Source organism: Sipha flava, unplaced genomic scaffold (genome assembly GCF_003268045.1).
Source record: "Sipha flava isolate LNK unplaced genomic scaffold, YSA_version1 176_pilon_pilon, whole genome shotgun sequence".
Taxonomy (NCBI): Eukaryota; Metazoa; Arthropoda; class Insecta; order Hemiptera; family Aphididae; genus Sipha; species Sipha flava.
In genome coordinates, this window is record NW_020272062.1 from 1,129,267 (window position 1) to 1,273,445 (window position 144,179).

General features: G+C 31.2%; 10 protein-coding genes and 1 long non-coding RNA gene across 19 annotated transcripts in view; 5 read left to right on the forward strand and 6 right to left on the reverse strand.

Annotated features, from left to right (window-relative positions):
• LOC112680358 (polypyrimidine tract-binding protein 2) overlaps nt 1–39,658 on the forward strand; it is a 122,852-nt gene extending 83,194 nt beyond the window's left edge. For 4 of the 5 annotated variants that reach the window (XM_025550432.1, XM_025550434.1, XM_025550435.1 and 1 more), the window contains 13 exons: nt 2,796–2,942; nt 8,787–8,924; nt 30,251–30,302; nt 31,323–31,381; nt 31,575–31,637; nt 32,815–33,118; nt 37,147–37,352; nt 38,064–38,097; nt 38,524–38,616; nt 38,696–38,912; nt 39,000–39,077; nt 39,240–39,303; nt 39,408–39,658. In XM_025550432.1, the coding sequence (XP_025406217.1) occupies nt 2,796–2,942; nt 8,787–8,924; nt 30,251–30,302; nt 31,323–31,381; nt 31,575–31,637; nt 32,815–33,118; nt 37,147–37,352; nt 38,064–38,097; nt 38,524–38,616; nt 38,696–38,912; nt 39,000–39,077; nt 39,240–39,303; nt 39,408–39,500 (1,548 nt within the window). In that variant the 3' untranslated portion in view covers nt 39,501–39,658. The remainder of the gene's footprint in view (nt 1–2,795; nt 2,943–8,786; nt 8,925–30,250; nt 30,303–31,322; nt 31,382–31,574; nt 31,638–32,814; nt 33,119–37,146; nt 37,353–38,063; nt 38,098–38,523; nt 38,617–38,695; nt 38,913–38,999; nt 39,078–39,239; nt 39,304–39,407) is intronic. The other variant, XM_025550433.1, reaches the window with a different exon arrangement.
• A 14,227-nt stretch (nt 39,659–53,885) lies between these two features.
• LOC112680364 (probable cytochrome P450 6a13) lies at nt 53,886–59,945 on the forward strand. Of its 2 annotated transcripts, XM_025550442.1 has the most exons (5): nt 53,886–54,016; nt 54,107–55,292; nt 55,782–56,006; nt 58,758–59,009; nt 59,725–59,945. In XM_025550442.1, exons 2-5 carry the CDS (start codon nt 54,374–54,376, stop codon nt 59,901–59,903), a joined length of 1,575 nt encoding a protein of 524 aa, XP_025406227.1. In that variant the 5' UTR covers nt 53,886–54,016; nt 54,107–54,373; the 3' UTR covers nt 59,904–59,945. The 2 variants fall into 2 exon arrangements, with proteins under 2 accessions (XP_025406227.1, XP_025406226.1); XM_025550441.1 differs by lacking the exon at nt 53,886–54,016 and having other exon boundaries at nt 54,054–55,292.
• Nucleotides 59,946–68,748: 8,803 nt separating this feature from the next.
• On the reverse strand, nt 68,749–71,084 carry LOC112680355. Its single transcript, XM_025550425.1, has one exon. It carries the CDS (start codon nt 70,187–70,189, stop codon nt 68,762–68,764), a length of 1,428 nt encoding a protein of 475 aa, XP_025406210.1. The 5' UTR covers nt 70,190–71,084; the 3' UTR covers nt 68,749–68,761.
• Nucleotides 70,722–72,711, forward strand: LOC112680404. The gene is made up of 5 exons (XM_025550490.1): nt 70,722–70,761; nt 71,650–71,900; nt 71,978–72,181; nt 72,530–72,601; nt 72,688–72,711. The coding sequence occupies exons 1-4, from the start codon at nt 70,722–70,724 to the stop codon at nt 72,536–72,538; spliced, it is 504 nt and encodes a 167-aa protein (XP_025406275.1). The 3' UTR covers nt 72,539–72,601; nt 72,688–72,711.
• A 6,703-nt stretch (nt 72,712–79,414) lies between these two features.
• LOC112680362 (BLOC-1-related complex subunit 5) lies at nt 79,415–81,351 on the forward strand. Its single transcript, XM_025550440.1, has 4 exons — nt 79,415–79,871; nt 79,944–80,110; nt 80,763–80,951; nt 81,048–81,351. The coding sequence occupies exons 1-4, from the start codon at nt 79,652–79,654 to the stop codon at nt 81,261–81,263; spliced, it is 792 nt and encodes a 263-aa protein (XP_025406225.1). The 5' UTR covers nt 79,415–79,651; the 3' UTR covers nt 81,264–81,351.
• On the reverse strand, nt 81,270–87,940 carry LOC112680361 (chymotrypsin-like elastase family member 3B). The gene is made up of 6 exons (XM_025550439.1): nt 87,825–87,940; nt 83,978–84,111; nt 82,162–82,268; nt 81,949–82,094; nt 81,602–81,882; nt 81,270–81,543 (listed from the first exon to the last, which is right to left on the reverse strand). The coding sequence occupies exons 1-6, from the start codon at nt 87,892–87,894 to the stop codon at nt 81,361–81,363; spliced, it is 921 nt and encodes a 306-aa protein (XP_025406224.1). The 5' UTR covers nt 87,895–87,940; the 3' UTR covers nt 81,270–81,360.
• Nucleotides 87,941–90,115: 2,175 nt separating this feature from the next.
• On the reverse strand, nt 90,116–94,624 carry LOC112680385. Its single transcript, XR_003148304.1, has 3 exons — nt 94,344–94,624; nt 90,457–90,549; nt 90,116–90,397 (listed from the first exon to the last, which is right to left on the reverse strand). It is a non-coding gene; the product is annotated as an uncharacterized LOC112680385 (long non-coding RNA).
• Nucleotides 94,625–94,881: 257 nt separating this feature from the next.
• On the forward strand, nt 94,882–100,938 carry LOC112680371 (sodium-coupled monocarboxylate transporter 2-like). 2 transcript variants are annotated; one of them, XM_025550454.1, is made up of 11 exons: nt 94,882–95,540; nt 96,763–96,922; nt 96,987–97,104; nt 98,767–98,834; nt 98,903–99,057; nt 99,296–99,452; nt 99,530–99,639; nt 99,703–99,886; nt 99,960–100,046; nt 100,161–100,324; nt 100,625–100,938. In XM_025550454.1, the coding sequence occupies exons 1-11, from the start codon at nt 95,365–95,367 to the stop codon at nt 100,896–100,898; spliced, it is 1,653 nt and encodes a 550-aa protein (XP_025406239.1). In that variant the 5' UTR covers nt 94,882–95,364; the 3' UTR covers nt 100,899–100,938. The 2 variants fall into 2 exon arrangements, with proteins under 2 accessions (XP_025406239.1, XP_025406238.1); XM_025550453.1 differs by having other exon boundaries at nt 95,365–95,540; nt 99,203–99,452.
• Nucleotides 100,939–104,177: 3,239 nt separating this feature from the next.
• Nucleotides 104,178–111,443, reverse strand: LOC112680310 (sodium-coupled monocarboxylate transporter 1-like). The gene is made up of 12 exons (XM_025550361.1): nt 111,337–111,443; nt 110,899–111,259; nt 107,380–107,539; nt 107,182–107,299; nt 106,973–107,040; nt 106,754–106,908; nt 105,959–106,208; nt 105,768–105,877; nt 105,514–105,697; nt 105,360–105,446; nt 105,065–105,228; nt 104,178–104,545 (listed from the first exon to the last, which is right to left on the reverse strand). The coding sequence occupies exons 2-12, from the start codon at nt 111,072–111,074 to the stop codon at nt 104,269–104,271; spliced, it is 1,749 nt and encodes a 582-aa protein (XP_025406146.1). The 5' UTR covers nt 111,075–111,259; nt 111,337–111,443; the 3' UTR covers nt 104,178–104,268.
• Nucleotides 111,444–118,414: 6,971 nt separating this feature from the next.
• Nucleotides 118,415–124,447, reverse strand: LOC112680400 (sodium-coupled monocarboxylate transporter 1-like). The gene is made up of 11 exons (XM_025550486.1): nt 124,272–124,447; nt 121,391–121,550; nt 121,215–121,332; nt 121,020–121,087; nt 120,802–120,956; nt 120,403–120,652; nt 120,218–120,327; nt 119,968–120,151; nt 119,812–119,898; nt 119,546–119,709; nt 118,415–118,810 (listed from the first exon to the last, which is right to left on the reverse strand). The coding sequence occupies exons 1-11, from the start codon at nt 124,445–124,447 to the stop codon at nt 118,537–118,539; spliced, it is 1,746 nt and encodes a 581-aa protein (XP_025406271.1). The 3' UTR covers nt 118,415–118,536.
• Nucleotides 124,448–133,962: 9,515 nt separating this feature from the next.
• LOC112680342 (sodium-coupled monocarboxylate transporter 1-like) lies at nt 133,963–142,167 on the reverse strand. 3 transcript variants are annotated; one of them, XM_025550406.1, is made up of 13 exons: nt 141,142–142,167; nt 139,111–139,306; nt 138,639–139,011; nt 137,271–137,430; nt 137,093–137,210; nt 136,900–136,967; nt 136,673–136,827; nt 136,251–136,500; nt 136,074–136,183; nt 135,471–135,654; nt 135,315–135,401; nt 135,027–135,190; nt 133,963–134,599 (listed from the first exon to the last, which is right to left on the reverse strand). In XM_025550406.1, the coding sequence occupies exons 3-13, from the start codon at nt 138,812–138,814 to the stop codon at nt 134,332–134,334; spliced, it is 1,740 nt and encodes a 579-aa protein (XP_025406191.1). In that variant the 5' UTR covers nt 138,815–139,011; nt 139,111–139,306; nt 141,142–142,167; the 3' UTR covers nt 133,963–134,331. The 3 variants fall into 3 exon arrangements, with proteins under 3 accessions (XP_025406191.1, XP_025406189.1, XP_025406190.1); XM_025550404.1 differs by having other exon boundaries at nt 139,107–139,306; XM_025550405.1 differs by lacking the exon at nt 141,142–142,167 and adding an exon at nt 141,006–141,135 and having other exon boundaries at nt 139,107–139,306.
• Nucleotides 142,168–144,179: the final 2,012 nt, after the last annotated feature.

Below are 144,179 nucleotides of genomic sequence, written 5' to 3' on the forward strand. Positions count from 1 at the left end.
TTCATAAATTAAAAACGCTCGCTTATAAGCTATGCTCGCATTTGTTAACCGTGATGTATGTGCGTATGGCATTTACAAATACAAATTTGAATTCCTTTAAAATATTGAAAATTTAAGAATGGATATAAAGGAACCCATTATTATATGTAAGAAAAATACGACCTTCCGCGTGTACATTCTATTCAATTTTGTATTTAAAATATTGTTATTATAAACGTTATTTATTTCTCTAACTATTTTGTTTGGGTATCAGATCTTTTTTTTTTATATTTTTTTTCGCACTCAAACAGAAAGAAAAATGCCGTTGCCTTAAGGCTATAACGAAAATATATAATGATCGTATTAGTGCAATATTTGATGGATTTTAATACTAGTGTACTCGTATTGTGGAAAATTTTGTTTTAAACTACATTTGAAGTGTTTTATATTTATATTTAATAAGGGTACGATTGTATTAGAGTATAGATATTTTTTTTGTTTTTTTTTTTTTTATGATTATTTTAACCTATTGTAATCGCATTTTAAGATCGTCATTTTATTTCGATCTTCACTCTTGGGTCCAGGTGTATGTATTTTCATGGAAACAAATAAATTAAAGTAAATAATCCCGTCCACTTGATTAGAACACTAAATTATTTTATCATTCTGTTACTCAATTTTAACAAGCTATTTGAATTGCCTTTCTCCTTGACACGGAAATCTGGTGTCCGTAGTATATTTAACTTACTACCGACTGTTTTATGGTCACCGACTTCAATGTAATTCAATAACGAGGTCTCGCCACAATATTGTCCGTCTGCCCCAGCGCAAAATATATCAAACGATATTCCAGCTCTTTCGTACCTTTTGCCTCTCATCTACCATGGCGGCAATTGTTAATAATAATAAACCAAGTTGTCTGGAAAACGGGGGGAGGTTCGAATTCACGTCCTAGAAATCCCATTGCGTGTTCGATACTGTATATTTGTATCGATTTTTAAAATACACTTGTATATAATAATGTTATATCTTGGTATGCACCCAAGGGATTCATATTATAAACAGAAGGTTAAAAATTATTCCTGTCGAATTAGCATTTTATTGTTAACGCTGCAGAAGCGATTCTAATGAATCGATGGCGTTTTTCCCGGAGTTTTTTTATTTCATTTTATAATTTTTGCCATTTTTAACTCGTTGTTTGGTCAACTAACTTCAAACAATGTTTATAAAACTCCATAAGTCTCGCAAAAATCCCATTGGTTTCAACTTTTTAATTAGGCACGTTTTTAAAATCAAATCGCTCTGTTACTGCTACTAATACTTTTTTTTATTTCTTATCGTCGGACTCAGAGGATGGGACCGTCTTTACTTTGCTCTCTCGTCGAGCCGCCATAATTTATTTGTCAATATAAAGATTGTCTTCTTGTATGGTATTTAGTTTCCTAAACATTTAATTGAATGTAATTACAACAGTACATAGTTTATCATGCCTATACACGTACGTATTCTTCAGAACCCTAATTTTAACAAAGTTACATGACTGTAAATCGCACTTGGTTTTGATTGTATGATTTTAATGTATTCTCAGACTAGCCATTTTTCGTCCGCCTCATTGGAACTCTCGTTCTATCACCTCAGTCGCTCTTCTTCCTCTTTGGTGTCCAGAATTAGTGTCTCGTACCGTTACACAACTTTCCAGTTCGTATTGTTACGTACCATGATTGTTATTATTGTTTCTGGAGTAACATTTTGTTCTACCATGGCTTCTAGTTCTGCTAACTTTAAGAAGTTAACAAGTTTTATGCTAACGCCCATCCACCACATCAGAAGAACGTGTGTTTTGCATCATCCATCACGTAACCACAAGATTAACATTCTGGGATTTCTACACGCGCAAATATAGTAGGCCTGGAGCAGCCATGTCTTGTCAGAAATTGTGTCAGGTTCTCTCCGTCTTTCCGTGCTGTCAATTAACCCAATCGCGGACAACGGGTATAAGTATTTTCGTTCATATCTTATTTATCGGGTCGTCTTTCCATTCTTGTTGCCACCAACTTCAAGTATTTTCATCGACTGTGTGTCTTACACACTCATCTACCCATATTAGTTCACACCGACTTCTCGTCATCAAGTGTACCAGTACAATGTTGGCCACTACTAGATTCGACATCGTCGTAACTGTTCTATATGCTCTAGCAACTTTCAGGAACTATTACACTTTCTGGACTTAATAATATTTACCTATGTTTATGGAAAACCATTAAAAAATTTTACACTGAGGTCGCATATAAAAATTTATCATTTATGACAGACGCACGGAGTTTCCTTTTTTATTGGTCTAGGACCTTTAAAATTAAACATCAAGCGAGAGAAAGAGAGCAACCGTTGTTTTCAAAGCTATTGCTATATTTTTGTGTTCCTAGAATTCAATTGTTGAACTAAGTTTGACTTCCAAATATTGCTTGTGTCCTTTCAGTTTCAAAGTTTTGTCCTGGAGCACAAACTACTGATGACTATACTATCACTTAGTTATTATTATAATAGACGGGGTCTTAATTTCTGATATGGCCAGTCCCTTTTTAATCATCCAATTACTAATTTGGTCTAATGTTGTGTTCATCGCGTCCTCCAATGTCTCTGTACTTCGACCGGTCGCTACTGTAGCTACACTACTATTACTATTACTACTTATCTATAAAATTACCTTTTTAATTAAAAACACATTACATTTATTTTTATACCTATGTATTATAAATATTCATATTCATGTTTAGTCGCTTTTACTAATTTTTTAACATTTTTTATGTTTGTTTAAGGCCTTTTTGGAGATGGCAGACGAAACCTCTGCATCTGCTATGGTCACATACTTCACGACTTGTACGGCTCAACTAAGGGGCCGTGCTGTGTTTATACAGTTCAGCAATCACAAGGAACTAAAAACCGACCAAACACACAGTAATGCTGTAAGTCTTTTAAGTTGTTTATAAACTTTTGTTATTTGAAAATAATAAAGATTTTGAAATTGCGTACTTTGATTTTTAAATCAAAACGACATGTTGCTTGTTGTACCGTAAAAATTATATATTTTTACCGTATTAAAGGAGAAGAATTTGAGTTTTAAAAATGAAATTCACTTAAATACCATTTTAAATTCAAATTATTCTAAAACATATTTTATTTTGAATAGGTAAGATATTTTTAGTACTTGCAATTTCTTCGCCATTTCGAAGAATTATTATTATCTTTTACTTTTACAGTAACCATAGTAATAATAATAAAAAATAATTAATTGATATTTTTCATTGATCAAATTCAATTTCCACCAAATATTCCACAGTATTTCAGTACATTTTCTATGGATGAATGAATAAAAAAAAAGAAAAAAAAAGAGAAAGGTGAGGTATGCAAAGAAATAAAAACCGATTAAAATGTTTTAAATATTTTTTTTTCTTTTATTAATATATTTATGAAAGTTTGGTTGTTGTAAAGATTAAAAGATTATATTTAATTAGAACTTCTACTTTCAATCAGTGTCAATATACATTGTGTACCCGTCAATATTTACTATTGTCGCACGTATACATATTACTATATTAATTATAAAGATACAAGTAAAAAATCTCTATAAAAAAATATTAAAATGAGTTAACACAATATTCTCGTATCTGTATATAAATTGTATGTATCAATGATTTAATACGTTCCATACGGAACAACAGAATTAGATGATAAATTTATTAATTTAAGTTATTTTATATTTTCTCTGTATATTGTCCATTAAAAAATAACATTTACATTTTAAGTTCAAACATGTATTACTTTCGAAAAGATTATACTTTTATGTTACTTTTCAGTTTCCAACACCTGGGAGTAAATGTTGACAATATAATAAATGTTTTCATCTACAACAATATACCCAAAGCCTTAGTCATTTACTTGGACTTTTAATATAATTTAATATGTGTACATTTATTTTTTATGTTTCAAGTTTTCTCGGTATAGTAATATAATTTAATATTTTTTAAAGAATTCGAATGTATACTTGAAACTAATGACAATTAATAACTTACAACAATAATAGTAGTAGGTTATGTTATAATGCGATTATTTACGTTTTACGATACTAACATGGAATCGTTATTTTTTGTGTCTCATTAGACATTGATTATTTTAATATTTTTATATATTAATTTATTTATTTTAGTTACTGAGGTAACATTCTTATAGTTTAATTATCAGGCGACACCCGTTTGCGTACGTCTATTTTTGAGGCTCATTTTCAACAACTCAATTGTGTGTACAACTCAATTGCGCACACGAATTTTAATACCTGCGATAAATGATCCAAACGTAGGACTTCTTTGCGTAAACAAACTATAGCAAAAGTTTTTACATTGTACATTTATTACTAGTAAATCTAAACAATAGATCACCCGATTTTAAAACACTATATTTATAGTTTTCAATATAAAACCGCGTTTTATTCTGCGCGTTTCAAAAACATTTGATATTTGAATATCTATGATACTACACGAAATAAAATGTCTAAAGCACTGACAACTCGTGTCTCGATAGCATCTCACGTTTAACTAACCAATAGGCATGTAGTAATATGATAACTCAAAACTTAGTACAAAATATTTACATATCAGATAATTAAAAACTTTTAAGATTACGTGTATCTTATCGAAATAATGTTAGTAAATCGTATTATTATTAGGCACTCATTAAGTTACAATAAAAGTCTATATTGGAAATGAGATTTAATAGTTTACGGAAACGAGTCGTAATTTTTAAGGCCAAAATTTGTATTATCTAGTTTTTATGTTTTAATCGTACGTTATACGCAATCGAATTGTAAGTTTTTGTTTGAGAATTGCCGTATAATTATTTTCATTTAATATACTTTATTTCCTATTTTAATTAAATAAAAATTTTCATGAATATACATACTATGTATATCTATGGTTATCAAGATATAAATTGCTATTTTTTTTCGGTTAGTTGGTGTGGAGATGAAAACATAATCTGTCCGTGGACAGAGTCTAAATCCACGTGAAAAGTAATAATAACCCATTAAAATATGATAAATAAATAATATAGGAGATTATGAACAGCCGTTCGGAGGAAACATTACATAGAATCGTTCAAGAACCTAAACAGCAACAGCAAGGGGGTTGAAAGGGTTAGGTTGAAACAAGGGTTGAAGCAGCTCACTAAAACTTTTAACTAGCTTATTACAAATTAAAACCGTTTTTTAACTCATTTCTATGTATTATAATTTACACACACAAAAATATATATATATATAAATACAACATATTTAGTATAGTTGTCAAATTATCTTAAAAGTCTTCTGATAAAGTAAAATGGTAATTTCTGGAATAAAAATTAAATAGGAAATTTTCTATTTTTTCACAGGAGATGCTCTATTTTTAGGAAAGAGAACACATTTCTTCTTAAAAATAATAATCCGATATAGATAGTGTGGCTCCACTAAAAGGCATGAAAAAAAAATTATGTCTTGTTAACATAATTTATAACCCCAACTACTTTCGACTATTCCTTGATTTTGTATTTACTCCGTCGAACAATGCACCTCGGTTTGATATAATTAAACGTTTCTTCTTCCTCTGCTTAGTCACACATTTATAACGATAGCAGTCATTATAATAATCATAGCAATACTAAAAAAAATCTTAACCACGTGGTGACGATTGATGTATGAATTTACGGCAAATTACGATATTTTTAAGCTTATTGTAAATTAACCAAAACCGACGACTATAACATTTGTGTTTTTAATTATACCGCTATGTTCGAGGAGTGATTTCAAACGACGCAAACTTCATCTCTGTGGAACGTCATATAATAACCCAAACGACAATGGATCGTAGTATTACGGGGAGGATCTTAAACAAAATGCTATTTCGAGTGCGCGTTCATTTCACCGTCGTCTACCTTTGTATTCATCTGCATGAGATTTTAATGAAAAGAATAATAGTAAGGTAACCCGAAACAAAATAAATAAACGCGACAAGCCTATCCATATATGAATTTATGAATGAAAAAAAAATTTAATTTTCATAAAATTTACTAACATAAAAATATTAAACTAGAACGTATATTATTTTGTCCGTTGTCTTTCCTTTCTTGCTATTTTATTTATACGCTACTTTGCTCCGTCATAAATAATTGTAGTTGTAACGGTGAAGTACAATATTCAACAATCAGACGGCTACTAGGTATTTTTTAAACCATATAACAGTTACGGATAGTTGCTAATAGAATCATGAACTCTCGGTTTTTTTTTTTATATTTTCTTACGTCCTGGATTAGACTTAAATTAAATATAATTAAAGGGTAAACTACCCTGACAAATTTGATTGTGTCAATTTAACGCTTTACAATAAGATTACTATAAACATAGTAAATTAACTATATTCTCTATAGAGTTAGCCATTTATCTTATTTCCCTATTATGAGTCTTGAGTCTCCGTTATTAAATCAATAATTTACGCACAAGTCATAGTTCATATAATTATATTTATTTTTTTTATTATTAATATATATATTCTAAAAATATAATTTCTATTGATACCGTGACTTGATTGGAGTTTACAAGATTTGAAATTGACAATACTCGGATCAAAATATTAATTTTATATTTGTAATAGTTAATATAACAATAAACGTTCTTTAAACCGGATTCGGATGTCAACGCTCATGTTTCGATCAAATAAAAACATAAAACTTTTAGAATGACTATGATGATGCGTGTATTTTAATGATAAACGTTTGCTTTTAGTGACATAATAATAACTTTTACTGAAATAAAATGTCCACCGGAAATTATCCATTTAAGCACCGTCGTATCATTCCGGAGATTGTACAATTTTCGACATACAAATTCCAATTCGAAATCCAATAACCGCGTTTATGGACAACCGTAAAATTATTACCTCTCTTTACATTGTGTATCATAAAACTGTGATAAATCCCTTGAACCGCATAATGGCTGATGGACATAACGCGCTCAGCGAATAAATGTTTATTTAATAGTGCCACTTCTCTTTAGGAAGTTTTAACTACTTTATGTTCCAAGTCCTAGACGTAATGGCATTGTTTTAATACTGATGGTGTCTCTCTAATGTTTTAAATTGTATTTAATAATCCCTTTATATATTATGTCCTCCTGCGTTGCGTGATCAGACCAGGCAATACCACACTACTATATAACACCATATGGTTGATTGTTTGATCAACGCCGTGAGGTGACTGTCATGTCACAACCCAGTACGTAGAAAAGAAGAGATTCTTGAGAAAATTAGAAGAGAAAAAGTTGCAAAGTAAGGGAGAAAAAAAGGATCTTCGCGTATCTCTTTGTTTTCGGTTGATGGATTAGAATAAGAAACATTGGTGACAACTCCATTCCAGAGCCATTGATCTTTTTTGTTTTCTCACCCGGGTTGTTGTGTTGTTATTGTTGTTGTGTTAGAATTAATCTGGTGAAAAAGATAAAAAAAAAAGAAAGAAAAAGTGCTACAAGACAATATTTGGTGTAAAGGGACGGAAGCCGGATTCCGAACAGATTCAGAAAGGGATACCTGTCAGAGAAGTTTACAGACAATCGATAAACACATTAGGGCCTTGAAAGTTTTAAAACCTCAGATATCGAACCCGGATGAAAAATGGCGACCGGAGGTGAACAAAAGGATTGTGTATCTCAGACTATAAACGTCAATTGTACATTTTTAAATATTTCATCAAAAATACCCTTACCAGACCGAACTAATTTGAGATACCTATAAATATGATCGTGTGACGATGTGTATATAATTTTGTTTTTACATCATGCAACTGACATGAATCACCATATGTTAGTGATATCCGTCATAGTATACTAAATCGTCCTTGCGTATATGTGTGATGATACGAGTGCTTTCAAAAAGGGATTCGACGAGAACGTCGTTTGGATTAATAGTGACGTACCCGAACGGACAAGTTGAGTAATTACACCCGAGGACCGACGGACGTTCGGTCGCACGAATAAGGACTCGCTTTTACAAATCCCCCATGTCCAGGAGACACGGGAGAGCTAACTAATGGTTTGATCCCTTCGTCCATCCCTCACTTGCTTCACCACTACTTCAGTCTCGTGAGTTCCGAATAAAACCCGACGTTTACAAGTGGCCATTTATAAACGTCCTGGGTATACACTAATACTAAAACACGTTTGTTATGAGGTTTTTTCTTCTTCGAATTTCTACCTTTCTCTCTTACTGTGTCACACATTGTTGTGATCGCCCACCCATGCTCTCCCCAACTGTGACGGTTATAAGTCTGAAAATAAGGCGTGTGTGTTAAATTCCTCTTCCTTCCGGCGTGCATATTTGGCGATGATTGCATGTTAGTGTAATTTGTGAAATTGTATGTATACTGTTACTGTAGTGCAGGAACTATTACGTAGTACGGATAATGTAAAAGCTGGGACTTACTCGTGTTTACAAACTATTTTGACGCCGATAAAATATTATCTTCGTTGCCTGTCCGATTCGTCGTTAGCTTCGCGTAGAATTCTCCGCATCGCCACTATATACATGTGTGTTTCTCTATCTATACCGATCCACGGGGTTTTCGTTTATTAATGGACAGTCTAGATATATTAATAACTCTTCTTCCCCCCCCCCTTTTCTCGCTTTATACCTACTCGTATTTAATTCGCGTGGAAAGCAAAACTGCAACCTTTCATCGTCCATATTTCTCCCCTACACCATTTATTATATCGATTTTAATTCATTTTCCAGAACGCATCGGCTCAAGCTGCTCTACAAGCGGCCCAAGCACTGGCCGGCCAGAGTGATGTACAAGGTGGTCCGAACACAGTGCTTCGAGTAATCGTCGAACACATGGTATTCCCGATCAGTCTTGACGTCCTTTACGAGGTAAGTTTGAGTTATGTTTACATTTCGGCGATTCAACGTTTGCAAATGAATCCGCATTTAATTATAGCTTATATATATTATATAAATATAATTTCTTAGAAGAACTGGAGTTAACGAAAAAGTATCTGTAGACTGTTTAATGTCGACCAGGATTCTGTTTTCGTAGCTTTTTAATATTTTAATGTAATATGCAATTCTTCAGCTGCTGGTTTAGATCAAATACACACGACAATCGCAAATAAAAAAAATACTTCATCCAAATGGTTTTTAATTAAGTTAAAACGTCTTTTGATGTTTAATTAAATTTTACTTTGAATTCCGATAAATTATCGGGCTGTAACTTTTTCAATTGTCTTATTTTATACCTTCGTTTTGAAAACAATCGATTTGCATCGTGTATAGGTATTGTCTTCGTTATCAGAAATACCTCCAACAACCTATCTGACAAAATGTCAAACGTGTTTATATTGTTGGGTTTCATTATTCGACGCCTATGCAAAACGTATTTGGTGGATAACTACATTTCTCATGTATTCTTTCACATTGCATTCGTAATTGAATCGTACACAGAACGCATATCACAAATTCCCCGTGGTGGTTTTCTTCTCATTACTTTATTTTCGTTGCTTCCGTGTGTTTGAAAATAACTTTTCCCTACATTTTAAATAAAATAACAATCACCGAGGATGAAAAGTTGAAATTTCTATACAAACATTTTATTGTATTAACCATGTGAAATGATTGGTAAGTAAATTTCTCTATGATCCAAACTTAAATCAAATACTTTCATCAAACCCAAATAATGAAAAGTTGTCAGTGAACTATTGTTAATCGACGACAAAAAAAAATTAAAATACGCACCGGTTGATGAAACGTGGATAAAATGTCTGACTGTGAAGGTTAAAGAAACAGATTAGTACCTATTTTTAGTATGTAATAAATTGTTTTTGTAAATAATACAATACGGTTAACTTTACACGTTAATGCGTCGTATTATTGCGACTTGCCAATGTAGTAGCGATACAGTTAACGATATCGTTCAAGTCGGTTGTTAAGTACTAATCGTACTTGATCCGGAAAAATCGTTTCGTTGTGCGTCAAATAATGTCGCGTTACTCGTCGCTATCGACCAGCTTTTTTTTTTTTTTTTCATCGGCCGTAGGTAGCGTTACGGGAGCATGCCATGATTGTATAGATACGTTGTTCCGTTGAAATAAGCCGTTTGTCGTGTGCGAAACGCGTGTCTAGACTTGGATTGCGTCTATTTAGATGACCCCGGCGTACAAAGCACGTAATATACGGCGCGTACTTTCTACGCTTTTTTATTCGTACCGTCGTTCGGCCTCGACAATATTCGAAACATTCTGTCGCGTCTCTCTCCCCCTTCCCCGTCACACCATCGACTCCCTCAGCGGTCGGTTTCGACACCGTTATTCACCCGTCACGACGACGACGGCCACGAGCGTCAACGAAACGAAACGCTTCGCAACTGGTCGCGTCCCGCCCCTCCGGCGCAAGCGGTGTAGAGGGACGCGCACTGGTGTTTAGCAAATTATTAACCGCAAGCGCCGCAGCAGTCGCCGCCAATGAAGCTTTATCGCACTCGTTGTCGCTGCCGTTATTGTTGCCGTTGCAGTTTACCTTACCGCGATCCGAAACATTTCGACGCGTATTCGTGTGCGCGTGCGGGCCCGCTCAGGTTTACAATCTCGACGCGATCATAATAAAAACGAAAGCGCCCTCCCGGTAACCGTCGAACGGGGTACACGGCCGTTCGTCCGCGCCACGTAAAATTAATTACGTTTCCGCATTAAACCTTCCCGTAGTATCTACTTGCTGCTGCTCATGTAGGTTCGGTGCTGGGTGGTGTTGTATAAGGGCGACGGTGATGTCGTCGTGCTCGTTATGAACGGACGACCTGGTCAACTTCTCACACCCCCCCCCCCCCATCTGTATCTGCTGATCGCTCCGCGTCAAGTATTCTTACATACCTGAGAATAAGTGTCCGTTTCCGTCATCCTCTCTCCATACCCCATCAAGACTATTTCCTCCCTCCCTTACTTGAACCTGAGACGGATCAACCGTGCTCGACGAAAATTTTCTACCTCTATTCATAAATAACTAAATTTTTCATCTTCATAAAATATGGCGTATTAAATAATACTACTTTACTACTCTCGAATTTTTCTTCCTCTATAAACAACATTTTTCGTTATTGGAATGATAATAATTTGAGCGAAGTTGGCTTTTAGAAAAAAAAGTACATAATAATTCACGCTCCCATCCTTCTGCCGTCGATTCTTATACAACGTCAAGTCAAAAGTTTACGTATTACAACAGGTTTTTCCGTGAAAAAGTCATGTTTCATATCCAATTAAAAATAATTAAAGTAAACATTTACACAGCGTTGTTGCGACGAAAAAGTTACTAACATTTGTTATTATTATTATTATTATTATTATAATTGTTATTATTTTTACATTTTTCTTGTTTAATATAAATTGTAGTTAGTGGATACTGTTTTTTTTTTCATACTTGGCATAAACTTAAAGGCTAGACCCTTATAATTTTCCAAAATAAAATCCAATAAATTATGGCGTACATTTGATGAGCACGAATAAAACGTTGTATGCTGTTACTCATATTAAAATTAAACGTATATAAATGTTGTTCCATGTATCAGTCTGTTACGCGAGCAAACGACGTTACATTTTTAACGTTGATAAAAATAATTTCGAAAATTAAATTTAATGTTTATCATAAAAATTTTAATTTCTTACTCTCGCATCGCGCACATCGATCGCCTATACTCGTGCAGATGAAGTACAATAGTTGCATGCACAGAGTTGTGCATATTCCCTATCCGCTACCCCTACCAGACGATAACGTCTGTTTTCACTACCTATTAATATCCTATGCGATTTTTCCACAATACAAGTACAATGAAAATTTAAATTGTAATAAAAACTTATGACGACGATGGGGGACCCTTGCAATACGTCCCGCCATCCGTCCTTCGAACTGTGGAAATATTCTCGTTTGTATATCTTCCTTTCAATAACATTTTGCGGTGTTCAGTAGTTTTTGGCGTTCACGACATACCCGATCTTCGTAATATTCGTTTGATTTAAAAAACGTATAGCGAATTGAATTATTATTTTAATCCGCTGATTTCAATCCAATCCGTGTGGATCATATCAAGGAATATTTAATTTATTAAATTTTGAAGGATGCGATGGAGACTATATTTTAATTGCTTAAAACAACGCTGTTGACGTGGTTTGGTCCGCCCGTCCGGTGATTCCGAGCTGTTCGCGAAAACTTGGTACGGTAACGAAAAGTTTTCATAAACAAACAAGAACATTATTTCCCCCATAGTAAAGGCGCGTCTCACCGTCACCGCCAGTAAATCGTGAAATGTCTCTGCGCTGTCATTCTTCCATTTCTACTCTGCGTATCCCTCTATCTTCGTCTATCTATCTCTCGTCCCTCCGTCATTCTGTCACGGTCTTTCTCTCCAATCAATGAGATAACGTCGCAACGACAGAATTATATAGATTCTAATTGACTATACGGTGGCAAAACTCTGAACTAAGTTCCGATTAAATACATAAATATATAATAACGTTTTGTCTGAGAGAATATGTATTTATTATGTTACTTCGGTATATTTATATTAAATATCAGTGTTAGGTTTCAAGGGTTCATGCTGCGCTAAAAAAAAAAAATCTTAAAAAACGCCCTAGTTATAACACGGTAAAACCAATCTTCCTCCCTCCTTTAAAAAATGCGAAAAAAATGCTTTCGCATTGTTCACCTACCAATCGCTTGCTGTAGTTTCCGTAGTTCAGTGTTCTTTTTACGGTGACGAAATTGCTTTCAGTATTGATTCGTGTCAACAACGTGTACGTATAACGCATGTGTTCATGAAAATATAATACACGTCTGTTCATACGATTTTGATACTGTTGTTGGATCAAACGCGATAGTAAATAAATTCTAATTTTTAATTCCGCGAATTTCGTTTACGAAAACCTATGGCACGGTACAACTATAGTGTAGTGCACCACAAAACTGCAACAATTCGTTATTCGCTTTCGATAAACAAAATTATTGTTTTTGACATATTGTTTGACTCGTTTCAATTACTGACGGAGGTCTCTCTTGCCTGCAACCGTCCCTATACATATATTTATAATTACTACCGTTAGTGCGTATTTGTTAATAGTATACGTCGTGCACACACGTGTTCACACACACACACACACACATACATATGCACACGTGCTCGCTCAAACAGGCCCATTTCGAGACTAATTACTCGCCATTACAATCATTATTATTATTACTATTATTATTATAATTATTATTTTCGTGCAAGTATGTATGGCGGAGAAAACATTTAATTTCCGTTAAAATATTTGCATATTATTATCATGAATTATTTTATTCCGATTCAATACGATTATGAATATTCACCCGTTCTTGCCATGAAATAATTTAATAAACTTTCTTGTGCCGTACTTCTGTACGAGATATTGAAACTTAAAATACAAAATGCATATTGTAAAATCGATTTTTTTTTCCTCCACTTAACATTTTTATATTTTTTTAAATATTATTTAAAAAGTTAGTTTCGACACGAGAAAATTAAATTGTTGGATAATACTTTTTATATCTTTTTTTTTTTTTTTTTAAAGTTTCACTTATAAACGGGCACTAAATATATGTCATACAATTAATGATAGGAGAACATTTCATATGAATTTTATTTTATTTCAGACAAATACTCAGGTTAATTCAATGGATAATATTTGAATTGTTAATATAATAATCTACTAATGGAAGTAATTTGTCATTTTATACATTTAAATAACTTTTCTTTGATCATTCTGACTATAACATTTATTGAGTGAAAATATGCAGATATATGAGCTGCTATAGTAAAGTAGAAATATATTTCAGCGAAGCTTTGCATACGAAATTGAATAAAGCTCACGTATATTTTCATAACGCGCAGGTATTAATAATATATATTTGTATATAAAAAAAAATCAATGCATATAAAGGGTAAAAACGTTTTTAAAAGAAAAAGTTTTTTCTATGATAATAACACAACCCTGACAAGCAAAAAACTGAAAATTCCTTTAAAAATTTCTAGAAATGGGAAATCGTTACACTCCGTACTCGCCTCCTACCAACCATCGACATTATAATAAGCCTACGGAAAATATTACCTACCAAGAGATACCTAATTCCGTACTTCGATAACATTACACAATATATTATGTACATACATAGTGTATATGTATGTATGTGCGTGCGTGTGTGTGTGTGTGTTTGTATGTATTATAATCGTATATCAAATTAGCAGCAAGTCTCCCCTAGGGGGAAATTGGTAGGAGGGTGGATGTTTTGAGCGCGTGTATGTATGCCTTGGGGGTTTTGGAGATTATCCTCTTTTATACGTGTGTATATAAATTCGATGTGTGTACATCTATATAATATAATATTATGTATATACGTGGGGATATAGGTGAGAGAATGTTCTACAAACCTAGTAGTGGTGGTGAATGAGTTAATAAATTTAGTGACGAACACATAGTGGTGGACAGAGGAGCACGGTGTTTTCTCGAAAAACAACGATCAGGGTATAAGGATACGGCTGTGTTAGGGTTGGTAGTGGCAGCAGTGGAGGTATAACGGGTATATACCTCTTAACCTCGGCACAAATAGGATTAAGTTTAACCTCTCCCGCACACCTTTCCATCCTTCTCCATCCGTTGCTATTAACTGGCTCGACGGTTTCGGTTACACTCCAGTTATCGCTCTGTTTGTGAATGAGTATTATATATATATATATACACACCATATATATTTATACACACATAAGTTCGTTTAAAAAGTATTCGCTGAGCTCTTAAAACTTTTGATACACCACACTTTCCATCCAGTCTATGCCCTTGGAGTTCTTCTACTCGTCTCTCACTTAATTCCCAATGTAAATCAACAATTAAATGACGACGAGGTGGTGGTGTTTCAATTCTCTAAAAACGTTGACTACGACGACGATGACTGTGAGTCGATACCATCCCTTCGCCTCTTGGCGTGCATATTATATATGTAAATCGTAATTGCCGGTTAAGTCTCGCCAGTCGTACTTTTTTCCCTCTTTCCTCCTCCACTTTTTCCTCGAGTTTTATTTCTATATTGTCCCCACTTTTGTTTTTGTGTGTGTTTAATTATATATGCGTTATCTCTTGGATGTCAATGGTTTATAATTAGTGAACAACGTAAAACGTACAGTGTTTCAGTATTCGTGATGAAAACGAATGAAAAACTTCGTATACTCGTATATAGCAAAGAAAGAAAAACTACCGCTGCTTTCCGTTGTACGTGTTTATATATGTACGTACATGTATACATTTATATGCGCGAGTACCTTTAGTCTACAATCTTGTAACTTTCTATTATCAATAAATTATGTGTGAAAAAATACAGAAACAAACAAATAAAACTACCGTATGTTTCATACCATTGACCTGTAAACACTAAAGATAACTTTGGCCGCCAAGCTCCGTGTACATGTCTTCTCGATTTTGGAAAAGTTTATTAAACTCCGTTGTATATGATATATTATCTCAGATCTTGTATATATATACGAATCGATTTATATATATATATAACTGAGCGAAGTGCAGTGTACTTAAATGTGTATTATATCTTTTCGTCTCTTCGAGATCATTTATCCAAATTAAGTGAAGAATATTATTTCAATTTAAATTTTATGCTCGCCACATGTGTAAGTGTAATTTAAATTATCTTTTGTAGATGCATTATTCATTTTATTTAAAAAAAAAATAATAATAATATGTTTAATTTAAATATCTATACCGAAAATAAGTGTTCAGTATAATTTTTCCCTAACCATGGTGTATTTTTAAAGTAAATAATACTTGTAACTTAGAATAAAAACTACAAGGAAATTTTACATAAATTTATGCATCACAACTTTGCCATATGATACACGTATTTATTGATTTGAAATTGCGGAAGCTATGTAGGTTTATTATAGTACAAGATTTGATAAATAATAAAATGTATGCGGATAGAATTCTGAACAAATAAGAATGTAAAGGAAACTAAAATATACCCCACAAATACCCTCCTCACTATAAAGATTGTATAATATAACGTTTCGAACTAAATAGGGTACGACGATGATATACAAAAAAAAAGGTTTCAATTTATGTATGTGTCGTCGGATCAACATTTCGGTTACAGAAACTTGTTGAACGTTTTTTCAGGATAGTTGTAGAACATATCTTACGGATTTATTCCGTCAGTTTTGGACTTTGGACGGCCAAGAGGGATTGATCGTGTCATACCCATTTTGATCCGGATGTTTAACAGACCGGGTCTTTTGGGGTCCGACAGACCATTTCTCCCGATGTCTGCATTTCAATACGATTTTGTATACGAGTAAATGCATATATGTATGCAAAAATGACTATACTACGGTTGTCATTTTATTCAAATCGTTTGCCCGGCTCTTTAGATTTTTTTATTCTTATTTTCATATTATTATTATTTGTATTTATCATCGTTTGAAGAGAAACATTTATTTTTAAATTCCTTCCGCTCATAGACGCGATTCTTTGAGGAAACTTTTCCGGTTAGTTTGTCACCTCGCTTTCCTCCCATACTTCCACCTCGTTGGGCATTGTTTACTCTCTATTTTATTATACCCATCGTTGGAGTCGTTTCGTCATTACAACATGATTACTCTTGCTCTGCACGTTATACTATTTACTTTTAGTATGTTTACATCAACATTGCATGTTAATCTGTATATATATATACAGAGTGTTTATGAAATGATTACAAAAACTAGTATACACCTAATATCTGGAGGGGCCAAATGAAAAATCTTTTGAAATAATTTTTCTATCTCCGAAACCTGTGTTTTATCTAGTTATCTTTGGAACATAATTGCGAATCTAAAAATTAATACTTGTACCTAAGAGATTTCTTGCAAATTTCTAGTGCAAATCGATTTTGGACCTGTCGCACATTTTTCACGCTCGAGTCTCAAGAATCAAAAGAAGTGATGTGACATACCGATTTTATGAGAACTCTACAAGGTAAACAAAGGTGACATTTATTTGTTGTTATTTCACATTTCTGAGTAGTTAACACGGTTTTCATTGAATTTAAAATAAATTTTGTTTAATTCTGATTAGTTTATAATAAAAACCGTGTTAATTAATCAGATATGCGAAATAACAACGAATAAATGTCACCTTTATTTACCGTACTGAGTTCTTATACAAATCGATATATTATATCATATATTTTGTTCCTGGTGACTCGAGCATGAAAAATCCGTGACAATCATGTCATGTAACATAATTCATGTCACATATCAATTCACATGAGAAATTTGCAAGAAATCTCTTACCCAATATTAATTTTTAGATTTCAAATAATGTTTTAAAGATAATTTGTTGAAACTCAGATTTCTGAGATAGAAAAAACATTTCAAAAAATTCTTCATTAGGCCATTCCAAAGACTCCGCGTATACTAGTTTCCTCTACCAATTCAGAAGCACCATATATATGTGTGTGTGTGTGTGTGTGTGTGTGTGTGTAAACAATTAATATTTACACCATTTAGTAAAATGGTCGTCTTTTACATTACAGATATTCTACGAATATTTTATACGTGTATCGACCTCTTTTCAATTACGCTCGACGAATTTAAATAATAAATTGTTTCTTCTATAAAAAATATTTTTAAAAAATGTGTAAGTGATTATTTTTGTTTATTTCAAATTTCTTGGAGTATAAAAAAAAATAGTTGATAATCGGTTTTTTCTCTTCTTATTATTCATTATTATAATCAATTTGAATGGTTGTAACCATAAAATATTGAAACATTATTATGTTGAATTGTATTCTCTTGCAAATTATTTTATGTAATATTTATAAAACTTTAATATCAAATGTAGAATCCTCATCGTTACATTAATTTAGATGACTATTTAAATATTATATATAACGCCATGTTCCCTGCGGAGAAGTACTCTGTAATTAAGTTATTTAAATTAAAATTTTTATGGTGTCATTAGTTATTGATTGCAAGACTTGTTCTCTCTCTCTCTCTCTCTCTCTCTCTCTCTCTCTAACTCTCTCTCTCTTTCTCTCTCTCTCTCACTCTATCTATTTATAGTATTCATTCTCTGCGTTTTCCTTTGCATTATCTTTGCTTTGTACATTGTACATCGTCGATTTCGATTTACTTTGTGGATATCATTATTATTATTTGTTTTGGGCCTGCGACCGAGTGAAAAGAAAATAACAAACTTTACGCCATATTATCGCTGCCTTTTTGTTTAATAATATAAAAAGAACCTTGGAGGGTAATATAGTATGCACGTACATGTATGGAGTGGGTGGAAGAATGAGGGAGTATAGTGGTACACATCCAATCAACTGATCCGGAATGCGTAAAACTTCTCATGAATAGTACATTGACGCAGAATCTCTTAGGGTTGGGTTGGTGGTAATCGATAAATCTGATAATTTAATAATTTAGTACCGTCGCCGTCCGATTTGCTCATAGCGTGAGAGGAAGGCAAACGGAGGGGAGATTTGTTGTTTTCCCGTGGTATGCTGCTGTTACTGCTACCTACTCGCCTGATGAAAGCATCGGGAAGAATTGAAAACTAATATCTACAACTCTGGTTAATATTTATGTATATTCAAAAATTCATAAATTATTTTACCTTTTGTAAAACAGTTATTCCATAATAGTATATATTTATTCGATTGTATAAAAAATATAATATATTGTAAATCTATTATAAATACTACATGTACAAATATTTATACAATACGAATTTTCGTTTTTAACTAACATCAAATTTTGACGTTTAAAATAAACTTAAAATTAATTACAGATATTCATGTTCGTTTAAAACAATACAACACTGCAAAGGATTCTTTTTGTCCTTTTTAAATAGCGGATCGTGTTGTTTACAGTTGATCATAAACCGATAAATGAAATAATATTGTATGATAGAAAATAAAACATTTTTATTGCATAACAGCATTATTAAATCGTAAAGTATTTTTTCTAACGCTACCTATAGATACATTATATTATTTTCTACTGTTTGTATTGTCTGTTGCTATTTATTGTAATACAAAGCCTTCAAAATATTGTTTTTTTTTTTTTTTTTATCTATATTGTATAATTGTAAAGTGACCAATGATATTGCCGAACAAATTAATTTGACTAACACATTATTGTTCAACTTTCAAAACGATTGTAAATGAATATAATGCGTTTTTGGAAAACGAAAAGCTATGGATGAAACTGATCAGTAAAAAGCAATGACTAAAAATCATGACTGAACTGGATTCGTTTGCAGTGCGAACGTGATTACACTTTACATACGGGAATTTACTTTCGTTTCATATACTTTTAAGTATTCTTGTGAAAGTTTATGAAATGAACCCACAAATGCGGCGTTCACTTGTAAACTATAGATATGCATTTACCTATAAATCTTAAACGCTTAACGCTTTTGAATGCGAACGGTTATTTTTGTATTCGAGATCTTTATACAGTTAGTAAAAAATAAGTCAGGTATGTTTTAATAATACTTGCATTTTTATTGTTTTCTAAAATGTTATTATGCCTAGACATAAATCTATCTTTTTCATTTATACACATAGTATTATTACATAAATATAGTCATAAATTGAACACGTTTACTGAATAACAACATGATATGCACAATATATTCGAATTCGTTGTAAAGCATCAATCTTCGGTGTACCGAACATTTATCGTCGTGTTCAAACGCCACCCTCCGTTAAACAACGTAATTTATATACGTCCTCGTATAATATTATCTGTTTTATATTACGTAAAGGAATTGGTAATTAAAACATTTGAAATCTCTCCTCTGTACAGCAATATATTTGCGTCGTCCATGTGTATATATATTATAATGCAATCGTCGGACAGCACCGCGTTTGTACTAAATCAGTTATATACGTAGAATTACATTTTCATGAAATCCCGAAACGTCAAATATACACGTGGCGTGTATATCTCGGGCGAATTATCAAACATTGGCAGATCGGCGGGTCATCCCATCCCGCCGATTGGGGGAGGGGGAATGAAACGATGGGGTGTCCGGTCGAACAAATACTGCAGACCACCCCCTCGACGCTCTTGCGAACAATCAATGGCTGGTCGGGTGGTGATGACAGGATACGGAATGTAGTGTAAACGGAAATGACCTCTCTATTCCATCAAATCGCATATATGTTATATAAGTAGTTTATATAAATGTTCGCGCTCATATTTCTATACATAATAGGTATGCGCATAATATTTAACACATGTGATGGACGTGAAATTTGTCATCGCTAAAAGTTCTCCCTTTTGACGGAACACACTTACAATTGTTATTATTATTATTATTATTTTCATTATGACGTTTGGTTTATTTATATTTAAAGAATGATATAACTCCGCGTGATACGTCTGCATGCCTCCTGTGTGCACTAAAATTTATATATGACGTGTGAAAAATTTAGTTTGATATCCACGCGCGCCGTTTTTGCGCGCGCACAAAGGTGTCGGTTAATCCTTTATACTTTGGGTCCCAATGTATATATAAATATAAACACACACGCAGTAAGTGGGGCGTGCGGTGGGTGGACTGCACCACCAAGGCAAGGGACGTGACGGTGGCGTCAGTGGTTTTAACGCACAAAAATCCGTGGGCCGTATAAAACGAATATTAATTAAAACCGGATTCGGTGTTTTGAAAATGAGGATGGCGCGCCGCTTGCGCGTTCGGGGAGGACTGCCGCCGCCGCCGCCGCCGACAAAAGAGACGCTATACATATAATATTATGTACACGTATATACGGACCGTTATGTTTGGAAAACGACCATTAATCCGCCACCGCTCGTGCAGGGCTTGCGTTTCCCACAAGGCGTTATTAATATTCATTTAGTGTCAAGATTTCACTCGCATCGCCTCTGCGCACCACTACCACCACCACTGCTGCCACCGATGATTTTACCACCCGTCGTCGCACTACACATCGCGGTTAGCTAGCCCCAACCCTCTCTTACCCCGAATTCGTGTATTATAAAACATCGTCATTAACCTTCCACCAACTGCCACCACTATACTCACTCGTCGTATATACCTATAAACTGCGTCTCATTATTATTATTATTATTTTTGGCCTTCAAAGCCATCGCCACCAATGATAACAATATACTTTTTTCATGTCTTTTTTCTATTTACACACCTTGTATTTTTGGTGTACGAAAACGTTTACACATATATACAGTTGAGCCGCAATAACTTAAATAACTTCCATAACTCGAAAAAATTAACAAGTCGATTTTTTTCTTATTGAAAGAAGAAGATATTCTCATAACACTCAATGTATTATAAGTCTTGCTAATTCGAATATAAAATTGTGATGAATAGTTTAATCGAAACATATTATATTTGTTATATTTGTACTGTGTAATGAAGATTAAACGATTTGATAGAAACTTATTATTAACACGTGCACAATATCAGTAATATGTTGGTTAGTACGTATGGTGATGTACAACTAAATACAATAATTCACAAATAATCCAGCTTTTTTAATTTAGAGCAGTAAAATCTTTAGAAGATAAACTTTATATCGATCAACAAACTACATTAATATGATGAATGAATGAATGATTAATATGATACGGTGAACCAAGCAATGTCATCATTACAAACTGTTTTAGACAATTTGTTGAATCTGTCGATGGCTTGGATACTTATATATTCGAAGCCATAGGCAAATTAGAAGATTTGTAATAACATTTATGTAAGTACAAATATTTACCGTATGATTTTAAAATGATATTTCATTACATAATTCAAAGTTTTGATTTTATTCTTATAAATTCGAATTATCGCGACTCGGCTGTATATATAATATTTTATTTCGCTTCTTTTCCTCAATCAATTTGTTTTAGAGATACGGTGAAGTAGAAAGTGGTACACACGACGTCTGAGATCAACGTTTTAAAAATATATCTCTAACATACATATATAATAACTTATATAAAATTTATATACCCAATAATCGACGTTGTATTAATGACTAATGCTAGTATGACTTGACGTTTAAAAGTTTCCTTCCTCCAAATGTGCTTAACTTTTCTAACCTCCCATCGCTTTCGATATTAATTTTTAATACGTTTTTCAATTTTTTAACGTTGTTCATCATTTCTTTAAGGTCGGAAACGCTCTGGTTCAACGTATGTGTGTGTGTGTGTTTCTTTTAAAAATAATAGAAGAACTAATATATACTTGTACGCATATAAAGATGTAAATTTTTAAATTAGAAAAACAAATTCTGTTCACTCGCCACTACGGGTTTTTTAAATGAATATTAAATGAGTGGATTAAAAACGCCACTTTTAGTGCATATTTATGTATGTATAGTGTGTGATATATATTTACATATACATACATTTTATGTCGTCGAATTAAAATTTACATGCTATGTTTGTACTTTTAACACTATTATTTTCGATTTGTTTACGTAAAGGCGATTACGTTAAAGAATTTAATTTTCTAGATCATCATTATTATTTCTCCAACTTTTACTTTTAAAATGACTGTGTTTAGTACATTGAAACATTTTTTATTGTGAGTCCACTCCTTCCCGCAAGAGTAAAACGAACCTACCACATGCATCAATTTATAATATATATAGTTATTTATTTATAAGCAAATACAAAAATAAAAAATAAAACACTTAAAGCGTACCGTACTCACTGCCTTCCTATACCGTTGTACAGAGTACAGAGTGGGGTTAAACTAAATTCTATGGTAAATGCGTAGGTAAATATTTAATCATTAAATTGAATTAAAAATGATAAAAAAAAAGTTAAATAATTTTTCCGCCATACCGGCGCGCAATATACGTAGAAAAAGAAAAAAGGTAATATGTAAATTTTTACCGCAGCTAATTAAGAAATAATTTTTAAAATGTTGCCTATGTGTGAGTCTGTGAAAGTATATGTATATATATATATATATATATATATATATATGTACATGAATCTATATGTAAATAAATCTACCTAAAAAAACCCTTTAAATTAATCTCGAGTATAAAAATTGCTGTTCACAAATATTCGATGTACTCATCATTTATTGGCCTTTTTTTATTATTGGTTATTAAATGTCTAGTTAATACATTACAAATATATATTTCTCATTAAAAATTAGTAAACTGCCTAATTTTTTCTCTTAATGATTGCGATTGCGCTTGAATTTAATCGCAGTACCGATAATCTATGCAAATGAAAAACAAATTGTTCTCATTTAAGTTTTGAAATATTATTCGTATTTTTGTTGAATCCAATAAAGAATGTAATTTTTGAAACTTGTTATTGAATTTTAAAATAATTGTATTAGAATAATGTGCGTTTCTTAATGAATAGTTTTTATTATAATTTAAATAAATATTGTCAGTGAAATTGAAAAGTTTTGTCATAAAACATTTGTAATATAATTTTGAAAGCTTCGTCGTCTTTACTAGAAAACGGGAATAAAGCGTTAAGGTATACGAATTTAAGTTTTAAGAATAAAAAATAAAATAAAAATTCCGAGTAAAATTGAATTAAAATAGAATGTATATATGTATATAATAAAGCAACAACAATTAAGACTGGTATAGTTAGACGCGTAAACCTTTATAATACGACAATGTATTAAGCAAAAGCGGTCACAGTACACACAAAAAAAAAAAATTAAACTACTTGAATTGGGTATGGGGGTTTTTCCTCAAAAAGGTTTTAATAATTCATTCCAAAAGACGAAAAAAACCAATTAAACGTTTTGCAAATTGGCTCCATAAATCATGTCGGTTTACGAAGTTGAACAATATATGCTGTCGCTCTCGACGTACGCGTCTTCGTCGTCGTTCGTTCTCCCTAGTGGGACATGATCTCCTCTACACACAAAAGTACTCCGTTAACCAATCACGTAGTCGCTTCACGTCATCGAATAATCTTCATATTTCAATAAAAGATTAAAGAGGAACGGGGTGTATAGTGAGGCGCTTAGGGATAAGAAACCCAAAGCCGCCATGGAAAGTACAACAGCATATTGGCTTTCGTAATTTATACGCGGAGGTAGTGCGGTGATGGCATTATTATTATTATTATTATATAGATATGGATACTTATAAAATGTATTCAATACGTAATTTAAATCGCGTTTTTCCCTACAGAAAATTTTATTCACCGTTTATACTTAAAATAAAAACAATCAATTGTCTGTCGAAAATGGACCGAAACTATAATTCAATTGCATATTAAAACACCTACTTAAAACGTATTTGTTACATAAAGTGTTACCCTTCATCCCCTTTTCATTTTTACTTTATTATTATTTTTACATGTCAATTTTCTTTCTTTACTTATACAGACATACAGTATATAATATATTGAGATGAAGAGAGATAGAAAAATGCATACTATTTTGTAAAGTCTGCACATAATATATTAGAATATAATACATAAACGACAACATGATTTATCACATTGAAACCGCATTAAAAATTATAATCGTGTAATAATATACATGAATATTATTTTAGTAATTTTAGTAACGTGTTGTTGTAAACGAAAAAAATAACAATTTTCGAATATGGTTATCGTTTTACATTAAAATCCAATTATGAAATGCCATTTTCCATATCTCTGTGTTTATTTTTATTATTATTCTAAAAGCATTCTTTACTCAAAATAACCATGTTGATTTACGAATTCCATTATCGCAATTGTTGAAATCGTTATTTTCTTCCACTGCATAACTGCAACATATGGTATGCGTATAAATGATGATGTCTCGTGAACTATTGCAACACGTCATATATTTTTTATTTATATATTATTAATTACGCTCCGGAAAGAGCAAGAGTACAGTTTTAGTTAGTACAACATAACCGAACATTAAATACAATGAAGGCTGTATCTAAGTTGAGTGGCACCTTTGGTAAATCGTCGAAAATGCACCCTCTCCAGAAAGAAAAGTTTTTACTAGAATAATAACTACCGATACCTTTATTTATTTTCATAAATTTTAATTGTTTAAGTTTAATTTTAGATGTTAATTTCAGTGATTATTTTGTACAGTTCTTTTTTTTTAATTCTGATTTTTCTCTATACGTTCTATGATTGATACTTCAAAATATATTAAATGTGTATAAAAATAATCATAAATGTTTATTTTAAGTTTAGATTTAAAATGTTTAGGGAAAAAATCGTAAAATGTTTTTGAAAAAATATTATTATTTTATATTGTTACAAATGTATATTATTGTATGTATTTAATTATATATAAATTATTAATAAATTGAAAAATTGTGTATGATAAACATGAAATACCAAAATAGGGTTTTGTTATTAGAAAAATAATCTATTATATTCGATTTAATTTTCTTTATTATCAATTATATACATATATACGATATGTATAAGGTTAAATGGTGATACCTGTTATAGTTTTAATAACTAACAGTGTGCTCTTAATCCTTTGTAAAATTATTGTTAAGAATCATAATACATCATTTTTTATAAATACTTGCGAAATCTTTGAACACATTGTACGTATTTTATAATAAAAAAGTTTGGACAAAATGATAAAAAAATAGACTTAAGTTTAAATTTAAAATAAAATTAAATAATATGAACACATACCAATAATATATCTATAGCACCTAACATCTAAATATATCATAGTTGAAAGTATTTTGCAAAAGAATGGCTAAAGGCTATTCATATATATATATATTTATTTATTATCTTAATTCTTTTAAATCGTTAATATTTGGTATTATGACTGAACATTATTACTCAATTTTTATATTTCGTAGTCAGTGAAGACTAAGATGCGAAGTCACACCTACTATGTGATAAATAAATTTCAAACATATTTTATAAAATATAATATACCTAATAGCCAAAAAACTTTATTGAAAAATGTTTAAAACATTTAGTTTACAGTAGTGACTTGGTAATTTTTTATTAAAATTTGCCCTTATATTGAAATCGCACCCCTGGCTCATATCCTCTTGCTCTGCCCTGAATTCAGCCCTGTATAAAATAGGTACACGATTTATTATACTGTATTATATTTTTATAAAACCCTAATAAGTATAATAATAGTGTGTTGAAATATTTTAAATTGTTTTCCCGCTGTTGGACAATAATATTAAGTACTGTGCAGGTGTCGATATTTTTGATGATTAGTCTGATGATAATATTTGGATTTACTGTTATTCTAGTTATATTCACATTGTACTGCTAGATAAGTATACTATTATAATTTAAATAATATAACGTCTTTTCGATTTAATTTTGCATATACAAAAAGCTTTCCAATGAGATTCCGTCATCCCTAAACATACTCAAAACGCACGCCTTCCCGAGAAACGGTGTCGTGCACGTTTATACGCGATTCTCCCCTTCGGTGTCATGCAGTTGCTCATGTCTATATTAAATTACTTTTCCGTTTGAGTGAAATGGATTTCAGCGAATCCATCGCCGAACAACACTTAATATTTTCCGGCTATATTTACAAATGTATATGTATATGTTTTTTATTTTTATTTTTTTAAAGTTCTGTTGGTCTCGCATTCAAAGCGGGTGTGTGGTGGTGCGTCATGTTTACACAAAACGAAGATATATTTACCAAAAAAAAGAAAAACCGCTGACAAATGTTCCATTTGGAAATCAAAAAGTCGACCGAGCTAAAAACACGGACACGCGCACTTTAATATTTGCTATTTGTAATTTACTGTGTACACTTGTATACTGGTATAGGTATTCCGCTGCACCACGTATGTGTACGTACGTATATATAACATGTGCGTTTTCCTTCGAATCCCCGAAGCGAAAAAGACGTCAATAAAGCGTATATATGTCTACGGATATAGGTCCTGTTCATATTATATTATATATGGTGTGTTCGACGCACGCAAGATGAAGGATAAACTTCTTAAGGTTCTATTACGCGGCGAGATCGCTCTCTCCTTCCATCGATATGTATTCTTGTAATTTTCACTGGAGCACGTACCTTTTGATACATTTTCATATGAAACGGGCATCGTTTAACATATCTCTCGTTCTACTTTGCTCCGCTTGTATACAACAAGTGTATATATATATATATATATACCCCCGAGATCGCAGTTTTTGACGGAAAAAATTGTACCTCTTGGTCGGCGATAGGGACGGCGTGCGGTAATGGATTAGTTTACGATACCGTTAACCTCAAAGGGCCGTGTGGCAGCGGCGGCTTCCGGAAGTCCGGAGTCAAGGATAGGGGTAGCAGTCTTGGAGGCGTGGATGGGAATGGTTGAAGCGTGGCAACAGTCTCGAGGGCGGTGTACGTCCGGAGAGGTATCGATGGTGGCGGAACGGTGGCGGGAGAGTCGTTTTCGGGGAGTAATTGATGAATGAAAGTTGGCAGATTAAAACTTTGTGCGGCGGAAGCGATCGGCATTCAGGGACCGTAAAACGTAATTAGATTTGCAAAAATAAAACCAGAAGAAAACAATAAATAAGGCTTACCGAAAATCTATTGCGGCTCTCGCGGAGAAACCGTGTGTATACATATTGTATAGGTGTATATAATACGCGTGCGTGCGGTCGCGTTTTTGTTTGTACTTTAATCTCTGTTGCGGCGTCGCCTAGGGAATATCATTCTGTGCGCCGGCAAAAGATTTTACTAATGCAGTCGTGTACGTGCACGCGTGTGCGTGAGCTCGTAGTGCATACAACAGATTCCTAATGAAAAACGAATTTTTAACGCCTGTGCGTGCATCCGACGCGAGGACAACTGATACTCCTCGCCAGCACCGTTAACAGCCGAATTATTAATAACGTGTGCACAAAGTTTTATTACTGTTCGATACCGCTGCAAGGAAAATCGTAATATCTAACGGTGTACACTACAGGTACAATATATACGTATTGTCGGCCGAATGCAGTAGTCTTTTCAGTGCATTCGTCGAACACTATTTTCAATAAGATTATATCGGTTCGTCGTTATAATAATAAAAAGAAAACTTTCGAATTTTTTGTGGCATAAAAATGCAATGGTTTTTTTTTTTTCAATAATTTGTGTGTACGTAATCTATATACTATCTTTTGATTTTGTAGCAGCTTTATTTTTCAATACCTATAATAATCATGTTTCGATGGACGTTTTAGTAACGAAACGTATTAATTTTCATTCGTTAGGCGATCGAGTGCTGTTGACTTATAATATAATCGTGAAAAAACCACCACCGATTATTATCAGCGAATAATTTTAAACTAGTGTTCTACCACCACTACATAATGTATATATACTTGTAATATGCGCGCGCACCCATTACCTGTGCAGCATTATCCATCTCATGTATGATTTAACGAACTATATATTTCATTTGCTAAATACGTAATAAGTAATTTCGAACGAATGTCTTCGTGTTATATGTATATACATTATTATATAACGTCATTCAGTCGGTGTAACTCGTATGCACATGTATATATGCATACGGAGGGGTTCAAGTTGGAGTCGGCAATGTCGTTAGGTATCCTTTTATATGCATTAAAATTACGCAGATTTCAAGTATATGTGTTTGTGTATGAAACTGTGTGCGCAAATGTATGATATATGTGTGGTAAGTATATATAAAATCCAGTCTTAGAAATTTTCCGTTTATGTGAATTATACCGTTCTACATCGAGTTCAAAGAATCTCTATATAATTCTGCGGTTTAAACCACAACTAATAAATATACATATATGTATATATATGATGTACTTATGTACTATACTGAAAGTGCTACAGCCGTTTCAGATATGCTATTATCTAAGACCTACCTATACATACATACCGATGCTATATATGTAAGTATGTATACAAATTGAAATCGTCACAGTTTTTATTTCTTTCGATCGGCTATATGTGTGACTCACTTTGAAAATATTCTCGAAAAAATACTTCCACTGACATGGTATTTTAATTTTATTTTTGAGAAAATATCATAATTAAATAATTTGTATACATCCGCGATAAGTTTTCAGTTTAAAGTTGATTTCATAAAAAATTGTATATACCTACGTAAAATATTTGAACAAAAGTTAGTTAAAATGAAGATTAGTCTGGATTATTACCATAAATATTGTTAGTCAGAATTTTTTTTATTATTATTTTTTTTCCGTAAACTTTTACTTCTTATTTAGATAACGACTTTATTTTTTATTTTTCAACACATTTAAATATTTAATCAATGTACACTATTGTGTAATATTTTTTGTACATAGATATTATAGAGTATAATCCATAAACTATATAATCATTATATTTTAATTGCTATATTCAATACCCTATATTTAATTTTCATTTTATTTTTAATATTGTTATTGTTAGGTTTTTTTTTTTTCGCCTCAAACATAATTTATATTCATACTGGTAAATTGAAAATCAAAAATGTTACGAACCATATCAATCATTTTACTTTATTTATACAGGTTGGAATATAAACGCCTGAAGTGTATTTTCAATATACCGACAAATTATATTTGTTTAGAAAAAAAAAATGCATTAAATAAGTTTTTTCATAAAAATAATATATATACATATATATATTATATATTGTTTGAGAGACATTTTGATGTAGGTATCATACAATTTTCGAAACAATAGCTATAGTATTTTTGCTAAAATCTTCAAGTTTTGACTCTCGAAAAAGTTTCACTGCTCTATAAAGAAAACTTTGATCTAAATGTTTTGACTGATGTTATCTAATTTTAAAACAAAATGGCATTAAAAGAACGAAAAATAAAAACGGAATAGAAATTAAAATTGATAAACAAATAAGTTTAAAACATGTTGTTAGATTTAATCGGAAAACGTCGTGTTGAACGACGAAGGTAATTTTTTTACCCAGTGATTTCATAAAACAAAACAAAAACTACATTTCGAGTTAAAAGCATATAACTAACGCGAAGCACTTGTATATTAGTTCATGAATACGATATATATTATTTGTACGAATCCGTAAGAAAAACGGAAACAGTTTGAAAGTACGAAAGTACTCGTATAACACACCGGTATTTTTATTCGACCGGAGGTATTTCGCGATAAAGTATATTATAACGCATATTGCGCGCGTGATGGAATATTACGACTAATGTATTATGTGTTTGTCTTTTTTTTTTTTTACAGATATTTTCACGTTACGGCAAAGTGCTGAAAATCGTCACGTTCACCAAAAATAGTGAGTAAACAACGCAGTATTCGCGTGTGTGTACACATGCGTACGTAATTACCAACTACTACCCCGGTCGTGATGTACATTATTTGCACGTGATTTATACCGTACTAATAGCACGTATATTATTATAACACCCGTCGGACAAACATAAATCGGCGCGTGATTCGCGTAAGACGGCGCGTTTATAATCGCCGCTTGTACTACCACCTCTACGCATTATTATACGTATCATATTTGCTCTTGTATGTAAACGCCGTAGACGTATCCGGCGTACGTGCACTCACGAGTACCGTAAAACTGCATCAAATGTCTTTTTCCCTCTGCCCACCCCGGCGACACACTCCCTGTCGTCGTCGCGTTACCCATCCGGCCGACGAGAACAACGCATTTATCTTGTCCCTGCGATCTATCACCACCGCCGTCGGTACCGTCGCCAGTATGTGCTGCAGCCACCAGCGGCGTACTGCACTCGCGCGCCGTGCCTTCGAGAATAATCCTTTTCTCTGGAAAACAATATAACGCGGTTTCGTCATATCAAGAAGTTTGTGTGTGCCCGGTCCCTTACAGACAATTAATCATATCTTCATTTTGTTCTCGCCCCCGTAGTGTTGTCGTCGTACATTAATTAACGTTGTGCTACATTACCTAAATCCCCGCCGACCCCGCCCACAACGCCTTCGGCACCGCCGAAATCGGTCTTGCGGGGAGAGCCTTTATTTATTCTACAAGAGAGAAAAAAAAACTTATTTTTTACGCGGTATTATGTGTATACATTTTTTATTCGCACCCCCTCCCTTCTTGTTTTATTTTATGTGAAAGTGTGGTGCTGCAGTACGTGAACAGAAAAGAACCGTTTAGTACTTTGTCCGCGCAAACTTCGCTGCTTTCGATAAACAATACAGTCTCTTTTGTCAACATGCCGCCGTAGCTTTTCCATTATTAATACCGCGTGCTCGTTATATTAAATTAAATACCCATATTTATACACATATAATGATTTGTTTTTCCTCCGCTGTTTTCCAGACTCGTTCCAAGTGCTGATCCAGTATCCGGACGTGGTCACCGCACAATCTGCCAAATTGGTAAGTGTGTTGTCAACGGTCGTTTTACAATAACGTGTACATAAATATTATATACGTGTACGTGTATATAATATGAAATATAACTTTATATATATATATATATATATATATATGTAACACATAAAATGTGAAATACGTGAAAAACAAAAACAAAAATGCCGGTACTTTTTTATCCATGTCTGAAACCATACAGTCGTTGGACGGACAAAATCTGTTTCATACCGGTCATTTGTTCGACCTGTCGCATTTGAATAACGTAAGTTCAGGACCTAACGTGCATAGCCCGTTTGTATATTTATATATGTGTGTGTGTGTGTGCTCTTCTTTACTTCGATTTTGTTATTATTATTTTATTTTTTTACTCTTCTACACCACTATCATCCGCCACTGCGCGCACCTTTTTAACGTGTGCGACGGCGACGGTCTACAATAATAACTATAACGTAAACACTATTACATTGTGTACTGTAGTGTCGTCCATCTCACCATGTAGGATTACAGTTTTGTTTAACCCTGCGGTGCTGCCTACGAGCAACAGCAATCGTTGATTAAACACGCATTGTTTTCGTTTGTTTTTCCTTTCTTCTAGACTCCGTAAATAATTGAATTCGTTTATAAATCTTCTGATTTATTCGCGTTCAAAAGTAATTGGATAATTGGTTTTCTCGCTTTAATTGTAAAGTTTATCGACTTGTGTCGTCCGCGGCGCGTGACGTGTACGCCAATAATTCCGACGTGACCTAAATGACGGCAAGTACAAATCTCTTTCACTCTCTACCCCTGTAAACGTCGTTATGAGGGGTGTGTACAAATATGTTTTCTATTCTTTAGAATGTCCCTTACCCCGATATGTTTGAACGTATATATATACGTTATACTTACTAGCAACGTGTCACCGACTAGGAATAGTAACTGGACGATAATAGGATGCTAAAACCCTTATGTTGACACCCCTTCCGTAACTATGTGGTTACGTGTTTGCTCACTGCACGTTTTTACAGAAATGCATCGTTCGAAACGAACAAACAAAATAATTGTTCGATATTTTTAATAGTCGTGCACATTTATATTAGAAAGAAAATAAATCAACGAAAAATTATAGCTAGTAATGTTTTGAATATGTATTTATTATGATAACCATACATTTTTTTATCTCCCGAGGATGACTCGAAATCCGCATATTTACATCTTCTTTCCTACTTAAAGCTACAACGGCCTACTATGATCAATGTACATATGTCGGCCGTGTCGCACAATAGTTTGCATCCATTATATCGTTTATTTTTCTTTCTCAATTTTTTTGTTCACTCTCTTCGTCGACGTAGTGATTGGTTTTTCCGTTTGTTTTCAAAAACGTTTTTTTTTATTTTTTTTTTTTCAACGTTTTCTTACTAATTTTATTTGTTTTCGCTTTTTCCCCGCCGCTGATACAGTCGTTGGACGGCCAAAACATTTACACATCGTGCTGCAAGCTGCGCATCGAGTACTCGAAACTGTCCAGCCTGAACGTCAAGTACAACAACGACAAGTCGCGCGACTACACGAACCCGACGCTGCCCAACGGTGACAACACGGTAATGGAAACGCTGGCGGCGCTCGGCGTGGACTCTGTGGCCGGCAATCAGCTGCTGCCGCACCAGCTCAGCTTGCTGCTGTCTGGCGTGCCAAACGCCGCCGCCGGTATTCCCCAGGCCCGTAGACAGCTGACCACCAACGCGGACCACAGCCGGCTCGCGGGTACGACACCATTCTTATGTACCTAACTGCATACAATATTAAATGTTATTCGTACACGATCGATTTTTTGTACAAACACGTATTCGTGTTTATACTACATATGTGTATGTGTGTGTGTAGGTATATATATGTCAGTGGTGGATCCACGTGGGGGTTAATAATATTAAAAATCAATAATTTTATGAATTAAGAAAAAATTAATTTTTTTTTTTTTAGGTATGAGGGGAAGTATAATTTGTATTTTTATTCGTATAAGTGATTAGTAGTGTTAGATTTAAATTAATGTATTATATTACGTACTATTAGCTTAATTTATTATCAATCACTGACTGCAACGTTACAAAAAATATCCCTAGGGAAAACATTTTTCAACACCCCCCCCCCAAAAAAAAAAATTCCTTTATCCCCACTTATATATATATATATATATATATGCGTATATTGGGCTATTTTTCTATGTTTGTTTTAACTATACGACAGTGACGTTGTTGCATTAAAAAAAAACTCGCTAATTTCATTATATGAATGCATTATAATGTATTAAAAATGGCTATCGTGATTTTTGAAAAATGCCTCGAAAATGTTTAAATGCAATAAAATTTAATTAAATATTCTAATAAAAAAATAACTTTTTTTTACATTATTTGTTACAAAATAAAATTACCTAAATATTTCAACAATTATGAAAATCGATTAAATTTGTAAAATTGTACTAAATAAAAAAAAAATAGTTTGATTCGAATTTACATATGAGTGAAACATATTTTAAGAACACTTAACAATAAATGTGAACGCCTACGTATAAAAAAAAAAGAAAAGAAAAAAATGTAAATGCAATAACTTCATTACCTTAGTTAATAACACCCGGTGTTATCACACACTACTCACTGCCGCTCTCTCACCCGTAGGAATTATGAGATCGTCACTGCACGGGAAATTGAAAAAACAAAAATACCCCCCCCCCCCCCCCCCCCATACAATCCCGCACGTTAAGTCGGGTTTACGAGAATATTAAAAAACGCAATTGTGTCGCGTATAAATATATTATATATTGTTTACGTGTACGTATGAAAATAGAGTAATACACACGTATGACGTAGACGAGAGAAACGTTACCCCTCACCCGAACAATACACCGGTGCAGCAGCAGACACATATAACATTAAATGTACGATGAAAATCGATTGTTTTTTCGCGTTTTTTATCGTTTGATTTTCCGTGACACCACTCCCTCGCGCGAAGAATAATAATTTTCGTCACTGCACGACCGACACCGAGTTCGCTATGCACACACACACCCCGTGCACGATGTGTGCTAAATAAATTATACACTGACCTCCCGCACACCCGATTGCTGACGAAATGAATTGTTAATGCTTTTCACATTTTTTTCTCTCCCTTTTACCTACCCCCGCGTACACCGATAATTTTATACGTCGGTCGCCGCGATAAATTTAATCGAACGCACGCGCGAAATACATTAATTAATAAGACCGAGCGGAAACGCATGTGTATAATAATATATACGAGTCGCGGTGACGGCGAATAACTCGCATTTTTCCGGTATTATTATTTGCACGGAATTTATGGCGATCGCTACCCTCCGGAATTCGCTATGATATTCTTTGCAGCCCGAAAAACATTTCCCGGAATGTTCCAAATTCGTTTTTGATGTACCGAGCGCCACGCGACTCTGTGTGCTGCTGCTGCTGCTGCTGTTGCTGTTAGTAATAAGGTCCGCCTCAGTAAATGTGTACGCAAAGTGGAATGTTCCGTACAGATTGTAAAACCGAAATATAAATATGTGGGCGCGTGCGTGTATATTAAAAATCTCTCCCGGGAAAAAAAGAAGGTACATTGGACGACGACGGGTGTTGAGGAAAAGGACAAAAGACATTGTGCGTACGTGTATTTAAACGGATGTACACGCGCCTACGCACACACTCGCTGTCGGTGCATTGGCGTGAGGTCACGGCGACATTATATTATACAAACAATAAGTCAGAAAAAAAACATTACAACGGTTCTACGCGGTGGTAATGGGTGGTGGTGAATAGATCTGTGTTCTCGTCGTCCTTATACGAAACCGTGTAACACATAATACGAAATAATAGATGAAGAGGTGATAATACATATACAGGTACTGCGAGAGAATTGGTTTTTTTTTTTTTTTACTTGTTTTGTTTTTAATCACGAGAAAGCGCGCGCGCTCGAAGGGGAAAAGTCGAAAGTCGCCGCGTACTTGATGAACAATTCCGTTTATCATCTTATTGATTCAATGCGTGTTCGTTTTCCGGAATCTCCTCTTGTCGCGTACGAATCCAATCTCGATTCGTTATTTTATCTTTCGGGCTCTCATTCGTGTTCCTGCTCACTCCGCCACCGCGTGTTCCTTTGGCCGTCGCTATCAATCCTTGTCAATTCGAGACATCATTACCCACGACCGCAGGCAGGTATATGCTGTACAAACCGTTGCGATCGTTGATCCCGTTTCTTTTGTTATGCCTCGAAAGTCCGAAATTCCTGCATAACAAGGTGGTTTATCAAACGGTGGGAGGGCCGGGTGGGATAGTATGATTAATAATATACTCTGCTGCGCCGTAAAAATAATTTTACTCGTCGTTCGATGCGATTTCTTGCCTATTCTTTTCCACACATTCGCTACACATCAAACACAGGACGTCTAAAGAATATTACACGTTTACAGGCACATACTTTAGGAGGGGAGATAACGATTCCCCTCCTCAGATATTGTATTGTAGTAACCATGAATTAGGATATACGGTGTAGGGCGAAGTAAGGTATTTTTGAGGCAAGGTATTGAACGTGTAATATAATTCCCTATTACACGATTGACTTGAAAATTATATTGATCCTTAAAATGACTGGGTTTTTTAAGGATCAATGTAATTATCAAATCAATCGTGTTATAGGGAATTACATTATACGTTAAACAAATATCACGAAAATACCTTACTTCTCCCTACCCCTCTTTATCACGCATAACTCGTATTTTGGCCCCAATAATTTCGAAGAAGATTAATCGCCCCCTCCTCAATAAAGCATCTATTTTCGTAACTGCATTTCTATTACCGAGAAGTTTCTTCTTTTTCGAAAATATATATATATATATATATATATATATTTTGTTAAGAATGTGCTTCAAATTAATTTGATTAATTTTTCACGTACGAATCAAGCTTTATTTTTACTTGTCCATGCATTATTGTGAACTTAACATTATATCTTCACAGCATGTTTAGAAATCGAAACGGTTACTCTAATCGTTTTGTAATTATTATTTCTCAAACGAGCAATTAATAACGATTCACAACAGTATGAACGATGAGCTATACCTAATTATTATATAATATATGTCACACACACAAAACTATTTGTGATAAAATTAAACTTTATAACTGCGCTATGTAATATTTAATTCGCGAGAGGTTCGTTTTATGAAATAAAAGCTATTAATTATTGCTAAATAACACAAAACATTGTTGTCCGATATTTCAGATGTGATCGTTCCGTGGTAAAAGGCATAATTTTATTTCGTTAACACGTATTTATTTGTGATTTTAAATCCTCCCCTTTCCTCGGACATAAAATAACCTTTTAGAGATTAAACTCATCCGCCACCAATATGGTAAAACTTCTAGACCCAGAGCCAGCGTATGGCACAATAAAAAAATACATACTCTATACTTATAGAGGTTACATTTTTTCAATAAACACTTGCGACAGTATAATTATAATGGTAAAACGAAAGTTATAGATGTTGAGCTGTATATATTGGCTGTGGAATAACGGAGCAGTGACGATCTCTGTACGAGTAAACATATATTTTTATTTTTACATTTTTTAGACTGAATGTATCCGCGTTGGAGGTGCCCGACGCTTCTCCGCGGTACACCCTGTACCCTTTACACACACATAAACACGTGTACCGCCCCCTGTTGGGACGACCGTCGATTGTATTGTACCTAATGGTTTCTGTTTTTGTTCCCCTCCCCCTGTGTACACAGGTAGCCCAGGCATGTTGACTCCGTCGTTCAACGCCGTCCATGGACTTGCGTCGCCGCTGGCCACATCGTTCGCGAACACGCCCGTAACGAGCATGCCGCTAGGCTTCACACTGCCCGGCGGCTCGTTGGCGGCCAGTACGCTGAGACTCCCGGGTCAGATGACCGGACAGACGTGCGTCTTGTTAGTTAGCAACTTAAACGAAGAGGTGACAGAAGCGATTTCATCCGCATTATAAATATTACATTATAATAATAATAATAACAATAATAATATTATCTGTATGGCACCGATGTAAGGTGGTTAACATATTGCGCCGACGTCGTGATTAATACATTATTATTGTTTATCACTGTGTCCTATGATCCTCCGCAAGGCGATCCTTGACGATCGGCTGTAACAGTGGCTATGACCAACCTCTCCACCGCGCGATAACTGCGACAGCCTTTCGCGTCGCCATCTGTTGTTTTTATTTTTTTTATTTTATCACATTATTTATAGCAAAACATTGCGTATATTGTATGCATACCTTTGTATCTGAAAAACGTTGAACTTGTGCACCCCGAAAGTCGTATCGTATACCCTTGTCCACCTATCCTCGTTCCACCTAATTCGTACTTCATTTTTATTATTTCTATTATTATTATTATTATTATTATTATTATTATTATTATTTTCATTATTACTATTATTGTTCATTCATTGTTCAACTGATACTCAAAGAATTCTGTTTTTCTGAATTTTTTTGTTTTTGGCTTTCCCTAACGGTGATGCTACTACTACTACTACTACTACTGCTGCTACTGAAACAAAAAAAAAAAACAAATCTGTCTCTGTCTAACTCTGCTGCCACGGACACATCTTTTAACTCTTTCTACGACCAAAAATATACAAAATTAAAACACTTATCGCTTCGTAGATGGTCACGCCAGACGCTATTTTCACTTTGTTTGGTAGGTGCATATATACTTAACTTATACTGTTATATTTATTTTCATTTTATATACATAATTATTTTTATCTTATTAAGTAAAAAAAAACAACCTTCAAGGTAGATGGAAGTGTGTTATACCTTAATATCCACAACTCATTTATCCTTATGTATACGTCGTATTAGTTTAATTTCTATTATACTTCCAACTGCCTTGATTTTTAATTCGATACCATTCAGATGTATACCTTATATATGTTATTATATGTATTTTCGTTTTTAGTATACTTATTATTTTCTTCTTTTGATTACAGACGATGCATGTCTCCCTATAACAATACTTTTTTTTTCTTTTAATTTTTTTTTTATTTTTTCATAATATGACATGCAAAATATTTTTTCATAGCTCATTTTTTAAATAATTTTTTTTTTCATATGCCTCATTTAGGTGTATATGGAGACGTATTACGCGTAAAGATCTTGTACAACAAAAAAGACGGAGCTCTGGTACAAATGGCTGAACCGCATCAAGCACATTTGGGTAAGTTAAAAGTGGAAAAAAACTTGATTGCCGTCGTGTTCCGTTATATCTAAGCTTAATGATATTCTCTGCTTTCTAGCCATGCTACATTTGGACAAAGTTCGCCTGTATGGCAAATATATTCGAGTGATGCAGTCCAAGTATCAGACGGTTCAGTTGCCTAAAGAAGGACAGCCTGACTCTGGACTGACAAAAGATTACACCTCGTCGCCTTTGCACCGATTCAAGAAACCTGGTTCCAAAAACTACCAAAACATATATCCACCGTCGTCCACTCTGCACTTGTCAAACATACCGTAAGCATATACGTAATTTTATGTCCAAGACAACCGTCACTACCCCAAGTATGTGAGATATTTATTGGTTTTGTTACGAATTTTCAGGACAACATTGTCGGAAGATTTCTTGAAGACTGCCTTCGAAACCAACGGTTTCACCGTCAAAGACTTCAAATTCTTCCCGTTAGTATACCTGTATACTATCATTGTATACGCTTACGGCTTTTAACCGATTTTATCTTCCGACCCGCCATCAACGTTTTCGTGTGTGCTAACACACACTCACTGCCGCGGTCGCTGTTCTCGGTTTAATATAATTTCTAATTGAATGACTTTGTGTTTCAGCAAAGACCGCAAAATGGCGCTTATACAAATGGAATCCTTGGAGGAAGCCGTCGCCGCACTTATCGTAAGCATAATCGTATTATGTTATATCCAACTCGTATTTCATTGCGTTTTCACTCGGACACAAACGGTTAATGTTATTGTTCTTGTTTTTCCCCCTATCTGTAGAAGATGCACAATTATCGGCTCAGTGAACAAAATCATCTTCGCGTATCGTTTTCAAAGTCCAACATTCAACCGGACACACTGACACCCAACTAGGCTCCTTCTCCTACGCTTTAGAATTACTGGACAGTGTTGCCGAAACGCGCGACAGTCAATGATCTTTATGAATACGACTGTGTTTTGCAAGTATTTTATTTATAATATTATTGTTTCATATTTTAAATTTAATCGTAAACAGTATTATATATTTTTTTTTATTATTATTTTTTTTTTTAATATTATTATAATTATTCTGAATTTTTTTACGCGATTAACTTTTAAATGTTTCTATTTACTTATTTCTCTTGGCGTATTATTTTCGCATATAGCATTTACATGTTGATGATTTTTTTTTTCAAGAATTCCCCTAAGTGTCTTTATACTTGTGTATTATTTAATTTATATCTATTATATGTATAATTTTTAGGAAGACCATTATTAAGGTCATTAAAATATTTATTGAATATATATAAAAACAAAAAGCATTATTTTAGTGGTAGAAAAACTTGTCACCAAAGGATGCGAGGAAAATGTGTAATATGAAATCGCACTAAATCTGTGTGTATTAAAGAAACATATTAGTATTATTTTTATTATTATTATTATTATTTATAATTTATACTATTTTTTATTCTACTATACAATTATGTTAATTTTTAGCGAAAACAGTTTAATTTTTTTATACACATACCATTTCTTATGATTTGTTAAGATGAATAAACTGTTTATTTTTTATTTTATTTTTTTATTTTCTGGTATTGTATAAATCTCGGATATTCATTTAACCTCCGAGTTCATCATCATTATCGGTGATTGGTATAACGTTTTGATTTTTTTTAGTGTAACGCATTTTGTTATTGTACGTATTTTATTAATTATTATTAATCCAACTGAGGTATTGAATATCCGTTAGTGTTTATACATTACCAATTTTTTTTCCTTACACTTTTTACGTTTCTAATTATGATTTTCCTTTTTTACATTTATTTTTATTACTATTTCTTTTATTTATCGCACTGAAAAGAAGTGGACATATCGGAACTCAACGATTACAATCAATTCTGTATTATAGCCAATATCTTCTAAATTTTAATTGTTAAGTTTTTTTTTTTAAAGTTAAAAATTTTTGTCAGAGTATTATGTAACGATTTATGTTTAAAACTATTAGTATAAGTAGAATTTCGGGTAAATGTTTTTTTTTTAATGTAGTTGTCGTTTTTGGTGTAAGTTTAACTATTGTGTAATATAAGATTATTCTTAAGTACTCGGTAGACCGTTAGTGTGTAATACCTAGTTATTTTTTAAGAATGAATGCCAATGTGACAATCAAAATTCTAAATGACGATTACGCCATCACACGTAACGTCTGCAACTGTTCTTGAAAAAAAAAATTAACAGACGCACGTGAACCTAAACAATACTCCTGCAGATTATTTTTGAAACTGCAAATTATTATCATCAACCCGTCTGTCACATATTATGTGTATACGTACAACTCTTCTTAGGTTCACCGTGTGTTTGATCTTGAAATTTCATTTTTCACGAAAACATTGTAAACTTATGATAATTAATATTGTTGTTAACTTAGACTTACCTTGATGATGTCCTCGACTTGTTATCGAATTTGTTATCTAATCGATGACAGCCGTTTTCGTCCTACCCATGTCAATTCGTGCGCTAACTAAGCGTTACCTGCAATAATTTTAATATATTTTATTTAGACATTATTATTGTGATTAGTGTGTACTCACAACAATCATAGCTAAATAACTAGGACAATCGTTTGTTTTGGCCCCTTGGCCCAGACACATTTAGATGTATTTTATTAACAAGTGATAAAAAAAAATTATCCCTTTTATCGTTCTCTTTACTGTCCCCGCCAGTCTACCATTGTATTAATCCATATTTAGTGATTTAAATATAATGTTTTTAATTTAAAGAACATGAAAATGAATATGTTTTCTTTTAATTTTTTTTTTTTTATTACAATTGTATAGAGGTATATTATTATTATTAATTATTAATTATTATTAGTTATTACATAAGGTCGTATTCTAGATATGATTTTTTTTGTGTCACTATAATATTATATGTTTAATGAAATAATCGCAGCACACGTATCGTTTTTCTTCACACTTCATCTATTTGCGTTCTGTTTGACTTTCTATCTTTCTCTGTCTATATGTATGTGTGTACACGTATAATATCTATACTGTCGTTGTTTTATTTCTATATAAGTCTTCTATGCATACCTCTTGACATTTTCTTCTACCCTTATAACATATTTTACTTGAATTGGTTGTAAAGTTCATCAACGGCACGACGGTTATGTTACATAGACGGACGACTACCGCACTTAAGATGAGACCGGTGCCGAGCGTAATTGTCGAGTGGGATCGAAGACGTTTGTCAAAATATGAAACTTTCCGAAGGGTTTGAGGGACATGAGACAAGACATTCGATCCTTAACCTGATCCGATCCTTACGGAAAAATTGCATAAACCTATAGAATTGCTCTCTGACCACACTTGACCTAACCTTCGGCGAATAATTCGTTATGTACACAGGGCGTGCTTCCGAAACGAAATCTTCATGGATAAATATATTTTCTTAAACGTTGACGAACGGAAATATCGTTAAAATAACATTTGAACTATGAAAAATAATAATTCGAGTCTGGTGTGGATTTATATCAATTATATACCATAGCAGATAAAAAAAAATAATTTTATTAATTTTACCCTCACGAACACCCGAAAGACGAGGATGTAAAACGTGTATGTGAGCACTCGTGTTTTCTGGTGTTGGCGACATTTATCTTTTTTTTTCCATGTCACGCACCTTAACAACTCAACTCGCCATCCGGTCGAACGAGTATTTTTCAGTAATTATTATTATTAATATTATTGTTTCTATCGGAACTCAAGCAACCCAAACAGCGGTGGCGAAATAACATCACACAATACCTCATGTTTGATCAAAATTTTTATTTATTTCAATAACGTGTTCAAAATATTCGTTTACATTTTTGAAATTGAACACCCGTCATCGCGTTCCGCAGCTATAAATAAAAGACACCGCGTTATTGCCGTCGCCCGTCCACGTATTTTAATGTACTTTTTGCTCCTCTTCCCGCCAAAATGGACAATAACTAGTTTTTTTCCACTCTTATCAGCCGCGTTCGAATTTATATCTTCCTGCCATGTTTACCGCCATGACGCCGTCGAATACGATTGACTGACACGCGTACATTGGAGGTGTACATAATATATTGCACAAAGGGAAATGACGTTCTTCGCGGTTCGGTGGGATGGGACGGGAAAAAAATACATTTTTAACCGGTCAAAATTGTGCGTGTACGGATACCGTGAAACTCCCGAATTTCGAACGATATCGTCGGCTGCATCGCGCAATCACTCGTCAATCGTATCCACGACTATCCCATGAAACATCGATCGAATCCACGATCGTTTGTTATGATTTTGTTTTGTTAAAACGCGTATGCCAGACATTTTTGATTCCCGTCTAAAATCTTGGATTTTATTTTTTATTAACCTGAACGCTGGTAATTTTTTTTTTTTACTTTTGGTCCTCGGATGAAGATAATTAAAAGACCGAGACATCAACCACATGATAACAATTCTCGTAACACTATTTTTTAGCCGACTATCAACAAAACAAGAACAATTTCTCTAGCGAGATTGCCGTCCTGTTTGTGTGCATACCGCTCGCTCGGGCTACAGTGCATTATTGTCCGCCGTTTAAATTTCTGAAATTAGTGCCAAAGTCCAAAAGTTATACGTAGTGTAATGTGAATAAAATTTAAAAAAAATTGTATTGACATAATAATATTGTACTTTTAAACATATATGTATTTATCATATATAGATCAAAACAACTTTATAATATATAATATCGCAATCAATTGATAATCAAGTAGATTTATATTTTTTTTAAATCAAACTCGACAATCATACGGGGTGTATAAACAATCACTAGTGTTACTTCTTACTATTATACGATATACATATATATATACTATAATTATAAACGACGTGAAACATGTGTTTGTTTTGTAGAAACTTTATATGTATACCTAGATATCTATACTCTATACTTAGAAATCGTTTGAAAATGTATTACTTAACTTTTAAACGTTGTGTACCATATTTTTATCTTTTATTCTTGTGTATCCCACGTCATGATTCTATATTATTATTTTTTCGTTTTCCAATTTTATTTTTTTCGATTTTTACTGTACATGTATTTTTATGACTGTAACATTTTCTAATTTCTATTTTTCAAAAGAAACGAAAAAAAAATAATAATTAAATACACAATTTTATCTTCAATTTATATCTATTTTGTATTTTCTTTCTCTCTCTCACTCTCTCTCTCTTTCTCTCTCTCTCTCTCTTTCTCTCTCTCTCTTTCTCTATCTTTCTCTCTCTCATCTCTATTATGTTATCATTCTTACTGCAGTTTTTCTTTAAACAAATATATATACTACAGTGTATCAACCGTTTAGCCGCTTTTGATACAGATAATTTCGAAAAATCTCGCGTTCTATTTTTAAAAAAAAACCTAATATCAGAGCAAACCAGGTACGCCGCAAAATGTAATCAACATTTCAACGGAGACGTCAAGAATCGACAGATCAGATATTTTCAAATAATTGAAAGATATCAGCTCTAAAAGATTACCGGTAGACTCGTTCTTTGCGTTTATTCCTGTAATTGCAATTGATAACATTGTAAAAAACGACTCGCACCAGAAATCCATTAGCATTTCGCCTCGTCGATAGGAAAACGTTTCCGAACACCGGTAGTTTTTCAACGCAATTTATTTTTCGTCTCTGCTTTTATTCGCCAACGTATCGTACCGGGTGAGCACACCGCCGTGGAAGTTGACCGTGGTAAACGTTATTGCGGTCGAACAAAGAGCACAAACGAAATATGCACGCGTCATATTCCCAGTCCTCGGAAACCGTTTCTCATCACCGCCACCCATTTACCGTACGAAACAAATGTTTATTGCACGTATAATACACGTTTTGCACCTGTATGACGGTAATCCCTTGCCGGCGTCCCTGTCGTTTGCGTACACGCAATGTAATTATAAAACTCGCGTCCGGTAGTCGTGTAGTGCGGTGGTAACTGCTTTACACGCGGTGTTCGATCCAGCGGCGTACGCAGGAGTACATGCTCTAACCCTCCCACCCATCCTAGAATGTTTTGCTACTCTATGTTGATGATTTTTTCGACTGACCCTGATCATCGATCCTGAATAGCGAAAATCCCGCGTACGCCAAGTGAACACTTACGGTGCAATACGCGCCCGCACTGCGTCTGTCGCTGCCGAACGGTATTGACAACAATATTACGATCCGTCCACGTAAGTCCACCGCAGCGATGTTGAAACAAGTGTGCGAACTGTTCAGTATGATTCACTCCATATAATTTCTCGGAAAAATTATTAATTTAAAATAATTAACAATAATAAAAGAAAAAAACTGATAAAAGTTGCGTCTCCTCTTCCTGTAATAATAATAATAAATACGATCACGCAGGACCGACTTGACGCGTGTGCGTGAGAGTGCAAAATGTATTTACCCGCGAAAACATCCGTCTTTCTAACTAACAACTATTAAAAAGAAAAAAACCCAATAAAAAAAAAAACATGTGTTTACATTTTTATTTTTATGATCCGTTGTGTTTGTTTTTTTTTTCAATTTTTTAACCGTGTATTGCGCATGAAACGCAATAACAATTATAATATATACACACACACACACACACATCATGCATATTATTTATAAACATAATACCGCCACTCGGCCCATCAAGTACCTAAATTGTTGTATTAATCTATATACGCTCGATGGTTGTATAATTATTATTATTTGTTATGAATAATACTGTGGTGTTTATAATATTATGTGTAAAGAAAAATAAGGCTAATAATAATATAAATGGCCCGCTCAAAAAATTTATCATATATCGTATTATATAGAGTTTTATTTATAATTAAGTGTATAATTTTATTAAGAAAAATAAATCAAAAATATTGATAAAAAATATTATTGAACTTTTGCGGGTTTTATAAAATATACGGTATAGCGTTATTATTTCACTAATGCAATTGTTTTATTTCGTTTTACGCGAACACTTTTTATTGAAATATATTATTCATGTGACATTATATTAAATATACCTATTTGTAAAACTGGGCAGTGTGAGATTGATTATCAAATTTTGTGAAAAGTTATATTAAGATGAACAAGAATGAGTGCCTCCGTAACTATCGAGTTGCTTCATTTGTAATTCGTAAAAATATGAGCTTACTTTTCAATCTTATTAATATATACATATATCTCAGTATGTATTTAAAGTAACTAAACGTGAAAGTAAATGTCGAGAGGCGATTTATTCATGTTATGATACCTATGATACTCAGGGCTCACTTCGATAACCACTGATAATTATTTACATTGAAAATACACTATGTAACTAAAGTAAAAAAATTAAAATTAAACTTTAAAAAGTAACTTTTAATAAATACATTTTATGAGTTACTGTTTCAATAATTTGACTATAGCCACTTGTTTTGTACATAATATTACACACATACATTATATTCTATACACTCGCCCAGATTTACTCATTAAGGTACAGATAATATAATGATATTATTGTTTTCATATTCTATTTGGAAAGCGACTATTCACGAAAAGTTTTATAGTGATCTATTTCGGTTTTTTTTCTTGATTTTTAATATAATATCAAAAAAAAAAAAAAAAAAAGTAGTATACAATATAATATATATAATACGAAAAATATTATTTTTTGATTTGTCTTATGTACAGCCATATTTATTAAGTGCATTAAAATATGACAGTATAATATACTTCATTATATTATATTATATTTATATATATATATATTATGTAGAGAGAATCATTGTTTATGTATACATTATTTAAACAGTATTAAGTTCAGGACTCTAATGAACTACAATAATATAAAGACATACATTTTTTTTTTTTTTTACAATAATTATTATTCCCATTATTATATTGTTATAACTATATTTAATTTACAATACATTACAATATATTATATATGAAAAATTAATGAAATTTTATATTACGTAGACAGATAGATTCTATAGCTTCAGCCACTGCGTAGAGTACGTTTTAAATTATTTAAACATTCAAAAAAAAAAAAAAAACTTAATAATAATAATAATTATTATTCCTATGCATATAATACATACAATGATGATAAATCGTTAACATTTTTGTTGATACTGATGTATAAATAAAAAAAATCAATCTCGGTACGTGTTTTTTGATTCATTTGGAGTTTTTGCCTCAATTCACTACTGGAAGGGAAGTAACGAACGTAAGTTACTACAATAGATAAAAGTTATATGTAATGTTCTACTACGATATATAACATACAATATAGATTAACTTACTAACTCTTAATGTTATACATTAATATATAATACATTATCTGGTTGGTGGATTCACTCTTATTGATCAATAACTTTCCGAAAATATTGCCGCTGCAATGACTCGGCTTTTCTCACTTGGTCGGAAAATCATCGATTTTGATTATGGTATTGAAAACCGAAAACTTGATTTTATAAATTTCACGAGTAATCTGCCTGAATTAATGCCTAACGGTGGTTCCAGGTGCGGGCGTATTGCCACTACTCTTAAGAAAGACCAGTAATTGATTTTCTTCATATATTTTCCTTGTACTTGCGAAAATATTAAAATTACTTACTTATGAATACAATGGACACGAATTTCTTTCAGCAAACTCTGAATACGTGTATCTCATTGATTCTCAAGGTATGCTAATCAAATAAACTCAATTTTTATTTCTTTTTAAACCTAGTCTTTAAGTATTTTTTCTCTGCACCAGCACTTGCAGAGAGTTAAATTTGTTATCTGTCAACCGTATATTATAACATTGCGCTATGAAGCATACCGTGTTCGTGCAAAATCGCTAGGGTACACTAGGGCTGTATTACGTAGACCGTCGAGTTAATATTTTCCATCAATTCCTGTCCTACTGGTCGGATCTGGATGTATATACATGTATACATCTAGTATATCCTAGGGCGATTTACAACCATGTCTTATTATTTATTTCTATCTTCAGTGTACCACTCGGTCGGTTCAATTACCAATATTGCATACAGTGCTCTCTCTCACACACTCTACTCGCTCGCGTACGTTGTTTACTTATTTACTGAGCACTGATCCAAGGTGTACTCCGAGGTGGGATAGTATTACTGCAGCGGTTGCAGTCCATGTATACGATAAATAAGTAATTCGTGAGAGCGTAGCAGTACACGGCGGAATCGTGATATTGTTACCGCCCATAGCGTACCTGTATACATGATACACCAGTGATGCCGAACCCTATGCATAGGTCATAAACATTTTTAAAATGAGACCGGAGATCAGAGGGATCTATGATTTGCAATATTGCGATTATTCTCGCGAGGAATTCCGGGCTGACTGTGTCGGATCGGTACGTTTATGCACGGAACGGAAACGCTCAAATGTGAATTACCTAAATTAAAACTCATAATAATATATATTGTGCAGCGGTAAGGTACGGTGTCTATCAGCTCGTGCCTGACTAGTATGAATCATACTTAATACTTTTAATTTGAACGCACAAATTATTATTCTATGCAAAGTAAAAATGTAGACATATGGCCGCTGGGTGGGGTGCTTGAGGCCGTTGTATTTTTATTTGGCCCGACGAGGGGAGGAGAAGCTTTTTCGTGAACTGTCGTATCTATATTATTTTGTCACTGTGTACGTAGGATGTGTTGTACGTGTCCTGCGAGGGCGAGATTGGCATATCAGAAATATCTCCCCTTCGTGTGACCTACTATATCCTTTCAAAGTACACCTATACATAGTAATTAATACGTTTAAAATAAACTGTTACCGAAGTTTTGGTTGCTCGCTGATCATTTAATGAACGAGTGATGTTTGAATTTTATACGCGTAGAGATACCAAAAAAAAAAAAAAAAAAAATATTTGAACTTTTGAATTATTAGTTAATGATCTTGTTATAATTTTTAACGCATAAAAGGTACGTACATTAATTTGTTGAAAACGGGTGTCGGGGTATATTTTTGGGGGAAACTTGTCTCGCCCAACCCCGTTCGCAACCGCACGGAGGATAGACGCTGCGCCCTCGTAGTTGCACGTACGGTACAAGTATAAAGATCGTGGAAAAGGATCATGGCCGTCGTCGATTCAGTAGCATCATCATGTCCAAATCTCGTTTCGCGAACAATATTATACAATTGCGCACCCATCGAGACATTTGCTGTAGATTAACATACGCAACGTCGCGCCAGTATAATATATTAATGGTAATACGCGGAAATACAACAAAAATATTGCCGATACCCGGTTTAACGTACGTGCGGACCAACGACATTAGTTGGCGGAGGGAAATCGACGAAATTCGCTTCTCTCTCTCTCTCTCTCCCTCTCTCCCTCAACATTCCTCGTTCATATACTCGTATGCACATTCCCTCTGTTTCGTGTACGTAACGAAATTATCATAATCGCGTTCGGGTGAAATTCTGCCGATGAGATAACAAAAACCGTTGTTGTTCCAGGGGTGGACGAATATCGCAAGAGCAAATATTATTATTATTTCGCGTCGCGCATTCCGCAGCACGCCCTTTCCCTTAAACTTTTCCACTGCCGTCGGCCAGCTGTGCTGATACGCGCGCACATGTATTATTCACGTTTATACTATTCTTAGGTGATCACCACCCCGCGTTAAGCCTCGATTACACTGAGCGAGTTTACACACTAGGCACCGGCGAATTAACTCGCTGCGACTAAAGTCGCTAAATATAATCAGCTTAGTCGCTTACTCGCCGCGTGTTGAATACTCGCTACTCGCACGCGATTAATGTTAACGCCCGGGTTACTTTAGTCGCTAGTCACTGACGTTTTTACACTCCAACGAGTGAAATCGCTCAATGTAATCGCCATAGCTGGTGAAATCGCTAGTGTGCCAGCGATTAGTGACTGGTCAAAATGTCGGAAGCTGTAGTTCGCGCGGGAGTTATTGCGATTTCTCATTTATTGCGACAGGAGTTGGAAAAGAAAAAGTATAAAAAGAAAAGGTTATGGATCAGAAGTTAGATTTCAAGGCGAGAGAAATATGGTGCATCCAATACATCATTAAAAGAACTAAAACACGAAGACTTTACATCCTATCAAAATATTCTAAGGATGAACGGGGCCCAGTTAAATAAATAATAATAAATAATTAATAAATAATACAATTTAAAATATAAACGAAAACGAATAAGTTATCTATATCAATGACAACTTTTTTTTACGTGTATATCACATGAATGCGTGTACGCGACTAGCGAACGAGCGAATTTAATCGCTCAATGTAATCGGACAAGTCGCTACACGCGCGCGACTTTAATCGCTAGTAAAATCGCTCAATGTAATCGAGACTTTATACACTATTTATCTTGCACCACCGACTGCTTAGCTCGTTCAATCGATCCAAGCCGTTCTACTTTCGCGTAGTTATTTTTATCTATTCGTTATTAGCTCTTATCCAACAATATATTACCTACGTAATAACATTTTTTTGCTTCTGGAAATTATTTTTACGCGGTATATCTCTGTTATCGAATGCATCATAATTCGATTTTTACATAGGAACGTTGAAATATACAGTATTAATATACGAGTGGTAGAAAACGATTTTTCAATATTTTTTTTAACCGTAAAAACACCAAAAATAACTTGGAAATATAGTATTACGTTTTATCCACTATTTGTATAGCTTGGAAATAATTGCATGCAAACCTATCAGACAGTGCTGAAAATACAGACTTAATAATAATGCGTTTTCATCACAAATGTTGTCTTTTTATTATTTTTGTTGTCATTATATACTTAATATTTATATAATACTTTATATTTTTTTCCATTCAACCATTTTTTATAGTTAAATTTTTTACTGTCATTTATCTATACTATACTTAAACCTTCAAAGCCTGTATGATATATAAATAAATAAATATACTGTTGTCGAAGTAACGGCTGCTGTTATGTGTATTAATAGATAAATAAAGGCATCGCTCAAAATATTTAATAAAATAACTATAACTCCATTAACAATATATTTAGTATTGAAAGTCTTATATATTTCAGTATATAATAAAATATTTCTCAAAAACGTGAAACTCTGAATTTTTTTCTTTTATTGGTATTATTTTTTATATTTACGAAATTTATTTAACCTTAATATGACAAATATACATAAAAATAAACTTATTGAAAAAAAGAAAAAGAAATTCCATTATTATACAAAAATATTTGATGAATTTCAAATATTTCATAACATGTTTCAAGAAATGTTTAAACATATTAAATATGTTTCAAGTTATATGTCGATTAAATGCCTATAAAAGCGCTGTCCAACTTGTATTTTGTTTGTTCAAAAAAGAAATATTCAAGTTATCATAAAATACAAATTAAAATATTTTTTAAGATAATTAAAATCGATATAAAAATTATCAATAATGAGTATAAATGTAAAATTATCACATGACCCAAATAGCTGATAACACTGTAAGTAGAAAATAGATAATATTGTTCATTATTTTAAACAATAATATCATTGATTTATTATCAATGTTTGATTATTTAACAAGTGCTTAATAAGTACTTATAAAAGTAGACTTACAGGCTAATAACCTCAGGAGTTGAAGCCTTATTTAAATAAAAAAAAATAAAAAAAAGTAGAAAAGTTTTAAAACCACACTTATATTTTTATTAATGCAAGTTAAATGATTTTTCACTCAATACTAATTACAAATAATAATAAATTACCTACCTATAAACTATGTAAAGTAAAAAAAATGTATTAAGTAAGTATAAATAATTAACAAATAGACCAACTACTTTAAAAGTTTTTCAATTTTGAGAAACTGTTCAATTATTTTTCAGAGTAAATATTATTAGCATAGTATAATAATCAGGGCCAGCGCAAACAAATATTGATGGGGGAGAGGGTTATAAACATACAAATTTGTCAATTACTTTTTAAAACAAAATTCTACAATACAAATATTACTTAATTTATTAATGATTGCCGACTGTATAAATAAATTATTCGTGGTTAGAAGGGTATTACACCCCCTCCATCACCCCCTCTCATCAGCCATGAGTATAATATAAGTATATTTAATCTTTGACTTTATCTTTATTATTACTTATATATATGTACTACTAATATATCTTTTATCCTTACAATATAATGCCTACATCCACATATTTCACTACTATATTATCATTTTACAGTTTACCTTCTAAGTTTTTCAATATTAACCACAATGATCAGTTGCTCTAAATTTATTAACTTTTATATTAATATGTTGTCACACAAGGGAAAATTTTCGAAGGTATATAAAGATCCCTTCCACTATTTTTTTTTTATTGGAGTGCATAATTGCAAATTTAAATAAAACTTTAATAGAAAAATGATTAAATTATAATAATGTAACTTAACAATTTAAGAGAAGATAAACCAAAGATATTTATTTACTTAATTTTAAACTTAATTGATATAATTAACATGTAGATGTAATCGTTAGTCTATTTAAAAAAAAAAAAAATACTTTTTATTTTTATTATAGAAAATTTACAATCTGTATTACAAGACACAATAATTAAAATAGATGACTGACATAACACTATATACATAATAAAAACAACACATGAAGCACAAGATGAGGAAAGTCATCCAGCGATGATACCCTCCAAAAAAAAAAAAATACTTAACTAAGTTTCAAAATATCACTTAGTTATCCAGACTTGTAATGGTAAAATCTACTAGAGCTAACATGCGTCCTTATTATCTAGATTACTGACCTTCTAACATAGCGGTTCTCAAACTTTACTCCGTGGCTCCGTGGACAAATCTGAACTAATCAAATTTAAATATTAATATAATACATTTCTTAGTTATCAAGGAAATTCACTGATATGATTACTTGAATTGCAAAATGAATGGTACGTTTTAGTAACACCCATCTAATTTACAACTCAGACATCTGATAAAATTTGATTATTTCGATTTTATTACTTAGCTGATATTTTTACAAAATTCAATAAAGTAAATTCATCAAAACAACGTAAAATGACCTCAGTTTCCATAGCAAATGACCGAATCCGAGCTTCTAAAAAAAAAATTTAATTTTGAACTGTGTATTTTTTTTTTATATATATGAAATATTGATAATTAATGTTGTCTCGAATACAAATTCTTGATTTTCGATCCTTAGCAAATTTTTTTTAGAACATAAGGGCTTCATGAATAAAAAAAAAAATATGAGAACCACTGATGCAATATATAGTGTTAACTCTACTTTCGATCTATTCACCACAAAATTCAGTTTTGCCAAGCTCATTTGTAATTGATTTTGAGTAAATTTAAAATGGCAGAAAGCAGAATTTATCGAGTGAAGGGTTTTTTACTCTATAAGATGGAGGTGGCCAGAAGGTCAGCTACCTACTTCATTAACTGTTATTCCGGCATGACCTCGGACCCATAAAAATGTATTAGTAAAATCATGGGGAAACAGAATATACATGGTTTATAAATTAAGTTTACTTACAATCGTTTTACATAATGGCATGAACATAATATTAAATACATCTAAAATAATACTTTTATAGTAGAAATTCGATAAACCGTCAGCTGTATACACTCGTTGCGGTAACTATCAAACGTATATAATTTTTTTCTAATATCCAACATCTTATGTGAAAAACGCGGCATGAACGACCAAATTGAATTATTTTTAATTAAAGTTAATCAGTGACTGACGGGTAACTTGGTCTTACGGTTACATAAAATATGAAAAATTGTAGCTAAAAAAGATCGAGCTTCAAAAAAGCTAAAGAAAAAACTGATTATTTTGTTTAAAATTGTTAGTTTTTTAATTTAGCGTGGTATGTAATAATATTTGGTATATATGTGTATTATTTTTTTCTGAAAATACACACTTAAAATACACATTTTTATACCAACATTTATGTTAACCGTCGTAGTTCCGATCCTGACAGTGACGGTTGATCGAGAATTTACTGTATATACATTTTGCTATTTGTGTAAAATAATTCAACCGACATATTTAGTTAAAGCGAATATTTTTTTTTTAGTTAAATATACTATAGGTTTATATAGGCGAATGTATAAAAGCGTATGGTTGGTTCAATTATAAAATATAGTTAACGTTACTCATAGGCCAAAAGTACTATCAATTAAAAGTATGTGTAATCGTATGCCACTCGCAATTATAATTTACAGCCGAAGTACGTACAAATGTAGCTGAACTAATTTTTTTTTTCTTATCCCCGTATACACGCACGGAACTTTTCGTTAAGTGGTCGATCCGTTGTCGCGTAAACAATATTACAGTACAATATTATTTTCCATCACTTCAAACCGATCACAAGGTCAGCAAAGCAATCTTTCGCAATGTAAGTAATATGATTATTATCGTAACAAATTAAGACAATATTTATCTAAGGAGTAATGTGTGTTCGCGCGTCATTCGCGGCATGTCACAGGTATCGCTAATACGATCCATCCACGCGTTACTCCGACTCGTAGCGCAAACATAGTTTCGGATAAGTAAAAATCGTTTTAAACTCGCCGCACACGTTGATCGTCTATAAAACGAACCGACCACTCTTCAGATGTACCGTTCAGCACCACCGCGATCACCCATCGAATAAGCTTTTTCCCATATATTATTGTTCTCGTCCTGTCGCTCAACAGTACTTGCACATTTCTATCAGTGCCGCGCTTGCGTTACCGCTGCACGTATTTCAACGATGGACGTCGCGAGTGATAGGTCGGCCATTGTCGCGTCCAGCTGGTCGTTGGACCCGGTGCTCGGTTGGACAGTGGTGGCCGCGCTAACCGTCTTCGTGCTCTTGTACCGCTTCTCAACGTCTGGCCACGACCGGTGGCGGACAGCGAACGTGCCGCACGATCGGCCGATGCCGCTGTTCGGTAATACGTTCCGCATGTTTACGGGGCTCGAATACCCGGTGGACTTCTTCGACCGTGTGTACAAGCGGTTCGCCGGCGAGAAGGTGTGCGGCCTGTACCAGATGACCACGCCATTTCTAATGGTCCGCGACCCTGAACTGATCAGCAGAATCACCGTCCGCGACTTCGGGCACTTCACCGACCACGGGTTGGACACCGACCCGGAGATCAACGTGCTAGCCAGCAGCCTGTTCTTCCTGAACGGCCACCGGTGGAAGAACATGCGCCAGAAGCTCAGCCCGGGGTTCACGACGGGCCGGCTGAAGGACGCGCATGACCGGATCGTCGAGTGCGTGAACCGGTTGACCGTGACCATCGACCAGCAGATGTCCGCGTCCGGTGGCGAAGGGATCGAGTTGAAGAAGCTATCTGCCGAGTTCTCTACCAACGTCATAGCCACGTGCGCGTTCGGCCTGCAGCTGGACGACACCTCGGAGTTCCGCAAGTACAGCGACAAGCTGTCCGAGTTAAGCCTCCAGCAACAGCTCAGCCAGATGCTGATCATGCTGTGCCCAAAGCTGGTGAAGTTCTTTAAGCTGAAACAGTTTCCGGAGGACACGACGCAATTCTACCGTGCGGTGTTCACCGACCTTATCAGGTACAGGCACGAGAACAACGTGGTCGGAAACGACGTGGCGCAGACCCTGATGCAAGCCAGGAAAGAGTTGGTGCTTGACGTCAGTGATTCGACCGAAAAAGGTATAGACGGACAAACGAACGTATAATATGGTACCTTCTAAGCACTATGTTCTTTCCAAAATTATTTCGTGGTTAAAGGGTCAATTTTCACAGGGATAAATGTTATTGTTAGCATTATGCATGATGCAAATGGTTACGCAGTGCAATTTCGAGCATATAATAAAGGACGATTACTAAACATTTGACATTTTGTTGGTTCTCAGAAGTTTTTACAAAAACTATGAACATAAAATACCGCTCCTTTATAATTCAATGTATATACTTTAAAATCGGGAAACAAATCACATGCAATTCATACAAATATAATACATGTGGTTGTTTTGATATAAAAGCCTTTACGATTTTGATTCGTCTGTAGTAATTTTTCCCTCCATATTTTAATTTTATACTACCATGAAACTTTAAAGATTCGATTTACAAAAATATAAAAAATAATCGATTTTTCAATAATTGAAATATTTTAAACCATTTTGATTACACGTTTTGCAGCTAAGTTCACCGAAATGGATATTATCTCGAACGCAATCCTACTGTTTGTGGCCGGATCCGAAACAGTGTCCGTCACAATATGCTTTTTGCTGTATGAATTAGCACTGAATAAGGACGTTCAGGATAAAGTACGCGAAGAGATTATCAAGGTTATTAAGAAAAATGGTGGACAGTTAAGCTACAACTGTTTTACTGATCTTCATTACCTGAATATGGTTTTGGAAGGTAATTAATTCTACAAAAGTCTACAATTATAGCGTTACGTGTATGTACATGCCAATGTGGGTTTTTATAGAATAACTAGTTATTTAATAAAATGACGTATTATATATATTAACTCTAATATATACACATTTAATGAAAAACCATTTATAAGATTTCGTTTTGATTATTAAAATAACAAGTTATTGCAACTATAATTGCGTTTCAGAGGTTTCCCGTTTGCATTCGATTACGTTATCGTATTACGTTAACTGTATTACCGATCTTCATTACAAGAATATGGTTTTGGATGGTAATTAATACTGCAATAATATATAATACACAGCATAACGAGTATGCATACTCGTATATGTATGTGGGTGACATACCATTTATTAATAGTTATTATATCTCAGTGTTTTTTTTCTATATTATACTCACTAAAGTTTTTTGGAAAAATTAATGTCTTAATTTTTATCCTCCTCTCAGTTATCAGAAAATAATCAAATATCGATAATATTTATTTTCCATAAAAGTAAATAGAATCAAAATAAACAATATAGTATATTACAATAACAGAAGTAAAAACGTAATATACGTAAAATAGGGAAGATAATTGATAATACTAAAGCATTTCATTAGTATATTTTCAATTTTACAATATTATGCTCCCCTAAACTATCGCAAAAATTGTTAAATTCAGGGGTTCAGCTAATTAATATATATGTAATCGGGCATGGCCGTTTTCGACCAAAAACGTACCCTTTTCGACCACAACAAAAATTTGTATAATAAATTTAAAATAATGGTATTTTATATCCAGTTTTGATCTCTTATCGTAATGAAAATTGTTTGCATTTTTTTTTTTTTGAAAAATCGGAACTTTAATTTTAAAAATGTTAGGACCTCGCTCGTTACGACTGCCGGCTCCACTCACAAAATCTTGTGTCACTGGATGGCACTTTTTGGGGGGATGGAGTTTAGCCCCAAAGGGATTAATAATCTAAGTCTAACCTAGTTTTTGTACAAACCTTGATACTGTTGCAAATAGGATTATACTCTGTATATGAACCTAAAACCTCGCTACGCGAGTGAAACCCTGAATCGTCATAAATATATTATAGTAGTTTTCATCATAATCAAACATTGTACATCATTATTTTATTATTTTAAATTTATTGTATAATTTTTATTTTGGTCGAAAAGGGAATCGGCCTATTTTAAATTTGCTCGAAAAGTGAATCGTCCGAAAAGGGAAGGGTACGTTTGGTCGAAAAGTGAATTGGCCAAAAAGGGAAGGGTACGGTTTTGGTCGGAAACAGACTCGCCCATTTAATCTTATCACTATCATTTTGACTACTATTCGTATTGATTTCGGTATTTTTAAGTCTGGTTGACATTAGTTTTTTTGATTCAGGTAAAAAAAAATTATCAAAATAGTATTAAAGTATCTAAATATGATCATATTATTATGAGTTGTGTGTGTGTGTGCGTGTGTAGCGTGAGTATAATACGTTTATAGTGTTTATACAAACTTTAATATGATTTCCAAGTCAAAATTCTAAAATAAAAAAATATTAAAGAAAAAACCGTGTTTCATGTAAAAGTTAATTTACCATCTTAATTTCATGGGGAGGGTTCTGATTCCCAACCCCCCAACTCCCCAATGGATATGCCACTGGACTCTTCGACCTTTAACATTACTCTAATCAAATTTATGTTTTTTTTTTTTTTTTTATAAGATTAACCCAACCACACTTTTATGGTGTCTTAAGTTACAGTTAAATTTTCAGGTTTGGTTAGTATTCATCCTTTTTGGATACTTTTAAATTTGGGGTTTTTTTTTAAAATGCTGGGTGAGCTCCATTGCAAAGAGCGCATATTGCTGAGAAATTTACATCTTTTGGCATCCGTTTGAGAGGTGGGTACTATCACATTTTACACATCTGGCCGTATGATGATAACTTTTGATATGGCCGTAATTTTGACATCTTAAACATTTAACATTAAACTGGGTTTATTTTTGGATGTGGCGTTTTGATTTTAATTTTGGTATAGCATATTGAATCAACTTTGTAAATGTGTTGATTTGATGATGAAGGTTTCAAGTACACAAAAAATAGGTAAAACGAAATTTTAATTTTGTTTTGGAGTCAATTTATATTTTAACTAGTGGTAAAACCAAGAATATGAAGCTCTTCTTTAATGTATGCGATTGGTCTGATATGATAGAGGTGGCGAATCACTACTCGGAAAAATTTATCCACGATTTATATCTCTACGCATATATTGAATATGTCATCAATTTTAAACCAGATTAAGAGCTTTTAGAGTTACATTCTTCGAAGTCATTTAGAGGTTTGATTTTCTTGCAGAATTCAATGTCGTCGATATTGTCTTTTATATGTATATATATATAATAGATAGATAGATAGTATTGGTTAGGACGTTGGTGTTTTCTTGTTTTTTTTTTTAAACGATATCTATGTATATATAACTGATTTGTATTACGTAATAAAAAATATACAAATATAATGTATTCATGACCGTTAATGTGATCCATACTCCTTTATCGTCCTCCGCCTTGATTCTGCGTCTCAGATTTAATATATATTTTAAGGTATAGATAAATTATATTTAACACGTCATATAATTATAATATAATTAATCTATGAATAATTTATAATATAATTATCTGTGGTATTCATATACGTTGGACTGTAACACTCGTTTTGATTAAAATAACAAATTATTGCAACAATAATTGCGTTTCAGAGGTTTCCCGTTTGTACTCGATCACATTATCGTTGTTCAGAGAAGTGACGGAAGATTATAAAGTACCCGGTTCATCATTGGTCATCAGAAAAGGACAAAAGATTATTATACCAACATACAGCATTCACCACGATCCGAAATATTATCCCGATCCCTTCAAGTTCGATCCAGAGAGATTCTCCGAGGAAGAAAAATCTAAACGACCCAACGGCACTTATCTGCCGTTTGGCGATGGGCCTCGGTTGTGTTTAGGTATACGTTTTTAAAATTTAAACAATTTTGATACTCCTCAACAGGTTTTGAAAAATGTTTTCCCTTGAGATATTTTTTTTAAAATTGCAGTCAGTGATTGATAATTAATTAAGATAATAGTAAATTATCTAATACATTAATTTAAATCTAAGACTACTAATTTCTTGTATAAAATTAAAATTATATACTTTCCCTCATACTTTTTAAAAAAAAAAAATCTTTTTCTTAATTCATAAAATTATTGATTTTTAATATATATTTTTCCTGATTTTGGGTGGAAGTTTTCCCCCCCTCTCGTAGATCCACCACTGCCTGCAGTCTTTGATTCATAAATTTAATTTTCTTTTTTTTACTCAGATATATGTTTTTCGCCCTAATTGTATATACTTTTTTGATTTGTGTTTATTCCCTTCATCAGGAAAAGTTCCATTGATTCTTTGCAGCAATCCAAAACATTCGATTGAACATTACAATTTTTTACCCTTATTATAGTATACATTTTGCAACGACTCTATATAACACGTTTAAGTTTTGCCACAAAACTAGCTAGCGATTTTCACTGGTATTCAAATGTATTGACTGTAAGAAATGCGAATGGACTTCCGACACTATAATGTGTACACGTTTAACACGTTAAATTAATAAAATCAAAAGGCTAACTTCACACACAATTGTCTAATCGATTATTTGTATGTGACTTGTTTATGTGTTTTAGGAAAACGATTAGCCGAGTTGGAAATGAAACTGGTCTTATCAATAATCCTACAAAAGTTCGAAGTAATGCCTTGCGAAAAAACCGAAATTCCTCTACAAGTAAAAGCAATGGCAGGTCTTTTTTCTCCGAAAAATGGTCTTTGGTTGTGTTTTAAGCCAATCGTAGTTTACAACGACTAGTTAACGAGTTGACCAGGCAGATATATTTTCTTATTAAATAATATTATATATATATATTTACGTTTTCAAATATTTTAATTTTTAGAAAAGTTATACTTCTAACATTTTTTGGTTTTAAATAAATTAATATAAAAAAATAAGTACTAAAATTGTATTTCTTTTATGTTTATTGTTTATAGTATATTTGAAAATTGGAAACATATACCTATTTATTTTCTTAATTTCTTCTGGTATAGATATGGTGGTAGGGGGGAGGGGGTAAATTTATTCATAAAAGGGTGCCACATTAAAATTATTTAGAAGAAAGTTATTATTAGAAATATAAATCGTAGGTTAGCTATAACTAAGACACGGAACTTAATTTTCTTAACATGCATAGAATTGCATGCATTTTATGCTTAAAAATGTATAAATATGCTTTAAAATGATTCACCTATATTTTTGTACAAATGATTTTCATACATTTAGTGTTTCAACATACGGTATTCGAACACATAATTTTCGAACATCCGATCACTCAGTGACGGTGCTAGAGTTTGCAAGGCCCTGGGCAAAATTAATGTTGGGTCTTATAATTTATATTAATAAAATATTTTAAGTTCAGTTAAATCATAACCGCGAGGCCTTAATTATAATTTAAGGCACGGGGCCCTGGGCAACTGCCCCTATTGCTCACCCACTCGCGCCGTCCCTGCGACCACTTCTCCATTGCCAGATATTCCGGCATGATCCCGAACCCCGGTTATACATTGCATGGTTATACATCGAGCTAAAATTTTCCGACAGCAGAGTTTTTTTATTAAATACACTCTGCCTTATATCGCGATCTAGTTGTTAATGGGATCCAACATTAAAAAAAGACTCAAATCAATTTGATATAATAAAATAAATCTAGTTATAACTTATAGAGAATAATAATAAAATGATTTTTTTTATTTTTATTTTTTTTAAATATTTAAACAATCTGTTACATTTTAGAACAATAATCATAAGTGTTAAAATATGTTCACAGACGAAAACTCCAAAATAAAGAAACCTTCCATTGAAGGCACTTTGACAGTATGTTTGTTATCATTACAACATAATTATTAAAATATTTTTACGATATTTAGATATTTCATTTTAGGTGAGTAGGTCCCTACTCCACCAAATTTTTAATTTTTTTTCGGGATTACCAGGAATGTTTGCTGATGCAAGAGTCTTTATTAAAGGTCTCGAGTGGTCTTGGAGGTTTTAGTTAAATCGTTTATAACAGGTTTTGCTACTTTGCTACATCTTGAATATAGGAAATGACAAGATCGTTGTGTAAGGACTGGTTTGAGACAAAATAGGGTGCTTTGGTTATATCACAGAGGGTTTTAGATTGAAATCGCTGTATACGGTTTGTGCTCAAGATCTTTGCAGAAACCCATAGTTGTACGCCGTACGTCCATATTAGTTAGTTATTAGTTAGTATGGTTGGTTCATAGTTACAAACTATGAAATAGTTTGTATATTAATATTTTGGTTAACAATTTGATATGATTAAAAGTTAAAAGAGGGCGAAGAAGGCGAAAATGATAATTTAGGGTTAGGAGTTTGTTGCGTAGGTTTGGTGTCCATGTAAGGCGTTAGTCGATAATGATGCCTAATTAACGAATGTGTTGCGCAGTTGATATTGTTTGTTCGTTGAAAATAATTGATGGAAATTTTCCCTTCCTAAGAATGAACGTGCAATATATAGACTAGATCTCGTTTATTTTGACGCCCCATTCCTTGTACCATTTTTCAAGGATGAGAAGGTGATCTTGGATGTTGAGGAAGTAACAACTGAGTCGTGATTGTTAGCTAGTAAAGTTTTGTCATCGGCAAAGTCAACAACTAAGCTAGTGAACAGTGTGGGTTGGTAATAAAATTATTTAAATTTAATTTTTAAAGAAAAAATATAATTTTTAGAGCTATAAGTTGTAGTGTTTTAATTTTTTAAAGGCATATTTAACCACGTAATTTTAATTTTTTGATACACGAAATGCATAAAAGTCCTTGCTCTAGGTTAAAATAATAGAATATTGAAAACTATGCTGTGCTACGTTGCCTGCCTCTCAATGTTCGCCCGATCATAATTGAGCCTCGGACCCATAAAAATACAATAGTAAAATCATGGGAATGCATGACACTGAATGTACCATAAATGTATGCTTTATAATTTAAGTGTACTATGACATGTACATATTATTTGATACATCTAAAATAATACTACTATACAGATTTTGTTATTTGTGTAAAATATTTATTTAACTGAAATGTTTAGTAAAAACGATTATTTTTTTTTAGTTAAATATAGTATAGGTTTAATAAAAGTGTATGTAATAAGTAATAAATTAAGTAATGAACTATAAATTATAGTTAAATATTAACCATAAGCCAATAGTATTTTCAGTTATAAGTATAGCTATGCCACATTCAACTAAATTTTAATTAGGTAGAATTGTAGTTGAACTTATTTTTTTTTATCCCCGTGTACACAACCTATCGGTACTTCTAGTGAAGTATTCAATGCGTAAATACGTAATACCACAATATTGTTTTCCTTCCCTTCAAATGGTGATATAGGACGTTTGTCCATTTTAGTATTACGATTCTTTACACTTGTACGATTGCGTACAATTTTTTTACCTGGCTTTTAAGAATATTACGATTACGTACAAAAATGAGTGCAAGGTAACACTACATCAAATGATTTTGGATATGTAAGAAAGTTTTTTCACTATGTCACATGGCTTTTCAGACGGAAAAAAATATCACTATAAGGATATACGAACAATATCTGTATTTAAATTTGTAAGTATTTCTTTCCGAATAATTTTATTTAGTCGAATAGGAATTAAATTTCTGGCTCTCATTTACAATTTTCTATGAATACTTGATGCTCAATTTTGCGAACGATACTAACAATACTAATGTGCTCACTAAAGAGCTGTGCTACTCGGGATTTTTCGGTATCAGTTAAAATGCTAGTATAACAATTTTTATTAGAACATAACCATTTTAACAACTTGTCCTTGCATTTTTTTTATGAAACTATATTTATGTAAATAAACTACTGCTAATTATTTTCCACGTTCCAATGTTATGATTTTTAATGAATTCTCCATCCTCAGAATATTTCAAAAAAATATTAATAAATATCGCACTATTTACTATTTACTATTTACTCAAATAAACTTTACCAATGGCTTATATAATAACAATTTATCGTGTACTAAAATAAAGTATTTTTACAGGAACATTAATAGTCAGTAATGTTTATAAAAATGTATCAAAATTATTAGCAATAATTTTATAAAATAAGTTACCAGAGCTTAAATTCTAAAAAAAAATATCGTTTTTCCGTTTTTTGGTATTTAAACATTATACAATTTTAACGTTTAACGTTATTGCACTTTGAAACGTTATACAGTTTTAATGTTTAACGTTATATGTATTACGTTGAAACATTATTTGATTTTTTCTGTTTAACGTTATTACATTTTTAAACGTTATTTTAATTTTTCTTTTTTTGTTAAACGTTATCTATATTATATATAAAAGACAAAAGAAGTTTGTATGTCCATTATGCATTCCTAAACCGTTTATCCGATTGCGATAAAATTCGTTACAGTAGCAGATTAGACCTAGGGGAAGGTTTAAGCTACATTTTGACGCGAAAAAAGGTAAATAAAAGATTCAACGCGGCGATGTTCTCAAACAGGGATATTGAAATTATTATTATTTTTGTTTATAAATGGTTGCTATTGGTTTTAAATGTTTTAATAATAATGTTTTTTTTTTTACTTACAGGTAATAAAAAATAAAATATGTTAATAAACGGTTACTATAGTAAATTATAAACGAAAAAAACCACGGAAAAAATGTACACGCAGGGCCCCCACATATAATTTCGAGCCTCTGTACGAAATGTTTGTCCGGGCCCTTTATAAAACTTCCAAAAATACAATTTACTATTTATAGGTACTCGTATATATATAACAATTTAAGAAATAATAATTTGTTTTTTTAATTATACCAATTGAAATTCAAGATTCATAAGCATTTCAACATTAATAATGTCTATTATATTTTGTTATTACAATATTATTTAAATTAAAAAAGAAAAAAACAAGTATATTTTAATTTATATTTATTATATTTTTTTTAAGTAAAAATTGTATTTTGCGAGCTCTGAGCTCAGTGAACTCAGTAATGATATCGTCAAAATTGATTGTCAAAGTCAATCCATTCATTTATAAGTAATCATTGGTTAATCCGCATTATGAACTATCAAAATAACTAAATATATATATATACCTATGTATAATGTTATTTTATAATATTATTTAATGTAAAATAAGTCTTCCTACTAAAATTTCAAAAAAATAACAAATAAATTTCAACGGGCTCACAGGCCCTTAAAATAGCCGGGCTCCTGTACTCAAGGTCCATCAGTACCCCCTTGTGGGGACCCTGTGTACACACGAAGTCCACAATCTACCGCAAGTAGATTGCCAACCTGGTAATACACTGTTCTCATAATCACACAAACCTAGCAATAGCAATGCATTGCCTTGTCCAGCTAGTAATTTAAAAATAAATATGGAATTAAATTTTTATATATATATATATATATATATATATAAATATAATTATTATGGAATTAAAGGGTTATCTCAATTCACGACAAAATATCTTCAACTGTCTAGCAACATGAAATTACTTACATTAAATAATACTCCAAATAACACACCTGCATTTTTCATCAATTAAATCGAACATTAATGGACAATTAGTTGAATAGGTATCTATTTTCTTATCAAGTAAGAAATTCAATATTTATAAATAAACCTTCATAAAATAATTCGGAAAATATAAATTATTATCAACACAGCCAACTTTGAATTGTTCATAACTATATATTTTAAAAAAAAAATTATGTTGGATTCAAAGTAAAAAAGGACAGATTTTTTTCCACATAACTTTATTTGCAATTTTTTTACGTTACTAACACATTTATTGTTTATATTTAATCATTAATTATGATTAATAATATATTATTTATAAAGTTATTCGACATTTTTCGTTTTTCCTTTATTTATTTTAATTTTTTTTTCCGTTATAACGTTATAAATTATAACGTTTTATATAACGTTTTGAATCCCTGTAAGTTACATTACAAATGTTTACGGCTCCAAACAATGGCAACATTGCACTAAATTTAGGAATGTAAAACGTACGCAATCGTAATACAAACACTTTAAATTAATTACAAGGTCAACAACGTAAACGTTCTAGTATTGAATACTATTGAATTAAAGAGCAAGTATTGAATACCTCATATCATTGATTATAGAATAATCTATTCAATTATTAATGCTATTATTTAAGTCAAAATTTATTAAGGATTTGCATAATTTTGTTAATTGTAAAATGTGTTATATTTTTACCTTGGCCTCCACTCCGAAAAAAGAATCCTGTGTGCGCCATTGGCCGGCGGCGTAAAACCCGTATAAATTAAATAAACAAATAAATTAGTTTGTATTACGGTTATGTTTTTAAAATGCAATGAATATTTATTTAATAAATAAATTAAATAATAAGAAACCTACTAAACTATAATATGTCAAATATTAATAAAATATTGTTAAAATTACATGAAAAAAAAATATATTTGAGCATTTACTCAAATACTTTTTAAAAGTATTTTTTACAATACTAGACTTGTTTGTAATTTCAAGTACAAATAATAATTACCATAATATTTTGTTGTTTTGCTTTTTACAAATTCATAACCTAATATATTAATTTGTTTAAAAAAAAAGCTCAGAATTATCCGCCTCCCCAATTATTTTTGCATAACAGTTCACTGCATTAATTAATATTGATTTTAAATCATTAAAAGAGTCACTGCCACTCGTGATGAATATAAGGCAATGGTTAAATAGGTTTCCTTATTCATAAAAGTAAACTATACTATGTACTAAAGTGATTTGAAGAAAGATTTTTTCTTGTCAATTTACTAGGAAAATATAAATACCAGTTTTCTAACAATTCATTGTTTATGTTCTTATATTTGGATATTTTTCATAGAACTATGGAAGTATAACAGTACTGTACTGTAATAAATTACCTATTATATTTAACAGTTTTGGAATACTACATATTATTTCAAGTCATAAATTATTTGGTCTTATCTTAATAGCATCAATGGCATTGTGTACTACAATATATTTCATTGCACTTACGACCTACATTGTATAAAGTTAAATGTCGAGTTAACTGGATTTCAACCATCAAAAATCAAAATACGAATTGCCGTGCTTATTTTAAATAACAGATATTTGTTTGATAACAACAAATGATAATGACTGCATAATGATAAAAATGTTGTGGTGTCGTAATAAGTTACAGACACAGATATATAAAACAATCTGTGATAACGACCCCTTTTCTAACGAACGGATCAAAACCACCCTGATCCATGCACATTATTATCAATTCAATTTCGGTTGATGCTCTTATCATTTTACTATATCATCTATATTACTGTATTATGTACAAAAAAATAATTATTATTGTTGTTACCGTTTAGTTCTATTTTGTATAATTATTAACTCTATTGTGTAATATGAATAAAATAACAAAACATAATAGCGAAAACTGTTGCCATAAATGTAACAAAAATAAATATTAGCTAACTCTTTCATAAAAATAGAATTATAATATTAATTTGATCATTTGATTTATTATTTAATATCAAAATTTGATTTACTTATAAAATCAGGTAAATGCATTAAATATATTTAGAAAAAGTATTATTTATCCAAGCATTTGAATTATTAGTACATATTTTTCAGAACATTGACGTTCAATCCCAAATAGTAATTGAAATGTGTTTTTACATTGTACACTTTTTTTCGTGAACACCTCATACAAACTAATATTTAGTGGTAGATATCAGTATTTTCATGAAGAAATAAACATAAAACGAGTAAATTTCAAAGTACCTATCTAAATCTTGTTATTTTTGTCATGAGAATTAATTAGATACAAAATGTTAGTGTAACTTGTATCCACTTACAACAAATCAAGGGACTGGTTCATCACTAGTGCCACCACCATTGTATAATACAGATATATATTATATACATCATTTTATAATAATATATTATAATGTCTATAATATTATTTATTATTCATATAATTTGTGGTTATATCACACAACAATAACAATTATTTATTGTACATAATAGAGATATGATGTTCATGAACAAACTAGTTCAATTGAACTATTCACCCAAGTAACCGGTTTCGTACTAGTTCACTTTTGATGAACGACTCGTTCACCGTTCACTTTGTACAAGCTAATATCTTAATCGTTCATGAACGATTCATCGATACAGAGTAATAATTATTGTACTAGTTCGTTCATGAACAATTCTTTGATACGGAGAACGTATTCATACGAACGAATCTTCAAATATATGAACGATGAACTAGTTCAATTTAGTGAACGATGAACGACTGAACTAGTTGACCTTAATGAACAATAAGTCCCATCTCTAGTACATAATACACATAATATAGATAATATAGTAATATGATAAGAGCATCAACCAAAAAAAGGGCTTGGGTCAGTTCACCTCATTGATAAGAGATAAAAATGATAAAAAAACATTTTATCATGAAACACCAACTGTTCGGAATCAAAATTTTTACTGCCAAGAATTTAACGCCAAAGAATTAGGCTATACTGTGTTTATGTATATTATGTATTTAACGGTTTACTGATTACATTTTAAAATTATAAATCATTATCACATTGGTTATTGTTTAACACTATCACCTGCGATTATTTCATGAAAAAAATTTCAGCGATTATATTTAATAATAATCTAATAATAATAATTACTTAGTTTTGACTTATATGTACCATTCTTGAGGGATGCAATCAGTGAAAGAGATCTTGATCATACAATTACAACATCGTCAGTTCTAAGCATTTGTTGTATGCCAAATCGGGTAAACTCGATAGAGTCCGTTGGCACTACAGTAACGTTTTTTAAGTTCGCACTTTAGAAAAAAAACACCACGAGGAAGTTCTCAATTCAACAATTTTATTAAAAGTATTTATTTTATTGAGTCGCTGAAAATTATAATTCAGAAAGAACGATTTTACAATTGCTTGGTTGTTACACGACTGACTGCTCGATAACGAGTGGTCAGGCATGTATGTATAAAATGGACAAACGCATAGTCAGCATTTGTCCCCACATATTAACATATACATACTTAACAATAATAATACTAATAATAATAATAATAATAATAAGTATAATAATAATATACTATAATATGCTGTGTTGCACATAACACCCCCAGCACTAAATGAAAGTTCATTGTCTATTGAAAAGTTGAACTATCCTAGGCAATGGACTTTCACAGTTAGGTTAGGTGTGTTTACATCTTCGTATATCTTTTGTATCATATTTTTTTCAACATTATGACAAATATTCTTAAATCTAATATACACTACTACACTGATGATTGTTATTAATGAAATTGTGTTATAAAAAAATCTTTGCTGTTTTTCTGCATCATCATTATGTGTTTCCTGCAATTTACTGTGTAGTTCCTTTATTGATTTTGCATTCTCGTTTAATTTTATTAAGTTATCTCTTATTCTATTTTCTTTTACAAAAAGTGATTCATTTGAAATTTTATCTGCTAGGTTGATATGTGATTGAAAATTTATAGTAAAATTTAATTGAGGTACAAAATCTGCATTTGTTTTGGAAACAATTAACCTTTTAGGCATTAAAATATTATTGTCATCAGTGTTTGCTTCACAATAATTTTCTAAAGTAAATACACCCGTACCATTTATATTTACAGTGATTGGTGGGTGTACTTATATTTTCACATTTTACCAAAACGTTTTCCCCATTAGTTACATATACCCAAGAATTTGTTTTTTCTAATCTATGCCATATATTTACGTTTGACTTAACATATCTAATAATACATGAATTTGGTAATGAACGTGGATTTCGAAAAATCCTCATTTCACAAGTGTCATCTAATTGATGAATTTGTTGTTCATGTGGACAAATAAACAATTCTACGCTTCTTTTACAATTTGTTAATTCGGGCAATGTCATTTGTATATAATATAATCTAGATTTTCCTAATCCTAAATAATCTGATGTGGATTCTATAATAGCATATAAATCATTTTTTATTTTAACAGGTAATGGTAATATCTTATACAATATAAAGTCATAATTATTAATTAATGGTACTTCCAAAGTAAAGATTAATACATTTTGTACATAAACTACGCTAATATCAACCAACCGCATCAGATCAGACAATCCGATTTTATCAATATTAGGAGGTAATTTTAATCCTAAGGGTAGGTTTGACTTTATTTCTCTTAGTTGTTGTACTATGCTATTGATGTTAATGATATTGGAGTGTACAAATTCTTGTAAAGCAGTATTTACAATATTTTCCAGTGTCTCTGTTTCGTAAGCATATTGGGTTAGAATAAGATTCAATAAAGAAATCTTTTGTGTTAAAGCAGTTTTAAATTCTACCATCCCGATTGCGGCTTTCTGTACTTGGACTTCGTGCAGTAGATGATTGTATTTTTCTTTTAATGATCCCTCTATTTTTTCTATTTGAATAAGAGAGTCGTTTACATTAGTTACTATCGACTGAACAATGTTAATTTGTGTCTCTGCTACCTGTAGAAGTTGTGCTTTTGCACTTTCGAGTTCTCGGATCTTCTTACAAAAATATTCAGCGTCTTGGTCATCACATGTACCAAATAACACATTAGCTGTGCGTCCTATCAAGTTTATAAGACTTCTTCTGAAGCGCAGTACATTTGTGCTTGGCTGTTCAATGATTCTAATGACATTATTTCTGTTATTGTTGATTTCGTTTAAGAAGTTCATCGATTGCTGGTTGTAATGAATACACGGATTATCGCTAGCTTCTATTTCCAGGTCTTTTCCTAATTGACAGGATTGTTCAATCTGTTGTACGATCTCGTGGATTTGAAGGTATTTCTCATTATAGTTAGAGATATTCACGTAAGTTAATAGTCGCCAATTTGAATTTGTCAAGTACATCTGTCCAATAGATTGGAAGTAGATACCGGAAGGTTGTTGAATAACGTTATTTGTGAACTGCGTTAATCCTTTCTGAATTAAGCTGCTGATTAGTAATGTTGTTAATATTATTTCTGTTATCGCTGGTCCGTACATGTCTGCTGAAGTTTTTCGTTGACGATGGTTGACTGATTTCTCCTTGATACCACTGTTTGTAAAGGAAGTCCCACGATGTCTTGAAGTAACTTCTTAGACGTTCTACGCCCCGAAATGTGTATTGTATTATTGACGACGTCGGCGGTGTGTATATTGTACAACGGACGCGTATAATGTAGTGTTTATATACTCGTGGTATATTTCACGGTCGTGGACAACGATGATGACTGCGCCTGTATTAGCGCCTCTTACGATGTATACAAGAGGGTCTTGGTTAGTGGGCACGTAGTCCTCCCTGAGAGAAGGAAGAAAAAAAAGAATTTTTCCTCAGTTGTTGTTTTTTTTTTTTTAAGCGCCTCCGCATGTTGTACCCGTTGTGACCGAATGCCACGCCCAAGAATTTTGCTGATGGTGACAAAATTCGTTGCTGCACCACTTGTCGTAATATTTTACGTACGTGTACGTGTTGTGTGTGTTATAAGTAGATTACGTATAAAACGTAATATTTTAATTTATAATATATTTTAACGCAATGTTCTTCCAGAAATATTATGTTCGCTTACCGGATAATCGTCGGTTTCATCGATTTATCTCTAGATTGATTTAATTTGTTATGCTGTAGAATTCCTCGAGTTGTTGTTTCGAAAGAGCACCGCTGCCATCAGTTGTTGTATGCCAGATCGGGTAAACTCGATAGAGTCCGTTGGCACTACAGTAACGTTTTTTAAGTTCGCACTTTAGAAAAAAAAACACCACGAGGAAGTTCTCAATTCAACAATTTTATTAAAAGTATTTATTTTATTGAGTCGCTGAAAATTATAATACAGAAAGAACGATTTTACAATTGCTTGGTTGTTACACGACTGACTGCTCGATAACGAGTGGTCAGGCATGTATGTATAAAATGGACAAACGCATAGTCAGCATTTGTCCCCATATATTAACATATACATACTTAACAATAATAATAATAATAATAATAATAATAATAAGTATAATAATAATATACTATAATATGCTGTGGTGCACATAACACATTTATAACAGTGAAATAATTAGGTAAGTTTACTTTTATTGTATAATCATTGTTATGTGTATGCAATGTCAGAGTTATAAAATTATAACTCAAATGAAACTAATTATTTTAATACGCTTCTATTTTACTAGATATGTTAGGATTTAAAGATATTAAATTTTAATGATCTTTTCTTGTAGCATGTTTTTATACAAAATAAAAATTTAGAACAATTTTCTATGATTAGATTAATTTAATTTTTGTTATGTTTTATAATACTATTAAAATCATTATTTTATCATTAATATATTTATTTGCTAACAATTGACTAACAGTGTTCTTTAAATTGTAATTTGTAATTGAACTGTAATTTTGGTAAACACTAAGAAGCAGCTACAAAGTATACGTACATCCAGTCCTCAGAAAGGTTGAAAAAGATGAAAAGGTTGCGGAGACCAAAAATACCGCAAATCATCCACATTTCAAATTATACCCTTAACATTTTTTCAACAAGAACTAATTGTGAATGATATTAGTGTAGCAGTTGTTTCTGCCAACATTGATGAGATCTATAGATATCGCGAAGAGTTAACTTCAGTAGAGCTGGTTCGAGTAGATCCCACATATAAAACTGTTCCTCAAGTGCCAGGGGCCTTACAATCTTTCCTTACATTTCAAGTACTCTACAAAGATGTTGTAAGCAATACCTTCTGGTTATAATACTGTTAATATACAGTTAAGATATGATTTAATACGTTTTATTTTTCATTTAGGAATTTCCAATGGACTATGCCCTTTTGAGGAGTGAAACACAAGAAACTTACTCTTCACTATTAACAGTAATACGCAATATTTTACCTCTTCGTTATAATAGAATCAGTTTTGTCACTGATTATGAACGAGCTGCTCTTATGAATGCTATCAAGGAAATATTTCCAAATAGTCAATTAGTATGTTGTTGGTTTCATTATACAAAGGTGAATAACATTTTATTATGATAATATCTGCCAGATAAACTAATATGTATTTTAGATATTTTATTTTAGATATAATATTACATATAATTTATTTTTATTATCCAATATTTTCTCTATTTGCTTTAACTGCGCTATTGCCTTGACATGCTTAATCTGGTGTTGAGTAGTTTTAATAATTATTACTTCAAATACTATTACTCATTGTTTATGAATGTATTGTTATAAATCTTAATTGTATGTCTAATATGTATGCTTAATTAATTGTATGTTAGTCATACTTGCATGATAATAAAATGTTTTATAATTGTTAACCCTAAAATATACTAATATTTTAATTTTTTTCAACAGAAAAGCTGATTGTTGATTGTTGTTGAGAATCAGATCTTTATAGAATTTCAATAGTGCAAAGATGGCTTTAAAGTAATAATTTGATTTTTTTTTTTTTTATACATATTTTTTGTGTTTCAATTATGGTTCATTTCTTTAAATTTTATGTACTGTACTAGATTAGAAATTAAATATGCAAAAAAGAGAGGGAAAATACATCTATAATGATAAGAGAATGCGTACAGCAGCTAAATCAAAACGGTGACTTATTGATGTTTTTGAGGAGAACTGGTCACCGTAATGATGGTTATGTTCAACGACAAATCCGGCCATATCCTAATATATTATAAAATATTACAATCTTATTGTTTTTATATATTGTAAACTAATTTTATTATTGTTTTTTTTTACCTTGTAATATGTACAAATAGTTATTGTTAAATCAAGTTGACTATTATACACATGTTTTTTTTTAATTTTAAGTAATATTTCTTCAGTATTTCAGAAGTAGATAGTTTTACAAGGTAGGCCTAATTTAACTTAAGTTTCTACTGCAATTTCTTAATTAAAATTCATAATATTTACTAGTCATTAAAATCTTAATGATGTTGTTCTTCAGCTAAAAATGTTTTCCTCATTACTAGTATTATCATATACATATTGTAAAATGAAACCTAACTTGCTTTACTATGTGTGGTTAGTTTCTCTGGTCTTTCAGTAAGTTATTAAATTTGAATGAATTTGGTTAATTTTAATTCATTGCGTGCAGTCAATTCTACAGTTCATATATGGATGTTTGTTATGATAATTTCAGTAGAGATACTCAAACTAAGTTAAACTGTATTTATTGAAATATTCTAATTATAAGTATTTAATTAAATTGACAATTATACTGGCGTGAGTGTTTACTAAAATCGGACTAAAACACATCTGAATATTGGTCTGTACGGGACTACCTTTTATACACCGTTCCTATGGAATAGTTGACCCGGACATGGTTTCTAATAACCTTAACATTTAAGATCCCCTTCGAAAGTATCTATATTTGCAGTGCCCAACCAATACATTCACTGGTTGGCTTCGCGATGCGAGTGTCTTCTTAATATAATCTCTAAATCATATTTGACAATATAAATATGTATGTTAATATTTGGCATGTGTCTAATGTTACTTCAGTTATTGCAAATGCAATAAGGTTTAAGGTAATTAATTTATGTATGTATTCAATGATGTACATTCAATTTATTAATAATTTAAATATTGGATAAAAGACAAAAGTTTTCTAGTGAGAATTATTTTAAATATACATGTATTATATTTTTTATTACACTGTAGTTTTAAAGGTAATATCATTAATATATAATAGAAATAGAATTGGGGCTAGATGAGAATCTTGAAGAATACCCGAAGTAACTAATATTGGTTTTGACTGAAATTCTTTATAAACAACAATTTGAGTACGCTGTGAAATGTAAGACTCAATCCATTGAAGAAGAGGACCACATACGCCAATATATTTTAATTTATGTAAAAGAATAGTGTGATTAACTTTATATAAAGCTTTAGCGAAATCCGTATAAATAACGTCCATACGTAAACCAACAGAAAAAGCATCAATTATGGAATGTTGAAGGGTGAGTAAATTAGTAGTAGTTGTTTTGGACGGTCTAAAACCATGTTGATCGTCAACAATAATTCTGTCAAGTTCAGGAGTTATCATATCCGACACAATAGATTCGAATGTTTTAGGTGCAGTTGAAAGTAAAGAAATAGGCCTGTAATTAGAAATATTTGATAAGTCATATGATGTCTTAGGAATAGGAAGGATAATACTTGTTTTCCATCTATCAGGAAAAATACCACTAGATAAAGATAAATTAAAAATATAAAGTAGAGGAGAAGAGAGAACAAATTTACATTGTTGATAAGACTGTCTTATAATTAAATCAGGTCCAGGACCACACTTTAAACTAAGGTTATTTAAAGCATTAAAAACTTCGATTAAGGTGATTTTAAATGAAAATAAAGGTGCTAGCAATGAGTTATTCGGAGAAACTGCACTTAGATCAGTATATTTTGAGTTATCATAATGTTCAAAAACAATAGCAAAATGTTGAACAAAGGCTTCAACAATAGAATTTGGAGAGTTAAATTTAGAATTATTTAAATACATACAGTCAGGTAGAAATGTTTTTTTGCATTTTTCATTAATAAATTTCCAAAATTTGGATGGTTGATGTTTAAAATCTTCCTGGATATTTTTTAAATAATTTTGGTAATTTAATTTAGAGAGAGCTTTATACTGGACACGTAAATTTGAGAATTTATTATAATTGTTAATGGCACCAGTTTTTAAAGATTTTATGAGCTATTTTATTTTTAAATATTAAATTGTTTAGTTCAAAACCAAACCATATAGGATATTTTTGACGAGTTATTATTTTTTTTTGGAACAAATACATCAATAATTTCATAAATAATAGAATAAAATAAATTTATAACTTCATTTACATTAAGATTTGAAAATATTTCAACCCAACTTATTAAGCCTAAGCATTTAATGATATCAGAGTAATTTCACGAGAAAAAATCATAAGTAAATAAATTATAATAAATTGGCTTATAAGTATTAATAGGAATAATTATAAGTAAAGATGGATGGTGAACATCACAAGGAACAAGAGGAGTCGTAAATTTAGAAACTGTAATATTATCAATATTAGAAAGAACTAGATCAAGAATGGTATTATTTTTATTTAAAACAGTATTGAATTTGGATAAACTTAAAAATGAAATTTTAGATAGAAAGTCTACTGACAATTGATTTAAATTTAAATAGTTAGGTGAACAGGAAGGAGAAGTGAATTGCCATTTTAAGTTTGGCGTATTATAATCACCTACTAAAATTTTATTTTTAACGTAGGGATAGGAAATTAATAGATCATTAATAATATCGAATTTTTATTGTATAACGTTATAGGTGGGCGAGGAGGAAAATAAGTATTACCTAAAATATAGTAAACGAAATTAATTTTGACAATAACAAATAAATGTTCTACGGAACAGGGAGGTAAGGGTAACATACGAGAATAGAATTTATTATTTATTGCAATTAGCACACTACCACTTTTTGAACAATCACATATTGTATCTCAAATACTCAAAATAAATAATCTAAGCAGATGTGAATAATAAAAGTGGAAATTTAATTTATTTTAACAATTTTTTTTTTAAATATGACAAACAATTAGAAATTTTACATTTTCATACGCGTTTTGTCGATCACCTGATGACCTTACGAACATTTTTCACATAGATCTACTTATAGTATTTTACAGTATGACCTGTCGTATTCGCCACGCAAAGGCTTGACATATAACAGATATATTTCGATTATTGAGTCTCAGGCCGTCAAAGAGTAAATATCGATACCTTTCGGTTAAAACTTATTAAATTCTCCTTTTGGTGACCACGATAATGAGTACAGGATAAGTACAGAAACATCTTGTTACTTTACAAAAGTGTTCTATCACCACAAACGCTTCAGAACACACACTAGGATTTGATTTTCCCAATTTACTAGGAAAAAAATGACAAAACAAACATTTTATAGTTTAAAACCAAATTAGATTATAATAACTTCAAAGTCTCACGATAAAAGACACAATTTACTTTTAAATAAAAACTTGTCGTTAGCCGCGACATCCCGCAATCATTTATTTTTGCCTCGTATGTAATTTATTGCGAACTATTAACTATACTAAGTTTCAAGCTATAATATTTTGTGATTATTCATATATGGAACAACAGACCGGTTTTTAATTTTTTCAAAAATATTGGTTTTGAAATTTGAATTTGAAAATAAATAAATTTGAAATTCAGGTATTTTTTTGTTATTATGTTAATGACACTGTAGAGGTTAGATTGGAGAGAATTTTTTTTTTTGGACGTTGGCGTCAATGAATTTGGAAACTTCATTTTTATTTCTTATCAATGAGGAGAACTGACCTAAGCCCCCAAATATGTTATATGTTACAGTGATGACGGAGAATTGATAATAATGTGCATGGATCAGGGCAGTTTTGATCCGCTCGTCTTTTCTATAGGTCTGTTTATACGCAGTCGATTAGACCCAAGATCTATAAAGAATATAGATCTAAGAAATTGAAATTAGATCTAAATTAAAATTAATTAGAATTGAAATTAAATCTAAGAATATGGATCTTTATAGATCTTGGATTAGACCAACACCGTCGTTATCATTTTGTTGTTATCAAAAATAAAATTGTTATAATTATAATTTTATTATCAATTATAAATTTATAATAAATGAATAACATTATTTTATTTGTTACAATGTAATATTAAGATATAAATTCAAAATTGTTTTGTTAAATAATGTAGGCAGTCAAGTTGTTCTCAATATTTTTGTTTTCTCTGTATTTATTTATTTATAATTTAAAGGCTTAATCTTTCAATATAAGAATAGGTAGGTATAAGAAAATTGATGCGGCCTGCGATTAAAATTAATAGTTGAGTAACAGTAGTACTATAAAGAATTTAAAAATGTAATATAGGTGCCTAAACAATACATTACAATTAATTTACTAATTAACCGTTTATCTTACTTAAATAGTCAAATAATAGGCAATTAGATCTCCATTAAAGTAAACTTACTATGTAGTAGTTAACTTTTTAATTAAAATACTTTAAAAACTTCTAATGCTTTTAAAACTATTTTTGATTATCCTAGTTGATTTAATAATTATTATGAAGTCAATGTAGCTGTGTACCAAAAAACAAAGGATAATATATATAACTATATTAGTGAAGATAACTTGATATGAATGGGATATTCCACTTTATTATTATTTGTAACATGTGTCAAAAATACTGACAATAATCATGTCAAGAAGAATGGAATATAAGATTGAAGCCATATTGTCAGAAGACCAGTTCGGGTTCAGAAAAAACATGGGCACGAGGGAAGCAATATTGGCTTTAAGAAACATTATCGAGAAAAGAATTAGAAAAGATAAGCCTACATACATAGCTTTTGTTGATATAGAAAAAGCTTTTGATAATGTAAACTGGGCAATAATGTTCAAGATACTCAAAAGAGCGGGTATAGAATACACTGAAAGGAGACTACTCTTTAAACTATACCAGAAGGAAACAGCTGTTATACGATTTGGTGAAACTGAGGAAGAAGCACGCATAAGAAAAGGAGTAAGGCAGGGTTGTAATCTCTCACCTAGCATATTCAATGCATACATCCAAGAGGCAATTGACATAATACGAGAGAAAATACAATTGGGTATAAAGATAAATGGCAGGAAAATCGATATTTTACGGTTTGCAGATGATATAGCAGTCAAAGCGGAAAATGAAGAAGAATTACAAAGGATGCTGAGATGTATGGAAGAAACTCTGATAAATGAACTGAGCATGAAAATAAATACGCAAAAGACCAAAGTTCTAGTATGCAGCAGAAACAATAATATTACGATAAGAATACATCTGCAAAATAATCAAGAAATTAAACAAGTAACAGAGTTCTCATACTTGGGAAGCATAGTAAGTAAAGATGGCAGAAGTAAAAAAGAAATAGCTACGCGAATATGTCAAGCTAAAATAGCATTTAACAAAAAAAGAGGACTTTTTACTTCAAAAAGTATTAGCGTTCGCACCAGAATAAATCTTCTGATGACATACGTATGGAGTATAATGCTGTATGGCAGCGAAACGTGGACGATTGCCAAAGCAGAGCGGAATAGGATAGAAGCTTTCGAGATGTGGTGTTTCAGAAGAATGCTTAAAATAAGTTGGACGGACATGGTATCAAACGAGGAAGTATTAAAAAGAATGTCCGTGAGAAGAACTTTATGGAGTAATATCAAGAAAAGGAGAAATGAATGGATCGGACATGTATTAAGACATGGTGGGTTACTAGGACTAATCATAGAAGGCTGCGTGGAAGGAAAAAACGCTAGGGGAAGACCACGAATGGAATATATGCAACAAATAATAGAGGACCAAGGGTGTACTTCTTATAAAGAGACAAAGAGGAAGGCAAGTAACAGAGAAGAGTGGAGAATTGCTACAAACCAATCTCAGGATTGAATACTGAAAAAGAAGAAAGATTATTTGTAACAATATGATACGTACATGTTTAATGAAACTTAGTTTTTTTGATTAAATAATTTTTTTTAATTTTCTTTGGTACGGTTTTTTAAATTATTATTTTTATTAAAATGGAAGATACTAGATATTTCAACAGTCTGGAACATATCCTAAACAATTCAAATATAGTGAATAATATTTCTCTTCAAGGTGAAACTAATGATTTAAATTTATTTATTACACGTTTATCAGGATTAGGTTTTGGCAAAATCGGTGAAATATGAAGGTAATTTATTAAAATAAGTATGAATGTTTAGATAGTTATTTATTGAATTTTCAAAAATTAATAATTTTAAAATTAACAAGTGATAATTCTCTAAATAGTACTATAGAAATCATAATTGATCAACTCTTACCAGAATCATTAAGAAAATATCATTTAAAAAATGTAAAATTTACAGGAGAGTATAAAAAAAAATTCTGATGCTATACCTAAATTTTTACATGGAAGACCTGAACCATTTGTCAAGCATATTTATAATACACTTTCCACTGCTCAAACTGTATATTCTGAAAACTAAATAAAAAAGTTAGAATTGGAACATACATTTCATGTAAAGAGTGAAGATGTTATATCTTAATATAACATAGTTACAAATAAAATATAATTTATTATAAATTTATAATTGATGATAAAATTATATTTATGATAACAATTTTATTTATGATAACAAAAAAATGATAACGACGGTGTTGGTCTTATCGATTGCGTATATACCCCTTTTCTATGAGTGTTATCGCAGAGACAAAATAAATTCATATCATTGAGAATACCAAATAATAAATAATTATAGTAATATTATTTTCGTCAACTATTATCTCCATATAATTCCATACTAAAATACAAGAATAATAAGACGTGGACGAATGCTGTGGTAGAGCTCCAGAAGCAGACCATGCCCCACCTGTGACACTCTTCTTCGTTCGCGGTAGGAAGACCATTAGTTATATTTGTGTGAAATGGGATCTGAACAGAGCTCGCAATCCAACGCCTCCGAGTCGGGCTCGAAAAACTCGAAGCTAAAACGAGGTAAATCGGTGCCCGAGAGCTCATGGCCATGTAACTCTCAGGATAGCCAGCATAGTAGGGCAGCAAGCGCGAATACATCACCAGGCCATAGTGTGTGCAGCGATGTCGATTTGCCATACATTTCTTACACTGTCAACAGGCCAATTGGAGGTATATATTATTTTTAATGCTTTACTTGACCGAAGTACTAATACTTGATTTTTATGATTGATTCATAATTAGATTCGCCTAAGAAACCCAGCATCATAAGTAGAGGACGATCAGTACAGGTGGAATCTCAGCGGTCCGCAAAAAAGACTTCTAAGACCACGCCTAAACACAACATTGTTGTTGTCAGGGCACCTGTGCAAGAAAATCCTAATATGGACGAAGACTTGTTTAGATTGAAGGTAAATTATGTGGTCTGTTTAAGTATGAAATAAGTCATGTATCATTTTTAAATGTATATATTATATAATGTTTTATTATACATTTGATCATATGGTATAATTTAATTCTATTGCATACTACCACACTTCTAGTCATCAAAATAATGATGTACTCATAGAAAGTACTTTTCAATTAAATCATCTTTATAATTTAAAGATAATAAAGTATGTTTTGCTGTTAAATCCATTGTTACTTTTAGCTTATGATCTATATTAATTTTTAAAAATAAATAAAAATGTATTTTACAAACAGACTTATAACAACATTTTAACTTATGATATTCAATTTATACATAAATATACAATTTGAAAATTTGATTACATAATAATAATGTGATAGAAAATTTGTAATATCTAGTTCAAAATTTTTAACATTTAGTCATTAACAAAAATATAATCAAAAACATCTTAAATAAAGTATCTTATAATCTTTATAATTTATGTTTTTTAATCTTTCATATTAGTTTTATCTAATAACAAATAATTGCTAATATAATTTACTAATTATTTTTATCTTTACTTAGTTTAAAATTATAAGCAAACCTTATTTTATAAAGTACTTAGTGAAAAATAATTTATACTATTATTGATGCTATTATTTAAACAATTTCAGCAAGTACCATCATTTTTACCTATAATGAGAGGTACTGTGTCTTTGCCAGCAGCTAGAGATCGAGAAGCATTAGAGCGAATTGATTCTAATGCATTATATAGACTATGTCAACTGTATCAAGCATATATGAGTCGTTGTGCCACAGCAGTGACTTCAGATCAAATTTTAATAAATAAACAAATTGTAGAGGTAAGATTTTACTAAAACAACAGAATGAATAGTTGAATTATTATTAATTATAAATATTATTATTAGAACACAATAACTTAATTTGGTTTTTTGCAGCTTGATGAAGAAACTACAAGAATATTAAATGTATATGTGACTTCATATAAACATTTTGCCAAAGTCAATGAGCAATTCAAGTGCATTAATGACATGAATAAACAATTGAATGCATGTCATTTATTGTTGAATAAAACATTAGACTATGTTCAGTTATTGAATAACAAACTACCCCCAGGTGAACGATTGGAACCATTTGTGTGGACCACGGGTTAAATCACAACTGACATAACCTTTACCTAGTCTGATCATTACATATTTTATATTATTTTGTTATTTAGTTATAACTGCTATTGATGTTGAATTCTACTGTTCATTGTTTTCTTTCTTCTGCATACTTTTTTGTTTGCTTAAGTATCCATGACAAATGAAATGATAGCTTTGTATATACATCTGGATAACCTGGTTTGGCACATCCTGAGCCAAATGATGTCAGACCAGCCAAAAACCATCTACCATTTGGACCTGAGCACTGCAAAGGCCCTCCAGAATCTCCCTGCAAAATATTTATTGATCATACTACTTGAATAAATAATATTACTTGTTCAACATACCACACATGGGCCTCCAATTTTGCCATCCATTCTGCCAGCACATAAATGACCATCAGTTATAGGCACCACTGGCCCATATTTATCCCTACAAACAGATGTGTTATGCACTGGAACTTTTATTTGCCGCAGCTTACCCGACAACGGTCCATTTGGTTTGACTTTACCCCAGCCGGTCGTGACACATACCTTAGGAATTGGAATGTCATTGGCCGATGGTGGTAAACATAAGCATCGTATATTTGTATTGGTGATATTTGTCGGCCTAGACAATTTCATTAATGCTACGAAATCCAAATATTTAGTACCAGTAAAAGTAAAAAAGCAGTTTTCAAAATGTCAGTATTAACCTATGTCGTTTTGGTAGTTGTGAAATTTGTCATGAATAACTATCTCGTCGATGGGTATACGCTCTTCAGTGTGCTCTTCTATATCTCTATTCCAGTCCCCCAGTACAGCTGTCCAAAGAGCTGCCAACGGTAGGCTAAACTTTTCACTGAATACCAAAGTTATATTTTATAATCAGTCACATATTTCAAATCTATTGAAAAACTATCTCTTACTTTCGAATGCAGTGAGCCGCTGTCAAAACCCAAGTAGGTTGGATTAGTACTCCTGCACACCAGTGACCAACAAAACCAAATGCTGGGTGAAGTAACTGTAATGATACCTGGAGGAAAATAATAAATTTATTAAAACCATTATCTATTTGGGGAACAAGCTAAATAAAATGACGTATTGTTAGATACCAACTTTAAATTGCATTAATTGTTAATCATATACCTTAGCATTAAAATTTTATATTATGGTTTTTAAATCTTGTGATTAAACAAAATATTGAAAAAAAATAACTATTATTACTATTTCCAAATATTAATTTATAATTTATTTATTTTTATAATTTATAATTATTACTAATCTTTCATATTATTAAATTTAATGTAGTATCATTGAAATTTAATAACTATTTATAATTTACCAATATTCTATTTGGCATACCTTTTTTATAATTAAATTTTACAATTTGTTGTTTTTTTAAGTTATAACATTTCTGTAACCATGACAAATTGTGTTCATGTTTTAATATAAAAACTAACATATTTTTTATTGGTTTTTATATAGTTGATAATATTTTGAATCCTTCTTTACTGATATAGAAATAAAAAAAAAATTTGAGATTAAGAATGTTCAAATAAAAATTAAGTATACCTAATCTATTTGATTTATTTTAAGGATATAAGTTAAAATTATTTTTCAGAACTTTTCATTATTAACAGTTCTTTTTCTAAATCAGGTTAAAAATCCAGAAATTATTTGATTAACAAAATCAGTTTTATGATCAGTAATATTTTAAACATGAGGAAGACTACTTTTATGAATACTGCTAAGTGGCGGCCTGTGGGGTTCATTAAAGGTAGAACACCATAATTTTCCTCCTTTTTCACTATCTAAACTTTGAATTTACCAACAATTTATGTTGATTTTTTTAATATAATAAAATTGTTTATATATAAAATCCTTTTAGTATACATTTATGATATATGTTGTACAAAAAATAATAAAAAATCTAAAAATAAGAAAATTATGGTTTTAAAATAAATCATGAATATAATTATACAGTTAATCAGTAATATTTTTGAATTCTAAATCGATTTGTCTGTCTTTTTTCTTCATGAATACTTTGATGAATTTATTAAATTTAATTAAAAAATATTTAATAAATTAGGTATCTATTAAAAAATTGTAACGTATAAAAAAGAGCACCGTCAAATTAAATTAATCGTCTTAATTAAATAAAAGAATGAACAAATAATGATAATTAATTATCATGTTCCTTTAATCTACGATAAGCAATTTGCTTGTTGTTGTTTTGCAATGTTCTTTGCCACGGAAGACGGTCTACGATAACAATACGAATACGATAAGACCCACAAAATCTCATAAAACGTTATAAAAATAGAATTCGGGCAACCCGTATTAATTATTACCAAAAAGTGGGGAAAATCTATCTGTTGATCGGGGCACAACGAATTTGTGCTCGTCGCCTAATGACCATATAATATAGTATCGTTATGTACGTAGGAGCATCCGTATTTGATACAATTTTTTTTTTCGATAATATTTTCAAATAATATACTAATTACCAACTATATTATGATGGTTAAAAGAAATACCAATAGCTATCCAATTTTAAATTCATCTTCTTTTTTTCAATTTTATAGGTGGGGCACGTGCCCGTGTGCCCCATAGCACGAGTCGCCACTGATACTGTTCTTGATGGACAAACTCGTATAAAAATGAATAGAAATTAAATTTTTATTCAAAAACAATTATTCCTTTGGTAGTTTTTCTTGTTCAATATTCAACAGGTGTACTCACTTGCCACGGCCAAGCTCCTTTCTGGGTCTCCTTGCCGTTGACCAACCTAGACTTGAAACCCCCAACGCTGGCTCCTCCTCCGTTGACTGTTCTAGGCTGACGATAGCTCATCGCACCGTTGTTCAAGCCACATTCTTGAAACAACAAATTAACATACAAAAAAAATATTTTAAACATACTTTGGTTAGAGCTGTTACAAATTAATAATACAATGGTTAGACATTCTAATAAGCCAAGGCCAAATGTTCAACCTTTTTAATGATCAAATTGTATTTCAAGAATAGTGGTTGCTTTTATAGAGATTATCAGTAAAACTATAAGAAGAATTATTTTTTTGGTTGTCACTCTTTCAGGTTTACTCAGAATAGCTTTTTCTTATTAAGGTAATTAATAATTATTAATGTTGTATTATTAATTTTTAGGTACTAGCCAATATGTGTTTTTTAGCAAAATAGTATTTATTAAATATGTATTATTTTTATTTAGGTTTACAAATTTAATTAAAATCAGTGTTTGCAAATAATGTTGTTTGTAAAACGCACGTTCATAAATTTATTATAAAGTAAAATATACTTATTACATTTTGTAAAGGTTTTATTTATACAGAATGCAAGTTAGTGATTCATAAATATAAAACAAAAATATATAAATGGAAGGCCAAGTTAACACGTTCAATTTTTCATAGAATCTGAACTTGAACGTGTTCAATTTTTCATAGAATTTGAACGCGAACGTGTTCAATTTTTAAACTATAATACTAATATAATTTTTTTATTAAATGCTTTAAAAATCATCTAAATTCTATATAACTCATAACCTCATTCAGTCTACAACTTGAAAACTTATTCTCATAAAGGTAAAATAATCTTCTTTAAACAACATTTTTAGGTATTCCAAATTAAATAGAGAGGGTGCTTATCATCCCCTGGTTAGGGTTAGGGTTAGGTTAGGTTAGGTCTAAAATCCGTCAATGGCATAACTATCTAACTAGAAGTAGTTTCTTTAACAAAATATTGACTTATGCCTTTTTCATGTACCTACTACAGAACCCAGTATATTATATTAATGGATCTATGTAGCAACACGACGATCTCACTTTTTTTCGTATTAAAGACACATTGAATACTCAATATCTCATCCAAGATTTAGTTCTGAACACAATCGATTTATCATTAATTTCAAATAGGTAATTTTGAAGTAGGCAGTTTTTTTTTTTTTAGATTTAATACAGTATTATATAGAAATATAAATCTGTTTTCTAAAAGTATCCATGAACATCGCCAACCAATGCGATAATTTTTGACTAACGGGGCATTTGATTCTCAATCATTGTAACCTATAATAACCTATAATATGGGTATGTATTACATTTTTATTGAACTGTGTTGTGAAGACAACATGGTCATTTCGTTCAGGGGATTGGAAAAAAAGAAAAAATTCTCACCAGAAACGCCATCGAAAAGAGAAAACCCTGTGATCGATCAGTACCGCGTAAGTCAGGCGCTATAATATACTCACGACGTGCGCCCACCACAGTCAACCTGTTATTATGTGGGTAGGTTTGATTTTCGCGTTTACGTAAGTATACGGATCGACTGTAGTACGTATACACGTGAACCATAAAAAAAAAAGAAAAAAAAGAACAATCGACGGTGGCGTGTGCAAACCCGATTGGTGAAAGTATAAAATAACAAAAAAACGCAAACACGCGATTTTGGATTTCTGCAGTCCGGGGGCCTAAATATTTATACGAGCATTGTGTTGCGTACAAATCCGAGCGCGCGTAATGACAACCGTCCCGGAAAACACACGCACGCAAGCGTATAAATACTTACAATACGTACACGGTACGTGCGCACACGAGACCTGTAACTAGTTCACACGATCCGTTTTGTGCAAGTCGTCGTCAAGTTACACACGAACTTCGTGATCATCGCGCGTTCAGTCCTTATAATGATGTGCACGCGGTCATTATCGTCGTCGTTATATTTTTCCTGCAGCTACCGCGAGCTCATATGCGAACGAGCGAAATTTTTTTTTCGAAATTTCGAACTCCCATCGAGCAGTTTAAACACACTGTACAGTTTCTGACGTCCAAGACGGAAACCTCGCAAAAATATTGTTTTCCCAATCGTATCGCGAGTATGATATATCTGCGTAATCTTTTGTTACAAAACCTAAAATCGAGGTTTCATCTTAAGGATATGTTATCGGCTCAGGATAATTTCATTGCACTTGTATCAGCGAAGAGGTTTGTGACGAAAAACCGACAGTGCACAATGAATACTTTGGATTCATGTCGCTTCTGGAGAAAAGAAATATCGGTCGTGAAAAGAAAACAAAAAGAACTTAAGATCCCTACGGATTTTATCCTATCAATATTTGACGTGTATACCGTATCGACGGATTGACGCGTATATACTCGCATCGTGTTATTTAATTGTACGTGGTGTGCTTACAAAATGATGAATTTGTTTTATACGACTGCCGAACAATGTAACAGAAACATATGCATCCGGTACATGATCTGAAACCGGGTCCTTAGTTACGTCTCTCGAACGAAATCGAATACGCGTAAAAATAACAGCATAAAAAGATACCGTATGTGCCTATTAATTGTTTTTCTGTCACTCATACAGTGTATTGTCCATAGAATAAGGAACTGACGGTCTTCAAGGGTATCATTTTGGCGTATAGTCGTGTATTTGTATCAGTATGAATATACTATTACTTATAGTACAATACCGTACCACGTAATAAAGCAGCTGTTAAAGTTTACGTGTGTCAACGATCTCCTCCTCTATCTGTTCCAAGAATCACAACATCAATGTTTATTTTAATAAAAACCATAAAAAACTATTGCAGCAGTAGTTAACCCATGTACACGATAAGTTTATTCATGAATTCGTCTCGAGCTGTAACCGAATATCTCGTGAAGATGACACTACAATACTGTAAATAGAAACAAAATTGTTTCCATGACGGAAGTAGAAAGATCTGTTTCCAAAATTTAATATAATCCTTTCGTCGAAAAGCTTATGTTCATTTGTTCGCTATGCCAGATTAGATAAGATGCCTAAGATCATGTTCAAGAACGATTATAGGTGATATTTTCTATAAAAATTGCATTGAACATAATTGTATCTCTTGATGAAGGAATTATTAATAAATTCATACTTGTATTTGTATCATAAGTCATAAAATTAATAAAATAAAATTAATTTAAAAAATTAAAAAATATGTAAATTAAAAAATTGTCCACAAAAAAAAAAACGCGTGTTAAAAGATAGAAATAATCAATTCAGCTTATGAGAATAATCAAGTTTGTCCTAGTACCCATAAATTTAAAACATGAACTAAATAATCGACCAGGACAAATCTCTCGATTTTTAACATTACTAGGGATGGATTTTGCACGATTTTAATAAGTTTTGTGTAATAAAATATTGAAACCAAAAATTACAAATATACTTGAATTAATAAAAGAAATATAAACACCGGATGAAAGTAAATTGTACAGTTATTGTTTTCAAGTTTTTTTTCAGTTTGTCCTTTAAATGGAAAATCTATTGAGTCGATGGAAAATGGCCTTTCTGAAAATTCATAAGTGAAAATTTTTCAGAAAGGCCATTTTACAATCATTTTTTCTAACCATATGATTTCCGATTCCACAAGTTTTTACTATACGCATAATGTATACTCTTGGTTGAGATTCACTGCGGTGAAAAGTTAGTGCTTAAAGTAGTAAGTTAGCTGCTAATGTTTAAAGGAGAAATCATGATTGAGAAATGTATATGCACATTACTCACATTGCTGAGGATTTTAAACAATTACGATTATCACTTACCTTCTGTCGTGGATGAATAGACTGCGACCGAGGCTACGGCCAGCGAAAGACACAGTACCGCGTGCAACATGATCCACGTGCGCGCACACACTGCGGCAGCGGAGGCCTCTACCTACCACCTGCTGTACAGATCGCGACTATAGTAGACAGAAATGAGAAAAAAACAGAATTGAACGCATGGAGGAGATCGCGAGAAGAAGAACCCGAAGAAGGATAGAAAGAAAGAAAGAAAAAACGCTCTCTCTTTCGGTTAAAAATCATCTCCTTTCGCCTTCATCCAGCACATCGCTCCGCCGCTCACCGCACGTCCATTTTACGGAATATTTCTGCAAACTCGTATTTACAGCACTAAAATATTTATAAAGGCTCAAGCGCAGTAAACTATTTGGACCATTTTCCTCTGAATGGAACAACTGTTTAGTTATGACGAACAGAGGACGGTCGACTTTTAAATTGATTTATTAAAATTCTGAATTCATTAAACACTTCTCCTCGCGTAATTTATGTACGATCGAACAATCGTTTACTTAATAATAAAAAAATAAAAAATAAAAATTCATCGAAAAATAGTCATGTAATGTATTGTTAATCTAATTATTTTGTGTTGACAGTTAATTTTTCTCAGTCAACCATTTAACCATTTTAACTGTAAAGTAGGATGTGCCCTTTACGATTTTACCCCATCATATTCTCAGTTTGTGTCTTAAATATATTTAATGTCTACAAAATGCTGCAATACAGTACTGGAGTTTATGACAATCAAATAACAGCGGATAATGCAATATTATTGTAATAATACTGTACGATTCATATTTAATGCGATTTTAGTCCATATTTCTAAAAACGAAATCCGAAATTAAATCCTCAATAATAACGCGAACGGTCAAACGAAGATAACGTATCGCCTTTTGAATATAAAAATAAATCTCCGTACGAGTAGTCAGGCCTTGCAGAGTCTGTGACAATGAATAAAACTCTATCGAATAATCACTGGAGGTCGCATCCGTGTCTGTTAATGGAACGTCGCGGTTAAAATGTTCCGAGATTAAAAATAGCTCCGGAACCGTCAAAAACCGTAATTAATAATAATAACCAGGACTCGGGATTAATAGCACTTAAAATCATTAAAATAAGCGCTTAATAATATCATTATAAGCACAAAAATAAACGTTTAAAAATTTAAAATTAAGCAAAAATATTTATTAAAAAAAAAAAAGAACTATAAAATTCTAACTAAAAAATCATACAAAATAAAAATAAATTTTCACTTTCAGGATTTTAATGGATTTTTTAAGGGATCGTTTTGAAAAATAAAATGTAAACTGTTCTCTCTGTTCTTGATCATTCTGACGTTTGACACTCAGTTCTATTTTCAGCGTTGGAATATCTTTGTTAACCCTAAAACGATACCTTGAACGTCGACGACCTACGTAACAATAGATAAGATAAGAATTATTTTTAATTTTAATTCTATCAAAAACAATTTTGCAGGATAAAACTATAAAAACCTAAAAAAACTGGTCAAATAAGAAAAAATAATCAGAAAACTGGAAATAAGGATTTTTTTTTTGAAAAATTGCTGAAAAAAGCAAAAAAAGGCACTTTTAAATTTCATAATTGTACGAGTTATAACTTGTCATACACTTTTATAGCACTCTGCTATATTTTAAATCAATCCATAAAAATAAGCAAATGCTTTAACTCCCGAGACCTGACAATAACAATAGAAATAATTGTAATCACTATCAATGTTGGGAATAGATAATGCAAAATTTATCTAGATAAAGATAAAAGATAATTTCATTTTTATCTAGATAAAAAAAAAATATATATTTTCAAAAAATGTTATTTTTTGGTCAATATTTCAAATTCTTATAATATCTATGAAAACTCAATTATAATCATTATTATCAATAGGTACCTAGGTGTTTAATGTTTATTATAGTAATGCAGGTAGTGTACCATTAAGCAGTATTAATATATAATGTACAATATTTAATGATAGTCACTAAAATGTTACACAAAAAAAAAAAAAAAAAATGAAATTTGCTCTGTACATATCAAGATGAATACAGAATACATAAAAAAATATTTTAAAATAGGTACTTATCTATATTTCATTTACAGAATGTCTCAAAACGATTTGATGTTAGACGCAAATTCTAAATAAGCATAAAGCACCATTAAATTATAACATACGTTTAAAATAATTTAAGATAATAAGTTTTTTTAAAACATTTCGGGGGGGGGGGCTGTAGCCCACTAGACACCCCCCACCCTATATACGCCACTAAACGGTACAACTACCATAAGAAACTTTAAAAACATCATAAACATACAAGCAATTATATATCGCTTGTTATACCGTTGTGTTGTTTCTGTACAACATTCCGTATATATTGTGTAGGAGTGTGACAGTTCGACTTCCACGACAATTTTATACGCTCTTTCTATGTGCGCAGTCATACACATACATAACGCTGTTTAATAATATTATAGCAGCCGTATGGATCGTCTGATCAATGGATCTCGTTAAAAATCATAATAGTACCTGCATTGATGAACGTTGATAACTAAGTAAATAAAATGAACAGTAAAACACAATGTTGTACACGTCTATGCAGAAAATTACCACGCCCAATCGGTTCCTGGCATCACAGCGAGCACACACGCGCATCACACGCCGTGCGGTATTCTTCTAAGATTCCGATTTATCGGTAAAATTCTACATAGAAAGTAAAAAAAAAAAAATTAAAAAAACTATTCATGTTACAGGTACCACCACGTTATTAATATTTTTGGAAAGTAATTATTATAAACCGTACGAGCGTTTAAAATCGAAAAAACAATACCGACCGGACAACATACGCGCGACGTGTGTACCGGAAAAACGATTACTCGCGCGATGTCGTTATACAGCATAATATTGTCCCGCAGACGTTCTGCTTCTTGTCGGACACAATTCTCACTGCGTCGTACATAATATATGTAATACACGCAAGTAGTACCTACACCGGTGCGTTATGTTCCGAAACGAGTTATCATGGGGATTTCATTGGGAGTCTCTTCGTTCGTTCACAAGTTAGGTTTATCTATAGGTATATATATATATATATATATATATATATATATATGTACTTCAAATTACAATTAAATTAGTCCGCAGACTTGTCACTCTTCGATCTCGGGCCCTTAAAACATCCCTTCGCCGCCGATCCATCCTATCGTCCGGTATAACAATCTCACAGTTTTCACATTGTCAAATTGATATTTTGGGTATAGTTACATAGCCAATATGCACAGCACTTAACCGTAATCAACCGTAATTATAATATTTAAATTTTATGGACGTCCGAAAACATGAGGTAAAGTAAATATAAATATACAACGTGAATATCATACAAATCCCGATGGTAAAAATAGATTTATAATCAAACAAAGTAACACGAAAATACACAGTAAATAATTGATTGACGGTGTGATAAGTTTGGACTATACCTTAATCTGCCTTCCGCGGTAGAGGGTTGCTTAAACGAATTACCAAACTTATTTCCAAACCTTATTATCAAATCTTATTACTCGTTAATCAGTGTATACGGGACACGGTAAAATAGAAAAATTATCGAGACTAAAAAATGATAGTTGTATAGTTGAACAGTGTATTGTACTAGTGATGGGAAAAATCTGGATTCGCTGAAGTTTGAAAATCCGAATTTTTGAAGTTCGAAATTCGAAATTCGGATTCAACTGTAAACCCGGATATCGGATTTGAAAACATTGAATTATTATTTTTTCAAGAACTATTTATAGTAAATACAAAATAATTAAACATCCTCAAAATTAAATGATATTTTTATCTAAACTAATTAAGAATCACACGTACAGTTTTTTTTTATAGTATTAAATATATAAGTCGGATATCATAAAATAAAATTAAGTTATTATTAGTTGTATCTCCAAAAATAATGGTACGTAAGACTTGAAGTGTTTACTAATTATTAAGATATCTTATTTAGATCACCATAATTTTATCCGAGAATTAAAATAACGACTAAAAAGTGATGTTATGAAAGCTATATGATTATAATACAGAATTTGCAATAATAATCCAAAATCTCAGATTTTTAATTCAAAAATCCGGATTTCGGAATTTGAAATTCAATAATCCGAGTTTTGGATTTTATTCCCATCACTAGTACCTATATATTATTATAGTGTATACCTTATATTTATATATATATATAATTCGTGTACCACTCACTGACTCACTAATTTGCATACATCCAAAACAATCATACAGATTCATTTGAAATTTTAGAGGCATGTACTTATGTATAAGTGTACTAAAACAGGATTTTTTTTTTTTAAAATCACATTTATAATAGTCGATTGTTGTTTTGTCAACAATTAATATTCGAACTTAAGTAACATTTTTAATTTCAAATTCGTTTCGATTTTTTTGATTTTTCAATAACCAATATGTATCAAAAACTCTGTATTACATTTTCGGTAATTTTTATTAAACCAAAATGGTTTTATCATTATATTTTTTAAACAAAAAAATTCAAGAAAACATTAACATTTTAATTTTCAATAAATAGTTTAAAAAAACTATTGACAATTATATTATCTAGACTATATTCTAGAACATACGGTGATGTAAGTATTCAGTGAAAATGTGAAGTCTACATTTTTCGTCAGTTATTCGCAATTATCGAGAAAAATGTAGAAAGATTCAAAAAATTGTCCACCGAAAGTATCAACCAGAAGCTATTTCCTATCTTTCACTTTTTATTTGGTAGTTATCAGAGCACTCCTTCTGGTCTAAATCGTGTACACAGACATAAAACACACACATCCATCATGGTAAAACCAATACATTCTTCGTTTCACTCAGAATCTACAATAACTATCGTTAGAATATTCGACTACTTTGAGCTTTTAAGCTTGGGGACTCTTTCAACTCAACAACTTTTTTTTTCCATCGAAATAGTATTTGCTCTGATCTAAATAGTAAAATATCTCCGGGCACGTCCGGGTAATTCAGCTAGTATTATAATATACGTGGGTCGGATATCGCGCTGCTAAGCCTTTTCCTAACCGCGATGCGAGAAGTGTGTCGTACACCACAATGTATTATATTATATTATACCTAGTATTATAATTACATTCGCCGTACAATTATCGCGTAGGCTCTGTGTGTTCGTAGACACTCACCGACCGCGCCAAACGACCTAATCGAACAACAGCGTGAAATAATATAATGCGTATAAACGTGCATTAGTACATTTCGTGTGTATTGTTGTAACGATATTAATGTCTATATCGGCGGTCCCCGCTAGGATTTTAGAAAGGGCCGAATAATAACATCGAAAATTACTCGCGGATCGCATACATTTTTAATGGTAATAATTAAAGAAAATAAAAAATTATAAATAATACATATTATTATTAACTAATTCTATAACTTAATAATTTATAATTCTAATGTTATAGACAATTCATATTTTATAAAAGTACCGCGCAATGGGTACCACTGGTCTACATTGTTCGTGCAGTGCTGACTTCTCGTGACGTACGAGAGACGCGATTTTCAAAGACCCGTCGACGTATACGTATCTTGATTTTGCACTATAGTTATAGTAGTTTCAAATTTTATTTTTTACTAGAAATTAAAAATTTAACATTTACCTCTACCGTTTTAAATATAAATCAAAATAATAATTTTAATAATTTCGTAAATATATTATTTGGATAATATAATAATAAAAAATGTAATTAATATTAAAAATTAGTAAATGGTTAATACTCGTAAATTAATATATAAATTAACAAACAATAATAATTTTATATTTATAGAAATAAATAAATAGATAAATTTGTAGCATGGGTTATTAAAATATTTGTATAGTAAAATAAAGTAAAACGGTTATAACTATAATAATATTCTAGGCTAAGAATTAATTTATTTCTATGTATTATTTGTTTATTCATGCATATATTAATATTTTTTTATTTTATTTTGGTGTTTGAAATTCTAATAGAAAATCAACGGATTAAACAGTATTAAGACTATGGATACCAAAAATTCGGATGGTGTATGAATTAGTATTTTTTTTTTTTTAACGGTAGACTAAATATGATTTATAATTTCAAGTACCAAATGAAAAGAAAAAAAATTAACCGATAAGTAAATATAGTTTAAAAAATAAAAAAATAATTCTACAAAAGTCATTGGATCTGCCAAATTATGCTGTAAAACCTAGTAGGTACATATCTGTTGTTCAAGTGGGTACGTTATCTATATATGTCAACAAAATAACCGGTGAAAATATCAAACAACACACACAGACACACACACACACACACACACACACACACACACACACACACACATGCGTGCGCGCGTATTATTATGATAATACTCCTGTCCATGCAAGTAGTCATTTTGATCCGCACACAACAATAATATTATTATAATGCAATACGCGCTGCAGTGTGGATAATACAATAACGTACCGTGTGAGAGAAGAAAGTCAGCGGCGGTGAATTTCGCGCGCCGGATTTTCATAGTCGACGATCGCGTGCGCGTGGCACGCAGAAAATAAGAAAGGCATGTGTAGTCGTCGCAGTAGCGTATTATCGCAATAATATTGTTATTTTGTATCGACAGCCGTCGAAACGCTGTCGCAGACCTTGCGTAAATAACGTTTAACAAAATATAGCATAGATTAATCAATATGATCACAGGCACTAACGGGGTCCGAATTGAAAGGAGGCGCACCGGTGTGTCACGAACACGTGATCGTTACAAGTAAACAATTCCATTGAAAAATCTAAACAATTAATCAATTAATTAATTATCATAGCGATATTGTGTCATAATCGAAAAAATGGATAAATAAACCACTTATGTACTGTTAATGAGTATAAACGTACAAATATTTTATGATAATCTATTGCTATTTATTCTTATAGGCCTAAAAATTATAAGAAAAAGAGGGCGAGATTCGCAGTTCCGGTGAGTGGCATTTTCGTCCTGGAAAATGTGACCAGTGTTTTCTATGTACGCAAATTAAGTTGTACACGAACACACGAAATCGTACGAAACGTACAGGTCGACGGTCACGTTTTCCGTAAAACCGTAACGCGCGACGCGAAGGTTTTCGTCAAGTACTTATGTACGTAACGCAAGTACGTCGTCAACGATATTCGATCACTTGTTGATCAACCGTAATCCCGTCGTTCAAGTGCGGACCCACTCACGCAAACGGAGCTACACGGTCGGGACACGCGACGCTTACTTGTGGCCGGGCGACACCGGAGCACACGTTACTGCGGAACAAGTGGATCGAACGGACCATCTGTGGTGTGCGTCCCTTAGGCGGTGGCCGGGATAACGACCGGATTGACCGGAACGCTTTTCCGTAACGCGAGCACGACGAAACCCGTTGCAGTCCCTGCCGAGTGAAAGTACCTTGAGGAGTCCATTGCATCGCGCTCTCGCGAAACCCAAGCACGTTGTCCTGAACCAAACGACATGGAACAGCTGAACTGGACCGTGGAATGCGTAGCGTTCGTGATCATGATCGGCCTGTCCGTGGTCGTCGGCCTGTACTACGGGTGCGTGCAGGGCAAACAGAACACCGTCAGCGAGTACCTGCTGGGCGGCAGGCACATGGCCGTCCTACCGATCACCATGTCGCTGATCACCAGGTATTGCGGACGTTGTTTTAACCGGAGTACTGTAAATTCCGCCCGAAATGAATAGGTAAAAACAAGGTCTATGGTAAATTCCGCCCGAGAAAATATGCAGGTACAAAAATGGATTTGGAAATTCCGCCCGGAAAAATAAATATTTTTAAACTAAGCGTCCCGTGTCTGTTCGACGCGACCATACAGTTCGCGACGCGGCGTGTTACGGTATTTGGAAATCACAAAATGTTTCAATGAACATGGAACAATCGAATCTCAAACGACAATCGTCAATCACGTCATATCTTATCAGCTTTGCCACATATTGTGAATTTAATAACTGAAAATATCAGATAGAAATATTATAAATTGTGTTCAGTACACTTCCTAGAGTTTTCTACGCTTGTACGCTATAATGACTTAATTTATCGAATCAGAAAGCGGAAATATACTTTTAGTATTGGACGATTTTAAATTTTCCAAAGCATATGTAGGATGTGTTAGCCTATCAATTTTTTTCGAGTGGAATTTACATGTGCCTTATTTTACCTGTAGTTCATTTTGGGCGGAATTTACATGCGCCCGTTCTAACCGACGGCGGTGCCGCGTTCCTCCGCTATCGGAAACCCCGGTATGCCATCGGATTCGTTGGAAATCTGCGTTCTCGCATCGATCCAATAATGCAATACGACCGCATTACGATTAGGTACAATGCGACACTATGAGTGGTTTACACCGAAACGAAAATCTATTTTATTTTAGTTTCATTAAAAAACACAAAATAAAATAATATTTCGGTTTAAAATGTGAGATTGGATAATGTTTAATAATATTCTAAATATTATTAATAATAAATATTATTATTTTTAATCTTTTTTTTTGTTTATAATATTCGCAGTATGGAAAACGCTCGCATATTTTAAATAACAAATAATGCTTATACACTGTATATATATTATCTAATCATAATAATTAATAATAGTTAACCGATAACTTATTAGGTATCTTAAATCTATTTAAAAATAAAACTATTATTCCTTAAAGTCTTTTATTTTCTTTATGGTAGTGTAATAATTATACCAAAAATGTATCTCGTTGAGCCTTAAACCTAACCTAATCTCTCATTGAGCCCCAAGCACATTTGTTTTAACAATGTACTAATATGTTTTACTCTCGGAAGTGTTTATTATTTTTTTTTTCAGAAAGATTTCACCGTTTAATTTTAATTTTATACTGATTATAGTCAACTTTCTGGTATCTCGTTACTAGGAATTCCGTCTGAAGTATACTCCTATGGAACACAATATTTAATTTTTACTATAGATTATGTAATATGTAGTTACATAATAATATACATATATTTGCCTGTATTTTATGAACTTCAATCAGTATCAGTTTTTGAGGTAATTTGAACAATGATTATTAATGTGCTATTACGGTTAGTTGATTATTTAAATTTAATTTTAGTACCTGGAACTTCGATTTGATTCAAAAATCCGTGGATTTTTGTCAATTATTTATGCCATTTCCGTCATACTTCATGTACCAGTAGTAATTTACGTACCAGCAATGGCATTCAGTTATGGTAAGTATACAACATTTCGACCAGAAAAAATTTGAACGAAAACTATCTTATTTTTCTTTTTTTTAATAATCTTCTTAGATCGATCACTTTCGTTCTCATCTTGCGTTCCTTACTACATTTGTCACTCTCATACTACCCGTTCTCTTTAGTTATTTTCTAGTCTCCTCTTGGTGTTTATTTTATGTCCGTATCAATATATTTAATATAATCTCTTTCGGTATCCATACGATATTATACCACTATCAAATTTTCTGTTTGCTTTTTTTTACTTTCTGTATGCGCGAATACCCGAATGAAGCTATATGATTTACCGGAGATAGACTTGCAAATGAATACACCAGATATGTATGACTGTTTTATTATGTATATAAAAAAAATATGATTTATATGATATAATGGATTATATAAAAATGAATGATATATTAACAGATTCTTTTACTATTGAAGATATGATAAAAATTGTATATAGATGGATAAAAATAATTATGTATAAGCTGAAGTATATCATATAATCAAAAGTAACCAATTAAAATGAGCCGATCTGTAACTACTTAAGTGGTAAATAGCCTCCAGTTGTTAATTGTGGCATCCAACTTGACGGCAATGGCGGATAACGGCTCCTACCGCGACGAAAACTTCGAACACCGTATGTAACGAGCGATGGTAGAGCACTCTCTGGTCGAAAGGCACGCAGTCAAAAAGGATCGTCACGTACATTCACAGATGACAACGAATGATGTCACACAAAACAACCAAATACACTTATTGCGATCAAAATATGTCCGATAGGCGCAAGACAAATAAAAAAAAAAAAAAACACGGTGCATACGAATAATGCCATGGGCGACGAAAACACAATATTAACGAATACGTTCGCTAAGACCGATGGAAAGGTAACGATGCGTACGGTGAAAAATCGTGTAGTGCGTTTTCAAAAGGTGACGAGTAAACACAACTTATAGAACAATCGGAAAAAACAAACTGCAACCACTAGAAAAAAAGAGACGAATGTGACAGACGTGACACCGTGAATCAGTAGCGTACATTCAATCTTGCTCTGGGGGGAGGGGATTAACAAAAAAAAAATCGTTATCTTTTTTTTTTCGTTGAACAGATAAATAAGATAAATAACTGCTATAAATAGATATTATTTTATACAACTTTTTTACCAATTTACAATTTACTTTTCCATTACAGTAAATAATTGCTATTGGAATATAAAAACAGCATAATTAACAAAACTTTTCAAACACCTATCAATATAATTATTTAATTATCATAATATTTGTATAATTGTATATTTTAAGTTCAAAGCGTAATAATGAAACTATGAATATATTACACGTCATCAATAATAAAACAATTTTCTTTTTTTTTTTGGCCCTGGGGGGGGGGGGGGTTGAACCCGGACTTCCCGTATGGATGCCACTGCCGTGAATACTGAGAGATCAGTAGGATATAACGTATGCAGTATGCGGAAATTACGCAGGGGTGTCATGTTAGACTTATTTAATCCTTCAACTTATATTTTATCTACTGTTATTATATTTGGCCGCTTAATTAACTGCGCGGATAAAAAAAATTTATTTCTAGCTCAATGCATTACACCGAAGAATCGATAATTAAAATTGAAAATAATAATTTAAAAATGATTAAATACAGTTACAGGCTTGAATCTATACTATTTTACCCTGATAATATGTGGCATATGCATATTTTATACAACAATTGTAAGTAATGTATTCGGAAAATATATTAAAAAGAAACATAGTGGGATTTCATGCTGTGAAATGTTTAGGGTGGACTGAAAGCAGTTGTATGGACGGACGCGATTCAGAGTTTTTTTACTGCGGTTTCAATAATAATTGTAATAGTTTTGGGACTGATTCGAATCGGAGGGTTCAACAATATGATTACAGCTAATCAAGAAAGCGACCGAATAGAATTTTTCAGGTATACGAAGCATGATAATTTATTGTGAAATATTAAATATTCAACGTTGTAAAATAATTTATAAAACTACAGTATCATCGGTTTTAATTGGAAGCGATATACGGTTGTTTTATATTTACACAGTATTAAATAATATTAAATTCAGGATGGATCTGGATCCATTTTTGAGAAATACGTTTTGGACTTCCGGCATTGGCATGTCGTTTACTTTAATTTCACATATGGCTATTCATGCTAGTTCTGTTCAACGGTTTGTGGCGTTGCCTACGTTCAATGAAGCTCGAAAATCGTTGATATTTTTTGCATTTGGTATGGGCGTGATAAAATTATTTTCCGGCATGACAGGACTATTAATATATGCTACGTACAAGGACTGCGATCCCACTCTAGCTAATGTGAGCGTGCTATTCTTTCGTTAAGTGTTTTTTAATATTGTATGTATGTGATTGTTGGATCGAATTTGTCGTTTCAGTACATTGACAATGACAAACACATTGTACCCTTTTACATCGTAGATGTCGCGTCGAAAATCCCGGGAACAACAGGATTGTTTATTGCTGGTGTGGTCAGCGCCGCACTTAGGTACAATTAGTCCATTCTATAAACGCAATAATGAAAATTTCCGATCTGATGATTTATGTCTAGCTCGATGTCGGCACAACTCAACACTTTATCCGGCACGATTTACGAAGATTTGATAGTGAAAACGATGAACGTAAAACCTTCCGATTTGACGGCGAGTATAATAATAAAGTTCACTGTCGTTGTAATAGGAGTTATATGCACATTCTTAGTATACATGATTGAAAAAATGAACGGAATCATTCAGGTAAGTTTTTGTACTAAAATCGTGAATCTTAATCATAATTTTGCTTAATTGTTTGAAAATACAACTCTACTAGGTATCAATAAGTTTGAATAGCGTGACAATCGGAGCAGTGATATCTGTATTCACGTTGGGAATAACCTTTCCAAGGGCCAATTCTAGAGTAAATATAATTTAATATTTTGATTTAACGTTCGCGTAAATTAATGTTAATATTGTTTCCAATACATCTTATATAAGTAGAAGATTTAAACAGATTGGTTCCTTATTTTTGCAGGGAGTAATGTATGGTATGCTTAGTAGCATAGTGATCATGGTTTGGATTGTATCTGGTGCTCAGATTGCTATGTATAATGGTGAGCTAAAATTTGTCAAGAAAAACGTTTCAATAGCAGGATGTCCGGATAATGTACATTTTAGAAACCATAGTGAATTTTCAGGGTATGTGTATAAATCAAATATTTTGATTTATCGTTGTTAATGTATAATTAAATTAGATACTATTACAAAATGTAAACCGTTTAGAATCAATAAGTCAATTATATTTATAGAAAGTCTGTATTCGTTTGATAGTTTTTTATTATAAACACTTTCAGCGCATACAAGATATTATAAAGTAGTACACAGCACTCAAATGTGTATAGTAAGATTAACAATGTAGGATTCTTGTAAAACACAGAATGTTTATTAACAGTTTTTTTAAATATATAATTCGTATTTGTATGTTCAATATTATTTTAGGTTATACCGAATGAACGCAGATGTATATGTGAATCCAAACGTTAACAAAATATTCACCCTTTCATACATGCATTACAACACCATAGGCACTATTATTGCTTTAGTAGTGGGAATTGTCGTTAGTTTGATGTTTCCAACAGAGCAAAATATAGATCCGAAACTGTTGGCGCCCTGCATTCGAAAATGTATGTACCTTAAGAACTCGACAAAGACTAAATGCGAGGCCAATAAAACCGAAGAATATCAACTAGTGTCTCAGAATACTAAACTATAGAAGTTACTCCATGAGAATATATCTTGAAAGTATCTTTAAATTTTTAAACTTTTACTGTACTTTGGAAAATTCGAATTTAAATAAATTAGAACCGTATAGTTTGTAAAAAAATCTTTATTTTTTACAGCTTACTGTTTTAATATGTAGTAGAAATATTTGTCTAAAAATTAAAGTTTAAAATCAATTTAAAAATATTATATAAACACTCCAAACTCTATATACAAGGGTCCTAAACATAGTTATAGTTTTAGTATGCATTAAGTTAAGATTTAATGACAAATAGTACTAGTATTCGTGTTATTAATCTATAATCTGTCTTAACCGTTATTGAAATAATTACCAGTTCAATATTTTATTTATATTATTAATAAATAATAATTTTTTTTAGAATATATTTTCTTAAATATTTGATGTTTATTTTAATTCTATAATATGAAAATTGACTTACGGTCAAAAATGCAATTATAGTTATGAGATGTGTCTTAAGGGGTGTGGTACAAATGACCGAAACACATGGGCCGAAATACAAAGTAGTCGACAAATTAAAAAGCCGAACAATAATATTGGCCGATACACGCGAACAGACACTATACAACTAAAATGATACCCGGAGGCCGGAATAGTAGGTGTCTACATTTGTTCATAACTGAAATCTTAATTTATTATCTTATCTTGTTGGATGTGTTAGATTTGTTAAAATCACATTTATTTTATTGTCGATGACTTAGTACTTTACAGTATCCATATAACGTTTGATAAATTGGTTATACTTATATGTTAAATTATAAATTTATTGGTAAAAATCCCTACATTTTCGTGATAGAGAATTGTTGTGTAGGTTAAAGCAACTGTCGGGCGAAAAAGTTTGTTTTATTCTATTCGGCACATATTTATGTCGCCCTATGGATTCAGCGTATAATTTGTCAGCTAATTTGATTCGGCCCATTGTCCGTCACCAGTTTTAAGTTTATACGATCACAGACATATTTCAGAATAATGCTCTTCAGAACATTAACAATTACAGCTAATTAATAATCAATTTGTTGCTCGATTTTAATTCGCCAACATTTTCGAAAAATAAATCTGCTTGAAAAACAAATAACAAAATTTATTATTAATTGAGAAAAATAAAAACTTGAAAAATTATTATAGAAAAAAGACATTTCTTTTACATAAATCTATTTTATAAGTTTTTTTAAAAATTGAAATTCAAATAAATGCTGACCTAAATAAGAACCTTTGGAGACTGGAAAAAAAAACTTGTTCAAGCTAAGTAACCATACTAAAAATATTCATCTTGTATGCTCACTATATGCATTATCTAGCATGTACGTACCATACGTAGGAGGCAAGAAATATAATCTTTACATTGTAGTAAATTATATACGTGTATCTGATTTCGAAAATCTCAACTGTACCTATAATATTGATTTTAAAATAAACGTGAAAGCTTTAAAAAAGAATAAAAGAAATAAACACACAGTGATCATTAGACGCGTATGTATAAGATACCCACGTTTATTTATTGCGTTTCGACAATAGTATGACAATATGAAATTAATGTTTTTATAATGCGAAATAGTTATGGTAAAACATAAATGTTTGGCAAACAGCAATAACGTATAGTGAAAATAGTAAAATTATTTTTTTTCTACAGATACACATCGTACGTTTTGTGTACAATTTATAGATAAGCGTATACTTGTATGTAAATGTGTCATATTATAATAAAAAGCATAATTTGAGTAGAGATGAACAGATCGTTACCTGCGATGAAGAATAAAAAACAAGTAATACGTTTACTGATCTTGTGATAAATTCCGTGTTTCTTATACTTTCTAATGCAACCGGAGAGACACAACTTGTGAAAATACAAAAAACACAATTAAAATGTTTTTATTTTCGGGTTTGTATAATTACAGCCAACAGATATGTATCTCATTAATTATTTTTTTTGTTTAGGTCTAAGTTTCGAAATATATTTATTATTTCTTTCTAGTTACATTGATTGGTTTGTTTACTGTTTGTATGTACATTTGTGTAAATTTTTTTCTCGTTATCGCTATGATGACTAGAACGTCGGATTACTTAATACAACTTTGGTTGTTGAAAAATTATTAGCTGATTAATACTAATTTATTACAATGGCAATTACATCTATTCGTAAAGTATTAATTTTTTTAAGACTTACAATAGATCTAACTATGTGAATTCAATTTTTTTAATTTTTATACTCTAAGTTTTTATAACTAGGGCTGGGATTTCGATGCGCTTTGCATTTTCTGAAGCTTTCTGTACGATGCTCGTTTTGTGACAAATATGTTTTAGGTATTTGTAAATTAGAATAAGAAATTTTATTTTTTATTTTTTTGCATTTTATGACATTTTTTGATTTAAAGGTCATTTTTCTCATTTTTAGGGCATTTTAAGGGTTTTTAAATCATTTTTGGTGTTTTTTAATTTAAAATTATAGATTATACATTTTTTCTACTGACAGATTAGTGTTATTGTGTAAGGTATATAATGTAAAAGTTGCTGTTGAAAAACGTTTTACTATACAACATATATCAAGAGACAAACATATTAATGGAGTACAACGAACAGTAACATTACATGTTTATATATATATACATGTATACAAAAACTTATTGGAGAACAACATGAGGCACGTTCTCGTGATTTATTGTAACAATTAAGAATAATTTTTTATTTATTAATATATGAAGTATAATAAAATATTTATGTGGATGTAATGTAATTTTTTTAAATTTTAAAGGCATTTTATGAGTTTTTTAGTCAATTTTTCATTTTTTTAAGGTCACTTTTCGCGATTTTTTAAGGACATTAAAATCCTAGCCCTAGTTATAACCATAGGATTCTTCATAAAAAGTATATGATATCTAATTATTGGGAAATATATATATATATATATATTTATAAATTTCCATACAAACAAATACCACCTCCACAAAAAGTAACTCACATATCAACGTGATTTGGGATAACTTAAAAAATCATTCAGTATACTACAAGTTTAGATTTTAGAAAACAACTATTTCATAACATCATCAAATTTTGTAAAGGTTATAAAAATGTTAAATCAAATATAAGTATATGAAGTCATAATTATCATACCTCTAATTACTAATTACATAGCCTCTCTATATTTCTTTAACTAACGAAAGTCCTAGACGGAAATCGTCTTTGTACTCCAAATAAATATAAAAACAATCTTAAAAAACATAAAGAATGGAATATTAAAAAAAAAAAAGGTAAGTTTATTGTTTTTAAATATTACAGTTTAGGATTTAAATTAAAAAAATTGTAAAATTTAAATGTAAAAATTATACAATTCATAAGCTTGGAAACATTATAAGGGAGTATCTTGAGACTCTGCAGATTTAAGTTCTTTTATTTTAATTTCATCAGACTTTGTCTTGCCCTTGTGTTCGTAATGCATATACTTTCGGATGCAAGGAGTTAAAAGTTTGGGATCGATACTCTGCTTTGAAGGGAACACCAAGCTGACAATAATACCGACTGCCATTCCAACAACAGTTCCTATAGTGCCGAAATACATGTACGAAAGAGTAAATACTTTCTGAACGTTTGGGCTCACGTATACATCTTCATTCATTCGATATAACCTAGAACAAAGACATTTTGCTCAATTCTATGAACATACTATATACTTCAATGATATACTGTCAATGCTTTAATATAACGAAATCTGTATTCGTTATTAATAATCTAATGTTAAGAAATCTAAAGTATCTTTTTATGTAGATATATATAATGTTTTAAGTAATACAAAATTAAATATATTCAGAAATAACGACAAATTATTTCCTTTTTTTGTCATAAATTTGAGTATTTTGAAGTTTCAAATTTTTTTTTGCTGCAAGTAATCTCCACTTCTCAAACATGCCATAAAAACGCATATTATTTACAATCCAAAATGATCTAACACATAGTGAAATATTTATATTAAAAAAAAAAAAAGGATAAAATATAATATATTTATGTTAAATTACATTAAAATAAGACTAACGTTCCAGCAATTTGAAAATCTAAGCCAATTTTATTTGGTTCATTCCAATAAAATCGATATTAGACGCTTTTATTAAAGCTTAAAATTATAAAATTGTATTATTTTTTAAATTTACCCCGAATAGTCAATTTTATCCTTAAACTGTAAATCAATAGGACATCCAGTAATTGATATATTTTTTTCAGAAAATTTCAATTCGTCATTCATTATGGCAATCTGAGTACCAAAAGTAATCCAAATTGATACTCCTAAACTAGCAATTATCGCGTATATCGCTCCCTGTAAAAATAACAACTATATGTATATTTGCGTATAGCTATATTATCATTTTTAAAACAAAAAAAAAAAAATGGATCAATATATATATGTAAACGAAAAATTATTTAAGGCTGAAATTAAAACAAACTTACCCTAGTATTCACAAAAGGAAAACCAATCCCCAAAGTGAAAACAGATAGAAATGCTCCCAATGTTACGGAATTAAGGCTAACCGCCATCTAGTATAAATACATGTTTATAAATTATTTTATTACTAAATCGCAATCTAATGACTAAGAAACTTGCCTGGAGAATTCCTTTCAATTGTTCGACCATTAATACCAAAATTCCACACATCACACCCATCACTATTACAGTAAACTTCATAATAATACTTGCAGTTAATTCAGAATACCGCTTGCCCATCATTTTCACGATCAAATCCTCATATATAGTACCGGACACGTTGTTAAGGTGAGCTGACATCGTACTAAAAGAATACTGTTAATATGCAGTACGACACAGAACACGTGAATAAATTGATGAAAAATGATATTTACCTGAGTGCGGCGCTGACGAGTCCAGCAACAAATATACCAGTGATTCCTGGATAGCTAGCAGCAATGTCCATTACGTAATACGGTAACAAACTTTTATTATCTTCGATGTACTAAGATAATATTAATATTATTAGATTCGACAATTAGTTTATTTTTATCCTTGATAGAACACAAAAGTAAAATATGCTCACATTAGCAGTACTGGGATCGCAGTTTTTGTACTTGGCGTAAATCAGCATTCCGATCAAAACAGTCATTGATGTAATTGTACTTACACCCAACATTAAGTACATCAGAGCATTTCGAGCCAATTTGTACGTCGGTAACGCCACAAACCGTTGAACCGTACTGGGATTTAAACCTAGATATGCAATCGAATTTATCAACGAGCCAATACTAGTAGTCCAAAACGAATTTCTTAAAAACGGATCTGGATCCATCCTGAATAAAATATGATTTTAATTTGTATCCATCTAAAGTTGCATAAAATGACATTGATTATATATTATTATAACTATGTAATATATAATGTAGTGTAATATATAATTATTAATAATGCGAATCGTTAATGAGTGTACGATTTAAAATATTACACATATAACAGAAAAAATATGACATTCTTGATAACTAGGGCTTGAATTTTGTAGCAAAATAAATCCTTAAAAAATCACTTTTAGTAGCCAAAAAAATTTAAATAGTTACTTTATTATTATTCATCCATTCATTACTGGTTTTTTCACTAGTTTTATCATTTCTGACAACAGTAGTTTAGTCGAATTATAAGTTAAATAGAAATATAATACATTTTCATGAACATTATGTAAACGTAAAAAAAAAAAAAAACAAAAAAAAACTTAATTCGTTGAAATCAAAACGATTCAAATTATATTTTTGTACAAGAATTGTCTTTCTATCGCACTCCCATCAATAGAAGTATTTGCAACAAAAACCGAGCTCTACTGATAACTGTAGATACACATAGCTACCGAAAAAATTCAATCCGATCCCCTTCTTCATTTGCCTTTATCATGTTCCGCAAACCTCCGATGCTCTTCAATCCCATGACGATGACAGCTATTAGTGACATAGCAGTGAAAAAACCCTGTATCGCGTCCGTCCACACTACTGCTTTGAGTCCACCCTACATACGAAAATCAACACGTATTATTTCATAACGATTTCAATGTGATAAAAAGTACACTTACGATGGTGGTGTAAAATATACACACGGAGCATATGATTTTAGTGACAGTGTGGACGTTAAGACCTGTAACTGTTACATCGTCCGATTAAGATTAGATTGTTATTATTTCATCGACCACCGCACGACGCGTATATTACGTACATTGTGCGAACAAAATGAGTGTTCAGCTATATTTCACGTAAAATGTTTACATCTTAAACATGTACATACCTTGACTGAACGCTAAGGCTGGAATGTAAATCACTACTGGTATGTACAGCATGAGTGAAAAGGCATAAATTATTGACATCAAGCTTCGGACGTTCCCATCGAATCGATATTCCAAATACTGAAATGCAATCCAAACTTAATTTAGATGCAGATCGTTTGAGTAAGAATAATTAAAATCAAATTATCATTTCATCATACCTCGTACATCGAAGTGAGTTGGAGTTCGTAAAATACAGGAAGATAAAATTTTTCAACGATGATACCGGTTAAGACAAAACCCATACCGGTTAGTGCGTATTGTGTTCCATGAATGTACGTTTCAGGTGGAACTCCCAGCAGTGTTATTCCGGAAATGTGACTGCAAATATATTATTAAATTTATATCCTATTATTTATTGGTTTTACAGCGCTACAACGATATGAATTCGTTCAATGTGTCGTCAAAAAGGAAATGTAATATTTCTTCAAAACAGTATAGCGACTACATAATATTAATTAGAGTTTTAATTTTTAAACGTAACGAAATTTTGAATTATATATATATCATAAGTATGATATTTTAATGAACATAATGCAGGGCTTTGCACCCGAATTAACCCGAACTCGTAATATTCCAAAAAACCCTTAAAAATTAAACACCCAAAACCCATACAACCCGAACGATTTTTTTTTTAAACATCCGAATTAACCAAAACCTGAAAATTTTTTTATTTTACAATCTTTATGTGACATATCATTTTGTATGTATTTTTTGTGGTTATTTCAATTTTTTCATTAGTTGTTTAATAGTAAAATTATTATTCACAGGAATAATTTTCACAAATAATATACAAAATTGTTAATTAATCTAAATTTATCTAAATAAAGACAATAGCAATATATCATATTGACAGGTGTGCATGAACGGTATGGTATGTTGAATGTTCAAGTGTAGACAACTGGGATACTATTTTTAAAATTATCCCAAGCGGATACTTCGTATTATTATAATTTAATAGGTAATAGGTATTCTATGAATCACCGAGTCGTTATTTATTGCAATACTGTAAGTCTGAAATAGAATTGATATCTCGCATATGATTACCTAAATTGTTGTTCGCGTTATTCGTATTTGTTCAGTGTATGGCGTTTAGTACATATGTCTATGGCGTGAGTTGTTAATTTTTTTGGTGTAATGATTTCATCGTAACATTCATAAATACAAATTATTATTATTTTTTGTATTACGCTATGTTCTAGCTAGTGCGTTTTTAGTATGTGCACGCACCAAAAACCTAAAGCGGAAATGTGGTGAAATTGTGGGGGGGGGACAGAGCATTATTTGCTTATTACACCTATAGAGACCACTGTGCGCGATTATATATTTTAACAAGTCAATTTACGAACTTTGACAATTTGACATTTTTAATCAACAATTTAAACAAAGAAACAATTAGGTGCCTTATCTTAACATTTTTGGAGTAGATATTCTAAACAGAAATTATTATTTAATTAAATTAAACAACCTATTCGAGTATTATTACATACTATTAATATTACATTAATTGCGATCGTTCCAAGTCATGACAAGAAGTTTGTAAAATCTTACGAATTTGATTTAATTTTTATCACAGAATATTTTTTTTTTAATTCGGTTATTAAAAATGCATTTTACAATTATAATAATTATTGTACTTTTAGTCACTTAACAATTTTTAGAGCTAGAGGGCTAAGACTTGTACTTTATATTTATGGGGAGGCTTAGTCCTCTCAAGACCCCCCCCCTGATTTCCGCCTATGCCACAAGCACAAACGCAGAATACAAAATAGTTTGTTTTTTGTCGCATACGATATGCCCGCACTAACTAGGAATATGACATAGTGTTAGTATTTTTAATTTTAATAGATATTATAATTTATAAACTTCATACACATATAAAATAACTCCCTCTTCCCCGAAAATAAATCTTAGTTACACCGGTGTAAATAAATAAATAAATAAATAAATAAAATAAATTGTGAGGATTATATTAATTAAAAAATAATTAGCAACCTTTCCCCTCCAATTGTGCCTATATATATATATATATAATTTAAAACTATAGATAAAAAAACAGCATATACAATCTTAACCATTTGGAGAAATGATATTTGATAATTTTAGTATGTAAGGTAAACAATATTTCCCAAATATTACAATTTTATGGTTATATTATAATTTTAAAAATAATAATATTTTAATGTTATATTATTAATAATTATAGTATACTAGAGAAACAATATTTCTAAAATAACACAATTTTATGGTTAAATTATCATTTTAAAAATAACAATATATTTATGTTATGTCTTTGACGTTAATTTAATTTCAAACGGGTGGCCAAACAACAATATATAAACATTAATATCATATTATTTAATCAAAATATGATGAAATTCAAATGATTAATTAATCTCATAATTAAAAAAATAATAGCATGTAAACGATTAAAAAATTTTATCTTGCTATCTGGGCCATTTCTTGAAATTAACATAATGATAGTTTGGTCTAAAAAACTGTTGCACAGTTGTACAAGAAATTTATATTTTATTACATAAGTAGGTAAAAAAAAATATAAATATTTCATTAGTGGAGGCTCAGCCTCCCCATTGCCATTCACCAATGAAAAATAATATTTTTCCTTGACTACATAACACCCATATTAACCAATATTAACCCGAGTAATAATGGTTATTAACACCCAAATGTTTGTTTAAATGTTATATTGCGGTGTTTGAACACTAGAATATATTCAACATCCGAAACCTGAAACCCGAAAAAATTATTCGGGTGCAAAGCCTTGGCATAATGATGTAATTGAAAAATTAGGTGGAATTTTTGAACTTCTTTTTAGACTTGTTAAAACGTACAGATACTAGTTTACGAAAGCAATTTTTTTTATATATTGATCATTTATTTATGTGCTTACGCATTTTTTATGCGTTTACTTACAATTTTAAGCGCAATTATACGCATAAATTAGTATATGGTACATATTATTGTCACATGAACACAAAAACTTGTAAATAATATTTAAGACAGAATACAAGTATGACTAAAGTAGAAATCGGTAAAACGTGTCGTTATAAAACCCTGAGTGCGATTGAATGTCATTTTCGAAAACTCGTGTTTATCATAAAGCAGGGCTCATGACTTATAGCATTTACATTTTTTTTTTTTTTTTTTTGAGAAGTCCTAGAAATAACTATGTGAGCTATAAATCTGTTTCAAATAACTAAGAAGCTAAATACGAAATTTTATGTTGCATATTTTTGCATATTTCAAAGTATGAAAGATATTTTGCTTTTATTTTCTATATTACTAACTTATTTTTGCATATTTACAAATTTGTTATTTGCTATTTTGTTTTTTTAAGTTTTCTCCAGTTCCATAGCATTTCAAACATTTATTCTTAATAATAACAAGTGATTATAGTAGTATTAATTATATATATATATATATATAATTAACTTATTTAAATTAATTAATTCTTCTTTTTTTGGTTTAAATTATATATTTATTTGTATCATATACTGACGCGATTGGTATTTTAATAATAAGAGTTAGACAATTTTCTTTTTTCATATTTTTTTTTTCGCATATTTAAGTACTTATATGAATATTTTTATGAGCATATTATAGCGCTTATAACTACCATTTTTAGAGCTATAAGTTATAAGCCCTGGTCATAAGTTTACCTGGCGATCAGCGATATGGTAATCGGTATTAGCGTCATGTCCCTGCCACCCAGCAAGTAATCGCTGACAGTGTTCTGTTTGCGTTCCACGCACCCGTAGTACAGCCCGACGATGGCGGATAAACAGATCATGATTGCGAAAGCTGAGCATTCCGCCATTAGATTCAGCTGTTCCATGACTCCTGCAGCTGGGTCTCTGATTTCCCCGATGCTTTAGGATGCGTTGAGCAGGACATGCATCGAAAACGGTTTTCCACGTCCTTCAGGGGAGTTCGACACGGCCGCGGTGGAAACTGTTATTGACGGTCACTGTTACGCGTAACGTCCGAGACTGAGTGTGTTGTTGTACTACACTATCACACCTGATAACTCAGTTAATATAGAATATGAAGTAAGTTTTAGTTCTTGTTAAAAAAAAAAAAAATAAACGTTGATTCACCGTATTATAATCGTATCCAGTGTCATCACAAACGCAATGAATAAGAGTACTTGACGCAATATTATGTTCTTAAAGTGTAATGGCCGACGAATATCAACGAAGTATAATTTTAAGTATCAACCTTGTGACCCGTTAATTTAAAGTCGTTGGAAAACGATTATTGTACCGATACCATATCCGAACGATAATTATGGCCATGCGCGAGATTGAAACTGCGAGTGAATTTTTAGCCGAGAAGCATAAGGAGTTTTTGAAAATTAAAAACATCGGATCAATAGAAGCGTTGGAATCGGGTTCGGCGTCTATAGAGTTTGTATTAATAGTGCACACAGGATTTTTTTTTCGGATGAAGGGTTTATGCTATTAATAATTGACTACAGAGATTAATTTGTATAACCCTATGCAAAAATATGGTAAAAAGTTAATGAAGGAAGACATTTGGAGGAGGGGTTTATGATCTCTTAATCCCCCTGTGTATTCTATTGGTTTATATATTAACGCCTTCTGCGAGTATATGTCTGTTTTTTAGCTGATTGAAGTGTATTATTCGTATCCTTTGTTTATATTTATTTTCGCTTCTTGTTGCGCTGCAAATTAAACTATTAATGTAATATATTGTCGTATTTTGAAAAATACACATACTTCTTTTATATATAATACGGTTATTAAAATACTATTACTATACTTTCGTCACAATACAGATTAGGTAATATTTATTCGTAAAAAATATTAAAATTATAATCAGTGTAACAATTATATTCATCATTTATCATATTACAAAAACAATTTTTTGATAATTGTTGATCTCTTTGATATATACATACAATATACAAATAAAAACAAACTATAATTACAATAATAATTATTATTATAATTATAATTATTATGATTATTCAAAATGTATATGACGCATTCTCTCCCTTTTTAAAATATCATCAAAAACGGTCAATATAATCAAAAAACTAAAATGTTAATAACAATTAATAAAAAAAGCTTCACAAATGTTTCTTTTAAATTTGCTGAAATCTACAATAACTAATTGTAATACTTAAGTGTCTTAAGTAATGAATGTCCTCGTGGGTACAACTAAAGGTGTTAGCAAACAGATTAATTCAACGAACACAGCTAACAGGCACGTACTCGAGGGGTTGTATTGAACGCTCAATACACCCCCCGAAATATTTGGTTTTTTTTATGGTCATTTACTTATTCTATATTCATATTAGTTGTTATATTATACTTAAATAGTATTGATGATCAAAATTGATCTTGGTCTTGCAATCTCGCAAGACTCTTGCTGCAAAACCAAGACCAAGACCAAGATTAGGCTTGCAAGACTCTTGCAGTCTAGCCAATTTTTTTTCCTCCGAAAACACATTAGTTATTTAGATTTCATTAACTAATCATTTATAACGAAAATAATAAAAAAATATTTGTATTGTTATTAAATTTGATCAGTATTCGGGAAATGACGAATTATTAAAAAAAATGTTTATAAATAATTAGAATTAATATTACAAAATAACATAATATAGTTGTTTCATACTTAGAAATAACTGAAAAATCATATTTTTTTTTCAAAATCGATGAAAACGTCGAAGTTGTCTTGCTCATAGAATAAATTATGAATTATGTCCATAATGCACCTCTACTTTGAATTTAATATACTAATAATTGCTGGAGGTCATTACGGACTATGGTAGATATCATTTTGATTGGAAGTAGGTTTTTATTTTTGTTCGTAGTTTGTGTGATTTTTCTATACTAGACATTGTGTACTTAAACTAGTGTCTTATACAGCATATAATTTCATTACCGTCGTAAACTTGTAGTCTATAATATTAATATTTATTATAAATTTAATAGGAACTTACAAAGTTAATTATGCTGGTAAATTGATTCATCAAATATAAATACGAGTAAAATAATATAAACATAATATTTTAAAATGCAAAATCTTGAACGAGTACACATAATAAAAATTAAATTGTTTGATTGTTTTATATTATTAATATACAATATAATATATTGGACTTAAGTTTTATCTTAGAAGTCATAGCAAAAAACCTACACAGCTATAACAGGTAGATATTTAGTTTTTTTTTATATTTTGTGAAAATAGCAAGCGTATTGCAAGAGTCTTGCGCAAGACCAAGATTAAGGTATATACCCGAGACCAAGACTAAGATTTTGAAAGTCTTGATCTTGGTTTTGTTTTGATCATCTCTATATAATAGATACTTATTTTATTACATTTTATTTGCGAAAAACCGCCTATAGCAAAATAAAAATTTTAAACTAGCAAATTAACATTTTAATATAATTTGAAAAAAAAATAAATACTTAAACAGGATTTATAAATAAAATAAAATTATACCTATTATATATTATCGTCAGTATAATGTAGTTACAAAATGTTTACAGACACAGTACACACCGAAGCTATTCATGACAGGACAACTACTGCAGATAAGAATATTATGACATATTTCTTATATTTTGTTAACGACGTTATATGTTAGGTAATGAGAAATATGAATTTATTGTAAAATCGCCCTTATATGATGTTAATGAACATTGATAATTTTCCAACTTCAAGTAAATTGAATTTAAAATTTCAGCATTCTTGGTTGCAGTATTTTCTTTGGTTGACGTACTCAGCAATTGGGGACAGAATTTACTGTAGAATATGCTTTCCCCAAAAAGTGTAGATCACGAAAATCTAAAAGATTTTGTACAGATTTCGTTTCACAGTTGGAAAAAAACCCTTGAAAATTTAAAGAACACCAAAATAAATTATACCACAAGGACGCTATAGAAGATGCACACAATTTTCGTCTGATTTTTGAAAACAAAATAACGATATGGTCAATGAAATTGACCAGGGTAGAAAATAATAGCACTTGGAGAATAGAAGAAAATTGACTCCAATCATTAGAGCAATAATACAAATATTTGAATAGCCCCCACCCCCCCAAAAAAAAATCGAAACTTTGTTAGAAATGTTATTCGTTGTTTTTATAATTATCTATTCGTTTTGTTGAAAATCGTAAAATAAGAAAAAATAAAAAAACTATTTACAATAGCATTAACAATACCAATTAGTTCGGCTACTTGCCAAAATAAAAAAATAAAAACTTGGCTAAGGACATCGTTGATTCAAAATAGGTTCAGCGACATTTCAATACTATATATTGAAAAATATAAAAAGCGATGATATTTTAAATATCTTTGTTGATACAAATAGATATTTGTCATTAAAATAAAATATTAATTATTTTTAAATATACGTTATTTAGTGTATTTTTAATACAATTTAAACATATCTATATTTTTAATAGTAATAAGTCTTATATGTACATGGGAAGGGAGTATGGAGGCGAAGCACCTGTGGGTTATTATACATTGATTTATTATAGCCTCCCCCCCCAAAATTCAACTAAATGTCCATCTAGGATTGAGAGGTAACCATGATTATGGTTCAATATCTATGAAAGTTTCCAAAGAAAACGATATAAAACGAGAATTTCGTATATTTATTAAAAAAAAAAGGTCTACTTTTCAGTAACTGATTTTTAAAAAAACCATCCCAAACTTTTTTCTGCATACGTCCCTGACAGCTATCAACGCTATTGTGTGTGATTTGACGTGCATTATTTATCTTATGGATGTAATTAAAACTGTAAGAAAAAACGATAGCGCAGAAGCTAATAGTCAGAACATAAGTAGAACATTAATTATAATTATTAAGTAATGTGACTATTATAAAATATTGTTCATGATGACGGTCAATATTTCGTAATTAGACAATACGCGAGAAGATAATAACTAATTTTTCAAGTGTATGACGAATATTTATAATTATGTAATGCAATATATATATATCATAAAATACTACTATAAATACTGCTTAATGGTACACTACATTACTACAATAAACATTAAACACTTAGGTACCTATTGATAATAATGATTATAAATTATAATTGAGTCTTCATAGATATTATTACAAATATGAAATATTGACCTAAAAATAACATTTTTTGAAAATATATTTTTTTATCTAGATAAAAATGAAATTATCTTTTATCTTTATCTAGATAAATTTGGCATTATCTATTCCCAATACTGTGTACAGTAAAAATAAATGATTAGAGAAGTCATTTACATCGACAACTAGAGTTGTTAGAGAAATCGTCCGTTGACGAAACTTCTTAGGACGTTTTATTATTCGTTTGCAGGGGTTAAGTTGAGAAAATAACGTGGCACCTTTTTCTTTTCAGCCTTTCGGGGGAGGCACAGGAAAAAGGATATCGGAAATAGGTAAATACAAATCTTTTTCGAAGTTGTTTGATTGATTATTTTAAGAATTATGGTACCGAGTATAATAATTTGTAACGAATACTGTGCACAAATAATTTGTAGCAATGTATAGAACGCAGGGCTGTCTCGAAGGGGGGTCTTGGGGGGTGTCTTACCACCCCCCCCATCCAACGAAAACACCAGTCGACGGTCGAACTTTTTTCATTATAACCTAGAAGGACCTAATTTTACTAACGGAAAACAAATATTACATATTTCGTAATACAGTGTATACGGCACTGACACATATATACATGTTAAAAAGTAAAAAACAACTACATATAGTTAATATAGTTAATTATATTACATACATTGAGTAAAAATTGTAGTCGATATTTTTCATATTATTCCCCCCCCCCCCCTTGATTTTCATCTTCAGGATGGCCCTGAATATATATAATAAATTGCTGCAGTTTGTATAATTTATCTTATCGGATTTATCGCAGATTGTATAATCTTAATTTTTTTTTTTTGTCGCAGTTTACATATCGACTTTTAGAAAAAGATTAATTTTGCCGCAGTTTACCATCTTCCTGTTCGCGTACACGATGTTTCGAGAACAGAACGGAACGGATCGGTTCGATAGTGTTGCCGTTCGGACGTGGTCGCGACCGTTCGCGTCCCCTATCAATTGATGGATGAGATGGACGGGGTGTCGCGGCAGCGCTGCGTATCGCGATCTGGTCGTTGATGAGAGACATAAAGCAGTGTTTTCCAACTTCTTTTACCCACGGAACTTTGCAGGAGCTTAAACGTTTTGTGGAACCCAATATTTTTTCTATAATATTAATACAGAAATATGTATTGTACACTTAAATGAGTGGGTTATCGGACACTTCCGGCACAAGAGTGTCATTAATATAAAAAAAACAAGACGGCTCTAACATTTCATTTTATTTGTTATCTACTATTACAATATTATAAATGTACCTATATATCAAAGCTTAAAATGCAATATTTGCCTCTCATTACTTCGAAGATAGATTCAATGGGAAGATTGGAATCATTCCAGTGTTTTTTTCATAACTGTTTTTAAATCTGTAGTTATTCCTGAAAGTTGGATTTGTAAGTCCGGAGCCGCATTTACTTAATTTCGAAACTTAGTCTTTGTATACGCCGAAAAGCTACAAACTACGAACCTCACATCGGGAAATGTTTCAATTCCAGTTCTATGTTGAGTTCTATGTTCAAATCATAGTTCAAATCAAAATATTGCTAATTAATTTATATTTTCCCAAATTTCTCATGAAACCCTTCGCGCAAACTCACGGAACCCTTAGATTCCACGGAACACCAGTTGGGAAACACCGACGTAAAGGCACGATCGACACTAGACGTTTCCGATAACGGCTGCCGCACGGGTCCGCGTCAAGTTCGAATCGAAATAAGATTTTTAATCTTTTCGACCAAGACACTTCAATACATTTATTATTTTTTAATTTAATTTTTAAACGTCTATAACTAAACAATGTCATTGAGTCGACAATTATATTTTCGTGTATAGAATTAATGTGTTATAATAATGGTTTTGAAATATTATGTAGTATTACTCTTATTTGTTTTCATAAACGATGATTTTATAAGAAAAAACAATTCGAAATGCGTTTATTTGACATATTGGTTTATAATTTTTATAAAATAATTTTAAATTATTAAACGTTGTCATAAATTACTATAATCATAACAGTGTTTGGAACTTCACTTAAAATTTGAACTCGTTCGCGTTCACGTTCAGTGCGTACAAAAAAGAATGGTAAAGCGAATTGGAGAACACGGGCCAACAGCTCGACAATCCTTAACGCGTCCAATGTGCTGCAACTCTGCGACAAAATCGGTCCGAAGTACGGGATCAAGCTTTTCAATTTGTACATCATCGTGAGTTAGTACCTGAAGTACCAAAATAACACAGGTTATTTGGCTACAATGTTTACTGTGTTTTCGGAATCATCCGAACCCTGTCCACGCTGGCCACAACGGCTGCGATCAGGTTCGCGAACCGTTTGGTAACGCACTGTTTTGTTATTATTAGTTTTATTCTAACAATCCATATTTTACATATGAATTACCATAACGAATATGTATCGCGATTTCCGTCCGGTAAATTATTTATTTGTAAATTAAATGTATAATAATATGATACACATACACACTTACAAATATATATATATATATATATATATATATATATATATATATATACATAGTTGTTTAAAAATTGTTTGGTGGATTTTGGTTGATCTAAAAGAAGTAAAATCGGTTTATATTTGATAAAGAATGTTCATTTCAATTGAAATTATTTAATACGAGTATATACATAAATAAACAAATAATAAATATATAGATATAATTAAATAGATAAATGCTTAGCCTGGAGTGTTATTAAGCGCCCCTCTACGTTGAAATACGACAGTTTTAATTTCTGTCACTTATCAGTTTGATAATTATTACTTCGAATATTGGTGAGTGAGTTCTTCGATAAGAATCGACGATTTTACACAAATGTATATTTATATAATTAAACTCTAGGCTAAGCATTTATTTATTTATTTATTAATTTACGATTATCAACCATTTAGTAATTTTTATTTTATTTTTTATTGTTTTAAAACATTTAATACAATTTAATTGGTCAAATTAATTCAAATTCGTAAATAAAACAACACACAAATAAATTTATTGTTAAAACTATCCATGTGATCTGGAAATTAATATAAAAAATAAAGTTTTTATACTTAACATAACATATTAAAATACTTAATTTATTGTCTTGAAAATAATATTTTAGAACTCGTTTCTGGTGGAATTATGAACACTGTTATATAAGTACTTGTGTAGCCCTCATAATTTAGTGTCCTGAGACACTAGCTTGTATTCTTCTATCTTAACTTTGTTCAATTTTTCCTTCGACATATATTTAGGGTACATAAACTTCCTGATGAACGGAGTCAATAATTTGGGATCTACTTCCTGTTCGTCAGGAAATAGCAAACTAACTACGAGTCCAACTGCTATTCCTGTAAGAGTGCCTATAAGAGTGTAATACATGTATGAAACTGTGTAAATCTTCCACACATTTGGACTCACATATACATCTTCGTTCATTCGATATAACCTAAAAAACATAAATCAATATCACACAATTTGTCAATAAAACTATGACATTTCTTTTAAACCCTACTTAATATAAAAATTATTGTTAAACGCTATAAGGCTGTTGGCGATAAAAAAAAATTAAAATTATATATTCCAGACTAGAGTCGGTTTATTAACAAGTGATTAATATAATTACATTTGATAGGACATGTGTTTTAGGTTTTATTTAGAAATTTAATAATTAAATCTGGTAGTTAATTTTCGTTGATACCAAATAAAATTATAACGTGAAAAACTTGATGAAAGCATTTTTAGCAACTTTTTACTAAATCTGAAATCTAAAATTTTACTTAATCTGGTATTAAGTAGAAAATAATTTAAAATTACATTAAAATAACAAAAATAAAATGTACGTAGTAAATCTTTACTTGAGTACAAAACATTTTAAAATTAGTTAAACACATGAGTTAACAGTGTATTCACTTATTAATTCCTACAATTACACTATCGGACTACAAAACATTTATATTATTTAACATGGAACAAAATAAATCCATTTTTAGTTTTATAAAAAATATAAAATTAATTTAGATAAAAGCAAAAATACTAAATTAAATCACCTTAAATAGAAATTTACAAAACCTACTTAAAAGACGAGTAATAATCTTAAAATGAGTAATAAATTATCAATCAAATTACAGAAATTATTCATAATAAAGATCATAAAAGAAAAATATAATAATTTTTAATTTACCCCGAATAATTAGTATGAGTCTTAAATTGTGTATCAGGTGGACATCCAGCAATCGAAACATTCTTCTCGACAAACTTCAAATCACCATTGTATATTGCCATCTGAGAACCATACACAATCCAAAGCACTATCCCAAAACTAGCCAACATCCCACTTAATGCACCCTTGAAAAAATTAATAAATACATTAGTCAGGTTACAGTACTTATGTAAGTAAGAAGGTAAATTATAAAAATCACTTTAATTTACAAAAATGTATACACTCACTCTAGAATTAGCCCAAGGAAAACAAACCCCTAATGTAAATACAGCAACAAACGCTCCGTTCGTCATGCTGCTCAAACTTATTGCCATCTATTAAGATATTACATTTTTACTAAATTGTGTTCTATGATATGAATAAGTCTTATAGAAATGTTTTACCTGTATAATACCGTTCAACTTTTCGACCACTACGACTAGAGCCACACATATTACACCACTTACTACAACGATACACTTCATAATAAAACTTGCCGTCAACTCGGAAACGTTGACGCTCAAGAATTTTACAATAAAATCCTCATAAATCGTGCCCGATACGGTATTGAGTTGTGCTGACATTGTACTAAAAATTACTACTAAGTATTTCAACGTGAAACTTAAAGTGGAATATAATTATAAAAAAATGTACCTTAATGCGGCACTAATGATACCAGATATAAATAAACCAGTGACACCTGGAAGTTTCCCAGCGACGTCTATCACAAAATATGGCAGTAAATTTTTGTCACTACTGATAAACTGAAACAGATGATTCTATGTATGGCATAAACGAAAATCGTGAAATATATGTTTTCATACGATAAATACACTCACATTAGCCGAAATGGGATCACAATCTTTGTACTTGGTGTAAATTAATAGTCCAATAGCACCAGTTAATATTTTTACTACGGCTATACCAATTAGAAAATATATCAACGCGTTACGAGCCTTTTTATATGAGGGCAATGCCACAAACCGTTGAACGGCACCTGGATGCATACCTAATTGTGGTATCCATTGGAAAATCGTACCAATACCAACAGTCCAAAACGTACTTCTCAAAAACGGATCCGGGTCCATTCTAGAAAACATATATTGGACAAGACCTTAACGAAATACATAATCGGAATACATACTCCATTCGTAGTGATGGCGATGCATGTACAACACGAAATATTAAAAATATTAGACTCTTATGTATATCTAAAAGTAATTTAGTATTTTATACACCTGAAAAATTCTATACGACCGCTTTCTTGGTTAGCTTTGATCGTGTTACTAAGCCCACCAACTTGTATGAATCCCAAGACGATAACAATCAGTATTGAAGCAGTAGTGAAAATGCTCTGAATAGCATCTGTCCATACGACGGCTTTCAGTCCACCCTAAGATACAGTTCACGTAGTAGTTATATTGTTTTAAAATGAATAATCATTCATTGTACTTACAATAGTTGTATAAAATATACATATGCCGCATATTATTGGAGTTGCCAAGTGCACGTTCAAACCGGTAACTAAAATTTCGAAAAATATTTAATTGTTATGTGAATACAACTTTTTTTTTAAATTCTTCATGGGTTTTAAAACGTTGAACTTTGACTAGATGATGAAATGTTCATCAGTCTTAAATATGATTTTTACCTTGGTTGAACGCTAAGGCCGGCACATATATCACCACTGGTAATTGAAATATTAGAGACGTTGCAAAAATCAATGACCCGATTCCTCGGATCTTAGAATTGAATCGAAGTTCTAAATACTAAATTTTGTATAAACGTTATTTAACTTAAGAATAACATAATAATTCAATAGCATACTTTATAGATAGATGTACATTGAAGTTCATAAAATACAGGTAGATATATGTAAATGACAATGATAATAACAAATACATTTACAAGACCGACGATTAAATATTGCGTCCCATTGCTGTAGATTTCAGACGGAACTCCAAGGAGCGTGATTCCAGAAATATGACTACAAACATTATTGAAATCATCAGAAGTGTACACAATACATGTAAATTAAAAACAACACTGTTATCGTAACAATAGTAGCGGCTCGTAGTAAATATTCTGGAGAGACTTAAATTATTTAACATAAACTCCATACATTAAACTTCAAACATTAAACTCCATACAACGACGGACAAATAAAAAAAAAAAAAAACACTTTAATTGGAAAATAAATTATACTTCGTACTTAATTTAACGTTAAGTTAATATTTCTAACTTAATTTAATGGTAAATTTTTTTATAAACTAATTCGATTCTGCAATTCTTTTTATCAGCGAATTCGTAGATGACGGTGTACAGCGACTAACGATGGCACGGAAATTATAGTCGTGAACACAGTTTCAATAGCTTCTATAATTCACGGATTATTCTCCCCAGCCCCCTCCGCCCAACAAGCAAAACCATTAGATGCTACGATTGAACTGGTCGGACGTCAGTTGAAGTCCGCACACACTACAGCGGTAAATCGGGTGCGGTATGATATCGCGACGCGGTTTTTACAGAAATCGCTGCATGCTCGAATTTTACCGCTACCGCCCAGCGGTTTTTTATATTTCACTTGAAATCCGTCGTCATTAAATTCAATGCCAGTATTTCAAATTTTATTATTTATTAGTTATTACCGTGTACAAGATAATGAAAATCTATGTACCTATAGTTATGTGAAATTAACATTTAGCATTCATTAACACATTTTATTATTATATATTATTATCAATAAATAATATAGTTATAATTATCTACTACTCTAAAATATCTAAACTGTATACTAATTTGAATCATTTCTAAAAGTGTCCATAAATGTATCCAATATCTAACAATAAATCGTGCACGGTTGAAATCGAATAGTCTATTTTTATTTTCAGGCATATAAACTAATTTTGTTTAATTTAATGTAATAATCACTCATAACTGTAATTACAGGTGTACGCAATTAGTTTTATTTTATTCCGTAACATATTATATTATAATACAATACTATACAACAATACTATACTCTACAAAACCATTTATTTATGTTATTATAAATTACATAATATTGAAAAATCGCCGCAATGCATTGTGAATTAATGACAGTTTATTTTTTCCCGGGAGTTTAAGCAGTTTAATTAAAAATCCACCAGTCATCGCTACCACCGCAGTTTGTGCGGACCTTTACACTGAAACAGCGACCGTCGTCGAAATGACTAAAATAATGTTTCCATCGAAATAATTATTTATAGGTTTTATATTTTGTGGCTTATAATAATAAATATGAGAAACGCGACTAAAATCAATGCTATAACATACGAGTATTTTCAATAAAAATAAAAATATTTCTATACATTTTTAAATAGTTATTATTTACAAGTAGTTGTTTTTCTTTTTAAAGGGATACGCACTCTCAAAGTCTCCCTTTACGAGTCGCCTCTACGTAACAATACCTATTGTGAACCTTGTTCAGGCTTATCTAGATGAATTATTTAGACAGTTATTTGTTCGTCATTTATCTTGTTCATATAAATCAAGATATCCAAACATTTATCCTGGATGAATATTTTATTAATCTACATGATATTTTGGATCACCAGAATCGTGCAAACAAATTTGTTGCATTTTTATTTAAATTTTCATATAACGTTACTTATATTTTCATATAAGTTACTCGCTATACGATAAATGCATATCTAGCAACGCTGAATTGTTTTGATTTATCGTTGCGTGTAAATAAAACATCGTAGGTAGTGATTTAATGTCTGCATTATTTTCTGTGAATCGTTAAGATTAGTTGAAACGTATTAACATGTAACAACCATTCGATCCCTTCGATTTGATTTAGTTTGCATTGGTTGTTCACGGATAAAATCTGAGTATACAGCGGTCGACAGAGAATATTGGACAAGAAATCATAGCGTGTAAACAATACAGGCTCTTGCGATTAATACGATCAATAAAAACGACAATAAATTATCAATAACATCGTTAAGATTCATATTTATTGTTGATAAATAAAAATTGAAAATTTACTATTCTATAAATAAGCACTTGAATTTATTGATATATTAATTATTAATTACGTTTGCTTTTGAGCTATGGATAATTACAAATTGAACATCACACAGTGTATATTAAATTTATATTTATAACTGTTACGACATTTCTAAATGATAATTGCTATTAACATAACATTATTAATATTTATATTAATTAATAATTAATAATTTTAAATATATGTTATTCGTTTTTATAAAAAATAATTTATAAATCTTATAAAAAATTATAATACACATATCTGTGTTTGAACTATATAAATTTTCTATTATGTTGTAAAGCAAAATCATGTAATATGATAATAATAGAAAAAAACTATAATGTAATGTTTACACTCATTTGAAAATTGTATCATTTCTTATTTTAGATAATTATGAATTAATTTATCTTTATCTAGATACATTTGACTTACATTATCTAATTTGAACACTGAGAATATGTATTTATATGTATCGATATGTATATAAAATGATAATAAGTTGGTTTTTATGGTATATTTTTTAATGATTTTTTTTTTTTTATGTTTTAGATCGCAGATAAAATTCCACCCTACCGCGTTTTCACTAATATTTTTCATGAATTCTACAAAACCGTATTGACGTTTAATCTCGGGGCGTTTGGCCGTTATTACATAAACGTATAATATCAATACCTGGCAATCAGCGACATGGTGATCGGGAAAACTGTCATATGCTTACCGCCCAGCAGGTACTCACTGATGGTGTTCTGTTTGCCCTCCACGAATCCATAATACAAACCGATCACCATGGAAATTCCGAGCATGAGGACGAACGCGGAGCATTCCACCAACCAGTTCAATCTTTCCATAGTTATCGCCGGGCTCTTCGGGTAATCACGATCACGGTTCACAATCTTTCGGTCCGATAATCCCGTACGTGCAAATCCGATAAATCTTCCTCGTCGAACCGAATGATCGTAAACGTCGTACCGGCACAGATCGAACGATCGCGTTCAACATTTATGGACTGCAAACCGGGAGTTCACCTAATTGAAAAGTGTCTGTTGAGTCGATGTAATCTAATTCGTCGTTTAGATTCGCTCAATCGCACTCGACAAATTGCGCTTGTACACACTCACGATTACGATTTATCCCTACTCGATAGTCATCGACCTCTAATTATTGTAATCGTACTCATGTACGACAGACGCGACGAGGTTCTTCAATTTCGCGTACGCGCGCGGTCGAGATCCACACGAACATGGTTCTCGAAATCACTTGACGCGTATCATACATGGATTTGCACGAGAACTAGATAGCTGACTATTTTCATCAACTATAACCGTAGTCACATATAACTTGTGCAATGTTTACGCATTTAGTTACGGCTAGGCACTAAAGAATTAAAAATTAAGTTAAAATGTTTAGTTAACATTAAGTTGATTATTCGTTATTCTATTTTGACATTAACTTTTAATTTAATAATTTACCTTTTTAATGTATAAAACGTGTTCAATTCAAATTGATTTTATACAGAAATAAAAATATAAGTTTAATTTTTATATAAATCAATTCTTCATATAATTTTGATAATCTAAGAAATATTATTATAATAGTACCATTACAATAGTTTATTTAATAATAGTTGATAAAATAATTGAAATGAAAATAATCAATTTGTGAATTTACTTGAGGTTTGTATGTATTTAATGAAAATTGTTCTTATAATGTTCATAAAAAACCAGATAGGCCATTTTACCACTCTTTACACTTTTAAGAGCTAGGTCAACCTCTTCTACCAAAAAGTCATCCATCAACTAGGTTTTTTCAGCACATTTGCCGACTTCTGCTTTATACTTATCATTGATTAAATTTTTTTCTTGTTTTAAATGCTTAATATTTGAAGTTTTAAAGAGGCTATTTGAGATTTTTTTTGCTATATCCGCGGTACTGCTTAAGGCTGGTTATGCAGATTCTAGTTTTCTCAGCAATTCCACACTTTTGCAACTGGAGTGAGTAAAGTCCAGTTTTTCCGTAGCTGACTGTCATCTTACCCTTCTTTCCTCGTCAAGCAATCTTATAAGTCTGTCTGCAGTGACATCACATCTACTCTCTTCATACTCACTCAGCAGTGTGCTGCAGTCCTTGGACCAACAAGGGATGTAATTTCCTCTATTTCCTCGTGGCATGGCTTTGCCAGCTGTCGTTTTTATTAGCTTCACAAAGCGCTCATAATTTTTTCGGTGTGGGCTCTATGCGATTTACATTCTCTTCAACATAAGCCCTGAAAATATTTCAGTCTGCTTTTCGTACGTTCCATCTTTGCATTACAGTCTTGTTAATTTTTAGTAGGACAACCCTGACCTCAACTATTGCCGATCGGTGCTGGTTTTTGGGAAATTTGCGTCCAAGTTTGCGATAGATTCTGAGTGGTATACTGGTGTTATCTTTTGAGACAAAACATAAGTCAGGGAATATGGCCGTGCCCCATCTGCCTGACTCAAAAGTTCTCCTTGCTTGATGTCATATAGAATTTGTATGTTGTTAACAGATTCCTAGGTAGAAATCCATTCACCATCATCATTTATACTGTTATACTCCCACTCAGAGCAATGGGAGTTGAAATCCTCTATGTACACTGCCGGATGTTTGCACGTCGATAAGACAGTAGCTGACCAGTTCTCAGACGGTGGTTTGTAGACGCTGTAGATGGATAAGTTTCCGATTCTGATACCAATTGTATGGTCATTTCCTTCTATAGGTTTTACAAGCTGAGGTTGTACATTATGATTGACATAGGTAGTCATACCATGTTTTGGGTGACCAGTGAAACTTACTAGTCGAAAGCCATTAATGTTTAATCGCATCGACTGATCTGCAATCACGTGGGTCAATTGGATCGTGAGGACATCGCATAGGAAAATGGCTGGTTGATTATCTCGGTCTTCGATCTTGACATGTCCTCTACGTTTATTTTAACTATTCTGATGTTGCTTTTTTGCATCCTTGTAGCCTATTTCAGCTCTGTCGATAGTGCCCTTGTCTTTAACTTTGTTTATTTTCATATTTTTATTTTTTTAGTTTTTGGTGTTTTTAATTTTTATAATTTTTTTTTTTTTTTTTTGGTTTTTTGATTCTTTTGTGATATGGTAATTTAATAAGATTGAGGCCTGTGGCCTTTCATCAGGATATTACTTGTATTACTGTTATAGCAATATTTGTCTTCACGTATTTACCAATGATATTCAATTTGACATTTGGACGGTATAAAAATGATAAAAATTTATAACACATAGCTCAAATGGTTCATAGTAATAATAATAATAATAATATTCTTTATTACGGAAATAATATTCCAATTACAATTATTTATAATGCGCCAATTCTAAGATAGGCGTCATTGTTATGTATCGTATCAGTTCATGTTGTGATTCGTTCAAAACTTCTGTTGAGCCTGCCATCTTTAAAGCCCCATTTTTAAACACAAAATATATCATGTTTATCGTGCAGTAACGTAATTTGGTTATATATGTGGAGAGGAAGGTGGCATTTTTGTAAATCTTGCCTATAGCCATCCTTTTCTATATAAAACAAGAGAAATTGAATACGCATCATAAGCTTATAATAAGCTTATAATAAGCTTATTGAAAAACTAGCCAAAAATCAGTTGATAATTTTGGATCATCTATTTAGGACATTTTCCAGGAAGCTCAGTCCCCCGATAAAGTGTCTGAAAATAACACTGCTTACATCGATACAATGTCCTTTATTTATTATTAGAACGATTTTTGAAAAAAATATGAAAAAGCAAATTTATTGTATTTCCATTTTTTTTCGCCTTCTATTTTTAAGATTTAAAATATTAACTTTTTTCTCACGGCTCGTGTTTTTTTATTTTTAGAAACGTCTAAACAACAAGACTTTTTTGTCGCATATGATTCATACGAATAGCCAGTGTATTATCACGAAAATAGTTCACTGAACTACTAAATATTCCCGAAGTACCGAATAACTCAATAATGACGTCATGAGTCATTAGAATAATTCCAATTTAGTGCACAAATCCATAAATTTAAAGATAATAGTTACTGATATACATCATTGTGCCACGTCCACAATCCAGTAATATAATATGTTTCACATTAATTTAAGGAATAGTATTTTATTATGAAGTATTATAATCTTAGTTATGCAAAAGAGATTCGATTTATTTAAATTATTTCTACAGAATATTACATTACAATAGTGTTGAACAAGTACATAGATATTAAAATTTAGTGTAATTGTTATTAAACAATATCATTCAACAACCAAACATGTACAGTGGTGCAACATGTATATGATAACGTCGTACTAATGTTATCCCCCATATTTTGTTCAAAATAAACATCGATCAAAATAATATTTACTCGTGCATTGGATATGCTCTTTTACTGTAAACATTTGAATAATTTTTTGGAATTTTATATAATATTAAATTCACTTTCTACGTGTAAGCACTTATTGAAAATGAGTTATACTTAGTACAAATATTTAAGTCTTAAATAATATACACATAGTGTCATGGCGCAGAGCTATGGAATATAATTGCGTTTCGATACGAATAGATAACTTAAAAGTTCATACAAATGTTCGTGATCACGAATAAATGTATACTTTGAACTTATTCAAAATGTAATCGTTTTTTATTCACGTCAAGATTTTATGACATTGATAAAATACAAAAATTAACAGAAAAAATAATTACTCATCAAACAAGTCAAACAGGTAATTGGAACATTTTTACTTCCCGTTTAAGGAAATAAATTCAATAAATTGTTCATATAATCTTTTTTTTTCAATTTGATCACCACTCGTGGCATGTGATACACAAGATAAATCATTAAATTGACAAATATTATAATTCATTAATATTAAATAAAACAGCAAAACTTATATCTAGGAAATTCAACATAGACACTGATAAGAAATATAAGTTTAAAGTGATCCCACTTAAAAGTGTAGTATCAGATCATGGTCAACTCAATAATTCATGTACATATTGAAAATTACAATATCGCAAATAAGTTGCTTACAAGTTATCGTTATAATATTGTTATTAAACGTATAACAATTAACATATTTTTAACAGCCAGGCGAGTGATTCAATATCGTTAAGGTCATATGCCGCAGCATATTATATTATTATGATGTGAGAGCCATTTCAAGCACTTGTGTACATCTGTGTACAATAATAAATCCTAATAAAGTTGTATTTTATTTAGCTATTCATGGACTTGAAGATTTCATCGAAACTTATATATAATATTTGGGATTGGGATTTCAATCAGAAAACGCATTTATTATTAGTCCATTAATATTAATTATTGTATTTTAGAATAAATTACATTTAATTTGAGCAGAATTCGTTAAAATACGGGCCTCTTATTTTTAGACTAAATTGTCGAGCCCCGTTTCGGAGGGGGTGTCTAGACCCATTCGGTACCCTCCCCTGTGCACACGCCTATGATCACAACTAGTAAACACCGGGTATTTTTTATCAATTTCTTTAAAAACAAAAATTGTATTAAGTTATATTTAATACTATAATTGTATATGTTTGATTATACACATTATTTATTGATAAAGCTAATATCTCCAGATAATCAATTAAATTATTAAGTAATTTCTAAGGATAAAGGGTGTCATTATTAAACCATTCATGGACAAATGGGTTAAAAGCTAAGTTCTTTAATTAATTTTACTGTTTGGATCTATACTCTGCTTTTGAGGAAATAACAAACTAACAGCAAGTCCAATTGCTATTCCTATAAAACTGCCTATAGTAGCAGTTCCCAAAGTGTGCGCCGTGCCATCATAAAATACTATCTGGTCTAAAATTTTCCTTATGATTAGTCATGCTATGACTTAGGGAAGAGCGCCCTGAAAAAACTTTAGATCAAAAAGATCGCCGTGAGTCGAAAAAGTTTGGGAGCACTGGTCTATAGAATGTTGTAAATACATATATGAAATGGTATTTCAACATATTTGGACCCGCGAAATAATCTTCGTTCGTTTGGTGTAATCTTAGGTAAAACATAGATTATCCAGATATTTATCAAACAATTTTTCAATAACACTAGATGATTTCACCGAACCATTATTGTAAATAAACAACTATTTTTCAACTACTGATCAAGTTATTGTAAAATAAACCTCTTCTGATAATCCTCCTTCCGATTATAAATAAAAGTTTAATTGAATTTACAATTTATCAAACTTAGCAACTATATACTCCTAGCTAAAAATTGTACAAGGGCCTCTGAGTAATAGGTATAAGTTCGGTGTGTACGCCTCGATTTACTAAATTATTTTCAAAAATTTTAACCAATGCATTTATGATTATAAGTAGTACATAGACAGTATCAATGATAAGTTTTTATATTTTTACAATGAATAGTTAATTAACGTATCATTTTAAAATAAAAATTTAAATTTATTTAGGTTTCAAAAATTAAACAAGCTGACTAAAAAAATATTAATTGTACTTAAAACAGGTCATTTTAAATAGATAATATAAATTAATTTTTGATTAACCCCAAATAATTAATACGATTTTTAAATTGTATATCAGGTGGACATTCAGCTATTGAATATAGTAAATACAAACTTCAATTCACCATTGTATTTGCCATATAAGTGCCATAAATAATCTAAAACAATATCCTTAAACTAACTAACATCCCAGTTGTTGCCCCCCTACAAAATTTAATAAACACATCGTTTAGCATAGGTATGTAAAACATTATTATGAACTACAATCATAGCTTTAAATTTAAACAATTCTTCTTTCTGTTTACATTTTTATCATCGGTAAATTTAATTACGATCTAATAAGTCAAATTAAAATTCATACATTTTAGTACTGTTACTCTTTTAAATCAACTAGTAAATGCTATTTTATTACTCCCATCTGATCTTTTGATTATATTTTCGAGTTTTCACTATTCATTATAATCTATGTATATACTTTGCTATAATTTTTATAAAATACCTAATCATTAAGTTCACCAAATATACATAGTATTTCAAATTGTTTAATTTTATTTTCAATAAATAATTCATTTTTTTTTTTTTTTTTTAATTGTATAGTATTTATGGAAGAAAAAGATTCTCAACTAAACAGATGACGCAATTCAAGTACGAGTATATAAATTAAATAAAACCATAATCAAATGCTGAAATCTTTTATTGATGTTACTATATGTATCATCTTTATCAGATAATAGTTATATAAGTAAATAACTACTTCATAAATATTATTCCAAACTAGACACGTGTTTTAAAATGGTAGTTGTATACTATACGTATATAGATTAAATAAACACGCGGCATATTAACAAATACTTATTATTCCTGTTATATGATAATATAATAAGTAATGGTAATTTTAACTTAAACACGCTTGAGAATACATTTTTAAACAGTTATCATTATTTGCACAACTTAATTTTTAGCTGTAACAATAAAAGTAGATACTCATGAGATATTAATACTGACGTACACAGTTCGTGTTCACAATTGTATAACTAATACCGAAACCGAAAAAACTTATTTTTACCAAAGCCAGTTTCCGGTTTTATTGAAGTATTTAATACAATTTTTTTGTTGATCCAAGAGCTGGAAAAAACATGAACATTATCAATGTGAAAATAAACGATTACGGTGATCGAACAAAATTTAATATCCACCACAACGATTGAAATTGGAATTAAATTTTATTATACCTTTGTTTCAGGCAAATTATTAGTACACAAATGTCTCCGAGGGTGTAACAATCAATTAACCAAGTTCAGAACCCAATTAAATATTGACCGAATAATGTTCATAGCTATGAGTACAGTTCATCATCATTAGGTCCCGGATTTAAATGCACTTAAATCCATAAGAATATGCTCTAAAAAATAGCCAAAAATGTTCTTAAAAAATGCATTTTACCACAAAAATGATATACATTTTTTTTTATTTTAGGTATTATTTAACACTATTTAATATATTAAAATCACAAACACATAATACGAGCAACATCTACGATGTAATACGAACTGACTGATTATTTGTTATTTGACCGAATATTGGTGACGTTTATAGTCTATAATAAATTAAGATAAAAACTGAATCAAAAAATAAAGATTGACAATGTGTATGGAAAAACCCGATTAACCTACTTAAATACCAAAAAAATAATTTTTCTTTTGATTTTATTTTGAATAGGCTAAATTTGTTTAGTATGTCGAACAAATATGCATTAAAAACCAACAAAATGACCCAATAATACTAAAAATGCTCTAAAAATGAAAAAATGTCGAACTATGCAAAAAAATGCAAAATAAAATGTGTAGTTTTGAAACCTTCGTTACATGAAACGAATTATGTTCTTAGAGAGCATTGTGTATGATCAACCAAAAAAATATACACTTTGCATTGAAATCCGGGCCCTAATCATCATTATTAATGTAGAGTTCAAGAATATTACAAATTAGACGGCGCTTGTTATAGGCAATCGAGCGACATTGTTTATATTACAAAATTCCGATCAAGCTAATAGTTTGTATATTATATATATTAAATTTTTAATAAAATTATGAACATAAATATTATAATAATCGCTTAAAGTGTTATTTAAGTAATCCTTACACAAGTATTGACACTTCTGAATACAGATATGTTACTAATTTGTTAGTAAAAAAAATAATTTATATATAAATATAAATAATACGTTACCAGAGCCGTAGCAGGGGTGGCCTACGCCCCGGGAGCAATTCCTGGGAGGGTGCAAAAATGAAAAATTTGAAATGTAATTTTTACTTATAAGTAAAAGCAATATTATGTATTTATGTAATTACATATATAACTTATAAATATTATTATGTTATACCTATGGACCTACTTATAGTTATTATGTATATTTATATTTTAATAGGTTATTGATTTTAATAAAATTAAATAACGCTTGCATAATTATAAGGAAAAATTATTATTTATATTACATCTATAAAAGAATATTCAGTTTTTTTATAAATTAAAATACTTAAAGGCGTATTTTGAAGTTTCACCCCGGACGCAATATTTGGTTACTATGGCCCTGTACGTTACATTAGTTTGTCACTAGAACTCGATTTTCTGCGTAAAGATAACAATTAAAATTATTATCTTCTGCTCATTATTTATTTAAATAGAAATTATTTGCTAAAGTTGTTTTTTCATGTTATTATCAGGAATAGTATTTATGACTTGTTGCGGGCACATAACCAGACACATCTCTATAAGGGTGCCAACATTTTTTGACCCCTTTCTGTAGTGTGTTTTTCAAATGTACGTTCGATATTCATATTTAGAATTCCTAGTTTTCAATCTATTAATACACGTACTATTGTCTTATCTCAATTTGTCATGTGACGAATATTTATAAAATAGAATTTCAGAATATAATTTTTGTTATACGATCGTTAATTATATGGAATAGACCCATGTAAGCTCCGCCAGAAAAATAAAATAGCTGAAATTGGGTTCATGTAAACTACGCCACTAAAAAAAATCAGGTGAAATTGAATAATAAGTAATAATAAGTGAATATTATAATTATAATATTATATAATATCATACCTCCATTTTATTTCACCAGACGCATATTTTATATTTAAGTTATATTTGTAGTCAGTTGTTAAATAAAACCAATAAATTGCCTCGTTGACCAGTAATTAATTTTATATTATTACTTTGTTGCGACATATTTCGTTCAAAATAAAATATACACGGAGACACGCAAACTACAAATGATTATGTTCGTCAGAGTATACTTTACGTATACCTTATCTCCTGCCGATATCATCATTGGAAATAATAATTTCAGATAATATGAAGATAAAATTATTAATAAATAAATCAATGTGGATATATATCCACCTTGAAATGAATCGAACCATGACAATAATTTTATCAATTTCAACATACATCATCGCAATAAATGTCAACGAATTTAATGTAAAAAAGGGCACGTGGCAATATGAGCACTGAGCAGGTAAACAAAAAAAAAACTGGAGAAGTTTACATTTACCCATTACAGGTAAGAAAAAAAAACTGGCCGAGTTTACACTAGATCTTTTATTATCTTTTTATCTTAACCAATATTCTAGCGGAGTTTACAATCGCCCATATAGAATATACATTCAGGATTTAGCCTGTTTGGAATAACTAAACACCATAATATTTAAAAATCAAAATCAAGGGGGCCAGTTCGAGGCCACTGATTTTTCTTAGGGGCCAGGCCCCCTAAGACCCCCCCCCCTCTCAACAACGTGCCTGACATGTTATTCGGGAAGACGTAAAGCGTGAAGATATATAATAATAATAAATATGCAGTTTTAATCAAAAGATTATGACGTTCGGTAATATTTTATGCTAAAAAATAATTGTTGAGAATAAAATAATTTCAAAATCGGTAACCTCGGTTATGAGGTATATAGAGTAATAAAAGAAAGATTCATGTGTAATATCTGCTGTTGATCTACTAATAAATACTCATTAAAACTAAATAAATAAAAATCAAATGTGTATACATCATATTCGATACATGTCATGACATCAAGTACTAAATCGAAATCACGATATCTTTCAAATTTACAAAACAAAGTTTTAAATTTAGAGCTGAAATTAAAATCCTATAACATTCAGTTTAGATTGCATTTCGTGGATTGACCCTTATTTGTAGTCATTAACATTTAGTGTTCTCCATTTCTTGTTCTTCGATATTAGTTTCTTTTGAATTCTGAGAGGTCGAATGACTGGGATACACAAACTTTCGTATAAATGGTGTTACAAGCTTTGGATCTAATTTCTGTTCTGTAGGGGATAGCAAACTAACGACGAGTCCAACTGCGATACCAACTAGAGTACCTATCGTACTATAATGCATATATGAAACGGTGTAGATTTTCCAAACGTTTTCACTCACAAAAACATCTTCGTTTAATCGCTCCAACCTAAAAACAATTACCAATATGTTATATAATTATTATTATAATTAGATAAAACGTTATAATATTTTTCAAGTATTTCAATTCCACACCTTATACAATACAACTTATTAAAATAAGTTTTAATAAATGTTACAATACCACATATACGAGTAAATTTTTATGTACCTATGTGTACTATTAGGCGTATATACACAATAGCATCCTTATAATCTAATAATCTCCAAATCAGTTAAAATATCCTCGGAGATACATGGCAAACATAAGTTAAGTAATTGTTAAATACCCAAAACCAATTTATACCGTATTCAAAAATAAATAATCATAAATATCTTATTGGATGATATTTAAAATACAATGGGTGTATTTTACAACTAACTTTTAATATTTTATACAACTTAATTGAAAATTTTTATTTATTTTTTAAACTTACCCCGAAAAATCTGTACGATTTTTAAAATGTAATTCGGGTGGACATCCAACTATTGAAACGTCTTTTTCCACGAATTTCAATTCTTTGTTATATATTGCATACTGAGCACCAAACACAATCCAGGACATAATTACTATACTAGATAACATTCCATACAACGCACCCTATGAAAATATAAATGTTAGAAGACAAATCACCATGGATAAAATTCCGAAAACCGACACTTTAAAATAATTATTATATTTAACTCAAATATGAATAATTATTAGAACTTAAATAAAAACTTACTCTAGCGTTAGCACATGGAAAACAAAGTCCCAATGTAAACACGGATAATAATGCACCATTCGTCACGCTACCTAAACTTATTGCCATCTGTAAAAAGATAATATTTTTGAATAAATTAATGATTCAATAGTAATTAAAATATTAGAAAAATCTTGCCTGGAGAATTCCGTTTAATTTTTCCACTACTGCCACTAAGGATACACATATCATCCCCGTTATTACGACTGTGCATTTCATAATTATACTAGCTGTTAAGTCAGAAACTTTTATACCCATCATTTTCACAATAAAATCCTCGTAAATCGTACCGGACACAGTGTTCAATTGTGCTGACATTGTACTAGAAATAACAATGAAAATAATCTTTTTTTGAAAAAATGAACTCCAATTAGTCCAATTTCAAATGCAGATGGTAAATAAAATAATATAAATAGATAATATAATATAATATATAAAATATAGATGGTAATTTAATAATGTAATTTTTGATAGAAAATGTGCAATTCATGAGAATGAATTATTGTTTGTAAAAAATCGTATTTTAACATCGATATTATTATAAGAAGCTAAGATTAATTTCAATATGTTTATGTATTGTATAACGAAGAATAAAAACAGTAAAATAATATCCTGAATGTATCCAATATAAAATTTTTAAAAAACAATTTAATTAATAGTTGTGTAACATCCTATCATAACATATATATTCGCAATATATATCATACGAGAATATTCCGAATAACAACGGAATCAATGTACCTAAGTGCAGCGCTGATGATACCAGAAATAAATAAACCAGTTATTCCTGGAATTTTGGATGCAACGTCCATCACAAAATATGGCAGTAAATTTCTATCGTTTTCGATGTACTGAAATAATCAATTTGATTCAGTTTATTACTTAGCAATGTTTATTGCACCTATAAATAACACGTACATTGGCTAAACTGGGATCACAGTCTTTGTATTTGGTATACATTAACATTCCCACAGTACCAGTCAACACTTTAACGACGGCCATCCCTAGCACGAAGTAAATCAATGAGCTGCGAGCTTTACTATACGTAGGCAACGCCACGAACCGTTGAATAGCACCTGGATGAATACCGAGCTGTGCTACCCATTGAAACATCGTACCGATACTGACAGTCCAAAATGTGTTTCTCAAAAATGGATTTGGATCCATTCTGAAAAATATTAAAAAAAAACAATTCAAATTAATTAGATCTGCTAGCAGATTCGTTAGTAAAAACAGAACATAAAAGAAAAAAATAAGTTTTGCTAAAATCATTCTTATTAGCTTATTAGCTAAGTTTAGATATTGTCTAAATTTCATACTGTGTTTACATAGGTACAAACCTGAAAAATTCTATTCGGCCACCTTCTTCGTTGGCTTTTATCACATTACCGAACCCTCCGACTTCTATTAATCCTAAGATGATCACAATAATTATTGAAGCAGTAGTGAATACACTCTGAATCGCATCTGTCCACACGACTGCTTTGAGTCCACCCTTAAAATGTGTTTACGTGATAAATGTTCAAATTTTTTATGATAATAATAATTATTTGCATAGAAAACTTACGACAGTGGTATAAAATATACATATGGCGCATATTATCGGAGTGGCGAAGTGTACATTGATTCCGGTGACTGTAATACAATTATTTTTATTGATTAATTATACATTTATGTTATCACAATCAGTGTAACAAAAACTATATGCACTGATTTACAAACATTTGGTAAAAATTATTGAGTTTAAAAATATTTCATACCTTGATTGAACGCTAAAGCTGGTATGTAAATTACTACCGGTATGTACAGTACAAGTGCAATAGCAAAAATTAATGACGCAAATCCTCGGATCTTAGAATTAAATCGAAATTCTAAGTACTAAAATGTAATTAAAATGTTAAGTAACTTATAAGTAATACAAATAATTCAACGGCATACTTCATAGACTGATGTAAGTTGAAGTTCATAAAACACAGGTAAATATATGCATACTATGGTGGCAATAATAAAAACATTTATCACACTGACGATTAAATATTGCGTCCCATTGCTGTAGATTTCTGATGGGACTCCAAGCAGCGTTATTCCAGAAATGTGGCTAAAATAATTGAGGTAATTTTAAAAGTTCATTATTAAACATCTGCTTTTTACATTATAAATCCAACGATGTACATAGACAATAGAGGCAATAGATTACACAGCATAATATGTTAGTGTAAATTAGAGTAACTTGATAGAGCGTATCTGTGTATTGAAAGTTAATAATAAATGGTAGATCTAATTAATAATTATAAATAATCAGTCTGCCTTAATAGTAAGAGTGTTTTTTTGGTAATTAATTATTCATATTTTATTAATTCAAAAGTAAATTAAATGTGCCGGTTTGATACTAAGTAATTGGTTTTATTATGCCTATCTTTTATCAGCCTCTCTGAATTATCCGACCGAGTTGATTCAAAATTACAGAATTAAAATTATTTATAGTAGACAAAATCATAAAAAATATACAATAAAAAAGTATTGAAATAGGCGGCTAAAATACATATTGTATTCAGATTATTTATAATCGTGAAAAAAATATTCAGATTGGTGTGTCTAGGGTGGTAATAATACGTAACTAAACACGGCAATAGAGATAATACATCATTATATTTACTCCTGTAGAATGAAATTGAAACGTAAAATACCTACACATTTTGTTCGTAGTGTGAGTTATTAAAGATTAAAGTATTTATAGCCAAAGTATTATTATCTTTTAGGGCAATGATCGGCAATTGGCGAACAGTAAAATGTAGACAACTAGACCGTCAACATATCTTATTTTAATACAATTTAATTTAATTTTTTAATTTTTTTATTTTGATGATCAATACAAAAATATATAATTTATTTGATTTATCTAACACAGATTATGATTTTTAAATAATAATTATTGTAATTCTTTTAAAACACTTTAGTAATAACTGTTTAATGACATAATAAAATATATTTTTTTCTCTCTGGATCTCGATTGTATGCCGACAACCTTTTTAATATATCTAATTATGGACAATTTTTATAGTAAACTTTTCTATTTAATTAACGACATTATTCGGCAGAACACTAACAATAAATGAAAAACTGATTTTTCTTAAAATGATGTAGATACAAGACAAAATATTTTAAATACTACACTCTTTAATTGGTAAATCTCGGGCGAAAAAACGTACTCACATAATGTGTTTGCTTGTGATTTAGAGATCGGGTTTGTAAGTTTGAGTTATACACGAAGAAAAAAGCGATCAACATCATTATGATATTTCATACCTGGCGATCAGTGACATGGTGATCGGAAAGACGGACATGTGCTTGCCGCCCAACAGGTACTCGTTGACGGTGTTCTGTTTGCGTTCCACGCACCCGTAGTATAGACCAACGACCACGGACAGGCTGAGCATGATCGCGAACGCACTGCATTCGAAAATCCAATTCAGATCCTCCATATTGAGTTTTCGGTTCAGTATGTGATGTACACGTCGTACGGACGGTTTGGTGAAGGATCTACGTGTACGTTTTAATGGATATCGTCCGTATGCGAGAAAACAATCTAGATCGAGCGTCTTGTGTCTCGGAAATCGCCCAAAGAATTTGCGAAATTGACGACGAAACGCACACCTACTTGAGGTCAACCCGATGCACTCTAGACGATCAGTTGGATATCATGCTCATGAGTTAGTCGTATTCGTCGTACAATCCGTTATTTCTACACAATTACTTCACGTTCAAGATACGTACCTACCTTTTGGGTAATGTGACGTCAATTCCTGGTTTGATTCGTGTTAGTTTTCATACGGAAAATATTTGTACACCTCAAAAACATCACGAATAAATGCATGCCAATAGTTTTTAGTTCGTACCTTTGAGATTTTTTACATGCCTCTGGACAGCTCCATTACGATTTTAACATAGAATTACGTAAAAATGTATCGATATAACTGGAAACCAAAAAGTCACAAACATACACACATTTGATTCGAATAATATGTATTTATTGAATTAAAAATATAATTCTAATATATTGGTTTTACAACGATATTAACCGTAAATTAATACTTTTATATTGTTGAAAAGGCGCTAATTGTTACTGAATTTATAAAAATATTATTACGTGAGTATAATCATCAAACAAAATGTAATGTACATAACCACTTACGCTTTTCTCATTATACTTATTTAAAATTTTACTAATCCATTGGTTTTAAACGAGGGATATATATCCGTGTCTTTGTTTCACGTGTATATATAACCGGAACCTACGTGTTTTTATGAAAATAGTGTTCAAATTTGTATAATTTAAATACACTTGTACGTGTGTATTTAGAACCTATGTACATGGTACCCATATATTAATTTTTCATGTATTCGTGGAAGTTTGTGTTTTAAGTCCATGTATCTTTGTTTCTTCTTAAATCTTTGCATCCTTGTTCAGATGAAACAGGGGCACGTGACCCTCAAAATACATAATGCTACAATTATATTATTTATTTATTTTATTTTTTCGACGAATATTGATGTATAATATATTTAAAATTTATTTTATAGTAATAATGATAATTGTATTGCACTTAAAATAATTAACATATCGGTGTTCAATAAATATAAATTCTTTTTCAAAAAATATAACAAAACCAAAACAGTTATTTTTATTACAAATTAGTTAATACATTCATACATATATAAATCATGAATATTTTCATATTTAACATTTCATTGTCAGAATATAATAAATAATGAAAGAGATTGCCCTCAGGGGGTGCTAAGTAATTAGCACTAGGGATTTGACCGGGGCCCCGAGTTCTGAGTTGGCCTTAACTGATTGGCTCAGTCTGGTCCTCCACGTTGGGGGTTTGGCGACGGGCTAACAACCCGTCACTATAAAAAACAACTTTGTTCAGAACACAAACACAATGCCTTGGATTAGTGGATTACAGGACACTTGACTGGAAAATTGGTAATCGGCTCTACGTTTTGGTACTTGGAATATACGGACTTTATTTAAACTTGGCGCATTTAGAACATTGGTAGATGAGGTGGAGAAGTATAGACTTGGAATTTTTGCACTACAAGAATTAAGATGGATTGACCCTGGATCAATGCAATTAAAAAATACTACACTCTTTTATGGAGCATGTGATAATATACGACTTGGAGGGAGCGGTTTCGCTGTAAACAAAGCATTCCTCAATTCGGTAAAAGATATTAAGTAATAGAATGACTGTGCTGACGATAGCAGCCAGATGGTTCAATATAGCATTTGTAAAAATACATGCTCCAACGGAGGAAAAGAAGGAAGTAAAGAAAGATGAATTTTACTCATTACTTAATATTGTCTTGGATGACATACCAGCAAATATATAACTTATTACTGTACTTGTAATGAATATTGGTTTAATATGCTCCTCCTATGCTTATCTAATACAATATCTTACACATAGAAACAATTAGTCCAAGAAACTCCATACATCATATCCAACACCGACACGCGCTTACCGGTTCTCGGCCTCAATAAATATGATACCGATCCGTCGAGATGTGTTATATTCGTGTCCGACCCTAAGCGCGATGTTATCGCACAGCGTTCACACATTATTGGTGGCATGTGCCGACACGCGATATAGAATACAAATCACTCACCGAACGACTATCATCCGTACAGACTGGTAAAATATCGTAAACAACAGTGTACTTCACTATTCGTCGACCCACGCGAATACTGCTTATCGGTCCGCTGTCGGGCGACCGAAATCCCGTAGTTTCCGAAAAAACTTACCACTATATTTGGCCGTGGACGCGATGTCGAGTTGGATTTGCGCACTGGCACTCGCCGGGCAGTTCGGCTACGAAAACAATTCGCTGTAAAACCGCCGGCGGTCTGTTGTACAACGTCGAAGCGAGTAAAGAGAATCGAAAATGTGATCCTCGTTTTTTCTTCCCCTCCCCCGGCCCTCTAGTATGTTATACGCGTACGCGGTGTCTAAATGGATAGAAAATACGACGTTTTACCGCGTTTAACGCCGCCGGACGTGCGATTCAATTGTTAAGGTCAATCCGGTGTACGGTACGATTATTATTAAAATTATAATTTTATCCGTATGCGTGCAGTACCTACGTGCAGCATTGTAATGGCATTTAACGCGGCGACGGCCGTTTCTCGACTTTTTGCACTTGACGCGCGCAGTAGTACCGCGTAGAACTACAATAGAACAACTACACGCGCTCTAACCGGACACGCGGGCTCGAATTTCGTTCGTACGTTTTCTTTCGGCCAAGCTCTCGACTGTTGGATGCACGTCGGCAGCACCGACTAACGCGCCGAAACGTGACCCACCCTACCATAAAGGATTTCATTTGGCGGCACACTCATTGTTTTACGCGTCTTTGTCGAATTTCCGCAGCACGACGTGGCGAATCTGTTTTTACCGACGTAACAATCATAACGAATACCTGTATTGTTAATGGCACGTCAATTAACGAACAACGTTCGTGCACAATATCATATGTGTTGCTGCGTTCGTATAAATGCTACGATCGCAGTTCATTATCGTCAATATTTTCAAAGCTCTGTCGTAAAATCTGAAACGTTTAGTATGTTTGATTTTTGATTTCCCCTCCCCTCGTACAAGTTAAGCCTTTTATTGTTTAAGTGTTTAATATTCATCAAAGCGTTTGTTTGTACATCGTCAGAGCACAACGATTGGACAAGGTGAAATAGATGAAAAAGAAACGTTTAAAAATTAGAAATTGCTGTTTTTGTTAGGAAACCAGAAATCAGACATTTGATACGTCCGAACACTATTACCGTTTAACGTGTACATTTTTAGTGCGAAATCTTTTCACTTTTATCCCTTCTGTCGGTCCTTTTCTCGTTGACAATTTAATGATTTTAAAACCAAAAAAACACTAACATTATACAATATTAATTGTAAACGTACGTGTGTGTTATGTTTTATTATTCCCGCTTAAGCTTTAATATTTATCTATGAATTTCTTGTGCTCAGCAACGTGCCTATACGCTGAAGTATGTGTACACTACTTTTTTATAATTTTATTTGTAAAAAATATTCCATACGATTAAACACCTAGAATACACAATACTCTAAATTGTCGATTTATTTTTTTCAACAGTTATTCTGTATTTTGTATTTTTTTTTTTTTTTTTTATAGTTTGTCGGATAAGAGTATTGCTAATAACCTGTACTATTTCCGTGTAACAATGTTAAAAATCTAGTAAGCATATTAAATTTAAACATTGTAAATTTTAATATGTGTAGTTATTACATGCAATAATAATACGTGATACGTTATTTTTAAGAGAATTAATTATTATTACATTGATATTTTTCTTAGTTTTGCTAATCAAGACGTAATTACTAATTAAACAATTGGTTGAAACATTACATTATTTTATAACAATACATTATTCTTTCATTGTATATTCTATATAGTTATACAATTAATTAAAGGTACACAATATAAAGTACCTACCGATAAGTAATAAAATAATCTCTATTATGATTAAATTCTTAGATTAAAGTAGGTTAGATTATAGATTTTAATGTAATCATCGTTATTAGCACAACTATAGTGTAGATGAAATGTTTTGTACAGTCTAAATATAAGAATTTTTTTTATACGATTGTAATGAAGTGTATGAAAATAAAAATGTTGAAATTCTTTAATGACTATCATAAAATTTATATATAAATATATTGCATCATTAAGTATCCGACAGGTTGATTGAGAAAAATTTTTAATTAGTTAACTTCACGCATTCTTCCCCACTCCACAAAGTAAATAAAAAAAAATAACGATATGCAAATCACGAAACAGTGACGTGATTAAATTTTTAGGTAAACTTTAGAGAAAAATATAGATTTTTCGTCTTGTATTATTAATTATTAATATTATTATTCAATTATTAATTAATTAATTTAATTTAATATCTATTTTTAATTTAATTTAATTATTATAATTATTAATATTAATTAATTGTCAGGCATTTAACAAATTAAATCAATAAAAAGTATTGTAAGAAAAATAATCAAATGAGCCACAGATATTTAAAAATAAAAATGTTACGACATTAAATTACTGCATGTATGTCAATGTGCATGTGTGTAACAGAAAAAAATCACGTTTCATTATAAAATATAAACCTCAAAAAAGATAAGAATATAAACCTAAGCTTAGTTCACACTATGTTAGTAATTTAGTCAAGTAGTCAGTGATTTATTAACTACTAAAAGATAAATCAACTATTTTAGTACATTATTAGTCGTTTTGGTGCTCTTAACGAGTTTAGTAATATATATATTATTTAAATATACGTCATATAAAATAAAATTGTAAACATGAATCGACTAAAAAAAATAAATTAAATAAAGCAATATGATTTATTTTAACGGCTATTTAATATTTATTTTCTATTAAGAGGTAGAAAAAAACTTGAAGATTTCAAGTGAATATAGGTTAGAAAATGAACCAAAAGAAGGGATATATTGGTTGTTAAGAGGACAGGCACAAATAATACTCTAAACTAAAATAACGCGTTCAGGCCGCTTAGTTAGTTACTAAGTTTTAATTTGCCAAGTCACACACTACTTAACTAAACTACTAAAAAAAATGTGAACTAAGTGCACGAACGGCACCATTATAACACATAAAACTATTCAATAAATAAATAATTTTTAATTTATACTCATATACTTATTCAAAAAATTTTCAAAATTAGTATTCGAATTAAAAACTTTAACAAAAACAAAATGAAAACCCCTACTACTTGTAGTAAATATTTCATAAAAAATCAAT

Coding starts and splice junctions, on each gene's coding strand:
- LOC112680364 (XM_025550442.1), top strand. CDS start 54,374: ATGGACGTCGCGAGTGATAGGTCGGCCATTGTCGCGTCCAGCTGGTCG. Junction 55,293..55,781: donor CAGTGATTCGACCGAAAAAG/GTATAGACGGAC, acceptor CACGTTTTGCAG/CTAAGTTCACCGAAATGGAT. Junction 59,010..59,724: donor TGGGCCTCGGTTGTGTTTAG/GTATACGTTTTT, acceptor TATGTGTTTTAG/GAAAACGATTAGCCGAGTTG.
- LOC112680355 (XM_025550425.1), bottom strand. CDS start 70,189: ATGTACGGACCAGCGATAACAGAAATAATATTAACAACATTACTAATC.
- LOC112680404 (XM_025550490.1), top strand. CDS start 70,722: ATGTTCTTCCAGAAATATTATGTTCGCTTACCGGATAATC. Junction 70,762..71,649: donor TGTTCGCTTACCGGATAATC/GTCGGTTTCATC, acceptor AAAGATGAAAAG/GTTGCGGAGACCAAAAATAC. Junction 71,901..71,977: donor AAGTACTCTACAAAGATGTT/GTAAGCAATACC, acceptor TTTTTCATTTAG/GAATTTCCAATGGACTATGC.
- LOC112680362 (XM_025550440.1), top strand. CDS start 79,652: ATGGGATCTGAACAGAGCTCGCAATCCAACGCCTCCGAGTCGGGCTCG. Junction 80,111..80,762: donor AAGACTTGTTTAGATTGAAG/GTAAATTATGTG, acceptor AAACAATTTCAG/CAAGTACCATCATTTTTACC. Junction 80,952..81,047: donor TAAATAAACAAATTGTAGAG/GTAAGATTTTAC, acceptor GGTTTTTTGCAG/CTTGATGAAGAAACTACAAG.
- LOC112680361 (XM_025550439.1), bottom strand. CDS start 87,894: ATGTTGCACGCGGTACTGTGTCTTTCGCTGGCCGTAGCCTCGGTCGCA. Junction 84,112..87,824: donor CTATTCATCCACGACAGAAG/GTAAGTGATAAT, acceptor TGTTGTTTCAAG/AATGTGGCTTGAACAACGGT. Junction 81,883..81,948: donor CAACTACCAAAACGACATAG/GTTAATACTGAC, acceptor TGGATTTCGTAG/CATTAATGAAATTGTCTAGG.
- LOC112680371 (XM_025550453.1), top strand. CDS start 95,365: ATGGAACAGCTGAACTGGACCGTGGAATGCGTAGCGTTCGTGATCATG. Junction 99,453..99,529: donor GCGATCCCACTCTAGCTAAT/GTGAGCGTGCTA, acceptor TTGTCGTTTCAG/TACATTGACAATGACAAACA. Junction 100,325..100,624: donor AACCATAGTGAATTTTCAGG/GTATGTGTATAA, acceptor ATATTATTTTAG/GTTATACCGAATGAACGCAG.
- LOC112680310 (XM_025550361.1), bottom strand. CDS start 111,074: ATGGAACAGCTGAATCTAATGGCGGAATGCTCAGCTTTCGCAATCATG. Junction 107,041..107,181: donor AGCCTTAGCGTTCAGTCAAG/GTATGTACATGT, acceptor ACGATGTAACAG/TTACAGGTCTTAACGTCCAC. Junction 104,546..105,064: donor GATAAAATTGACTATTCGGG/GTAAATTTAAAA, acceptor TCTTTGTTCTAG/GTTATATCGAATGAATGAAG.
- LOC112680400 (XM_025550486.1), bottom strand. CDS start 124,447: ATGGAAAGATTGAACTGGTTGGTGGAATGCTCCGCGTTCGTCCTCATG. Junction 121,088..121,214: donor GGCCTTAGCGTTCAACCAAG/GTAAAAATCATA, acceptor TCGAAATTTTAG/TTACCGGTTTGAACGTGCAC. Junction 120,957..121,019: donor GTATATTTTATACAACTATT/GTAAGTACAATG, acceptor ACTGTATCTTAG/GGTGGACTGAAAGCCGTCGT.
- LOC112680342 (XM_025550406.1), bottom strand. CDS start 138,814: ATGGAGGATCTGAATTGGATTTTCGAATGCAGTGCGTTCGCGATCATG. Junction 136,184..136,250: donor GTGATCCCAGTTTAGCCAAT/GTACGTGTTATT, acceptor TGATTATTTCAG/TACATCGAAAACGATAGAAA. Junction 135,191..135,314: donor TTCCATGTGCTAACGCTAGA/GTAAGTTTTTAT, acceptor ATATTTTCATAG/GGTGCGTTGTATGGAATGTT.